At 36.1% G+C, this 122,582-nt stretch overlaps 1 protein-coding gene across 2 annotated transcripts; it reads right to left on the minus strand.

Moving 5' to 3' along the window:
* Positions 1-17,137: 17,137 nt before the first annotated feature.
* On the minus strand, positions 17,138-104,372 carry LOC108969825 (hemicentin-2). Of its 2 annotated transcripts, none has more exons than XM_018934782.1 (7): positions 102,425-104,372; positions 65,332-65,531; positions 54,212-54,273; positions 39,594-39,754; positions 32,592-32,800; positions 28,657-28,762; positions 17,138-18,698 (listed from the first exon to the last, which is right to left on the minus strand). In XM_018934782.1, the coding sequence occupies exons 1-7, from the start codon at positions 102,504-102,506 to the stop codon at positions 18,586-18,588; spliced, it is 933 nt and encodes a 310-aa protein (XP_018790327.1). In that variant the 5' UTR covers positions 102,507-104,372; the 3' UTR covers positions 17,138-18,585. The 2 variants fall into 2 exon arrangements, with proteins under 2 accessions (XP_018790327.1, XP_018790317.1); XM_018934772.1 differs by having other exon boundaries at positions 54,212-54,282.
* Between the last annotated feature and the right edge of the window lie 18,210 nt (positions 104,373-122,582).

The raw sequence follows: 122,582 nt of genomic DNA on the forward strand, positions 1-122,582 counted from the left end.
TATACTTATACTTATACTTATACTTATACTTATACTTATACTTATACTTATCCTTTTACTTATACTTTTACTCATCTTATATCTTTTGGCTTTCTCCTCTGTAGGAGTAATCGATACTCTAACCAAGTAACCGATACTTCTATAATGGAGAATCACAAACATCTACTTCTGGGGTATAAATTTTCTCACGGAGTTTTTTGCTTTCAACAAGCATACTAAATTCCAATAACAATTGCTAATACGAGTTTATCTGCTTAAATGTGAAATGTCGTCGTATCACTAACGGCCAATGTGGCAGACATCAAGTAAAGGCCGTGCCATATATTATATTTTATGCATGCAAATTTATGAAGAATTATGTGCATGGATTTATGAAAAGTCAATATAATTCATTACCAATACAACCATACGAACCACTAAATAATAACAACAGATGTGTCTTTAAGCTGTGCGGCAGACGAGTGGAGTGGGAGTTGGCTGATGGCTGTCGATTGGCGATGGATATGAAAATGATAGATGACATTGGCAGTAGTGGCATAATATCAACAATCACAACAATAAGCAAAAACAACAGATTGAATTGCAGAAATGAAGTCGACATGACTGGATGTCATCATCAATTGTGCATTCAGCTGGGGAACAATGCACAATCACTGGCTTGCCACAGCTCGCCGCCAACAGCAACAACAACAGCAGAGGGTGGAGAGGCTGAGCGTGAGTATTAGCCGACGGAAAAGCAGCAGCATGGCTAACAGTCAGCCACAATGCAGCGTCGACAACCGCAACAGCGCAACATCCGACTGCCAATGCGACGACGCACAGACTTAACGGCTTGGCGGTGCTTATACTAGTGTGTGTAAGTGTACGCGTTTGTTTGTTCCTAGGCACGTGTGGGTGTGAGTGTCGCTTCGGCTGATGCGCTAGCTGTTGAGGTCTGCTAAAGTTGATGAAGCGCAAGTTATGTGGCAGCGAACTCAAATGTGATTGTTTATATATATATATGCACACACACACACACGTACATATTTTATATGTATAAGTATCGATGTATACTTAATTGCTACTGTGTAAACAGTTGCTTAAATAGGTTTGTTTGCATTCCGTTGCCACAACTGAATTATTATGCAACAAACTGGTGCATGGGGCGTGGCAGTTGACAACAACTCACAGCGTATATTAACAATAACGGCAAATGTATGTGCATGCTGTAAACATAGTATATCATAAACTTATTAATTGTATTGTGAATAACTGCATGATACAACAACAACAAAAAGATCAACGCCAACAGCAACCACACTGTCGAAGGACCTTAAGGCCTTAAATATTATCGACTTTAATTACCGACACTGCGAGCACACACACAGACACAAACGGGTGCTTACCACACCCTTTCATACACACACACACACACATACAAGCTGGTAGACAATATATTTATTTGTTGGGTTGAAGCTGTGGTCTGTGCTGGCGTTGGCTAAACGTAAGTTGTATGTTGCATGGGATCATTTGTCTTTTGTCACGTACCATTACGTTCGCATTGGCTACCGGCATGAGCGACAATAACAACAACAATACTACAAATGTACGCACACACACACACACACACAGTAACAATACACTGAGGCACTACTTTGCGAGCAGGACCGGTGCGTCATAGCCTACTTGGTCTTCGTGGGTTTGTGTGGGAAAGTGCTGCTGGAGTTCAGCGTGAATGCAATTAAGTTTACAGACAGTAATCCGGGCAGATTAGTCAGCGATTACAGCGCACAATCTGCCAGCGATTTATGAGACAAAATGGTTGAGATTCTCAAAAATATTGAAGACTAGATGTAGACGTTAAGGTGCCCACATGCCGGCATGGCATGCTTCACTTCACGCACACGCATACACACACATATATTCAAACAAATATACATATACCCTCACACACACATTTTCAAGCAGGTATATTTGCATGTGAAGGGTTGGCGCTCCGTTGGCTGAGAGTGGACACTGCACGGGCAATTAATTCACAAGTGATCCGAAAATATTGCTATTTGCTCTTAATTTGGAGCGTCTGAAGTTGGCTAAGACTTTCGGCAAACAATGCGTAGAATTGCTGCAGCAAACAATGGATTTTTTTGCAGTGCATAGTTCAGTTGGCCCTCATTTACTATACGTATTTATAAAGAATTTGAAACTGCAAAGAATAATGGCACGAGAAAGGCTTTGGCATTGCTGAACTCTAAATGTTAGCTTAGGAAACTTTGCTGAGTTATTGATTGATAAATTGGAATTATACAGAATTTTTGAGCAAACCTTCCATAAACTGCAGTTAAGAGAGGAAATATATGTATAGTATAGATAGGAAAAAAGTGTGATTTCATGATTGCGGAGTCTTCTATACATATTTCCCGTTGTGGTCGGTAAGGCGGCAGTAACTTTTCTGAATTAATTTTGAAGATTGTTTGTACTGCTGTCAGCGTGACAGACCTTCGGTGCATACAAATTTGACTTCGTTTTGGTTATGAAAATGAGATAAGTTTGGGAACGCCAGCTTCATGTAGTCATTGTAGACGCTATAAGGTATATATATGTGTGAAGTAGTAGGTAAACATTGTGTGTCATATTTTGAGAGCAAAAGCTCAGCCGATTGGTGCCGTTCAGTTTGAAATTTGTATCGAATTTTGTACGGAGCTGAATTCGTGGAGGAAATTTCATTCACTGACCAACTCTCTGTGACAATTCTGGGCGCAATTTCCAAACATTTCCTCAAGTTGTTTGCATCATGTGGCCAGTAATATAAATATTTTTTATTTATTTATTTATTTTTTATTTTTTTATTTTTNTTTTGTTTTGTTTAAAGTAAAACTGGCTGATGTTCGGGGAGTCCTGTATAATAATCCCACTTGAACAGATGCTTGACCTTTGTTATGCTGAGAATTTGTAGGTATGGATCCAAAATACTTTCGCATAATGACTGGCTAAACCTGGACAGTGGAAGAGAAAATAAAAAATTTGCATATTAAAGCTGAGATGTTTTCTTTTAAGAAGTAACGGAATTAGTTTTTTGATGTAAGTATGTAAAGAGTTAAGATTTAATATAAAAGTAAATATGCGAAAGCTTAAGGGATTCAATGGGTTKCCTAGAGTAAAAAAAAACACAGTTTTCAACAATTAAATAATTTATTTTTTGTTACAAATATACACTATTCCACAGAAATTATGAAAATTTTAAAAGCGTAGGCAGGATAACTGCTTACAAGATCATCTAAAGTAAAAAATTACGTCGTTTACTTAAAACCTCAACTAAGCAAACAAAAAAAAAACTGAAAATAAGCTTTTTGGCAGACATTTTTACAAAAAAATTAAAACTTTAATGAAAACCCGCGACATTTTTTTTTTCAAATAGTTGTAATCGATAAAAAATCCTTTGTCCAAGTCTTTAAGAATTGTATCTCAAAGATCTGAGTAAAATTTCATAAAGTTCACTAGAGTAGTTTTCGAGAAATCTTGCCAAACGACTTCAAACAGACAGTTTCGAGAAAAACGCGTTTAAAGACGTCGCACTTAGCCTGGCTAATCTTGAGCGCACAAGTTCTAAAGCTGTATCTCCGAAACTATTACTTGGATCAACTTGAAAATTTAGGACAAAAATCTAAAAGCGTTTCAAGAATTTAATAAGATAATAAAAAAATAAATCGATTTCTGAAGCCCGTAAACACATGTAACCTCTTAAGATAATTTAATTTGTTTCTGAGATATCGCTCTAAAAGCTTGCATAAGTCGTTTCTTAACTAGAAGATGGTCATTTGTCGGAACCGCTGAGCCGTTCTGAATAATATTTCCGGAGATGGTACCATTGGTTTAGGCAGTAATCGACGTTAAATTTTTTGACGATACCTCATCAAATGAAAACATTTTTCAACCAAGCAGTTTATTTCGATCAAAATATACAAGCAGAACGATTGGAATAAAGTGCTCGTATAGGAGGCTTTTTCATTGCACGAGATATCTTCTAGGCTGTTGGCAGTTGGTTGGCTTAGAGAATGGTACATCCTCTTTTTTTATGTAAAAAATACGCAAGCAAACAATATTGGGTTGGGTCGATTTAAAGGCAGTCAAAAAACGGAAAATCGCCTGCCGGTAATATTTTAATTATAATTTTGAACAAACTTTCCAAAGTTCATAAAAATTTGTTCGTCTGCCTCTGATATATGCGAATGAAATTTAATATTTAGGCGCGCTTTATATTCCTTTGATCATTTGTCGAAATCGGCAAGATCGGACAACAATATCACATATTCACATACAATCGATTACTAAAATTTATTAAACTCTTAGCGTGGTCTCTTAGGCAAAATCGTTAGGTGTGATCCGTAAAACGTGCCCCGCATACACAACTTTATAGAACAAAATCGAGCCACTCTAATGTGCATATGTGAGTGGGAGCTTAGGGTGGGCTAAAGCATACACATTAATGGAAGAGCGCCTGCATGTACATGTGTATGTGTATATGTTAATGCGTTTTTGTTCGAATATAGTACGAAGGTGCAAGTGCGCTGCTGCCAACTTCAGGTCAAATGCGACTGAGAAATAGCACTAATTTCCAAGCCGCACTCGCATTAATCCCGAAAATTAGAAAACAGCGCCGCTGCAGTAACAAGCGTGCAACCAAAGCGCGCACAATTCACGGTGTACTTCTTTGTTACTACACAAACAACAAAAACAACAAACATGTTAACAACAACGTGGGCGTCGCCAACATGCTTTACGCGACAGCGCCAAATGGCGTTTGCTTGTATGGCGCACACTTCTAGGGTCACGATTAGTTGTGCGGGGGGGGGGGGGCAAGGGGGTGGGTTACACAAAAAATTCGGTTCGCGTTTGGATGTCTGCGTGGTTTGGAAAAAACTATTTGAGGCGCCGTGTGGAAGTGGTGAAACCAACTTTGGAACAGGCGAGGCCGGCGTTGGGAGCTTGCAGCAGCACTACAGTACAAGGATAACAGATCATTACAATGTCGTTGTTGTTGTTGTTAACTGCGTTGAACGGCTATTGTAGTGTTAGCCTCAATGTGCAACGACAGCGAAAAGTGAAAGGCGAAACCCCAGCCGCAGCCGCAGCCATAGCAGCAACAACTTTACCCACCTAATGACAGTCAAGAAACAGGAGCGCTGCGAAACGAAACGAAACCTTGCGTTGGCATTGGTTGCGCTGCGGTTGCTGTTGTTTTTGTCATCTTGTCTCGTTCACCTCTATGCAACGCATTGCCAACGCACAGGTGAGTCATCCGAGCCCAGTTACTGGGGTATAGAATGCACCTGCAACATGGCATGGCCGCTGCTGTGCCATACATTATGACAATTGAAATTAGAGAGAAAGTGTCGTGCCAACGCATTGCTGTGTTAATCGTATGTTGCACGGGGTAAAGTGTTGCACGTTGTGGTGGTCGGAGCCCGGAACCCGGTGTGCACTCGCACAAGCATTGCAAAAGTTGCTCATGTTGCACGCATGGCGTATACAAGAGTATATCTTCACTTTTAGCCGCTGCCAGTAACAGATGTGTGGGTTATCGCACCCCCTCGCTGTCGGCAGTAAGATGCTTTGTGGCTTTCACCAACCTCTTTGCCTGCTGCCTGCTGCGTGCTGTGCGTTTTGTGTGCTTCGTTACAAGTTCAAAACCAAGTTTTCTGTGGCGAAGAGACGCCGCATCTGAATACAACACTGACATGCAGACGTATTTACATATGTATAGTATGCGTTTGTGTGTGTGCCCTGGCTCATCCATAAGCATAAACATTCCGGCCTGCCATTATTGGGCGGCTTTCATAAGCAGTGTGCCCCACCTGCATGTAGTCAGCGGTGTCCTTGTGAGCTCCCCTATTTGCGCACGCAACTCTGCTTTGTGCATTTAACCTGCAAGATTGTTGTGCTTGCTGTGGTGTTCACCTTTCATTCAGGAAACTATGCAAAATGTTGTCAATTGCTTAGTGCTCGCATGTATTTGTGTGTGTATGTGCGTGTGTTTCGGAGGAAAAGTAGGAAAGATGCGCGTACAATGAATGCCCACATGTCGTGTAGTGCTTCCGCCCTCATAAGATTGCACCACTTACAGTTATAAACTTTCGAACTTTGTGTGCTCCTAATAGGCTTACCAAACTTTCGAACTGTCAAAGATTCTACGAAATGCTGGCTCTATTCATTATTTCAAAATTCAGATTATACAGAATTATTAGTTGGTATTTGTATAGTCATGGAAAAGTTCAAAGCAATTTCTATGGGATAATATGAGTATAATTCTGTCAACCACAACCGGTGCTGCCGGCGATGAGTGCGCCAAGTTTGATTCAGTTTGATAAACTGCAAATTTAGAAGCACACTAATTTGAATAACAAATTCAACAACAATTCTTTTAACCCTCATGTGTTCAGCTGTGAAAGGTAAGCTATTTACGAAAATGCCTTTAACTACAGCTCATTCTTCGGCTTTGCTCTTCACTACAAATTTTTAATATTGTATTGTTTTATTTTTTTTTTTCGGACGAAAATCAGTTTAAAATAAATGTGGAGCTGAAGTGCTTGCTTTAAAAATATTACTTATGTTCATCAAATAAATATTTAAAATAAGGATGTTTGTTGGCAAATCTATTTAATGCTGAAACAATTCAAACGGGGGTCTCCTTTTGCTACACCAAAGGTGATATAAGGCGTCGCCTATTTCCGATACATGTTGCTACTTAACGTCGTCTCGATGTTGAACTTGACGAACTTTTGGAAGTAAAGTATTCGAAAAAATTTATTTTGGTACAAGAATTGCTCAGACTTATTCAAAATTAGCTTTAGATAATGTTTTGAAAATATTTTTAAATAAAATTCGAACGACATATTTATATTTTAAAGATTCTTGGTTTGTAAATATAAAAAGGGTAGTTCGAGATAAGCTACGTTTTGAAAAAAAAAAAAACTAACAAAAAAAAAAAAAAGTCTCACATTGCTCATCCTTTGAGTTCAATTTTTGATAACTCTTTCGAGCATTTCGTCTGGTAACTGGCTAATGACACGCGTATTCTTTTGCTCCAAGACCTAAATCGAAACTCAATTGTTTAAATAGACCTTAGACTTTACATATACGCACCAGAAAAAGTCTAACGGTGTGATATCATACGATTTTGGTGGCCAAACGACCGGACTAAAACGTGAAATTATTTGCTCAACGAAGTGTTCTCACAATACATTCATTGATTGTTGCGATGTGTTGAAAGCGGCGCCGTCTTGATGAAACCAAATGTCGCCGAGAACACAAGCTGCAATTTGGAGCATTAAATAGTGATGCCACCGGACAGCAAACTTTTGAACCTTTTCAGGTTGCTCTTCGTCACAAATGCGGGAAATTTGCTTGTTGTATGTAACAAATTGACACAAAAATGGGATTCATGGCTGAACAAAATTTGACGCAAAAACGTCGGATGTTTTTGGAACATTTCAAGCGCCCCTAGATCGAAGCGATGTCAATTGAGAACCTCGAGCGGCTTCAGCTCTCGCACAAGCTGCATTTTTTACGCCTTCAAGTTAAGATCTAGACTTAACTATTATTATGGTGGTCAACACTCCGAAGTTGCAAGGTAGAAGTGCCAAGAGAAAAATTGAATAAACACACCAAGCAAAAATTTTTGGTGCGCACATAGAATGACTGTAAAAACGGACAACCTTCATTAAGCTATAAACCATAATGCTTATAAATGGGTTTGGGTAGTTGAAGTGACTTGCATGCAACATGTAATGGCTCACAAGGAAAAGTAATAAAAGCAAAAAATTACTGCAAGGACTTATAAAGGCAAATGAGAGTACTATAATGGTGAAAATACACATACATATGTATTGAAGGGGAATGTCAGGCCGCTATTCAATGGACACATTTTTCACAAGGTGTAACATTGTATAACGGTAAATAAGTTGATAAGAGCAGGAGAGAAGAGAAGATGGCAGATTTTGCAGGAGCAAACTACAGGCCACAATACAACAAGGAAATACAGGCGCAACGCCAGAAGGAAGAAACAGATGCACCGACTATGAATATAAATGGAAAAAAATAAAAGGGGTGACAAAGTCAACAAAAACATAAAAAAGTGGTCAGAAAATAATCGACCAAAGCCTGCAGATGGTAAGCCTGAACCAGAACCGTTCACCAAAATGTAAAAAAGTAAATAAATGTGACGATGGAAAATAACCGCAACAGCAACTTCCGAGTGCAATGTAATCACCTGCGGCAAGATTTTCTTGCACGACAGCACAGCAGCGGCCGCAGTCACTGCAAACAGCAACAGCACAAAAAATAAATACAAAAGCAAGCAAATAGCCTGCAACAACCGCGCACCGCTACTCGCTGCGACTGCAGCTACCGCACACAGCGACGCACACGTGCACATTTGCAACTTCCGCAATATTTCGAGCACAATCAGCGAATGCTGCGGCAGAAACAAAAACAACCAACAGCATGCTACATTCCACAAACGCTGCACTAGTAGCATTACACACGTACTGCATATATGGTGGCATGCGCTCGTCAGCATCATTATCGGCAATCCTCCGCCCGAGCGCATCCGCAGCACGCATTGCCGTAATCAGCCTCGACATCAGCATCAGCATTAGTGACGCTGATGATCTTCTTGCATTGCCGCTACCCATCAGCCCTGCTGCACATGTAGTGACAAGCGATTGGGCTAAGTGCAAGTGTGTGTCTGCGTTGTGGTGCTGCTTTTAACTTTCGGGTGTCGTCGGTTAGACGCCTTTGGTTGCCACTTGAATGCTGCGGCTGCGGTACGTTTGTGTGTGTGTGTGTGTGTGGTGGTCGGTGGCTTTTGGCCGTGTTCGACTGCGATTTGTAGCGATTACGTGCAGTTTCCATGAGTGATGATTATGACGGGAGTGCACACGTGTTAAAGCTTCGACTGATGAAGTAGCTTTTGATAATTCCTCTATTGCCATTTCTAGTACTTTTGCTGTTACTTCCGTTGCCGATGCCAGTTAAAGCACTTAATGTTGCTAGTTTTGGAAAGTGCTGTATATGTCCCACTGCTCCTACTAAGTTACGTCGCCAACATGGTGGCCATTAGGCGGCACAAATATTTTAAAATTTAATGTGGTATAAACTAGAGGAACTTCTATCTAATAATCTAGGCCTCAAAATCTTATGTATGGCAGACACCTTGTCGTGGTGCAAGGGCTTAAGCACGGCATACGCAGAATCTTCCAATCGGCGTGAGCGGTGCTGTATGGCATCACTTCTGCGGGTTGTCAGAAGCTGTATGTGTGCGGCAACGAAGAGGTGCCACTTCCTAATCAACGAAGCCTTCTGAAAACCGCTTAAGAAAACTTTCTCATTCCTCTAAACCAGCTAAGACTTGACTCGACTCACCGCATTGAGCCAAGTGTAGTACGAAAAAGATTACCGAACCTAATAATAATAACAAAAACTAACAACAAATACCAACAACGATTACCACAATAAGACAACAGACGCGGGTAATGGTTTAGAGCAACGATAAAGACAACAACGTCAGCACCGCTGCAAGTAAGAGGTGCGCAGGGATTAAAAGGAAGTTGAACTTCTTGGATGCCCTTTCGTCAGTAGAGCTAGCGCTGTTAGAGGAACATGCCAATGATGACGACGACGACGTGCAAAATAGGGTTAGAGGCAGTAGTATCTTCCCTGCATCGAAGGAGTGCAACGGTGCCAAATTCGCGCTCATTGGGACACGAGGTAGCGGAGCTCGAAGCCGGTACCGGATCACCCAACCGCAAAACAGAAAAAGCGGGCAATTATCGCCTGCATGCAATAGTCTTAGACAGCATTTATTGTCAAATGAAATAGTTTTCCACACAAGGACAGCTATAGCCTTTGGAGTTAAGAACTTGTGCAAAATAGTGTATCAATATCTTAGTTTGCTCATAAGCAGACATCTTTCTGGATATTTTGCGCCTGCTTGTTTTGTGGAAAATGTGAGTCATTATATAATATAAAATAATAAAAATACAATTTGTGCAATTTATGGACCCGATATAGTTTCCATTTCCACCGCACAACGATAGTTTCAACGTTTTCGAACTGGTGTAGAGGTGGTCGAAGATTCGTCATGCTCCGGAAGGCCTGTCGTCGCCTGGAGTCACTAAGAAGCTCGATGTATGGTTGACGCAAAAAAAAAACACCTTTGACCATATCGACGCATGCGAATCGCTTCTGAATCGCAACAAAATCGACCCCTTTTTGAAGCGCATGGTGACTGGCGATGAAAAGTGGGTCACTTACGATAACGTAAGGCGCAAACGGTCGAGGTCGAAAAGCGCTGCAGCGGCCCAGACCGTGGCCAATCCTGTACTGCCAACAACTGAACCGCTTGTAGGCAGCAGTCATGCAGAAGAGGCCATCTTTGATCAACAGAGGCCGAATTGTCTTCCATCAGGACAACGCCAGGCCACACACATCTTTAGTGATACGCTAGAAGCTCCGGGAGCTCGGATGGGAGGTTCTTTTGCATCCATCGTATAGTTCGGATCTCGCACCAAGTGATTACCACCTGTTTCTGTCCATTGCGAACGCGCTTGGTAGTCTGAAGTTGGCCACAAGAGAGTCCTGTGAAAATTGGCTCCCCGAGTTTTTTGCCAATAGGGAAGCGAGCTTCTATGAGAGGGGCATTATGAAGTTGGCATCTCGTCGGAAACGCGTCATCGAACAAAACGGCGCATATTTGACTTGAATCGCATTATTGTAACCAATTTTATGATCAATTGAAAATTCAATAAAAATACCGCAAGACTTTTTTGACAAACTATTATCACAAATAACTCACACATGATTAAACTGCAAATGTGCATATGCGTCCCTTTGTGTATAAGTTGAAGTCAAAGTGAATGCTTCTTTGTGCTATAAGCATTATTTCAATTCTCTTTTTACCTTGCTTGCGTAATGGACAGATAATGAAAAAACAGTTCAATAAAGTTATGATATGTAATGACCATTTTACTCTCGAGCTATTTGTGCAACTTTCATTACAGAATATGTTTCATTTTCGCGCTGTAAAAACACTGCGTAACGATATTGCCAATTATTCACCTAGATTTTTTCACAAATCGGCTTTTGATTAAAAATGTCACTGTAAATTGGTTTGTATGTCAATGTTCAAAAGCTGCAGCCCTTGCGACTGATGGTTGTGCGATTTATAAGTGTGTGGATATGTGGATATGGCAAATGTCATAAACCTTTGGCTAGCTTGATACATTTTTTAAAGGTGCTATATTTACTGTTTTTATATCAAAGGTAGCATATTTGGAAATAATATGCTACATTGGCACAAAGCAAATAAATCTATAACTTCGAAAAATTGTACAAAATTGTCTGCGCTGCAAAAACCTTCCATTTCTTTTTTCCATATAACCATTCGCCTACAAGTTATATGTAGTTAAATTTATGCTTCAAGTGTACTGAGCATCCATCCAGCTGCTTTATAAATTTTCTGTTGCTCATACGCCATGTTGTACGAGAGCTGTATGCGTGACTCAGTAAATTTTTTTGAATTATCAATGCGCTCGATGGATAGTTAGACAGATGTGAGAGCACTGCTAGCATTGGTCTATTGTGTCCTTTAATCCTTGTCATATGGCTTCATCTAATCGCTTGTAACATTTTAATTAAAATGCACTTCCAAGCACGCTGAAATGCCTTTTCGAATTTGCGTGTAATTTTCAAAGGATTTGAAATTTTCTACGTGTATTTTTAAATATATGTACACTAAAGAAATAAAATAAAACAAAAAAATATTTTTTGAAAATTCTAACTGTATAAATCTCATTAATTGCGTAGAAAAAAAACAAAAATCATTACGATAATTCTTTAGAGAGCAGAAACTTTTGCATTTGAATATAATTCTTTAAGGTTATATGTTTACTTTTTGACTGAAAACAATTGCTACTTTCATATATATACATATGAAAAGATTAGTGATTCAGGAACTTTTGAAAATTGAGAATATAGAGCTTGCTTACGTGGGATCTATTCTTTAGTGCCGAAAACTAAAACTTAAGGGGTGAATGTAAATAAAAGTAAATGAATATAGGAAATAATGAACACTTTAGTAACTAGTGTATATGACTGAAGTCTGCACTGTTGAATAGGTCAACACAATCCCAAACATTTCTTTCTAGTTATCGACATATTCAAGAAGTCTTTTACCTACTATGCCAGCATATTAAGTATGGGGAGCTGTACATAACCACTGCTGCATCGCCAGTCGCACATTTTATTGCAGATTGCGCACAATGACCTAGATAAATCTAAAAAAATATGCAGAGCAATTGCTTACTATAAATACTAGCCAAATAGCCGAAAATATTTCCCATATTTTTCGCAATGAAAAAGTACACACAATAGTCTTTTTTATATTGATTCAATTTAATTGCATCATTTATTGAATGTTTTATTGGAATTGTACATACATACCATACACTTATGTATTCTTTATTTATTATTCATTATTTTATTTGATTATATTTTAGTCGACCATGAAATTTAGCCACACAGTCCTTATGCAATAGTTTTTGTTCTTGTTGACGCTTTTGTTTTCATTTAGTTTAATATTTACAATATTTTAAAGTATCTCCATTATTAGTTATATATATTATATGTAAATAGTATATGGAGTGGTACATACGTATGCTTTTATTGTAAAATTCCATGAATATTTCGTGAATATGTTAAAGACTTGTGCTTGGCTATTTACCGTAACTGTACTAATATACGCAGATAACACAGCAGTATAAAATAAATGGAGAAATACAAACATGCATATATACTTAGTTAACATTTTCGCCTGCTACTCATTTCACTTAGGCTTAGGTGGCGCTTAACTTTCATTTCACTGAAGCATTGCCTCTGCCTCTGATTTGTAGCAGCGTTATTGGTTTTGACCAAGTCGAATTTTAGCAAGCAGCTCAGTCTTCAACACTATCAGTAGATTTTTTTAAACTGCTTTTATTGTATATATGTATAGCTTCCTGTTTATTTGTAATATTTTGATTTTATATTCCTGCGTAACTTAGGGCTAAAAGTTCACGATTTTTACAGTTAATGCTCAATTTGGGTTTTTGGCTTGGACTATGAGGTAATATATGATGTTGTCAAGTATTTGGAAAATTATCGCAACTTTTTCGAAAATAGAGCGAAATGTTCAGAAATTATGATTATTATAGGAAAATACATGTAGAAGAAATAGTACGAGTCAAGAAAGAAGTGATAGAAATTATATTGCCTTGAACAAGCGCTGCAAGGAAAGTAAGTGTACCGATTTTATTTACAACAATTGTGCTGCATTAGACACTAAGGAGAGAGAAAGCTCCGATATTCAGCATTTTTCTGTTGAAAATTTTAATCTGAATGAAAGTTTATTTTGTTTTTAAATGTAGAAGATTTGCTGGATGCAATGTTGAGCTCTTTCAAGCACAAAGGGAAGCATTTTAGTTAGACAAAGTTGAGCCGGCTGTAACCAGTATGTCTACGCTAAAAAGCAGAAGAAAATTAGGTGTATACTTTATCAATTATTTTTAAAAATATTAGTAGCTCATGTGTTAACTGCGATAGAAATGTAAAAACCCGCTTTATATGCCATAAGTGACATTTTCATCAAGTGTATCTAGTGTTGTGTAGATGTTGGCTCAGTCATTCACAATAAGTAGGCGAAACGGCTGATCTTATTGTTAAATATAATATTTAAGAACTTCAAATAATTTTTAATGCATTCAATGCTGATTATTTGAACATTGAGCAGATTCAAGATCACTGCCAAGTTACCCTGCAATTTCGATCAAATTATTTTAGTTTATTTTAAATTATTTTAAGAGGAAAAAGAAGTGGTCCTCAGCGCTCTTATTAGTGCTTCGCACTCGAAGTGAGAATATTTATCAAAATTTTACACTTTCTTCCACAAAATGAGTTTTTTACGCCTTAAGAGTAAACTATTTTGCAAAAGTTGAAAGCAAATATTTAAAGGAATAATAGTGGAACTCAAAATTAAAACTATATAAATATGTAAACATTGTTGCTCCAATTACAATTCGTTAAATCTGTTGTAGTTTTCTTCAAACCTTGTTCCAAAACACCGCGAAAAATTCATATCGTACCTCATTCTCCAAGAAAAGGCTTAACAGCTAAATACTTAAGTATATTGAATGCATTAGAAGTTCTAAAATTATTTTACAAAATTTATTTTCAAATATTCTAGTTACAATTATTATTATTTAATTTACCTCTACTTATTTACGGTAAATATGTATGTATATGGAATAAATTTTTCTTCATTTCTATGGCTATTTCTCAGTATCTTTCTATTGAGAGACAATGCGGACTTTAGTTCTGGGGTTTTTTTTGTTTTTGGTGGCATTATTTGACTTTGGAGAATTTACTGTTACGTGAAAATTTCTATGTACACAAATAAGTGTTTTGGGTAGTTTTGATTTGTTTTTCAATTCGTGTGGTTGTTTGTGTGTCTTCTAAGCAAAATTGTTGCTGTTGAAAATTTATTTGCGAATTGCAAAAATATATGATGAATGAGGGTAAGATTCAATAACTGAAACTTCGTGTAGCTTCCTTGTGCGCGATAGTTTAAATGCAAATTTTACGAAATCACAAAATTTGTGTCATTTGTCAAATGTCAGGTATTTGCTTGGTATGGCTGCGTGAATTTTTTTAAGTATGTATATATGTATATGTCGCTTTCATGCGAAATGCCGGCTGGTTAAGAGTATATATGTAAGTATATATTCAATCTCACTTTAACTAACTTTGCATATATTCTATGTGGTATATATACATACATAAAAACAAACAAGCACAATTCTGCTGAATTGGTTAAGTAATTGCGGTTAATTTGTCTTGTTTATGTTGTGTAACCGCACATTGTGTGTATACATCTATGACAACAAGAATCATTAAATTAAAATTCTACTAGATTTTAAATTTATTTCACTTATTTCAGAGCTGAGACTGGCATTAGAATAAAAAATAAGTTTAAGTGAAGTTCTAGGCAAATTGTATTAAAACAAGGGACTGCTAATATAAAATACAGTGAGATAGGTTGCAGAAGATTTATAAAAAATGTTATATTCCTCACTTAACCTAATTTGTAGTGCGCCAGCTGTAGACAAAAGCAGAGAAATGTTGTGGCTCTGCTCCAAATTATCACCACTTACACAGAGAGAGGTGTGCGGCAGCTAAGAGAAAACATTAAAATTTCTTAGTATAAACTTTCACTTTATTAAGGTATAGAGCTTGAAACAGCGGATTTGTTCTTGCAAAACAAAATATTACATTGAAAAAGTCTGTTGCTTAGTAGTAATATTATTACTGAAAAAAGCGCTACATTTCTCGCTATTGCTATTTGGTTAAAGAAATATGATATATTGAAAAAATTGTAAAATTTACTGAAGTGTATTAGTATCATATATCCTCCACGAAAGTAAGAAGTGTCTGTCGATGCGAACTGAACTTTTATTTGTGAGCGAATGTGAGTAGGACTTGAGAGTAAACTGCTTGCGGTGTATATCAAAAATTCAAAATCATATGATATGAGATGTAAGCTATTCTAAAAACACTATAAATAATTGAATATACATTAGCGATAAAATTAAAAAAATTATATCATGCGATGATTTGTAAAGGAAAAACTTTTCCATTTTTCTTAATAATTTTTCTGTTAAATTTCTTTCGAAATATGAAAGAATTATATCATGCGATGATTTGTAAAGGAAAAAATTTTCCATTTTTTTGTAAAATTTTTTTTTTGAAAAATGAGAAAAAATATCATGAGATAAATATTGCATTAGTATTGCATAGAAAATAGTGCTGTGTCTTTCAAAATTAATTATAGCTGAAAAGAAAATATTGTTAACAAAAGTTAAAAAGTGAGATAATTCATGAGATAATTATTGTAACAGTGGTTAAAAATTTTGTGAGATAATTCATGAGATAATTATTGTAACAGTGGTTCAGTGGTTGCTAAACAAAATACTAAATTTTTTCTTTAAATAACTTTTAAAGGAGCAAGAAAATATTGTTAAAAAATTGAAAAAAATAACAGACACCGTAATCGCAATGTATTTTTCTAAAAATATTGTTAACAAAACTTGAAAATTTTTAGTCATGAAATAATTTTTAAATTGTCGTCCCTACAAAAAATAACCTACTGTTTTTCTAAATTAATTATAGCTGAAATTGTATGTCATGCGATATTTATATATACTTCTTATATGTATTAGTAGTGTCTACAAAAAATAAACAATTTTCTAAATTAACTTTAAAATGTGAAGAAAATATTTTTGGCAGTATTTTATGTCATGCAATATTTATTATTTCGGGGGTTCCTACAAAAAGTAATTCTGCATTTTTCTAAATTAACTTGTAAATGAAAAGATAATATTGTCGTTAATAGTTGTATATTGTGTGTCATGAGTTATTTATTATACCAAGAGATAATTATTATATCAGTGGTGTTAGCAAAAAATAATTCCTTTCGTTTTTTTTTTTTTTATTCAAAATGAATTGTTGCTGAAAAGAAATTTTTTTAGCAAAAAGTAAAAATTATATAACATGACATATAAATTATGTTGCACAAACTTGCAAAGAAAAATTTTGCATATTTTCATAAATTATATAGTGTTTATTTTCTCATAGTTTACTGTACTGCCTGCAAACATTAGACTTCGCGTGTGGCTTTGTGTATGTTGGTGAGGGAGTTAGGGAGAGCAGACAATGCCGCGTTGAACAATTCATTAAGGTAGAGTGTAAATTGCAGATACAACTATTTACTTGCAGCTTATGTTGTTGCCATCTAATTCAATTTTTTTTTCGTTTTTAATTTCACTTATTTATTTTTATTAAAATTACGCTTATTTACACAACTGCGAGATTTTTCATATTTTAAATAAAATTATTCTATGCACTCATAAGCTAATGCTACATTCAAGTAGTTTTTGTTTATTTTTTCGCTTACTAACATTATTTACTAACATATTTTCCATTTTTTTCATATGTGTATGCATATTTAATTTCATATTTGACTGAAGTGTTAGTTTTGTTCTCTTTTTTTATCTTAGTAGCGGTTCTCATTTAAATAACTTTTCCATGGTTTATAATAAATTGCATGGTATTTTTTGTTGTTTTTATTTTGTAAACTTACCTAAGTCTGAAATAGAAGTTGCTTAAATACACATTATTGTTTTGTTTGGTTTATTATTATTTGACTTGTTTTTGCTGATACCATATTTCAAATTTAGCACAGTGATTTTTGCATAGAAAATCTATAAAACTAAATTTACATATGTATTTGTAATTAAAGTTAAATGCAATAAATACAATCATATACAAAAAATCGGCAGCCGCTATAATGAAGATCTCCTGGTGAAGTCCAGCAAAATTTGTCGCAACTGCCGAAACAAACCCAGTTGGTTCTTACAATGCTGAACACATACATACATATGAACTTGTCAGTTTGTTTTTGCTGTTATGAATACATTTGCACGTACTTAACGGTATACTTACATTTACCTAGCTTAGTTAACTTTTGCTAATGTTATGCCTTTTTGCCTTTTGTGTTGCCTGTGTGATTGTGTGTATGTGTGAGGTGTATGCGAGATTTCCAATGTTTGTTTGTGTTTGTCACTGCGGCTTCTTGTTGTGGGCTGTAAGCGCTTAACGGCAAATGCCAGGCGCACGCTTGTAAGATAACACGCCGCACGCACGTGTCAGCAGGTGTTTGCTGCCGGGGACGTACGCGTCGTATGAGTAACACTAATTCTCGGGCCGTGCAGCACGCACACAAATGTACCAGTGCGGGTGTGTATTTGTGCACCTCTAACGTTTCAATTGCCACTACATTTGTTTATGACACTGTATGCGTGTGTATGTTTTTTTTTTGGCTGAACGCGCGCGTGTGTGTGTGTGTATGTCGGTATATTTGTGTGTATGTGTATTGTTGTTGCTTAAGCGTACGTATGTTTGTGCCTACATCCTGTTGTTGGCATGCTTTTCTGCTGTTTCTTGTGTGCCTTATTTGCTGCTTTGCGGGTTTTTTCACTCCGCTACAACAACAACAACAGCTACAACAATTGCAGCTTAGTCCTTAGCCTACTCGATTCTTTATTTCTTTTACTGCTTGTTGTGTGTTTTTGTTTGTTTTTTGTTGTTGTTTGCTTAGCCGCCGCTTGTTGTACGCACATAAGTCTATGTGTTGTTCTTTTTGTTCTTGCATCTAATATCTATGGATACGGTTGCCTATATAAACTTACAAGTTAAAGAAGAAATCATTTTAGTTTTTTGTTTGCCGCCTTAATGTACTGCACCGCACAGTTGTTGTTGTTTTTGTTGTTGTTGCAGCAATGTTTCTTTTATTTTAGTCGAGTGTTGTTGTGCGCACAAATTGCTCTTTGTGCAACTTTTCATTGTCATCCTGTTTTGCGTGCGTACAATCTGTATTGATTTATTTTGCTTTATGCGCTTTTGTTTCTCATCTTCATTGTCGCGTTGTTGCTGTTTTTGTTGCTTTTGCAAATTAACATGTCATGTGTTGTGTCCGCCAATTATAACGATACTGCAGAGCATGGCCAGTATGCAGGCTGTGTACGCTTTTCGTACTGGAGCGGATGAAGTGACAGCTGATGCGGATGATTCACCTGTGAAAAGGAGAATAAAAGAGAGGTAAAAGAAAGCGTGGAATATATAATATAAAATGTGTGCAAGTAGAAAGCGCGTTGAGCTGTTGTAAATGTCCATATATTAAATTATGTATTCACGAGTTTTTTATCAGCAACATTCCATAATCACATAGATAAACAGCTGTGTGAGGACGACAAGTGATTCTAGACAGAAATCTCTGCGACTACCCAATATATATAAGAAATGAAATTTTTGAAATTCATAATATGGAAATAACTTAGGCTTACAAGGAAGTATATGCCCTACGCTTTTCTTTCTTTGCTCTGTAGAAACTATAAAATTGTATGTTCTGCAAACCTAAGCTATTCGACGTTCAATATTTTTTTAAAGACACTAGGATTTAAAATTCAACTTTGAATGAAAAAAGACCAAATATATCTAAATAAATATTTTTATATATAAATCATAGAATTCATGCTAATATAAAATGTTATTTTTAGTAGCCAAACGGTAACTAATGTATACCCATTTGTTATCTACAAAGCATTTCACAAGCTATTAACTCCGCTGTCACTGTTTTTATTATGACTTCATTGAAATTTATGAAATATATTCTATTTAATTTTTAATTTTAAAACCGCCGCATACTCAAAGCCCCACTAATAATTGACAATTTCAGCGATAAAACGTGCAATTTAGGATTAATTGAAAATATAATGAAATGTGGCAATGCGCTATGAGATTTCAATGAACAAATATTGACGGCGACCACATTTAACAGTGGAATTGACAGCTAACGACATGGTTAGCCTCAGGCAGCGCAAAAAAAATTAAAAAACAAGAAAAGCTCGTGAATTTTCAAATAAATTACGATAAATTCATGCAGAACCAAATGAATGGCAATGTATAAGTGCATAAATACACAAACATATACATAATGGTGTATATAGCGCTGCGCACGGTGGCAAATCACGTGCTGCAAGTGTTTGAATGTGCAACTAAACATATGCAAATGGCAGAAGAAATTAAATAAATAATTTATGCATTGGTTAACCCATTGCAACAATTCTAAAATATGCATAAAAGTGTAAAAATGCTGATTTGCTAATTGAATGCGGTGAATTCAATTGTAGAGACTCGAGCGCAAAACTGGGTTGACATTAAAATTAATTATATTTCGATTAGGTAGTAGAGATAATGAGTACTTTGCCGCCGCGCAAAGGTAAAACTGTTATAATGGCGACTGAACGCATTTTTCGAACAGAACTTTTTCACCAAAACAAAAGATTACAGAAAACCAAGAACAATTTCGGCAAAATTGCAGAAAATTAAACGTGCTTCGTTAACTAGTGTGGTCTTTAAAGTAGCAGTGTGCAGCTAGAGCCGGAAGCTGGAAGCGAAAAAATTCGAAAACAAGAATTGAGCAACCGAACGAAACAAAGCGACAGATAACTGTAATAACGAAGCTGAAAAAACGGAACACAAATGTTTGCTACGTTCATTATCAGCTCAATTCGTCGCTAATTAACAGTAATTGTTGGCAATTTCATTTTCTCTCAGTTTCACAAAACATTGCAAACACAGACTCAGCCATATGGAAATGCTTGTATGCATTTTCGGGAAATCGAGAGGAAAATTGGCTAACCATAAAAAGCGGTGAAAGGCCAACTTCAATGGATTTTTTTTTATTACAATTACGGCCACTACTGCCGCATATCGTGGTTGTTGACCTACTTTTTGCGCAGACTCTATGTAATTTGGACTGCAGCGCCACGAAAGTAATTTGAGCATTGGCGAACGTGTGTCGCTCCAGGGACGATTGGTGTAACTTAGATTTCAGATTTGGGTGTGTAAACTGGAACAGTACACAAAGTGGCATGCAATAAGTATGAAAACCGAACTATGCTTGGTAATTTAGACTGCACCGTAAAAGAGTGCTGCTTATTAGGGTTCAGCTATAAGTGCGTGTCGCGGGACTTTGCGTGTATTTTATTGGTAGCCAAAATATCATTTCTAACGCAGTTCTCCTAATTATTATCTGGTAATTCGTTGGTATGAAGTTTGTCACGTTAAAGCAATTTTCACGATTTTCATCGATCTCTGAACATGAGCTTTCTACAAAAATTTTAAATATACTCAAGAAGAGAATATAGCTTCTATTCATTTGTTTATTTTCACCTTCTATTAGCGTTGGCAACGCTTACGCGGTTATAGCCGAGTTTACAACAGCTCGCCAGTCGTTCTATCTTTTCGCTGTTTGGCGCCAATTTGGCATTGCAAGTTTAGCCAGGTCCGTCTCGCCCTGGTCTTTCTAACGAAGTGGAGATCTTCCTCTTTTTTTTCTTCCACCGGTGCGTACTGAATCGAATACTATCAATACTAGTATGCGTAGCCACTGCCTCTTGAGTCGCTAAACTATGTCAATGTGATCGTTTATTTCAACTCATCATTCCATCGAATGTGGCATTCGCCGTGGCCAATGCGCAAAGAATCATAAATCTTCTGCAGAACCCTCATCTCGAAAATTCGTTACATGGACTCATCAAACATTGTCATCGTTCATGCTTCTGCACCATCTGTGACTTGTGGAATTTGATCTTTGTTCGACGAGAGAAGAAGAATCGCGATGCCTGCAATCTTGTTCGGTTACGAACGGCCCGAAAAGATCCTTACCGATTCTGATGGAGCTTTTGGTATTGATCAACGTCAGTTTACACAGCCGTATTAGTGGGATACCAAATTCAGACATAGCGGCTTGAAAATTAATTGATTATACGATAGTTTCTTTTGCAATTTAAGCGATAATGAAGATCTGTCTTTTTGTCACATTTCCGTGTTCACCTTTCTTAAACTAAGCCGAGAACTGTCAAATGACAGTATTTTCAAAAATATTTATGACAATTCTTTTAAAAATAATCTTTCTGATACTGTCAGAAATGTGACCCGATCAAAAGAGATATAAAAATTCGGATAAGAAGTCAAAAGTTTAAGCAAACTCTCACAGTCGTCGTTTTGTGTCGAATTTCCATGAAAATTAATAAAATGAATGGATTTGTTTATTATATACATACAAAGTTCTCTGCAATTTCTTTCGGTGTTAAATTTATGTTCCTGCAGAAAGTCATACAAGCTACCATATATGCTGTTGTAATATTTCTGCTTATGAGTACTCATATACACACATTTTAGAGATGTCAATTAACTCATATGCTAATCAGGCAGAAAACTCGCCTGCCAGAATTGTATAACAACAACAATCATGTGCTTATAGAACCATTAAATCGATGTATTGAATTTTAAATGGCGCTTCCTCAACTAATTGCCTAAGCTTATTTGAATTTAGTTGCTAAAAAGTGCTATGTTCTTTCGCGTGGCAAGATTCATAGCTTTTTCTCGACGAAGCTGCTGAAACTAACTACATTTGACCCACTTTAAAGTGCATGGCACATATTTACATATTACATATTTAGTAGATTCCTGAAGCGGAACATGTTGTGCCAAATTCTTGCACTTTAGTTAGAGAAACTTTGCTTTGCATTGAAATATTTAGAGAAACTATTCTATTGTGATTGCCTAAATGAATTGCATTCCAAGTAAGAATTAGCTGAAGCCTGAAAAAAAAACATAATTACGTCCACAAATACACAAACATATAATAGCATTTTCAAATAAATTCACCACTTGTACCAGCTTTAAAACAAGCATACTGACGACGGTGTACAGTGGAGTCGCAACCAGACTTAGTAGTTAACGTCTACAACGGGCAGCTCAATTGGCAGCTCGTACAGCATTTGGCAGGCAGTGATTTGCAAACGATTACGCCGCAGGTGTGTAAACCGGCAATTGCAGCTTGTGAGGCTTTAGCGCTGACATTTGCCTAGTGGCGCACCGTGTCGTATGAGCAACTTCGCTGTCGACATTTCAATTGGCAGGCACAACGTATACGCGTATATGGGACTGTCCGCGGGCGACTGCAGGCGGCGGTGGTAATATACTGTAGTAGCACACGCAACAGTACATTCAACGTTGCCGTGAGCGATGTTTGCGACGTTTACGAATAGGCAAACAAATTAAAATATATATTATGCACAATTTATTAATTGAGGTAAAGTAGTCGCAATTTTTCTTCTCAATTGCATTTGAAAGAAACCCACGCTGAATGGCGCATGTCGAGAGTCAGCTTACGTGTGTACTTACCTACATTACATGTATGTGCACATGCACTGCTAATAAGTGCTGGCATTTAGCTGTGCTTGTGCAAACATTTAGCACAAATTGAGCGACAGTCGTCGTTAGCTCGGCTTGATTGCATAAATATGCTAGTACTTGTCGGTTAATTAGTTGTGATTTTTACACATCTCTTTTCGACATTTATTTTCGCCGTTCATTCATTCATTTATTAAATGGTGCCTTTTTTCTAGCTGAGCAGCTAGTCTATGGCTGTGGCAATTTCCCGTACTAAATTCCACTCAGTACCATTAAGTGTTTTCATTCATTCGCTCATTCACTTATCCGCTTCTTACTACAATTATCTCAGCATTTGCAGTTGTATACAGAGTTTTCACAGGTGAATAGCATTACAAGCGTTTCAGCAAATAAATGTACTTATATACATAAATATGTATTTATTTTTATATCAGTATCTGCACACAGCAACGACAGCCATTCAACTCGGAAGCAGCGAAGTTTTTTGTGCGCCAGCTACTAGCCGGTTCTATGAACTCTTGCAGTTCCGGGCATTTGCCCAATCGGCCCAGCTGTCTTCATATGAGTTGGATTGCACTGATTGTCCTGGCAAATAGTGCGATTTGAAAACTCGAGTGGCATCAACTCTACGCAATTGAATACGTCGTGAAATATTTGGTGTGTTTGGTAACCAATTTTATTTTTAATGTTGAAAATTTGAAAGAGTTCCGCTTTTTTTAGAAAAAATCAAAATACAAAAATACAATTTTACACAAATATGGAGTTCTATTCTTTCCACCTTCTTCACTATGCTGTCGTCGCTGCTTAAATATGCAAACGTCTGTCACCACTTCGTTCTCTTAACTGTCTTCAATTAAGCTATAATACCACAAAGGATCTTTGAAATATGAAATACGTTCTTGAGGTAATCGGCTGGGTTTATTGGTTTTGCATCAATATCTTTAGCTTAAAGAAAAAGAATTCAAAATAATATTGAACTAGACCTTTTGCGAATCGGTCAGACACACAGCGGACACATAATTATCTGTCATGACTTCAAAATGAAGTAAATTCGCTTTTTGGGGACATTTGCACCATCGATTATTTATAGTCCGTACTGAATACTACCAAGAACGAAATATTTAAGATTACCTTTTTAAAACAAATAAAAGAAATCAGCGTACTCATATATTGTAACTTCCGTAAAGGAGTTTGTGATAAGAATTTATGCTCAGAATCAAAATCAAAAAAGCGTAAGAGAATAAAAGGTATGGTTCTGAGGCGGATATTAACATTTTCATAATTATAATCTAGCGAAGTTAAGTTAAGTTAAGTATATCTTAATTACAATAGATTAAGTTAAGCACTTTAGTTTATTTATTAATTTGTTTATTATGTAAGCTTTAATAAAATAAAATAAAATAAAATAAAATAAAAAAAGTTAAGTCAAGTCAAGCTAAGTCAAGTTGTTATCTATACACAACTGCTCATGAAAATACCTTGCATACTCCAATTAGGTTTAATGTAAAATGTCATTGAAATTAATTTGAATATCTATACAATTCACAGACGAAAAATCAAATGCTGAAAATGCAATTTAATAACATATTTTTGCGAAATGTTTTGCACCCCAAAGAATTGAAAAAAAAAAATGAATGCAACATATATATTTTCACATAAATTAATTAAAATCTTGAACTCACTCAACGCTGTGACCTGAAATGTAATGAAATTTCTGTGGAGTTCCAAATTTCATTTCGAACTGACCAATTTCTATTGACATTTCTAAATAAAACCTATGAAATGTGAATTGAAATTGTACACCAAAAATGTCAACATTACAATAAGGAATGAGAGAATTAGAAAACTGTTAAACCGGAGCGATTTGCAAATGAATGTGGTAAACAAATTTGCGAAATTGCAGCGATAAGCATGACTTCCAGAAAACAATCGAATTAAAACAAAAAGTTGGAGAAATTAAAAGTGCTTGTCGACACGATGAATGTTGCATACAACATTCTAAGCAAGCAACTAATTTATATGCCCATCGTTAGCAATAAAAATAGTTGTATGTAATTCTTGATTGCAAAAGCATGTATTTACTTATATATGTATATGTGTGTTCTTGTATTTACTTATATAGGTATGTGGCTTTGGGTAAGCAAGTCAGCACGGCTGCAGACAGCAAAGGGAAATAGGACAATTTCGAGAATAGATCAATTGAAAACGGTACAATGAACATTTTTTCAATACAGCTTTTTGTGGAAAGGAAATCAAATTAAATTTTATACTATTGTAGATTTATTTGCATCACCCACACGTGTATGCGCATACACTTCAAAACCCATTTGTATATTATAGAGCTTGCAAAAATATTTGAAAGCACCAAAATTGCCACATTTCAACCAACAACTGGTATGTTTGTGAGTGCTGACAGTTGGCTTTCGACATTCTGCGCTTTCGGTTGTCAAACAACGAATTTGCAGCTTTTCCAAGCATATTGCTTGTCATTTATAATATATGTATGGTTGTGCACAACATATACGTACATATATATGTGTGTGTAGGTAAGGAAATAAATGCGTACATATGTAAATGCCGACATGTGGCGCCGATGGCAGACAATTTGATTGTGGCGCTTTGATTGACGATTTCTACATTTTTCGATGTCCCAGCAACATAGAAAGCATACCAATTTCTACAAATAGATTTTAAAATAAAAATTATACCTATATTAAAAGACAACTACTGCAACTTGCTGTTCCGTACTTTTGCGGACACTTCTGACTATCGCCAAATGTTCTAATGCATAATAACCGATTATGGAAACTGATTTATCAATCCGGTGTTCACATATAAATGATCTTTCCGGAACCTCAGCAGTTTGACGTATTTTTGGAAATACCCAAGAGAAAAAGTCTGAGACCCGTCAAAGATTGTATATAATTTTTACCTCAGAGTCATAATCGAGTCGCGATTGCTTTCTGATACATGTGCCGGTACAAAAATTCAGATGCAAGTTTTTGAGGCGGAAGAATTCGTTCCACCAACCGCAGACTTTTATCAACCAAGCATGTATAGCCTGTTCAGTTTTTCAGCTATTTTGCTTACAAACGAAGCTAATAACTTGATAACGCCAAGTGAAATCACTCGGTTTCGTCTGATGAAGCTATTTTAGATACTATGTTGGCATTCCTTTACGCTAAAACTTAAAGAAAGTTTCAAAGAGAGCTTTGATAAACTCGAATATGTTTTATAAAAATCAAAATCAATTTGACTTAAGTCTACGGCAGCTAATTGAACTGATTGTTACGGAAAAATTTTTAGAGTCAAGCCTCTTTTGTGGATCTAGCGCTATCATATTGCGGCTTTATGGTCATCTAATAATATCCTTCATTTAAGATATGTGTATATTTCTGCCACCGTTTATATATATATAGACTGGGATATATTTAATACTCCCAGTTGGTTTAACGTGCCGGTGCTTTCATTCCACTTAATATGCTTAATCTGTCTTTTATGCTAGTACGTTTTCATATCCGGCACGTAAACATTTCCCCAGATTGTAACAGCTCGTAGCCCGGGGCGCACACATCACCCGCTGCCCAGAACAGACATCTACGAGCAAATTGTGACTATTCCTTCAGTACACTATTTTTATGGATTGTGTGGGTCTATAATAAACTGTAGGTTGTGAATTTGTGACTATGAATGCCGGTTTGCTAGAAGCTACTGCCACTCCTAGCACCTCAGCTATACACTGCCGGCATGCTGTAATGAATGCAAAGAATTAATCATTAATGTGCGCCAAGCAAACAAATTCCTAATTTAAGCGCAAATGTTTGTGCATTCTCGACAGCTACAGCGCCAGCTACCACGCAGATAGCGACACTACGCAGCAACAATCCTACATACATTTTATGAGGGATTGGGTTTATCAGCTAAATCTTTACTGATTTGCTGGCATCACTATTCCGGCGTATACTCGGTAGGTAGGCTTTGTTGGTAAACATAACCTCACGACTTGTTGTCATATCCTTTGACGCGTTCGTGGTACACGCGTCAAATTACCATTTCTGTGATGTTGATTTTTTGCCACTTCAGGCTGTAAGACTTGATGACTAGAGTGCCCGAGAGCGCAGCAGATGAGCGCCACACGCAAGTGTGGAAATAAATTGCGCGAATATTATCACAGAATTAACAATATGACAACCTACGACTTCGTGAGCGGCGCAGAGAAGGAACAGACACGCAGATAATAAAAATAAACACACAAAGCATTAAGGAATAACACAGCAAATGCAAATGTTGGCAAGCGGATGCGTTATTTATCTGGATTGATGAGGCATTCTATTAAAGTAATTGCCTGATTACCAAGTGAAATTGTAAACAGGAAGTCATAGCAAATCAAAATCGCAAAGAGATGCACTAAAGGGCGGCAGAGAGTATAAAAAAGTATAATTCGAAACACAAAAGGTGCATTACTGTCTAATCTATAGAATGCCGTTAGTAACTTAGTATCAAAATTGTTGGAGTTCGGTCTTGCTACAGCTTGCAAATCTGCTGTTCTCTATTTACAATATATCAAAATGTAGCCGGCTTAAGACATATGAAGCCTAACACATTAAATAGCACACGATTCGTGACGATATGCTTGCTGTGGTTGAGCGTTTAGAACATTGGTTTGGATCAGCTCTAAATCTTATACTTCGATCGATGCTGCTTCCTGGTATAAAATCACTGAAATTGTCTTGTTTGTAGTCCTTCTTTATTATAGTATAGCCTCTCATGAGTGCATAAGTCTAAGAAAAGTCAATTACCTTTCATATTTGTTCCGAAAATCAAATTCACAACTAAGCCAAACATAAGGGACTTTTCGTATAAAGCTTCGTATAAGCTTTTTGACAGGTAGCCCAATAGGGGTAATTTTCCTTTTATCAATTATCATATATATTTGAAAACTGGGGCATAATTTAAGCAAATATAGTTCTCTATGAGCGCCAGATTATTTCAAGCTGCTGCAGATGGGCCAAGCTCATGTGGTCCTCGGGAAAAGACTGTTACAATCAACCTTTGGATATGTCTGCTAATTATTGGAAAACACATTGGGCTGGGGGTGTTTGAACAAAGTAAATATTATCTGCGCAGCTGGAGGATAATCAAAGCTCTAATAATCTGTATACTAGGAATAGAAATTGAGAAGAAATTCCCTAAAAGTCTAGAGTTATTCTAAAATGAAGGAAAAAAGCCACTCTTATGCATATTAAAGGGAGAGAAAGGGAGAGATTTCAGACGTTTCGTACGCGGTTCATTATAAACCAAAAATCGGATGAAAGATCTGGACATGCCTCTATCGTATATCTAAGCGCGACTTTGAAAAAGAAAACGCACAATAATATTCTTCATATTCTTAATCTTTTTCTATATATAATACTGCGGTTAAAAGCATTCTTACTCTTGCCTGGAAATCATGCATGTTTTGAATCACTCATCAAACTTTATTACGTAAACAATATATGCTTTTCACAATCATTCACAAGTGATTGACTAATGCTTAGACACAAAACTGTTATCAGCGAAACAGAGTCCAGATTAAGAACTAAAAAAATCAGCGACAAACTGCTTGCAAGGACAAAAGTTGATCACCAACGTTGAAGGATGAGCAAGCAAGTACGCGAATAATATAAAAAATATATATTTGTAAGTAAAAGAGAGAAAGTATTCATTTACACTTCGTTTGTTTAAGTTTTGCTGATTCGCTTTTACATTTAACCAACCCCACGTACTCACCATTTATAACGTTGAGCATCACAGTCACACTGGGGCTATTTGACGGGCTACATGTGTAATTGCCATTATCACGTTTTTTCGCTGATTCAATGATTAATGAGCCGGTCTGTATTTGCCAGTTGAATATCAACGATGCAAAGTGTCAGCGTCGGTATCGCAGAAGGCGGCGTCATTGAGAAACAAAGGCAACGTGACAAATCCACCAGCATCGATGCAGAAAGCCAGTGAAGCGCGCGCGAATGTCAATGACAGCACACGTATTATCCGACAAACGTTTTTTGTTATTGTCAAACCATTTATTGTTGTGCATGTGAAAGAGAAAAGAAATCATTATGAAATAAGATTTGTTTAGAAATTTGTTATTCTGTTAAATAGTTGTCTATGGGTTGGATTTTTTCAACCTTCTTCTTTAGAAATAATCACTACTCGCATTTCCAAGAACTTTGAATCATATACACGGAAATAACGGTAAAATCGAATATGCAAAGGTTGATGTCTCGAAGTACTTATATTCGTGTTCGCATGTATGCATTCTGTGTACACTAGTGCGTGGTCTCGGTGCTAAAGAACAATGAAAGCTTTTCTAGGAAAATAGTACAGAGTTTTGCTTTCCTCCCCGTTTTTTTTTTTTTGCTCTCAGTGTTTTTCGTGTTTAGTGTTACAGATTTTCCTATGAATTTTCACAATCAGTGTGATATATTGCATGGAAATACTATCAAGCGATGATCTGAGCTATGAAGCCGGGATGAGTCCGTTGTGAATATGTAATCGCAACAGTAGTATTAAGGAACTGCAACTAAGTTTTATAAAATTTTGTATCTTACAGGTTTGAGCTCCGCACGAGAAAGAGAGCTAAGAGAATGAGAAGAGAGTTTCCAAAAGAGAGTGCTATGTCACTATTACGAGCAATTATATTGTAGTGATTCACCAGGCGAGCAAGTTAGCGAGTAGAAGCTCGGCGTGGCTGCCCCAAATTAGTGGTAGATGCAAAGAAGAAACAATATTTCAAATGGAGATAAAAAAACTAACGCCAAGTTTCGCTCCAGTAAGACTTCACGCATTACGATTATTGCTTTAGTGCTGAGTTCAAGTGCTAAGTTGCAGTAATGGTATGAAATCAAAGCCTTGCACGCAGTCAAATTGTTTTATCCCCCACAGCGGTATTCTAAAGTCTCAAAATGCAAAATTTAATAAAGAACGTAAAAAAAATGGTGTTTTATTTGTGTTTACATTTGGATTTAGCTTAACTTGATTGCTTATTCTTGCATAGCAGTCATTCGATATACCCTAATTGGCTGTCATTGCTGATGCTGACAGTCGTGCTGCTGTTGGTTAATAATAAATATAGATTAAATGCGGCTGATATGCGACAAAGGAACAGGTGACTTGGCATTTCCACTAAGCCGATGATCAAACAAAAATGTTTGGCCATAAATGAGAGCAATCTACAGCAACACGAATGTACGATTGTAGCTGTGTATTTGTGTAAGCACATAAATTAATGTTAAATATGTATGTATATACTATATATGTTGCATAATGCACAGATTTATTGCTGAACGTTTATGATAATATGGGTAATGCTTTAAAGAGATTGTGAGCTTATTTGATTATCTTGTAGACATTTTCTTAAGGATTCATGTAGAGGCTTTAAAGTATATACATATGTACTCACATATACTTATTTGAGTGTGCCATGCAGCTGACAGCGAGAATATTTTATTTTGCATATATTTAAATAAATTTCGGAAAACTTTAACTTCATGCGCCGAAATTTATAAATATTATCATAATTTGTAAAGATAACAGTGTGAGTTAACGAGTATGCTTACATATGTATATACAAGGAGCGTTTCAAAGTAAACAGGACTTAAAAAAAAAAGATGGTTTTTTCGGCAAAATGAATTTATTTTATTCAAAATAGACTCCTTCTGCTTCGATACAGCTTTTTGCACGGTCAAAAAGCATGTCGAACGAGTGCTTGCTCGTTGGCCGCCAGTATGCCGGTGCACGAATTTTGAATGCATTTTTCCGAGCGGAAGAAGTCGGACTGTGCCATATCAGGTGAATATGGAGAGTGCTTAATGGTTAAAATGTGATTTTTGATCAAATATTCGGTAACAAGCGTCGTTCAATGAGACGTATTCTGTGCAATTTTTGATCGTCAGTTAATTTGTGCGGAGCAAACCATGCACCTCCCTTTCGTAAGCAAAAATGTTCGGTTAAAATGCGATAAATCGATGTTTTGGAGATGCTCAATTTCATTTCCATGAATTTAAATGATGATTTCGTCTGATTTTTGGTGAATTCAAGCACAGTTCGATGGAATTTCCGGTGATCAGGGATTTTGATTGGCCAACATGTTGATCATTGTCATTTTGTCTTTACGACCACGTTGTTGAAAACGTTGAAACCACTCGTGCACTCTGCTACGGTGTAGGCAATCATCGCCATAAACTTGTTTCATCAATTGAAAAGTTTCGGTAAAATTTCTACCAATTTTATAACAAAATTTCAATGTTGGCTCTTTGTTCGAAGCACATTTTCGCACCGATAACACAAGCATACTGACACTTAAAAGGCAATAGCATCACTTCCAATCAATGAAATGTCATGAAATTTTCACTGCACAATTGATAAAGATAGCAGATTCCAACGCATCAGTCAACATAGCTGGCGCTACCAGTGGGCGGTAGATTCAAAATGATCCCTGTATACTTTGGAACGCACTTTATATATGTAAGTTTCAGTGCTCTGTGTAACTAAGATTTTAGGTCAAAACACAAAATATTTGTTAGCAATCATATACATTTTTTGAGTAATGATAATATTGACGATTAAGGGACTACATGGGTTTAAGGGCTACAAAAAGTAGTCATTTTTTATTCTTATTAAATTCTACATCCCCTCCAGAATATTGTTCTAAATTTTCAAGTATATCCAAGTAATAGTTTCGGAGAACTTTTGCGCTCGAGGCTGGCTACGCTAGCGTGCCGTCTTTAAACGCGTTTTTCTTGAAACTGAGTTTTTGAAGTCGGTTGTCAAGATTGCAACGCGGGAGCATCGAGTTTAAATTTTTTTTTTTCAAAAAACTTAAGAATTTCTTTGTAATAGTGTATGTTTTGTTATATTAAAATATTTAGTTTTTTATATGACAAAAAAGTTTGTGAAAAGAGGCTGTTTTTTACCTTTTTATCTGAGGAAACCCGCGAATGACAAAAAAAATTTATTAAATGCTCTGAAGTTAGTGCTGTTGTCTTCAAAACTTTATAACTATTATATATTCTGACTTTTTTCCGCCAACGTCATCGATACTGCCATATGCTACATATATATGAAAGTATTGCTATTTTCCAGTTATGAGGCTAATATCGAGCTACCTGAGATGGTTGAAAAAGATTACCATTAAATTGCCTACTCAAAAAATTACTCCTAGAGAGGTAGCGAGAAAATATCGGTATATAAGGGTGACATATTGTGTGTTTTAATGTTGGCTCTCAGCTGAAAAGAAATATCTACAAAGATAGCTCAATATTTTATGGGTGTCTGCGGTAATGCTTATACTGATTTATGAAATATTTTGCATTGTCCCAGAGCTAGCCCATAAAGTTGGAAGTATATGTATATCGTCACCTAATATGCAAAATAACGTAACATCACTTTTTATAAGTTTACAGGCGAATGAAAAACGATATAATAGAAAGAACTAATATTGAAACAAATTTCAGTTTCGGTTATAAAATGGTTATATCTGACAACGGAAGCTAAACATTTTATGCTACATATATGTAATACGATTATAATATGAAGTAGTGAATCGTAATCAAAACGATTTAGAGCATCGCCTTTCAGAGATTTATAGAATACCTTCTATGACGCTGTAGTCTTAAACATCTTAACAAATTTGTATAAGGTAGCGCTGCTACTACACTTACCGTACTATGGGCATCGCCTTCGATTTCGGGTATATTTCGGTCAACTTGTGTGCGATAACGTGTTGAATCGCTGGTGATTTGCTCCGTACTATGGTACCACATGATGAAGGTGGGCGGCTCCAGGGCACCGCGAACGATACAGCGCAACACGACAGTGCTGCCAGCCTTCACTAAGCGTTCTGGTCCGCCGACAATTTCGGTGCGTGGCACTAGAAATAGAGAGACACGCAAGTATTGTAAATATAAGTGCGAAATATTTGTATTTGCAATCATAGAAATGCTGAGGAGAATAATTTCGAGAAAAATACAGGTGAGCAATGGCAGCAACGGCAACGGCAACGACAGCGACAGCGACAGCAGCTTGTCACACTTATAACAATTGAATGTGAAGCAATAAACTAAATTAAGAACTGCCTGGCAGGTAGGACACGTACCACGACCACACAAATACACAAAAGTAAGTATGCTTCTGGTTGTGCACACACACACACACACACACACACACGCGGAAGGCCGCATGTTCGATGAGGTGTTACATGTGTATTTCTAAAACTTTTCTGCCAACACACACTTGTCGAATAAATAAATATATTACATATACATATATGTGTATGTGCGTGTGTGGGGGTGTGTAGTAACTCAATTGCGAGAAATAAAAATGGATGAAGATTTCGAGGATTTCACATTTGCAATGTGGCTGTAGCAATCAGTTGGCATAACGTTACGGCAGCGAAACGCAGCTGTTACGAATGCGCAAGTGAAATCCTTTTCGTAGAATAGCAGCTGTGGCATTAACACGTACTAGCAAAACGGAGAAGACAACGTGAATGCCAAATTTGCCTTGCTCACGTGCGCAACAACAAATCGTTTCATATATGTACATATATGTGTGTTTGCGTGTGCGTTTCGCTATCTAGAATACCTCGCCTTGCATTGGTTGTAGTTTATATCAATCTGCTTGAGCACACTGGTGCCACAAGCATGATGTCAGTAAGTATATGTATATAGGGTGTTTCAGGTGTTGGTATTGGTTTCGATCTCCTATTTTAACAATAACAGCGCTCTACGGCTGGAAATCTCGACAGTTGGTGTCTATCAAAACTCAATGGTGCTGCATTAGAATGTATGTATTGTAAAATTTTGTACGAAGCTCCAAGGAAGCTCTGTTTGAAACTGTTGGTGTGATTATCGCGAAGTTTGAAACTTAACAGTTTGCTTGACATTTAGGACCAACGCCATCATCAGTCTGTATAAAACACAGCTAAAAATAAGACTTCGTATGATGGTTGACACAGCTTTTTTGGTACATGACTTTAGCTGCCCTTCGATCTTACTGAGATGCCTCTACTCTCTATCTGTAAGTGATATTTTTCCAGCCAATGGCCCAATTTTATTATTTGCCAGGCTGACGATGTTAGTTAACCACCATTGAACTGAAATTTAATACCTTTTTGGAAAATGACCGCGAGAACATCATGTTTTAAGTTCAAACTTGTTCATGCCAAAGTTGAAGTTTATGATAAAAATCAATTTTCAACTGAAGCTATAACACTCTTCATAGCTACAAAGTATTCCTCACAAGAATTTGCTGTCGATCGCTCACTTTGTATGGCAGCTATATGCTATAGTGACTCGAATTGAACAATTTCTTTTCAGATTATACCATTGTCTTGGACAATTATCTATGCCGAATTTCTTGAAGATATCTCATCTCATAAGAAAGTTTTTTATACAAGCACTTGCTTTCGCTCGCTCAGTTTGTATAGCAGCTATATGCTATAGTAGTCCGATATGCGCGGTTTCAACAATTGAGCAGTTACTTGGTGGCAAAAGAGCGTGTGCAGAATTTCATGACTTATATCTCAAAAACTGTGGAATTAATTCGCGTGTTTACAGACTAACGGTCAGCTTTACATAACGATGTAAAGCGGCTTTTGCGGCTAATTAAAATTATTTATGTGTTAATAATCGTTTAACGCACAAATATTTCATATATGTGCAATTCCCTTTTCCCTCTTTAGAAAGTGGAAAAACAACAAATGTTTTCGATAATTTTTTCTTTTTATTTAACACCTATAATCACGTGGCCCGTGCTGCGTCGCGCAGCTTAATCCGCATAATCACTTCACACTTCCGACATACAAATTGAATTTCCGCTTTGTCCTTTTTTCGCCATTCACGGCAGCAGCATTGCTATTCAGCGCCGCATAGCCCGTTGTCATTATCATATTTGCATTTTTTGCGACATTTTCTCCGGAGCACCGCACATGTTGTGCGCGGAAAAAATACACTTTAATATACATTGTGCCGCTCGCTGCCATTTACAACGACAAAGAGCTTGTCGCAACGACCACACGCTGTTTGCTTTTCAACTATTCATACCTATATATCCGTACAAACCTCTATAATAATTTAAGTAGTGTGTGTGTATAGGTATGCTTGTGGTGATAAGCATTGCTTTGTTCTCGCATTATCTACAGCCCAGAATGACTGCGGAATTCAACAGAACAAGCAGTTGACAGAAAATATTCAAAGTACCCAACACCCAACAGGAAAACGTTTTTCTACATTTTCAGGCGTTTTTCCAGTATTATGCTATATATCTAACCTATTTCAAGTTAATACAATCAAGGCAAATAATACAAAACAATTAGAGTTCGGAAGGAACTAGCTTAGATATTTACGGTCTCATCTCTTGGCTAGATTTATTCATAATGTTCTTGTGTTCAAAACAAGTGATGTACTCCCGGCAATTTACATAAAGATTAGAAGAAATAAAATAAGAAATAAGCCATAAAAAATTATTTTTTTTCTTTTTTTGGATTTTTAATAGCTAACCTTAAAACTTCATTGCCGCAATTATTATAAGAAAAGAACAAAGGACTAAAATGATTGGAACAAATTTTTCGCAAAACTGAGGTTATATTATCTTAGTTATAAATTTTCTACTAAAAATAATTTTAATGTAATTTTGCGGAGATATTTATTTATTATAAAGCTAATAATGTTTCATCTTTAGCGCCCAACCGCTCACAATAACGCCGTAGCCTTTCAACATAATTTACTACACAATTGCGTAGCTTGATACTTCCAACCAATTTCACAAATACTTGTAATATTTTTGGATAACATGGGCATGTGACACAAGTCTCAATGATTTATGTTAAGGCATCGATCTTAACAAGTATCTCGCTTATTAGGTTAAATAAGACGCCGATTCTAACAGAGGTCTCACTTAGGATAGGCTAAAAAGTCGATTGGACAGCTTAGAATGCCGGTCTGTTGTGTTACTTGAAACTCCGCATCGCGCATCGCGCAAAAAAAGCAACCGAAAATTGTAATTAAATTACCCGGGTAAATGATATTTCAAAAAACTGTATTTTGTTAAGTTGGTAGGACTGTTCTTAATTATTATAGCAAACTCTCATCTGTCAACCAGTTTATTTACAGCAGCTGCTTAAGTCGGTACATATCAAAAGTTCGCTGCGATTTTTACAATGGATAAAAATATCGAACAAAAAATTTGTCTCAAATTTTATATTTGTCACAAAATTTCGTGTGCAAAATCGTTGCGAATGTTGAAAAAGCCTTACGGTATTACAGCTTGATCAAAAACAAGCCTACGAGTAATGCAACGACTTCAAAGACGGCCGAGAGATCCGTGTGATTTTTTCTTGTTCTCCAAACTGAAATTTCAATTCCGTGGAACACGTTCATAGTCGATAGAAGAGATAAAACAAAATTGCTTCCTTTTGGGATGCTTATGAAAAGTGTTTCGAGAACTGGAGAAATTGTCAGCATAAGTGCATTACATATTATTTACATTTTCCTGGTACCTTTTTGTCACAATATAATTTATCATGAGACCCTTACATTTCGACAAAGCTTTTCAGAAAGTTGTTGCGATAGCCAATGTCAGTATTGGCTATGCAGAAGACACCGAAGGTAAGGCTTCCATGAAGCTCCATTCTAAGTTTTGCAAAGCTTGGACAATGCAGGGATAAATGCCTGTATTTTTCCGCCTCGTTCTCCTCCAAACAAGTTTTACAATTTGCGTCCGTCAGGTTTGTTAGATGTATCGCATGAATGGCATATATCCAGTAAAACCCCTACTCATGCGGAACGCAGAATTTTACTTAGGGTTTCGCTCTATACTCAAAGCTCTATTCGAGAATTTTGTATATTTTATGCACTCTCAACTAACTAGTGTGCAAATGTGCTCTTGCAATGATTTTGCGCTTCTTCTCTTTTCAACTTCTGGAGAAATCACTCAATCACACTTTAAAGGGTTTCGAAGGTTACAGCTACGTTTATATTGTTTTCGAGTATTCATTTTTAATAATTAAACGGTGTTTTGGTACACCAGAAATGTTGAAGTTTTCCCTCTCTTCCTGAAAACTTGACATGAAGCATAAAAAACAAAAAAATAAAAATAAAATAAAAAATAAAAAAATAAAAACGAACCAATACAAATATGAACCCCTCCTACATTTACGCATACTCCCATCAACTTTCCCCCAATCGTCGAATAGGTGCATTTTCATTTGTAGCCATCGTTTTGTCATTGGGACCCTCCTTTTGTATGTTTCACCAGCTTCACGCGTACACGTTTCTGTATTCAATCGTTTGTTATTGTTGTTAAGGAGCCAATGTTAAATCTAGTATTTCCGCTCGATTTCTTTTGCATATGTTTGCTTTTATTTTCAGTGTGTGTGCGCTTTCGGCAGAGCTGATCTTCGGCCGGCTTACGTGCTTTCCCTGCCTCATTTGCGAGCAAATTACCTAAGTATTTGCGTTTCTGTCATTTACAGCACATTTTCCTCGGCTCATTTGTTTCGGTCACACATAGAGCTGTCTAAAGCATGTATGGGCATAATTGTATGTATTGGGAAGAATATTACGTGACCGGAAATATGATAATATTAAAGCGCAATGAATAAACGGAAATAAAATAAAAATCAAATAGTGAAATTTGAAAATTACTCAATAAAAAAAAAATTAATAAAGTTGAAAAATATATTGGAGCTAGCAAGTAAAGATTTAGTTAGGAATAAATGTATTAAACTTATTAGGGGCGGAATATTGTGAGAGCAAAGTGAAATTAGTGGGTTTGGATTTCCATATCTTTTTGAGGAATTATTTTTATTATATTACAGAGTAAAGTATAACCGTGAAGCCACATATCCACAAGAATATATATAATGATGAGTTAAGTGCCGGCTTCCGGCACATTGAGCACACACGCTTGCATTTTACTATTCAACATGGAATAACTTTCAAAACTTTTTGGTGAACACACGCAAATATTTAACAAAATAACTGTAATTTTGAAATTCTACGAAAAACCACTAAAAGTCAATTATCGGAACAACTACTGACAGCGACACACCCACTTCAAGCATTGCCCGAAAATATATATTGAGGAAACTTTGGAAGCGTTCAACACTTGTACTTTTCACACATGACCAACTATTAGTTGGAAGTTGAACTTTCATTCATTTTTCCCTTCTTTATTTATTTGTATGTGTTGTCGTTTACTTTTGTTATATTGTTATTAGGTAACTGCGAAGCTGAGTCCACAGCATCAAGCGAAGATGCTTAAGACATATGTGTGCTTGTATGTTTTTACTGCGAGCCACACGCACCCACACACACACGCCAACATATACATGCATATGTATGACCCACCCAAGCCACGACTTCTGCCGAAGCCGAACTAAATAAGACATTCTTGTATTTGCCATTAAATTCCTAACCGTCAGGGGCAGCGAAAAGTTTTCTTGTTAAAAGCTTTTGGCTATGCAAAAGTTTCTTTGTCATGACCGTTAGGCAGTTGGACTCTGACTTTTCAATACATTCTAGCCACAATTAAAATTAAATTCTCAAAGTAAATTTAAATGCATGGCACCGCAATGCCGGCGCATTTGGGCTTGTGAATGAATAGATGTGACGACTTGTGTGTGCGAGTTTGGCGCTGCGGGTTCACACATATGTACATATGTATGTGACGAAGTAGTTGGGTAACAACAGAGGACTGCAATTTTAGTGAAATATGAAAAAAGGCAAAGCCAGAATACCCTTTAATTACAAAAGGTTCCTTTCAAGAACTTTGAACGGTAAGTTTGTATGACAGCATTATGTTAGTGTTAATTGATCTGAACAATTTCTGTGGATCGTTATTGTAGACTTGGGTAAGAACATATGCCAAATTCTTAAAAATATTTCGTCAAATCAGAAAGTTTTGCATGCACTTGATTCCGATTGTTCGTCGTGCACGGTAGTTATTTGCTGTAATAGTAGATAGGTGCGATATTTCAGATCGATCTCTCAAAGCTGAGGAACTGGATTACGGCTAATCACCGAAAGCGTTATGGTACAAACTTAAGTCCAAATTTAGGCGCTGGAACTCACGACGTCAATTCAGAAGGGTCACAATCAATAATTTCTGTGAATGCTACGAGGCTACGAGGCAAAGGTCTTATCTTGTCAAGACGTTACTCTTGATCTGGCGTCTTAGGCACAGAGAGCTAACTGAGTCACTAGTTGAATACATCTATTACTCGAGAAAACTAAAACCAAATAAAACTAGCTGCACACAACCGAAATCCATTCTGCCCTCGCTGGGGACTCAGTTCTCCGCTGGTTGCAAACTTAGCGATTAACTCTGGAAATATAATATGTGTACTCAAGGGCTGATAAATATTCAAGTGCATTTTTGTGTAAGAAAGTATCACAGCAACATAGAAACAAATCGCTTGTGACAAAACAAAAGTGATAACAACAACACATACATCACAGGTGAACATGTGTTTGTGTACTGAAACCACACTTAACCTTTTCTAGAACGCCTCGTTTGCTTAGAATTGACTTAGACTCAATGGTTAAGGCCGCAAGCTTTTTGCTTTCCTTCACTTAATTGCATAAGTTTTGGCTGCCGCTGCCACCGTTGCCAGCGCCGCCCTCGTCGCTGCTGCAATAAAATGAAAGTTGTTTGCAACTTACCAACCACTTGCAAGTGCACTCGGGCGCTAACTTTTGGCTCCGTTGACACTTGACACTCGTAGGCGCCCGCATCTCTTGCTTGTACGTATTTTATTTGCAGCGTCCAGAATTTGTCCGGTTGCTTTAGCGCCAGAAATCTTTGGTCTGCTATGAAGACGGCTCTGCAAATAGAATGAGTTGTAGTTTATTTAGCATTTATTTATTCAAAGACATATGAGTTTACAAGATGATATGTCAAATATTTTATTAAGACATTATTCAGCATAATGTATGAGGAAGAGAAAGTTGTTATTTAGGTTGTGCTGAAGGTCCATCGGGAGATGAAAGAGAATAATAGATATTTTTTATTTTTCTTTACCAAAACAATTTTTTTTTTTTTAACTAAAGGTTTATTGAAAGCTTTATGATTATTGCAATTTTTTGTGCTCTAACACGAAATAAATGACATTTCAGTAAAACTTTGCTAAATTTAATTACTTTACGCTATAATTTGGGTAGCTATACTATTTATAGAAATATTTGATGCTACTGAACTATGTAAAATAGGATTAGATATCTTTCACAACCCCAACTTTTAACGAATCTGCTTACCATAAATGCTTTTGTTTCTGAATCCTGAAAACAACTCGCTGAGAAAAAACATTCCACTGTTGGTCAATAGTTTTCCACATTTGTCGATTGACTCGTTCCGCGATTTTTCTAAGCTTAATAAATTTTAGTTGTAAACTACTTTTTGACATCCAACGCAGAATCACTCTTCCAACTGGTGGTACTTTGGACTAAGTAGACAATTGAAAAGTAAATTCCTCTATCGCCGAACACCAGTACCCGTCCAGTACCCGTCGGTGGAAGCAGAGGAAGTGGAAGATTTCTACTCTGTTGAAGATATCAGGTGGAGAAGGACCTGGTTGCACTTGATATCTCGAATTGGCGTCAAATAGCGAAAAGAAAATCATAATTTATAGATTAGACTTTTATAGACTGTCTGATATACAAGCCTAAGAGGTCCTTGTATAGTTTGTAATTGAGGATTTGTTATGATTGTTTTAGCTATGTATAATAAAATGTCCCATACTTCCATGCTGAGTGCCCTCAGTAGGATCCAAATTCCAGCTAAATACATCAATAATGACTTCATAAATATTAAGTCCACGATGAAACCTCTGGAATTCTTCACTTTTGGTAATTGTAAATATTTGCCAATTTATCCTATCAAATAATCTACAGGTATTTGTTTGCAGCACTCTAGACAATTTGAAGACAAAATGATTTCGTATATATTTTATATTGAAGTTTTAATTATTTTGATATTACTTGATGCAAAGGGAACTTTAATCCAATAAGTCTCGTGACTAGTAACTGTCGAAGTCGTTTAGAAAACATCATTAGTCTTCTTACTTATGACTTTCTTATACTACAAAACTATTTACAAGTAATATATATTTAAACAGATATTTAGTCCATACCCATGGTACTAAAGACGTAGTAGCTATTGTATCTAGTTCCTTAACGCGTTGAAATTATTTTTAAAAATTTTCTAAGTGCGTGTCATTGCTAACTATTTGTGGTGTGCGTCCTTGCTATTTACAAAAATAGCAAATGGGTTTTATATGGATGCTTTTCCTCAGAAATATTTTTTATACCGAAGCACGCATGTGAAATTTATTGACCTAAGCTTTTAAGTGTCTTAATAAAATATATAATTTCCTTTTTTGCTGGTACTACAACATAATTTACTAGTAGTTATAAAAGTTTTCCGGTGATTAAAGCACCTGCTCTAATTTCCAACTAAACTGCTTGTAATATCCAATAAATGTACAAGTATATATGGATGTGTGCTTGATATTCACATGTGTAATAAAACTTTTCCAACTACTTTTGCTAATGCTTGAAGGCGTGAGCATTGAAATGCAAGCGACTAAGTGGAGAGAGATTATAAATTGCCTGCACATTCAAGTTTCGGGCGAAGTCAAACTTTTTTATGCTTATTAAAAAGCAAGAAGCAGACAAGTAAGAAATTTGCGCAATTTTTTGCCACCAATTTTCAAAGTTTATCGGTTATAACACAATAGCTGCGGCACTGGAGCAGGTGTGTGGCGGCGTAAGAATGTATGTAAAATGCATAAAAAAATACGGAAGAATAAAGAAACAGCTCGACAAAACTTATGTGAAGAATCTGGCAATATTCTTGTGCTTACACAATTCTCTCATTTTGACGATGAAGAAGTTTAGAAATTACTGTAAAAATTGTTGAGGGAATTCGAAAAAAGCAGCGAGCAAAAGCAGAACACACCAAAGTGTATGGTATGTAAAAAGTTGTACAACAAAACTGAAATCAAAGAAAACAAAATGAGATTGCACAAGCACAACGAGTACAACGAGTATGAATGCTTGAATGCTCTCATGCTTGAATGCCATGGGCAAAGCAGCCGCCGCAGTGGTTTGGGGACGAACATGTGAAATATGTTTTTTGATGCAACTTTCGGTCGGATTTTGTTTCGCTTTGTTGTGGCAGCATGAATCTAGATAAGAAATTGCAGCAAACAAAAAAAAAAAAAGAAAAAAAAATATTGCGAAAGAGAGAAAAAACATTTCAAGAAGCACCGAAATGAAATTGCAAGTCAACTAGAGCAGCAAAAGCCAGCAGGCGAATATTTTGCCAACATTGTTGTTGTTGCTGCTGTTTGGTTGACGCGACATTTCTGCTGCTGCCATTTGCTATATTTGCTATTGCATGCACTTGCATGTATATGTGTGTGTATGTGTCTATGCGGTCGTTTTGTATTGTTGTGTCGTGGCGAACAACTTGTAAGCAGGAAATGGCAAAAGTCATAAAATCACAAGTTTCATGAGCGCAAAAGGTCTAATCTCAGCAGGCGTTAAACTTGTTGGAACCCCATCAACCGCTTCCGCTAGAATTTAAGGGTTCGTAGCAAACAAGCGCATTGCTTACCTAATTGTGTAGAAGGGACAAAAACTGTATATATGGGAATTATTTGCATAAATATTGGCAAAGTGTTCAAATTTACGATTGAATGGGGTGAGTGTGTGTTTGAAAGAAGTGAGCAGTTAGGGATGTACAGATTTAGCCAATTAAAATCAAAAAGGTTTTTCAAGCGTCATAAAATGGACAGTGACTGCTAAGCTGTTTTTCAGCTACTCGAAACTCGGCAGGGCTTAAATTAATATGTGTAAAAGAAAATTTTCAGTCTGCAAAATATTTTTTCCTTATAAATCATTTGTAAACAATTTAAAAAAACCCGGATGTACAGTTTGCCATTAGACTTACTTGGAAACATGTGTTTTAGTGGTTGAGCCAATATCAATTTCCATTGCTTCTAACAAAAATATATCCGGGCAGCGGCTAACAGAGTCATTATTGGTAGCAGTTTGTCAAGCACCTTGAAAATATGCGAAGAATGTTCTGAAATTCTAATAAATCCTTTTCTGTCAAAAAAATTTTTTTTTCCATGGTATCCCCTCAGGCCTAAAAAATTTCTTCTAAGTCTAATCAAAACACATTAAAGAGCTTATTTCTGATGTCCTGATAAGTGCAATTGGGGTTAAGTTAAGCTTGTCTTGAAGGCCCTGAAGGAAACAACGATGACCCTATAAAGGGTATGTAAATGATCAGTGACATCAGCGCATAGAGTCGATTTAATCATATCCGTTTGTAAAATATCGTATACCGAAACTTGCCCCTCAGTTTTTGAGATATCCGAAAGTTGTCATATAAAGATCCTCGAGCAAAAGGTTTAACTACAACTTCATTTGTTACATAAACGATTTTTAAATAGTGCTTAATGGAAATACTTCTGCCAAGATATTTACCTTACGCAACTCCAGTATTACCACTCGGTAACATTTATTTCCGCCAAGTGAAATCTCTAAGCATATTATTCACCATTAAATTCAAAAGTCGCTCAACTACAGCAACAATTAACACACTAAAATAAAATCAGGCAAAACGCTTCAAAGACCAATAAACATAAACGTATTTACAACAATTGCAAAGTCTTAATCAAGAATTGGAAATCACTTCAGGTCATAAAAGGCACTTCCTTGTAAATCTTTGCATACATGCAAAGCGGAGGTCACGAAGTGCGCGAGACTACACCAGCCACGGCTCTGCAATACAATTCGTGCTCGGCATAAATATGTTTGGTTTCCATATAAAACTTAAAAGTGCTACAAGCAAATGCATAAAAACTCCTACAGCGTCTGCCAATATGTAATTGTATGTGTGACAGTTGCAGTGTATGTGTTTGTGTGTGTGGGTGCGCAATTTAGCGGAAATGTTGCAACGCAAACAAGCGGCTTAAGCGAAATTACATTCAGGCATATGCAAGCGACTTTCCACACTTAAGCGCAAACAGTAAAAATCGCATAAATTCACAACAACAGTTGCCGGTATAAAAGTTCGAAATAAATAGCTTTGAAATCGCGTGTACAAGCAATAAAAGAAATACCGATAGGACTCTCAGCGCTTATCCGCCACCATTGTTTGTTGGTGTTTTGTAAACATGACCGGATTACTCTTTTGCATACAAAATCGATATGTGCATGTATGCCGCGTGTATATGTATGTGTTTGTGTGTGTATTTGGCTGAACGTCACATGCGCGCTTCAATCGGAAAGGCCAATAGGTGAACAAGAGCTAAATGCGTTGATTGGTTAGCAGCGGTGATCTTTGTTGCATTCTAGCTCAAGCTGCAAGTTTGCCCAGAAAGTTTTACATACAGGCACTTATGTGATGGCAAAGTCCCCGTAAATACACGTTGGCCGATAACTTTGGTTGTGGTAAAATAAATGTATCTCACAAACATACTGGCTCCAAGATGACTACCGTGGCTGATTGATCCAAACTGACAGTAATAACTTTCTGGGCTGCAGGTGGCGGCCAAAGCTCCATACTAAGTCGAAAAATATTTTCTTATTTCTGGATCCATATATCCATGATTAATTATGTACCCTTATTTTAAGGTGCGCCCACTCGAAATATATGAAATTTTGTCTCAGCTTAACTAGCAAAATCAAAACATCGCAGAGGCTCGGTGAATGTTTGAGAAACTTTTGAAAGAATATAGTGGTAAATATTTTCGTCGATGATTCCCCAAGAGTTTCATTGAGAGATAGATCAGTTAGATGATTAGAAAATGCTATATCGAAAAATAATATCTCAATAATAAATGATAATAATATAATAATATATAATAAATGAAATACAAACCTGTTGAGTATAATTCATAGAATTTGTCAACTTTTCATCTTGGACCAAAAATAATTCTTTTCTGCTCAACTAAAAGCCACAAAGCAATTAATAACAGATTCATTTGATACAAATTCAGATAGCTTTGTAAAGTAAAACCTCCTTGCCCATGAGTAAAAAGGAGAAATGTGAACATTTCACACAAAACCAAAATGGTATTGTAAAATATACTGAGAAAATTTGAAATTAACAAAAGCTATTGTTGTGCAAATATATAGCATATACAGTTATAACAATATATAGCATAGTATATGTGGATAACAGTGCTGAGCAATATTGTTAAACTATGAATCAAACAACGAGTTGCAAACAAAATATCTCCACTCTCAAGTACGTTGGGGAGCAACATATTATATATGTACATAGAAGCACACTACATACGAGAGAGAGAGAGCTTTAAAGCCAGCTTAGAAGAATTTGTTTAAAGAACTAGAAAACAGCAAGAAAAAGCGATAAATAATAGAAATAAATGAGTGCAAGAAATTCGAAACCCTTACTAACAAAATTAAGGAGTTATCTGAAATGAGGAGTCTTTCTTTGGCAGAAATTAGAAGGAATACACTAATGGATTTTTCAACAACACGCTACAAAAGTAGACCGATAGGGACAGCAAACGACGCCATATTTTTCCCCGCTCTTTTGATATTTCTCTTCAGTAAAGTTTGTCATTCCATCATGGAAAGATATACGATCCAACAATGAGTCGAAATTATTGCAGTTTATTGCCGAAATTCGGAGCTCAATAGCGCTGCGTCCAAGATCCGTCATAATCATACTGTCAGGTCAAAAATTAAGCGTCTAGTGCAAAAATTTGAATACACAGGCACAACACGAAATATTTCCATGCCAGTGCGATGAATAAGTGCCCGTGGAGTCGAGAATATTGCTGCACCAGCGCATAAGTTGAGGAAGATACAAATCAGTCTCTTGCAGGTAGTTCTCAAGCGTTAGGCATCTTTTTGTCATCGTTGTAGTGAATTTTGCTCCAAGAAAAGCGTCGCCTACATTCCTACAAGATCAAACTGATGCAAGAATTGAAGTCACTTGGCCACCAGAATCGTCGTTTGGTTTGTGAATTGAGTTTAGCAACAATTTGGAAATAATCTGGATTTTCATCAAAAAATCAATTTCAGCGTTGATGCTCATTTCTGGCTGAAATCGCTTAATAAAAAGTGCTATTTTTTTGAACGCGCATGTTAAACGAATCAATATGAATTCTCGCCAACTCGGAACATATTGCGCATATGGCTTGGCTGTACATGTATTATATAGTAGTAAATACTAGGTCGGATTAGAAGCGGTGTACGCGCAGAAATATTTTCATATGCAATGCAAAGTATGAATCTGATAAAGCTGGTGTATTTGGTGCATGTAGCATATAGCCTTTGGGCAAAAGTTGATGCAACTTGCTGTTTGGTGTTGTAGCACATGTACTCCTATGCCGCGTGGTTATTATACGTGTTGTGTTGTCCCCTTCGTTCCAAACGACGAACATAATGAAATAGCACAGAGTAAAGAAGGCAAGGACAGGGCAACTTCGTTTGCTGCATTTCCATTATCACGTTGCTGTTTCATATGCAGATTGTGGCCCGAAGCTTTACAAGCTCCGCTTCTCGACTTGTGCACCTTGCACTGTGGCAACTGTGTGTGGCAGCCAACCAAATCGGTGATTGCCTGGCTAGCAGAGATTTCTCTGCGGCATTACATTTTGGACAACTTGGAAAGTATATAAGATTTGTTCTGTTTTCAGTGAGAATTCGAAATTGTGTTATTTTCCTTTGCAACGCCACAAACAACCGTTAGCGAATGCTGCAACACAGATAAGCAATCATGTTTGTTGGCAAGCATAAATACGTATGTTCTCGTGTATTTATGTGGCAACGTGTCTCTAAGCTTGCTTACATACACGCCGCTGTGACCTTTAAACTTGTGTGGTTTCGTGGCTGCTTTTGGAAGCCAGCTGAAAATTTTAATAAAATGTTGGCCAAAGTAAAAATCCACGCACCAAAAGATTTTCATTACCATAGCGGGTATATGCAGTTGCATGTGTGTGTGTGTGCGTGTGTTGTAGTGTGTGAAAGTGTTTGCTTTTACTTCTGTTCAGCATGCAACATGGAGTCCTTGTGTAGGGAATGTCATGGTCGAGCGGTCTGCTACCACTTTGCCTTGTTTAGGCATATAGTTTATGTTTAGGCAAAAGGTTTTGTTCTAGCGACGTTTGGCCTTGAAAAATTCTTTTAATCAACTGTTACCTTTTGTGCTATCAAGTTTTGTTTTACAGATTTTAGACAAATTTTGCTGTTTTGATTGGGTCAACTGACATTTTTCTTTCAACGACATTTTACATTTTCTCTGCACGAACTCTGAAAAGGAGAGTGCAATGCACCATGTCAGTAGTCGCTGATAATGGTAGCAAAAATCCATGAATTGGGCTTCGAATTGCTTCCGCATCCATCGCATTCTCCTGTCCAGACCCTCAGCGATTAATTTTTGCTCTGAGATTTCAACAGAATATCTGTATTTTCGTCGAAGATTGCCGAAACTGGTTCCTATTTTGAAGCCAATGACAAATCGTACTACGAAAATGGCATCGCTATAATTATCATATCACAATTGAATTATTCCTTGAATAACAAAAAAAAAAATTGCCAAAAAATTAGCATTACAATGGTAGGCTGGGGACTTTAACTTTCCTTTTATGTTATTATAGGCATATACCTGCAGTTGTCAACTAATTATTTCTATCTTAGAATGTATGAAAACCTTCTATCTGTCTCTTTCTCTTTCTCGATTCATTTCGCACGAACAAGCCAGCAAAATCAATTTCAACACTTTTATAAACTATTTGACGTAAAATACTTCGTTCGGCTTTTATTTCATTTGTTTGCAGCGGCTCACTTCCAACTGACAGACGATGTGTCATTGATAGCTGATATCACCGGATAGTTGAGAAAACTTCATGCAGACGCACACCAACTCTTAAAAGTATGTTAACATAGTCTGACACTCGCAGCGGTGGCCAAGAAGTGATAATGAATGAGTGTGTATCCAAAAGCACATACATATGTACATGTAAGCCTTACAGTTTAAGGAAGACTTAACTATAATATGAAGCATTAGAAAAAACAGTAGAGGTTTGCTTAAGAAATTCTATAAATGGACTGAACTTCAGTAATTTTTTTTTTTTTTTTTTTTTTTTTTTTTTTTTTTTTTTTTTTTTTTTTTTTTTTTWTTTTTTTTTGAGAGGCATTTCGATTTTTAAACTTATTGGAATCTTTGTAATAACTAAACATTTCAAAAACAGTTAAGCTAGTAAATTTAGTGAAACTTGTTTTAAAGAAAAACATTACTTTTACTTTTGTATTTTTGCTTGCTGACATTGCCTGTTATAGAAGAGAAAGTCAAATAAAATGGGAAATGTCTTAGAAAACAAAAAATCGAATAAGAAGCAGACAAAGCTTCGGCACATTGAGCTGAGACTGCGATCAAATGAAATGACTTTTAACTGTAATATTATGGTAAAATCAAAAAAGGAGTGTTGCAGTTGTGGGAAATCACCAGCTGTTACTATAAATTCACTGACTTCAAACGGTGAAGTTCCGGTGTTTGTTATTCTCTGCGCCCCGTTGGCTTTTTATTTTATAGTTATCGTAGTATATAATATTTATGTATATACTTTAGTTGAGATTCCTTAGCATCTAATGGCGCATTCACATTCAACTTGAGATTTCATATTTTAACAATGAAGGGGAGAAACCGAAGGGTATACCAGAATGCACACTTTGCTTTCAGTGTAGCACTTTAGGCAAGGGATTACATTTTTTAGAAAATATATTTAATTCCACCAGAGCTCCAGAATATTGTCTTAGATTTTCAAGTTGATCTGAGCAATAGTTTTGGAGATACAGCGTTAAGAACTTGTGCGCTCGAGGCCAGCTAGGCTAAGTGCCCGTCTTTAAACGGGTTTTTCTCGAAACTGTGTTTTTGAAGTCGTTCGGCAGGATTTCTCAAAAACCACTCAATCGGTCTGCATGAAATTTTACACAAATCTTTGAGATTTAATTCTTAAAGATTTGGACGAAGGATTTTTTTTCCATTGTAACTTTTTGAAAAAATTTCGCGAAATATTCACTGAAATTTTATTTTTTTTTTGTAAAAAATTGCTAAAAATACAATTTTCAGATTTTATTTCTTCTTTCAAGTTCTCGGTTATGGTTTTAACTGAAACAAGTATTTTTTCACTATAGATAATCCTGTAAGCAGTTAACCTGCCTCCGCGGGCGCATCTTTTTTCCGAGTTGTCACAAAAAGTTTAAAATATTTTTTTTTTGTTTCAAAAATTTCAGGACTTCTTTGTCAATATGAGGAAATGCAAAATAAAGACTGTTATTTGAAAAAGCATGCAAATATATGCGTACGTAAAACATACATCGAACTGCTCTGTCAAAACAAACGTCTAAAGCAAAGCGAAGCAAAAGTTCTATGTGAATCAGCCCTAAGAACTGAAGCTCTTTCAGATGAATGTTTTCTTTATGATGCTGCTTTTAAGTAATCTCATTTTCTATTCTCTATTTCAGCAGCGTATTTGAAAAAGATTTGGAACATTTTTATTTCACAATTGCTCCACAATTCTCAATTTTTTTTTTTTTCAATTTTCCTTTAATCGCTACCTACATGAGAGCTTATGCAATCCCATGTGTTTCAACACACAGACAAGCACTCTCCCACATTAGCACAATTGCCGGTATCTTTTTCAGGTCATCTTGCCAATTTTTTCAGTTTTCACTTTCCACTTTCCACTATTTCATTTTGCAACTACTTACATTACGCCGTAATGCGCTTACAATTGTCGGAGTGGGAGGGAGATGATGTCGCATGAGCGTTGCCGCCAGGGTGTATCGAAGTGCAAGAGGAACCAATGAACCTGCCACATTATGAACAGTTAACCGAGCAAATGTGAGTAGAGTGCACAGCATGCAAGCGCATCTAAATATGTGTGTAACAGTATGTGCGATTGTTTGCTCGTTGGTTGCTGACATCTGCCCAATACAAATGAAATGCAACACATACATACATATATACACACATGTGTGCACACCATCAGTGACATGGCAAACAATCAGCAACAATGGGAGAAAAATGTGAGAACTGCAAACAGTAGAAAAAGATAAGGGCAACAGCTGAATTGTTGACCGACAACATTCCTCACTACATACATACTTAGCTATGTACATGTATATATGCATATGGATATACTTGCAGCAGTGTTTGTAAACCCTTCTGGTATATTATATTTATATAACACAGTCTGGCCTTCTAGAGCACATTATCTTTGCTTGCTCCCACACACACACACGCGCACAGCCACACTCACAGAGGCACATACACGAGCATGTGCAGTCACACACTGACACTCATTGCCTCGGCGCCTCGCCGCCTGTGTAGCAGCATGTTGCAACTTCAAGGCTGCAATTTACTTCCGCTGTCAGTTGATTGTCTCAAGTTTAGCTCGCATTGTCTGCTAGCCGCACATCTGTCCTTTCCTTCGCCGCTATATTGTGCTTTTCTTGCTCTGTTTGTCAACATACAATGTCTGTTTGTTCCTTCCAGCTGTCAGTTTGTGCATTCAGCACGGCAACTCTGCGCAAATAAATATGGACTCGGGTGTATGTTGCAAGTCCTTGTCCGTCTTATTGTTCAGATTTTGTTGCTGTGCTGGATTTCTTATCACATAGTCGTATAAGTCTTACTAAATTGTTTTCTTGGCTGCTAACATAAGAGTGCACACCCACCCATAGACGTAGCTCCAAAGATTGATGTATATGTACATTAGGGTGGTCTGTGTTTCCTTCAGTATGTTCTGAAATCGCTTGCCATTTCGGTTTCCTTTTCAAATGGTTCATCGTGATGTGCATGCTGCGACACTTCCTCCATTTAATAGATATATTTATGTATTTGTGTTTGTGAATACATTTATACGCCGTTCTTAGTAAAATTTCCTGGTCTGTGTTACTATATCCATGCATAAAGTGCTTACTTCGACATTAGTAATGTGATCATATAATGGTTTGTTTAATAGAGATTACTTGCGTTCACAATATACCAAACAGTTAACACAGAAAGTTGCACAAAACCACTCAGAAAAACATACATACATACATACGTATAAATACGTAATGGCAGATTCAACAAGTAAATACTCTTTAGTATGAGTTGCTTAGCAATTTGCTTAGCGAAAGTGTTTTAAGGACGTCTACTGTGGGCAAAAATAGTAAGACTTTTCAATTTAAATTTCGCACGAAACCGTATTCATCAAAATATTATTTTTCTGGAGTGATTTGGCTGCCATTGACATATTATATGTATGTGCCAAATGTCATATAAAAAAAATAATAATTATATTTAGTGATTCGTCTACGCTTGTATTTCTGAAGTCCATAAAGTGCATTTGGCGATCTTTACGATGAGTGAGATTATTCAGCAAAGAATTAAAATTTCATTTGCGGAATCAAACTTCTGGTGCTGAAATGTTCAGAATACTAGAAAAAGCCTTTGGTGTTAATTTTTTGTAAGCAAGTGGTTTTGATTGGTACAAATTACGACAAACCACGGACATCAACATCAACCAATGCTGAACACTTCAATAAAATGGAAGAATTGAAGCTTGAGAATCGACGACTTACTGGCATCGGCTGATACATCGGAAGGATCAGAGAAAACTATTTTCAAAGATCACTTGGGTCTATGAAAAGACTGTTCGACTGTTTCCAAAGTCACTAAATTTTTTCGAAATGCAGCCGCGTCTGAACCTCCTTAAAACCATGCTTTTCGACTACCAGGATGTTATGAAGCGTATTAGTATTGAAACTATGCTTACGACCTGGAAACAGATGATCAATCGGCCGAATATTTGTCCAATTAGATTCAAAAGTCTCATCAATGTCGAGCTGAGTCAATGTAGCTGTGCCCGGTTTTCTGTCTATATACTTGTATATGCGAACTAGCCACTCACAGAGAGGTTGCTTATTTGTGAGAACTGGAAAAGTCGGAATACTTTTGTATATAGCTTCCATAGAAACGTCAACGGTTCTTGTATTATAACTTATTTATTGCACAAGATACCATTACGAAATTTCGTACAGATTTTTATCGAAGACAAAGCTATAAGTTACGAACATATTGTACAGTTCGGAATACTACATATAAGATGAGCATATATTCTCCTTCTTACCACATTAATATAGCAAACATAACATGTATTACAAAACAGTACTCGAAAACCTCAGAGATCATAACACTGGCATATATCTGGAAGGTTAAAGGAAAGAGCTTTGTGTTGCTAAAACTACAGGGGCTGAAATGAACACTGAAGCATCAAGAAAGCCACTCGAACTTATACTTAGAAGACTAATTTTGATTCCTGCTAGTATGATAGCACGGATATGAAAACAAAAGTGTGGCTTCCTTAGAAGCAGTAATGAGATGTTCTCAACTCCAAAAAACAACGTCAACAGTTGAAATCTAGCAAGAGTGCATGCATGACAGCGTGGGTTATTATTAAAGTACGAGCACTTAAAACTCTACAAACTAAAAAATGAACCCGCCCTTTAAATTGACAATACCAAAAACAATTTAAAAAGAGAAGCGCTCAGTTAGTTAACCAGCAGTTAAATATTTATATGTGTATTTTAAGTAAGTATACAATCTTTCTTCATAAAATCAATTTGAAATTGAAAATAATTGCGACCACAAAAATTAATTTGCATTAATTTAATTTAGTTTTCAATCAGATATCTGTAATAATTAAGTGAACGTACCACAGTCGGTGTGCCAGTAATTGCTTTTTGGAACAATTATTCTCCACCAACATACTATATGCACATACATACATACATATATGTATGCATACTCAAACACCAATACCAGTTAGTCAAATTTATTCGTTGAGAAGATTTAATATCCTAACTGATATAATTCATACTTACATCAATAAAGGCATGTCATATACTTTATTAAATCATTGGCTACGTACTTCAAACGCTCCAACATGTGAGACATCCAGTACTCATTTGGTTGCATCAACAACACAAGTGTCATTGTGAAAATTATATGCTAACCGACGCTGGATTTTACTGCACGTGCAGAATTTCTAAACTTATTCAACACTAATGTAATAAAGGCTTATAAACACATATGCATGTATGTGTGTTTATTTATATGGCAAGCGCGTGCTTCAGTTGTGCAACTAAGCCGAGAAATTGCACAAAATTTAAATTAAACATGGCAAAATTGACGAGCGTTTATGGAACCGCAGAGCGAAAATTTTACTCAACTACAAATGTATGTATATGCAGCTGGCAACTAACAATAGGTGTGCCAAAATGGCTGATAATTTGAATTTGGAAATGCATGCCAATATTAATATGATTATATTCACTATAGTCTATAAGTGGCATACGATTATGTATATATGTACATCATATGGCCTTTAAGTAGTGTGGTAAGTAAATTCCTAGAAGCAATCATCAATTAATGCGCATATTGTGTACTTATCAGTGCATACTACAGTATAATGTTTTATAACTGTAAGTATGTATACATTGTATATTTAGTATATATGCATAATATAAAAGCACATTTCCGCACTATTAAAATTCATATATTATATTTAGATATAATGCTTAGCTAAAATTTGCGATACAATAATTTAAATCTCATTAAAATTGTGTAAACGATTTGTATCAGCTTGAAACGGAAAATTTTTTTATAATTAAGAATGTATTAAATTTAAGTACATAAATATATGCCTAAATAGAACGATATATCGAAAATATATTACGAAAAATGTTAAATCTTAACTTGACTGCTAATCCACAAAATTAGTCCCACTACTGCCATTTAAGATATGAGCCTAGCCTGCCTGCATGTCAAAATGTTGTATGAAGTCATGTAAATTTACACTCCAACACCAAGCAAATTACTTCACTTAAGCCGCATGCATTGTGGTAATTAAGTGTTTGCTTAACTAATAGTTTACAATTAATCCACTAAATGCTCGAAAATCAAACCAGATGCAAATGCACGAATCTCTGTATGTATGTATTTTGACTTAGATTTAATGCGTTGGGTATTTCAAATAGTTTAATATGAGATCAACACATTTTGTAGCTTTCAGTACGAGCTACAAGTAAGGCTGTTTAATAGCTTTCGTTTTCATTATATCCATGTAATTATAAAAATGCTTGCCACATATAACAATATTTATATAAATTGGTATACATACATAATAACCGGTATGGCTATACTTAGATTTATCACTAGTCGAGCGCATTGTTGCGATTTTAATTACCTGTCAACGGTGAGTATATGACCATCACGCACGCGCACCCAGGACACTGATTTGTTGCCGAGCTGCTTCACCTTAACACAATGCAATGAAAAAGAAAGAAAATTGAAAAAACATGTTATTTCATTTGACTGCCAGCTGGAACTGAATATGAAAATAATAAATACCATGTAGAAGAGTTTTAGTTGGAATGATGAATTTTTGATTTGTAAAAAGTTGAATTCTAAAAAATTTTGTTAAGAATTGCTTTCATTGCAAACAAGAACTTGTAGGAAAACCTTGAGATGAACCATTTAAGTTATTTTTTTCTAACAAATAAATCCATATATATTTATAACAGATATTAAATAAATTTAAAGGATGGAGCCAAAGTTACGTAAATAAATAAAATTCTCCGAGCGCCAATCACTGGGTGTGGCCAGAAACGATACTTTTACATGTGGCTCAAGCTGCTGACGACTTCTGGTCTTTGACCGAAGAAAGTAGCCAAGCAAGTCATCCTTTCCCAGGATTGTGCGCTGGGTTTGGTGGAATTTGACAGGTAAAAAAACACCCCCGATGAAGAGCAATAATCTATTTGAGCTTTTCTACGGATAGGTCAAAGCTTGAGGGGACGATTAGTTGAGGAGTACATTATCAAGAACTCACTATTGATTTCACATCCAGGCTACCTGACTGTTGCAGTGTTTGCCGGCATTAAGGTAGCAATAGATTTACTGCTTCGAAGTGCAACATCTTTTAGAGTATTGACCATCTACTCTGATAGCAGGACCGCGATACTAGCTTTAAGCTCACTAACCGTGTGTTCAGAGATGTTTAAGGCAATTCAATTTTCAATAGCATCGACTCACTCTGTTATAAGCCTAAGATTGGGTACCAGACCACAACGAAATTTCAACTGTAAAACCGAAAACTGAGAAGGAAGGATACTCTTGCTCCGATGTTAGTGGAATAGGAACTGGCTAGGAACAGTAACTCAAAATTACAGAAGTTCCCTTTCCTCAGTAAGGCTACGTTCAACTTAGTTCTAATTGGCCATTCAGGGCCCATACCGAAAGTTTGAGCGTATTAATAGCCGCCAGCATTCAGAAGCTGCATGGAGGATGGCGAGGTGGAGACATCTCATCTCATCACGTGCTTCTTTATTTATCACGTTAGCGAGATTGAGAGTCAAGCGCTCAGGCGCTCACTTTCAACTATTCCACCGAACTGATCGGAATAGAAATTAAACGCTTGAGCAAATGAAATATGATATGATATAATTATATGAAATTTTACTAATGCTAACTTAAGCGCTTTCCAATTCCAACCGAAATATCTTACTAAATTATGCACGTCACTACTGCATTACATACTTTCTAGAGTCCTTTTATAAAGAATATGACTACCTACCTATATATAAGCATTATATTAAAGAGCATGCTTTGTTTTATGCTCAACACTTTTATACCAACAAAGCAGTAATTCCGAAATAATTTTCGAGCGCTCACCAATCACGCCCACTCTACATAGACATACATACATTTGCGAACATATGTACTTAATGTATATACAGCGTTGCTTTTAATGGACTGTTGGTTCCACGAGAGTTTACTGGACACTCAATTAAGCGGCTGTTGACTAAAACCATTTACCATGTATGTGTGTGTGTCACGCAGTGAGCAAGCCACACCTGCGCACTCACATTGAAGCATAATTATATACATGTGTATGTATGTGTGGGTGTCTACGGTTGTGTAGTTCTATGTTATTGCGTGTTATTTGTAAATTATTGCAGGTGCTGTTGCATATGCTATAATTCACACACACACAACAGCAACAAAAACAATAGCAATTATAATGGCAGCAATATGCCATGCATTTACCCTGCCTAGTTGGCCAGCTCCTTATATCGATTCATTATTTGCTGCTAGCGAACCCATAATTTACAACAGCTCTCCGCCACTCGTGTTGTTGTACAGGTTGAGCCAACGGCATATAATACATATACACATATATACAATATATTAAACAATACACACTATATATATACGGGCATTTGTAGTTAATCTCCTTTGGCTTAACTCAACTTTGATCCCTATTTTGTACATTTGACGTCGGAGTAAATTACTGCGTTCGGATTTTGCATAATTTGTCAACGAGCGTAACACTGATTTACTGCTATCCGTATACGGCAAGAGCCCAAGGCCGCAATGAAATGACCAACAATGATAGGTCCCATCTCTTATTTTTAGCCTTTCGTGAGAGCGCTTCGTCGGTATATTCAATGATATATACATATATATTATATATACTATATATATATATACAGTAAATTATGTAAGCGTTTTACGCTACAATCACACCAATCAAAGGTGCGTTAATGAGCTGAAATTGCCGTAAATACAAAAGTCAGATTATTTATTGGATTTAGTGTTCACAGCGATATGGCAACGCTCGTTACATGTATTAAACTCTTACTTCCACTTAAAGGCATCAAAGATCATTAAAATTTTGTATATTTACTTACACAAATGTCAGTGTCGAATGGACAACAAATACAAGTGGTGTGCTATTTAACGGCATTGTGGCCTTAGAACTTTACGCAAAACACAGTTTTAATTTCGCCATTCGCTGTTAAGCATTTGCGCCCGTTTAAATCTAAATGCCGGCAACGCGCTTTGAATTGAATAGAACAAACCCAAGAGTACGGGAAGGTAAACTAACATGAGAATGCAATTAAAAGCTTAAATTGCGTTAAACGCGCTTCCGAGTGCGGCTGCAACGCGCAAACAACGCTTTCTAAAAGACCCTGTAGGAAGAAGTGAAGTGAATGTCAAAAAAATATTATAAATTTCTTTCAGTTTGTAATTAATTTTTTTTTTTTGTTTGACTAACAGCCAGTTTTTGGATTGCTTTATAAACTGCACTGGCAGTGTGGAAAAAAAATTAAGATGTGTTCTTCGGAACATAAGTATTTTAGGATAACCCGGCAGCTATTAATGCCGATTTGAAATGAATTTGATTTTGGGTTTAAGCCTCTCAAATGGTTTGTCTATACTGCAATATCGATAAAGAATGGAACGAAAATAATGTATCGTTATCTACCTCTGAAGAACCAGAACCTACGTTTTGACTTTGTTTACGGGTTAGTGCAGATCAATGGAAACTGTCTATTATAAGCAAGGTCCACATTTAGTCATTTGCTAGAAAAATAAATAGTCATCATTACGAGACCGTACAAACAGCCATGGATGTCGTTTACATGGGTCAGATAAAGTTTTTGAGACGAAATGTGCCTCGAAATTAGAGTTCGAGTGTTTTGGATCAAGAACTAGACATACATAAACGAAGGATTATTTATGACGAAACAGGAGGTTTGGAATCTATCAATGCGAGAAAATATGGCAATAATCTCACATCGCAGCAGGAGGCAGTATATGTAGTGTCTGCCGGAAAATGGCTGCATGTATACCGGGTTTCAGATCATTAATGAATTCCGGGAAATAGCTGAAGAGGTTGCCAAAAATGCCATCCGTTATCCTACCAAACAAGTACAGGAAATACTGAGTTCACTAAAAAAGATATAGAATGGAATAACCAAAAGGATGGACAGTTGGATCAAGGCGAGATGTAAAGCCTTAAGTACCTGTAGCAAAGAAAACTGGTATGTTGTTTACTCACGCGGTTTCGAAAGGACTGCCGGACGGATGTTGCACTCCTGACAGGGCACAACCTCTGGATATCACATGCGAGCCGGATGGGCATAAGTAATCACGATACATGCAAGAAGTGCAGGAAAGTTGGCATGAGAGAGACGCTGAAAAACCTCTTATGCATATATCTAGCACCCGTTCTAAATAACTAGGTGCTTCGACGCTCTAAGGCTCTAAGAAAAAACAAATTTTAATCCTCGAAAATCACTTCACTGTTTTTCAAAATAATCTCCCTATAGATACATACACTTCTGCATGCGAGGAATCTCCAAAACATGCCTTTTGAATGAGTCAACCGCCTCTTCAGGTTTCGAAAAAGTTGACCACTTAACTTACTTTTCGGTGCCAAGTCAGGTCTTTATAGAGGATGACTAATCAAATCGATGTTTCGAGTGCTCCTGATTTCTTGAAATTTTACAAACAGCAACAATCTGCTACGAAGTGCGAACAACTTTTGTTGGATTCAACTCATCTGGCAACACACGTAGAGTCGACCTTTGTTTACTCTAGAGTTCATACGTGCAAATGTACGATTCATAGGGATCCAATGTGGCCAAATTTTTTTACTGTCAAATTGTCATGCAATATTGAATGTATGCCTGTAACAGTAATGCGCCTAGTTGTCTCAATTTCACGATATGTCATATGATGACCTTGCAATGTCAGTGTTGCCAAAATATAAAAAGCAACGTACGTTACATTTACTCGTACACGTCTACATTTTCTACACGATTTTTTATAAAATCGATTAGTACTTTGGAGTGCGTCCAAAAGCAACGAAATTGTACGTTTGTGAGACAGTTCTTCTATTCCAATTTATCTTCAAGGGACATTTGAATGATCCATAAAAGATACTCTTCTGACTGTATTTCTCTTTGCTGATTGCATTGAAATTCCAGCGGGTCACATATAACAGTCATGCACAAAAGGGCACAACTCGGAAACAAGCGTTTGCAATAGCCCACATATTTTAAGTTCCGAGCAAGAGATGTATGCATTTACCCAACTCACCATGCAATTAAACCACCCAAACCCTTCAGCCACGCCATAAAGCGTTCCTAGTTTGCTGCATGCTCCTACTCATGGTAAGCCTTAAATTAAATATGCCTAATTGTTGTTGCAACTGCACAACGCAATCACACATACATGTGTGCACACAAAAGCGCATATGTGCTTACTCGTAAGAGAGCAATTGCTATCCGCCTGGTCCTCATCCAGCGAATCACTCGCCATTGTAATCACTTCGTCTAATTAGCGGCTGCAAAAGTGGCTAAAATTGTTAATTTGGATAATACTAATCGAAATTAGCCTAACCTAGCGTGAACGAATGAATATTCAATGCCAGCTTGATAGGGCCGCTCAGTAACGTTGGGGTGGCAAGGCTTGTACCAACAACCGTTGCTAACACAGTTACGGCAAACAGAACCGCATTTGAAAATTGGCTTAATTGATGTGGATTTGTATGCGTAGAAGTGGTCTCATTTGGTTTCATTCGATTCGAATTCTAGCGCAAATGATGGCCTTTAAATTGGAAATGTGGAGCACCAAATTATTTAGGCATATTCTTTGTTACAGTTAGTCACAGACAATTGCGGAGCAAGAGCAATTTAACAGTTTTATTGGCAGATTTAAATGATATTTCGATTGGCTTTTGTTCTAAAGTTACTTGGAGATTTCGATAACTGTGTTATAGAGGTACAAAATTAAAGTCACTTGGTTGCTAAGTTGCTCGTGGCTTTTGCTAATATTACAAATTGACATTGTCAATAGTATTGTGGACAGGCGTACGAAAATCCACCTACCGATAGGCAATGTAAAGGGTTCAGAGACTCGTTGCGCTGTGCATAAAGGGAGCTTTAAGAACTACTCCAACGGCTGCTCTTAAATTTGTGCTAAACAGACTGCAGAAGAATGGATATATGGAACTTTCGGGCATAGCTCAGTAGGTAATGACGATTTGGCAAGTACCGATCTCATGCCTCCACTTCTCAATTGAGAAATAAGTTTAAAAAAAAAAATAGAGAAATATGGTATATGTTAGGTACGCAAAGCTCACTAAAAATCTGTATCGATAGTTTCACAATGGGGGAGGAAGTTGGTGCGGCGATATACTGTCAAGACGAAGGCATAAAGCTGCTGCGAGCAGATATCTTAGCTATTGCAAAAGCCGCGGAACTAGTCTGGAATGCATCAGCACACAACTCCACAGTTAATATCTAGGTAAATAGGCAAGCAGCAATGAAGGCTTTAACTCCGTATCGCATATAGCCTAGAAGTGTCTTGGGAAGCAGAGCAACAATGGAGAATGTCGCCAGCAACAACCCACTTCTCTTGTACTGGGTGCTAGTCACAAAGGCATAGACGACAATGCCAGAGTGCTGTACGGCTGACATCCGATAATGTGACCGACATCAGTAAATCCAACCATTGTCTTTACGACGAACTGATCAAGGGCATGGCAAGAAAAGTGAAAATTCGATGCTATGATCTATCAGTATGCAAAACTAAAAATGTCACGTACAAGGCGGCAGATCAAAAATAGCCATGGTTCCTACCCACTCTTGAAAGAAGAGACTGTAGAAACATGATTGCAATACTCTGGTGGCGGCACATGTCTGCATTATGGCGCTAAAAGATCAGAATGCAATGCTTAAAACATTTAAGAGCCCATATCGTGCGGTTCTGGACAGACATAAGGACACAGGAAGTGGTATTGATGGTGACGCCGTAAAACCTATTGAAAGCGCGTCAAGCACAGACATGCTTAAAGATGATTACTTTTTTTGATTTACAAAACAGTACTGGGTCTGTCATTGCTAAGAGCCATACTGGTCTCTGCGTGACCCTGCGATGACCTGCGATGCTGACTATGACTGACAAAAGTACAACGGAGAAATTATCTTCGTCGACTGTTCGTCGCACTTTGAGCCGGGAATTTTTCATAAGAAGGTAAGTTCCTGAAAGCAAACAATTTTTGTAGAAGATAAAAGTAGAAAACACAAAAACTGTTTTATGTGTATTCTTCACATACAAATTTAGGTTATGTGAAAAATATCTGTATTCAAGAGTTATGGATCTTCATTTACCTACAAGATTGATGTATAACTTTTTCTACAGAGCTAGCAGTTGGGAAAGGAAACGAGTAAAAGCAACTTTAACCCTTAAAAATTTAGCTACGACGCTTTCTTTTCCCGAACTCAGCTCGCACTCAAATTGTTTTTCCTTAATAATTGTTACTTTTTCTTTTGTTTCCGATAGCTTTCATGCACTATTATGAATTTTTTTTCCGTTTTTATCAATTTTAAATTCACTAGTTTACTTTGTATGTATAAATCCTCAAATATTTCTACTACAACTTGATGATAGGGAATATTTCGTGCCATTACATACATAAAATTATTTTCTTGCATTACTTCACTCATTCAAATATGCGTGAATAGAATTCAATTAACGAAATCATTTGCTTTTCACCATTATAATATATTAAATCACTCCTGCACAAACACCCAGTCACACTTCTTCACGCTTAGATTTGGCTATTCAAAAGCGAATGGTATTTGCACTTCCTGCTTGACCGCACTGCAAACACGCCGCTGTGATAATAACTGCTGCCGCTTGTCAGATAAAATTAAATAAATTGAAATTTCGACAAATTGGAACGCATGTTTTTAATTAAGAACTTTTCGAAAATCGAATCGATTTCATTAATACCCCACGAAAAGAAAGGGATGCCGTCATTAAAACAAATCCCCAGGTTGTTTGCGCGCACAGATACCTATACACGTACAAATGTATGGGTGTCGGAAAGTACACAATAGTTGTTATTGTTGTTATTGTTGTTATCGTTGTAGTTGCGACGATGCGACACTCCAATTACGCGAACAAAAGGATATGCAAATCACCTGCTACGCCGAACTTTGTACGAATGACAGTAGTGAATGGGAAATGCTGTTAGCAACTGGAGGCAGCAGCCGTTAGCAGCTACAAATTTCATTAATTAAGTCGACGTTTCCATGCGACAGATAACACGCACACACACACACACACACACACACACACACACACACAAATACGTACAGTTACTCACACAATAACCATTCACCGAAAATTAACAACGCTGTGGGTTCAAGCTGCAGCTGGCGCAAGGCACAACCAAATTTGGCGTTAAATGTAAATGAGTTTATGAACACAAAGGACTCGCTTTCTATGAACGAAGTGAAATGCATAGCAAGCTGATGGTTAGCTAGAATGAATACCGATTTTAAATTTAAGATTTGGTGGCAGTAATACGAAAACGCATAGTTCTCAAAGACTCCCTGCTTAAAAAGCGCTCCTTATAGTGCTGTATAGATTTGAAAGCTGTGCCCTATGCTTTGATGTCACAGCGCTTTCCCGCTAATAATCAACTATCGGGAAATTAATTCATTAAAATGCCAACGCGATCTTGCGGCAAAAAATTGTCAACAGAAATTTTATATAAATAAATGAAAATAATTTTCGTAGTTCAATTATCTGCTGGAGTTCGCTTTTTCCCATTATGAAAGCTTAGTTATTCATCACTTCTCTTGAAGGCACATAGAGCCTGGAACATATTTCCTTGTAAATATTTGCTTTGTGTGCCGCAATGAGATTAGCATTTCATACAAATTGTATTTCGTTCATTGCACTATGCTATGTGTATAACGCTAGTATATTATTATATAATATCCACGTATATAAACTGCTAAGTATTTTCGAGCAGCGCTGTTGACTTTGTGCCGCTAACACCCGGCAATAATCTTTTGTAATTATGAAACTCATCATCAGGTAATCCGAGCGCTTAAACGTGGTCTTATTAATTTTGACGCTCCACTACTACAACAAGCGCTCTCAGTTTCATTCTCAATGGCATACGCTTTGGCGTCCTCATAGCCACCGTGCAGGCTACTTCTGCCTAATTAAATTTGTTTGACTTGTCTACGATGCCACGGCAACATTACATCACCTGCTGATAAACCAATTTTTTTTTCTTTCAGTTTTAGTTTTACCGTTACTTTCATCTGCTTGTGCCTTGTAGCAATCTCGTTAGCCGCAAAAATATGGTTTTTTGTGTTATCTCCTCTACAGTTTCGCTAACCTTAGTTGGGTATTTCATTATCTTTTAACAGCAACCTAATGACACTTAAGCTTTTATTTTCGTGATTTTGACATTCATGTTCTTAACTGTAAATAATTTTTATACCCACGGCATGTATTTATAATGAATTTGACTGGCGTTTTGGGCGGGTAAAATAAATTGAAGCCCAACATTATGATAGAGAGCAGCATGAGTCGTTGCTTTCGTGACGTTATTCTAGCGCAGAATGCTTAAATATGACTGCTGGACAATTTTCTTTCAACAGCAATATGAGTTTTCGAAGAGTTCCACTTCTGTTTTTAGTTATAGCAATAAATAGTATTTCTTCTATTGCTTCTTTGAAGTTTTTTTTTTTTAATTTTAGAAATATTATTATAGCCACCTTGACATTGCTTTTAATTTAGAGCTAAGCTTGAGCACTATTTTGATTTAGCTCTTGTAATTGGAAGCTGAGCTGGTACTGTAAAACAGGTTAATAAACGTTAAAAAGACAAGTATCCGCCCAAAAATGTTCGCTGCTTGGATTTGACGTTATAATATTGCTACCGTCGTAAATATTTATTGCTCTCCAGTTTCGAGTTTCAAGTACATTTTTGTCACTGCTCTTGTTTTACAAGCAACATTAGTTCCTTTAAAATATTGGATTTGACTAGGAAAAAGATTTTGTCTGATGCGTCGGCTTTAGGAGCATTCGAGAGATAGATTTTACGTCAGTGAAGAAGAAGGAAACGTGAGGAAGTTGAGAGAGAATATTTTTGCTATACTTACTATTTTAGTATATGTCTTTTCCTGCTGGATCTTTGTTTCTAAAATAGTCTTAGACAAACATGCATTAATCTGCCATAACTATAACGGCAAGTTCTTCCTTGTTACTATAAGTGAAGTCAGTGCAAATATATAATTGGGATTGTGGAAAAAGTGACACATACCATAATAGTGAGCATACCAGTACCTAAAAGGACTCAATAATTAGTTTAATTTTTTCCATACAATTTTCCATACATTTTTAATTTTATACTTTGAATAGGGTATATTACGTTTGCCATGCTTGTAACACTCAAAAGAAATTGTCCGAGACTCTATAAATTGTGTATATAAATGATCGGCGTGAGGAGCTGAGTCGGTATAGCCGTGTTCGTCCTTCAAGTCCTTCAGTTTTCGTTCTTTTTTCATGAAGCAGTTGTTCATTTGTTAGAACCACCCATATCGAACCGTTATAGTATATTGCTGTCATACACACTGAGCGATCGGAATATAGTTCTTGTGTGGAAAACTCTCTCATTTGACTAGATATCTGCACGAATTTGGCTTAATTTTTTGAGTAAAGCAGAGATGCGATCTCAGCAGAAATTTTAGAGGTCGGATCACTATAGCATGCAGGCCCTATACAAACCGAATAATCGAAAGCGAATCCTTGCAAAGACAATTTTTGCATTTGAAGAGGTTTCTTCACGAAATTTGGCATGTAGTATTTTTCAAGTTAGTATATGTAGTACAACAATCGTTGAATTGTTCGTATTAATATAGCATGTAGTTGTCATACAAACTGACCCATCGAAATCAAGTTTTTGCAAGTACCCTTTGATATTTGTAATATGTACTCAGTACACTAAGCTAAAGTTTTTGTTTTGTTTTTCAAAAAAATTTCCAAAAATATCTGTTTTTGTTTAATAAATGCCGATTATAAATACAAATATTTTACTTTGCTGTCAATTAAGAAGCTTTGTTTGAATTCTGTGTCAGAAATATGATTTTTGTCGAACACCTACAGACGTATAAGCGCATAAAAATAGATTTGCCAAGCAGTCATTTGGGCTTGTCACACGGTTCAGCTCTTTTGTAACATAAAATATATACGAAATTATAAATAACTAGACAAAGGTACGCCTTCGCATTTCAACTTGTAAATGCGAGAGTTAAATTGATTCTTCTATGCGTTGGAAACAAAAATATTTCGTTAACTAGCGCGCAATAAATGTGACTACAAATGGGAGACAATAAGAAAGCAAAGCCGAGTAAAGAAAATGATTCAACGAAAAATGCTGCAATAGAAAGACGTGTGAATAAAAACGTTAAATATTTTGAGCAGGTGGGAAGCAACGCAGCAAAAACTGAATGCTTCGGAAATAAAAACAAGACATAAAATATAAAACTGGAATAAAGGGGAATGTACATATATGATATAAATTCAATGATGCGTAATAAAGAATTGTCTAACGAGTGCTGGTTCGCACGGGCGTATGAGCAACCTGCCAATAAACGCTTCTTTGTTTCTAATAGCTTTGGCTTTTTCATTTCTTCAATACACTTACCCGACATGGCAAATACGCGTGCGTGCCGATTTGTGCGGTTACGTTTGTTGAGGCATAGCCCTCCAAGTAGGGTTCGACGAAGGTCGACACTGTCGCCGCGGATGTGACAGCCACTGTAACGCTGCTGCTGCTGCTGGTTAAGACGGCGGGTGTGGCGCTATATTGTGGCGTCAAATCAACAACTTCGGCATGGAGGGGTACTGAAATGTAAAAATAAGAGCGCATGATATAATATAACATTTATATATATATGTGTGTGTGTGTGTATGTGCGCGCTACTGTAATGACGCCTCCAACAACTTTGTGACTTTTTAATTGTGTTACACAAAACCGAAAATTGCAACCATCCATCAAACTGGCAGCCGCAAGTTGCTGTCAATTTCACGACTACGCGCAAATAAGACTTTGTCGTGGCATTTTGGAGCAAGCGTTCAAATATGTACCTACACTCGCGCGAGGTGCATGACTAACGGCAATCGCACACACACTTTCACAAACGTTTAAGTTTATTAATTTATGACATCAAAAGTAACGGTAGAATGACACTTTGAAAATTCTTCCGAGCATACACTCGGAAGCAGTTTCCAGTTTTATGAGCTCATGGCTCCTTGTGTCGGTTTTGTAATGGCTTGGCAATTAGCTTTTAGCTTTCTAAGCTAAACATTGAGTTTCTTGACTGAGGAACATCAAGGGCCTATTACGGTACGTGTGTGTTACAGTTTTTAACTGCAAATATGAATGCAAACACTTACAAAAACGTACTTGAAATATCTTTCCCCCATTCCCAAAACGTGTTAGGAGATCTGCCGTGGACTTTCCAACACGACAATGCCGCGATCCACACTGCCCGGGAGGTTAAGTCATGCATTGAGGACCAAAATGTCCGCCTAATGCAGTGGCCGCCTTATTCACCCGACATCAATATAATAGAAAACTTATGGGGATGGCTGGCTCATAAAGTTTTCGAGTCTGGGAAACAATATTCCAACAAAGAGGAGGTAATTGAAGGCATCAAGAACGATTGGTCCACCATTTCACTTAATTATATTGGAAAATTATATGAATCGCTTCGCAATCGAACCTATGAGGTAATTCTCAACAAGGGAGGATCGACACGTTATTAATTTTTGTATAAAAATGTTTAAATTACTATATGTCACCATTTATAAAAAATTTCATGGTTAAACAACTTTTCAAAAATGAAAAAAAAAATGATGTGTGCAAACCTGAACACCAAATACGAATTGTTAATTTTTATGTTATTTTTCGAAGAAAAAAAAAATATATATATATATATTATAAAAAACAGTATTTTTTGTTTATTTAACTCGGAATTCAATGGGAAATAAACAAAAATAATTTTTATTAATTTTCAAAACATTAGCGCTTTTTGTTTCGAACCTAAAGCACTTACACGAGGGTATGTGCTAACCTGATGATGCGCAGTGTATCCTAATATTATATCGGTGATGGTAAGCGGGATATCTTAATGCGATACAAGTCGGGTCAACACGTGAAAACTCTCAAATCACTTATCGTAAATCCCTTCAGTTTATTGTCCTCTTCATATATTTTGAAATTATAAAATCATGTTTAAAATCTTTAAACTCGGCTTAAACATTGTTTTTTAAAAACATATTAAAAGCTTTACTAAGCTCATGCCTACATTCGGCAGCCTGCTTTTAACCGAAATTCACCGCATTTGAGCTCTGCGTTCGAAAGCAATATATGCAGAATTGCAGACAAACAGCGCTGTACAAATTCTCATGTTAACAAAAACAAATTAGAAATAGTAACAAAAGCTTGATCAAAATTCGTAATTTTTCTGCGAATACACCGCCTCGTTGATAACGATTCAACCGTACTATACTAAAATTACGCATTAAAATCTATTGTTAAATAATTGCCTCGGCAAAAGTAAAGTAAAGTGGTTAACTGACGGAACAAGTTTTAAAAGAGTTTGAATATCACTTTAAATATTTACTGCACAATATGACATACACTGTTGGGTATTTATATGCTAATTATATTTATGAACAACCTTAATTAGACAAATATTTAGTAGTTGAGAATATAATTAGGAAGTCACCAATACACATGTAATTGCAAATATGCATATACGATTCACATAATTCTCTAATTACAATATATTGCGCAGTAATAATAAGGCTTGATGACATAATTGCTACGACTATCTGTGAACACATAAACATTTCATACACAATAAAACGTGGACTTCAACTAACAATGTGTTGTAATTAAATCAAGCACCTAATCAAAGGATATTGTGCTGCAAGGAACATCTTGTATATTAGGCGCAAAATATGGGAATTTAAAGGCGGGTTAACAAATTCATGTTTGGTATGTAGGGGCTTTCCTATTAAACACTGGCACCTAAATATGTAGAGTTAATTGAAGCCACGAAATTTTAGTTAATCTTTATATATAAAAAGTAGGAGTCACGTTCTTTGTCCGAAATGGACTCCTGAACCACTAAACCGAATTTAGTTGAATTTAGCACACTGTGTCCAGTTCGAACCAACTTAATAGATATCAAAACTAATTCATAAAGAAAAAAGTACAGTGAAAGCTCTTTTCAATGGATGCTCTATTAAGCTGACAACTCTATTTACTGGAAAGAAAGGCTGGTAACCCGACATTGAGAAAACAACCTTAAAGTTAATGCGATGTTTATATGTATAGTGTTGGTTTTGATAGATAGTTTTATTCGTTTAGAATGCTATTTATGACGATATTAATTTCGTTCATACCATCAGGTAAATTGAGAAGACCTTATGGCTTTATTTTATTATTCCCAGTATTTGGAGTTTGTTCTTACTCATTGGCGAAATGATGCAGTCTCCGAAGAAATTGTTCAGATCGGACCACACAGCACATAGCTAACGCACAAACGAACGATCAAAATCAAGTGCTTATTTCGAAACTTCTTTATTTGTAATTATTTTTGATTTTTTGGTAATTTAAAATTCCACTCACCATTATAAAAAACAAAAAAAGCAAACACTTTGAGGAAATAGCAATTTTGTGCGAGCCTTGATAAGCCAAATAAATTATACATGTCATGTACGCCTTTAAAGCAGAAAAAGCAAAGCATGCATGTGTATGTATAAGTACGTAGTCGAGCGCAAAGAGCAATGCGGCTCAGAGCTGCTCACAAAAAGTCCAATTAAAACGTTGAGAGTCGCGTAAAGTCATTTGAATTTTTAACGTTACAAACGTCATTTTAATTGGTCGACCTATAGGTGACACTTTTTACCAGATATTTTCTGAAATATGTGAGTGAATTTGTATGTATGTATGTGTATACGGCGACAGATATTGAAAGTACACATACATATGTATAATGTTTAAAGTAAGCATACGAAAAGCGAGTTATTTCGTATTTTTTTTTATTAAACATCACCACAACCGGGTTGCCATTGATATTCAAAGTAATGAAAATTTTAAAAAGTCGATTAGTGAGAGTTTGACTGGTGGTTTTATATTAAAACAAGAGAGTCGAAACTTCATATATGGTTGTTTTGCTGAACCGTTTTAATAACTTTACGATTTTCACTCAGAGCAATGCTTTTAGTCGCACCCTTTTAGTGTCCACAACAGTTGGAACGCCTAAAACGCGGCAACATAAATTGGTTCATAACAATCATCAGACACGCACACATACAAAACAAACTACATAGGCGCACAAAAATCCAAGGCTCTCTTGGACTGTGATGTGTCAGCAGAAAAAAAAAGAAAAAACACTGAAAGTTCGGAAAAAGCACAGTAAGTTTTTGTGAAAGGGAAGCTAGCAGCACTCAACGGGAGGCAGGGCCATTGTCTGGCGGCAGAAACGCGTTTAATGGCTATTCGAAAAGATGGCGGCTGCTGACAGTTAATGCGCACCGACATACAAAATTAACACATACTGACACATTTATATCCACACACACATGCACAATGTCCACTCATACAAATATGAGGAAAAAAATAAATTTATTTCGCCATAAAAAGCTTGATTGCACAGAAGCATCAGCATACAATGAATATGCTGATGCAGTGCCATTGATTTCGTAAATGTTTTAAAACCAACCATTTGTTGTCGAAATTAATCAATTTCAATGTCGGAATTATAATTACCGCGGCTTTGTCGGCGCACCGCTGGCCCGGTGTATTTCCACAGTTTTATTCTTTGCTATTAAATGTCATACAATAATTTATGTTGAGCCAGCGTGGGGAGGACAAAAATGCATGGATGATTTTTGGTATTAACCTAATGACAAGCTAGCTGGGTCATATTGACCCAGGCCTTAGAGACATTTTTTTCATAATTTTTGAATATGGAAATTTGCGCATATCTGCTGCTACTACACAATTTAAGGATAAATAAGTAATACAAATAGTGCTTTCATAAGCTGAAATAATAAACAGTAAGACATATAACTTAAGCTTTCATTTCTGCAGCTTTTAGACTGCTTTAAAGCTTTAACTAAAATGCATCATTTCAAAAACAATAATTCAATATTTAATTTCGTAACATTTCCTCATTAAGCTTCCAACTCCACTGAGCTTCTCTCGTTATTATCTACATTCACAGAGACACAAACAGATGCTCATACACACGTGTATGATTTATTTATGAGCATAAATGCAGATTAATATGGAAAATTTGAATTTATATTGAATATGTCAAGGTAAGCCACATTGCGTTGCGAATTAATTAAATTTAAGCATCAACATCAGCTCGTAAAGTCATAACATTTATTACCGAGTAAGAGCTGTTGGCAGCTGATTGCATAATGGTGGATTCCATAAATAAATATAAATGCATGTGAGCAGGAAGCAAGACTTCGCATACAGATTATGGAACGGAATAGTAATTAAAGTAGAAATTCGAAAGCAGGCAGAGCTGCCAAATGTGTATAATTTTGCTCATTTCTCCCCTTAGATAACAATATATCTTGGTATTTGCAGAGCTATAATGAGTGATGGCAACTCTGTTTGTTACTGCTCGATCAATATATTATTTATTTACTGAATTAAAGTTCTTCTACTTATGAAAAAGGCCAAAGCCACTAAGGTATTTTCCAATTTAAGAACGGCAGCAGCCTTTCTCTAAAATTCCAGGTTTTTGTTTTTGCACAATTAGAATTTATTGCTTCTGAAATATGATAGATTTTCGCATTTTAGCCATCTATTGCAGTGTACGCCTAATAAGGACGATTGCCTGACCAGCTAATATATTACTGTGATTCTCGCTAAGGGTAGAGCTTTCGCTTGGAAAAAGCATAGCTTTCTGCTTTGTTGGAACTTTAAAAACAGCAGACATTTTTACTATGAAAAGATGAAAGCTTTGTGCTTAAACGTTAATTTGAGAGCTTAAATAAACTCTAAAAAAGCTTTTAGCTATAGAAAACTTTTAGAAACCCAATATATATAATGCGCCATAAATTTGGCAGTATTTATGAGTTTTTAGCCAATATTAATGACAGAAACTATATGTGATTGCAGAGATCAGCTTGTATATCTTATGCCGCTAATGGAAATTATATTGGCTTGGCTTTGAATGAACATCAAGACTCGGTCACGTGTTTAACAAATGTCTAAGCGCCAATTATATTAACTAATTTCCGGTTTTTTCTATTGGGTATATTTTCAGCAAGCCATACATAGGACATACATAAATCAGGCCAGGTGTTTTATTGCCATAAGGTTATATGTGTGGCGGCAGGCATGTTCACTCTTAACGCTCCATCAGTTGGTGCACTTAGCCCTCCTGTTGAGCCTATTTGTCAATTTTTAATGAACTTAGCTCAACAAAACACGCATTTAATCCATCTACACGTTTGTTTACAACAAAGAGGGTTGGCAGTGCAAAAAATAAATGTGCGCTTATATGTCAAAGCCAAATTTGTAAAGCACTTGAGCTTTTTAAATTCATAACATGTTTGGTTTTTGTTTTATTTTTCGTTTCTCTGCTTCCGTGAATTCAACAAAAAGGTATATGAAAGCATCTTATGAAGGTGCAGATTATGTAATCGCTGTCGCAGCTGGAGTTAAGGTTAAAGACATAAATAAAAAAGTTCAACAAAGTTGGCATAAGAATGTGCTGAACACAGGCAGTAGACAAGTTCCTACTGACAGCGTGTTAAAAAGTAAAGTTATGTAACGATATTAAGGTGCTGACAAGATACGTACGTAGGCGCGCAGCTACACACATGTGATCTATGTTAAAGTGTGTAAAAACTTATTTTATTTTTTGTTATTTTGTTTCGAGAAAGCCAAAGAGCACATAATTATGTGAGTCAATATAAGAAAGGATTTTCGAGCAGAAAATTTTGCTGGGAGAATAATATTCTTTATTTACTCGAAGCATATATTTTTCTAAAGCAGTTGCGCCTGCCTGAAGTATTTTTTGATAACAATGTGCTTGCGAATCGAAATTTTAACATGCCTCTTGTTTAATCCGTAACTCGTTCTTCTTGTACGTCAGCCGAAAATTCTTTGTTCTTAAACAAAATGTGACTGGCATTAAGGTAATGTTGGCAGCAAACATAATTTCGATTTTAAAAAATGCAAAAACGTTTGCATATAATTGCATTTTTAACCATTTTGCTTAATTATAGGATTTTAAGTGCACCAACAGTCTATCTTGTCCTCTTCCATAGAAGGGAGATTTTAACATACACACCAGCCACTTAATATTTATGTTGAGGAAACGAGCAAGGAAGGTAAAATACGAACAAAGACGGTAAAAGTAATAACTATATGTTCACTAAATGAAGAAAAATCTTAATTTCAGGATTTTGAGCCGAGTTTTTCTAAAGCTTAATATTCTAGCTCGTCTTTTGTCAGAAAAATATATAAATCTTAGGGAGGAAATAGCCCTGGAGAGGGTATATTCAGTTCGACACCTTATTTGTAACAGCCAAAAGATATAAAAACTCCATATGATTGTTCTTTATTTATATGTATCTTTACCAAATTTGGCATGGCTTTATGCCCAAGGCAACGGTACAGTGTCTGATTGACTAGTGGTTGGTTCTGTGGCATATAGCGTCACAAAGGCCGTCCACATCAGTATCTTCAGATTCAGGCATGAGTCATTAGCCTTGGTTAAGTTAAGTGTAAGATTATGACCGATCTCGGCCCATAGCACTCACAAAACAGTACGTATAACTTTTTAGCTTGTAATGCCGTCTCAACAATTGCTTTTCGATTATCATCACTCCAAAGATGGCAATTGTATTTATTCAACCAAAAGTGAGCTTCATCGCTTATGAAAAATTCTAATTTTTTTGTAAAAAATCTTGTTCGGCGATTTCAATCACCAACTGCTTGTTGGTCATTCGGTTTCTATTCTTGAACGAGTTGGATTTTGTTAGCTCGCAAAAAAAGATTTTTCCGCAAAATCTTCCATAAAGTGGATGGGTCTAGCTCCAATTGTTACGTGCGTTGACGCATGACCTCATTTGGGTCGTCTCCAATACTCTGCTCCATAACAGCAATAGTGTCTTTGCACACTATACGACATACGACATATCTAATGGTTGCACATTGGCCACTAGCGCGCTATAGCGTAAACATCGTGTGAAACCGCTGCGTGGTTGTTCGCACTACCGACTCTGCTGCGCGTTTATGCCAACGGAATCTTTGATCCAGTGCACAATGCTTCACGAGTTGCGAACCATTATTTCGATAATAACTGTGTACAATTTGCAAATATTGTGCCAGAGTTAGTCTGTGCATTAAGAAATATAAAATCAAAATGAGTAAATATCAAGTCACAGCTGGCAAAAATACCAACTCTCAAAGAAGTATTGACAAAAAGTAACGACATGTCTAAAAAAACCTCACTATCACTCATTGGTTTCTATGTTTCTAACAAATTTTCTTGATGTACTTACAGATAAAATTCTAAAAGTGAGAGAATTTCAAGCTGAGCAAATCGACCCGATAATTATACCAAAAAAGCCTTAAATAAAATTACATTGAAATGAAGTGTACAACTATGATCAAATTCAAAGATGAATTGCTGAATAGCCAGAAGTTAGACGAAAGTAAATCAGGCGAATGCGGTGGTTGAGGCACGACATTAGTTGAAAATGTAGCGAAATGATTTCGAATAACCAATGAAGTACGAGATAGTGCATTATCGCACTTCTTTGTTCAATAAATTCAGACATAGCAAAAATCGAAGAATTCACTTTTAGAGTAATTTGAAATTTAGTACAGATGTCACTAAAAATTGACCGATTCGAAAAATCGAAGTATAGTATATATAAAAAATTCACCTTTCAATTTGACACACAGTAGTATACTACAGCGGCTCGATTTTTTTTTCTGTAAAATCAAGCATGCTCGAAATATTCTACAGTTCATTTTGAACAACTTTGCCTAAAAGACTACGGATCGAAAACCGGCTTCGATCGTGCGATTTTTAACATGAAGTCTAAAATTCAGAATAATCTGTTATATGGAAGATATGTAACATAGTTATTAGAACTGACCGATACCGTCGAATAATCATATTAATATCAAACTGTACCTGCGTATTAAATTTCGTTCACATATCTCAAAAACTGACGAACAAACTTTTATGAATCCAAAAAACTGCAATTGATGGCTCAAAACCGGTTTTAGGCCCATAATATCTTAATCAGAATTCATCAGAATGATCCGTAGAACGTTTCTCTCATACGTATCTATCTACCTGCTCTAGTGTATACCCACGTATTTGCAGTCTAACTCTGAGAAATTTTGCACTTATCCACATATAAACGTCTTATATTAAGGTTTTATAAAAATTGGTACTGGAATTAAAAATTATTATTACAAAAACAAATTTGAATCCTTCGAAAATGTTGATGTTATCAATGAATTTGATCAGCAAATGATTTACCTTCAGACAGCCTTTTCCTTTTCAGTTGTATAGTATATCGACCGACACTCATACGAATACGTAGAGTATTTTAGGAGGAAATTTCCGCAGATAAAAAGCTACGTCACTCCACTTGAATTTAAAAATATGCCAAGTAATTAAAGTAATATCAAATTTCCGCGGAGGCAATCAACGTGAAAGAAAACTGAATTTCACTAATAATGAAAATGCCGCAGGTCGAAATGGCGCGATTTCAAAGCGATCGCTAATTGCTTTTGATTCGCATGAATGGCACAACTCACACAATATACTATATTATTATTGTATATTATATATCCAAATTATATTATATGCAACTCAATACATCTATAGTGTGTATGTATGCATGTGGGCGCAATCGTTCTGAATTCTGAATTCATTAGGCAACCCACAGTTTGATTCTTTCAGCCTGCTATCGGCAACAAAGCGCAAACGATAACGGTATTATGTTGAAAGCGAATACAGGAAAGTGAAAGGCGAAAAGGTGAAATAAGGTTAAGTGAAAATTTGTAAATTTGCCAAAGGGCCAAACGGCCATGCGAAAGCTCGAGGCCGTGCAGCTTGCTAAATGAAGCGCTAGCAAAGACAAAGCAACGGCGCAAAAAGCAAATAATAGCAACAACACAGCAGGGTGAAAAAAATCACAGCACCATCACCGATAAATCAGCGTTAACAGCATTTCAGCTGCAATCGGCTGCCACCTGCTGACATCCGCTCGCTAGCAAGTTGGTGCCGCCCATACAACATTGTTTATCCAACAGTTTCGCACAGGAAATTTGCATATCATCAGGCGTGTTGTCGAACACCATTAGCCTTGTTGCCACAATGAGCCGTTCAATGCACACACACACGCAGACACATCTATTGACAATGTGTGTGCCGTAGCTATACCCAGCTGTGCGTGGGTGGGCCGACAAACGGCGTATTTGGGCAATCAATATCGCGTCAATAGAAAGACAAAGCGCTATAAATATATACAGCACTACAGCAGCTGTGTGTGAATGCGTTAGTGTGGCAGTGTTTTGTTATATTTACGTCACATCACAGCCAAACCCATTCTAATGTCATCAAAAGTAAAGATAAATGGCGTAGAAGATAGCAGCGTCAGTTAGCGTCGACGGTGGCAGGCAAGGCAATATTTTCGTTGGTATCAGGCTGAAATGGTTATCTATATACATACACGCGTATATATGTATGTTTATGATTGAACACTGGCGTGTCTGGAAAATTATTTCGGGGGCTAAACATAAAAGCTTGCTTTAATGCATTTTGTTTTGGGAAATATGTGCGCTGAAAACAACAAAATTTATAAGTTTTTTTATAAATATTTTTTTTCTGCATATACAACATTTCAGAATTATTTTATTTTATTAGATAAAAAATATTTTCAAACAATTTAATTTTTTTGTATTAAGATCACGCGAATTTTGTAAACAACGCTTATCAAACCCTACCTAGGCATATTGCCCTCAGAATTTTAATATAACTCTAGTCATTTACACATACATATACACCCTCGTCTGTAAATAAACGCCATTTTGCCAACTCACCTCTGCGTTGCCACCATATCGTTTCGCTGTAGGCCCACAGGGTCACATCACAAATCACATCGACTGAATTTTGATACAAATTTATTGCAGAACAACCTGCAGCATACACTCACGCATACTTTCAAACATGCCAACACCAACAAAAGAGTGCAGAGAAAATGCGAAACGGAAATCAATAAAAGTATAATACTGTAAAGAGCTGGTACAAGTGTATTTGTTAGTCTAACAGCAAGCAGTGGCTCGAATGAGAGGCAGCGAAGTGTATTGTTCGTGAATTGATTGCGTCAAAAAATCATGTCTTCTCCTACCCCTAGCATGTTGCCCAAAACATCCGATTATGCTTTGTGTCTTGAAATTTGCTTTTAAACTTACAATGTACACTGATTTGCCGTTATTATATTTTGCTGTTTCGTACTTTTTGTTTGCCAGCAAGTTTTACAAGAAAGTAAAATGTCTGACAAATTACTTTGACTCGTTTTATGTGCATTGTGTATGTGGATGTGTGTGTTGGTGTAGTCTCAGACGGGTAGAAGTTTCATACAAGCGCTTGTTAGAAGCAAGATAAACAATGCTGTTTAAGGCTATAGAAAATTAAAAAGACAGGATTTGTATGAAATATGATATCCGCAATTACAATCAAATGTAAAAACACAATATTGAGTTACATAATTTTTTTCAAAAACTTGTATTGTGCCACAAGTATTATGTACACAAGAAAGTAGAATTTGAAGTTCATGGCAAAATTTATTTGAAAGGTCAAAGTACAGTTGAGAAGTAGAGTTGGGTACGGCTTTGAGTAGTGCCAGCGTTGAAATTGTTATCTAAACTAATATATGCATGCATCTTTTTACCCGCCTGATGCTTCCCTAAATATGTATTTACTGCAAATCTGAGGAGAATATAAATAGCCTCAACTTTGAGCGATAACCTTATGTCACTCGCCAGCGAGATCAAAAACTTCTGGACTCTTACACATAAAGAATTAGTTTAAGATATTCACTCTCGAAAAGAGAAATTTCGCAGATCTTATGTATATGAAGTTGACTTAAATTGAGGATGTGTGGAGAGAGAGGAGGGTCCCTTGAAGTTGTTCTAACAATACTTGCCATAAAAGGACAGATATGGGGATAAAAACGCTTGTATTCTGGCAATAAAGTCAATTTTTTCGAAGTTCTCATACTTAATAAAGGAAATCTATGTACTTACTCCTTCCAAACCGTTTGAGCCTAGATTGAAAATTCAGTCATTTATATGATAGATAATCATATATCTTTCTGACACTAAATAATAATCAGTCAGAGCAATTCCTTCGAAAAAATTCAAAATTGCTACTGAGCTCAATGAATCTGAACTTAAAACCGCACCTTCGAGAGTTAAGTATAGTGGAATTGTTGGCAATGCATTTTCTCTGCGAGAGTTGTACACTTATCTGGTTGCTCTCATAAATTTTATCTGGGCTTTACGCCAGAAAAATCAACCATTTAGTAGGGATTTACTAAATTTCAAAGAAAACATAAAAGAACTGTAGCTTGAAACTGATTCCTCTTCCTTAAACAGAAGTGAGCCCAGAGACAATTACTTACAACTAGTAACTATGATGTGGTACTTTCCAAGTCTGAGTATACAAAAAAAAAAAAAAAAAACAAAAAATAAACATACAAAAAAAAAATAAACATACAAAAAAAAAAAAATAAGTATAAAAATTGTAGTACAAAAATTGTATTGAAAACCCAGAAAGAGGGAGTCCGTGCATTTCTTTAGTTATTGGTATATTATGTACTTATGTAGAGCAATAAATATTTTCAAATTTCATGAAGTACTCTAACACGTCTTGTTACCTTAGCCTCAGCTGAACTCGTAGCAATACATCTGGCAACCTCATTATATAATAATGTATTATACCGCCTTTCAAAAAGTATAATAACAGATAAAAAAAAAAAAAATTAAATAAAATAAAAGCTATTGAAATTTGGTTTAATCTATGATTTTTTTAACTGTACCGAAAAGTACAAATAACATAGAAATACCGAAAAACACGAAGGCATTCACCACAAAGTAATTGCTGAATTAAAGCAATAAAGTGCCGAAAATTTAATTAACTCATTTCCAAATGAAGACTGAAATAACTATTATGAAAAATGCTAATAAAAAAGTTGACACTTTTTAGTAACTTCTAAAAGCTAATTAACAGTAGATAAATAGTTAATGTAATGAGAGCCTCTAAATCCAACACCATAGCTATATATGCCGTCGAAAACGTCGAAAGTGTGGCTGACATTGGCGCTGGCTTTAAATAGTTTCTAAAAATTTACACCAAAGCCGCAGCATATCACCCAAATACAACATCAGCGGCGCTGCGGTGCGATTGCGGTGAATTATTTTACAATCGAATGGACGGAAAAAAACTGTGTAAACACTTGCGCACTCATTTAATTTAATGTAAATAGCAAATTTCGAAAAAATGCAATTTCAACCGCAAATAGAGCTAAATGGCGCAACCGCAATAGCGCAGCACCGCAACACGTACAGTGTGCGCCCCGGCAACATGTGTACATATGCATTAAGCCAATGTGTGGTACAAAAACGTGCAAATGCTGCCACGCCGCACATTAGCAGCTCATTTGCTGCGTGCACCGCGACAGCCTCAAACAAAAATGTAAAAATAAAATAAAACAATAAAAAATATGTAAACGGCAAACTATTGCAATGCCAATCAGGTGAATCAAGCGCAGTGGGCGTTCACTGATGTGTGTTAATTTTTTGCATTCCAAAACTATGCGTGCAAATAAATTGCGGTTGCAAGTCATTGACTTGTAGCTTGTGGCTTTGAAAGTGCGTTTTTCGAAAGCGACTAATAAAGTTTGGTGATTTTGCGTTTGAATAATAAAATCAACTCACATATTAATCTGAAGAAATTCCATAGTTTTTTTTATTAATTCAATACGCTTTGAAGTGTCATAAAATTGGAAAAAATCGGTTTTGATATGATACTACTATATATATGATATTTAATTAAAGGTAGAGCATGATTTTTTAGTCTTCGCTTTGGCATACATTCCGGCGCCGGTGTCATGGTGTAAATAACTTTTATACAAATTAGCAGAAATTAATTTTCAATTTTGGTTTTAAAAATATCACAGAAGTGTGTAGATTAGGGGCTAAAAATGCTATTCTTAAATGTTTTCTTTACATTTTGGTACAAATCGCCGAAATATTTTCACTTTAATCTGATTCCTTTCATTTAAATTTTTGCAGTTCTTTATGAAATCTTGCATTTCGCGCTTAAAAACAATTTTTGACGATAAAAGATTGTTAAGGCTTCTGTTAAGAAATTCGTTTTATACCCTAAGCAGGGTATATCAAGTTTGTCACGAAGTTTGCACATACGCGAATTAGTCTCTCAGTTTTTGAGACATCGGTCTGAAATTTCGATTTGCACCACTAAAGCGTGTGACTGCCATACAAACTGAACATTATTGAAATAAAGTGATTGCATTAGAAACTGTTTTAATTGGCAAGATGGAAAGTAATAGTAAGTAATCTCCAAAGAAATTTCCGAGATCAGAGCATATGACGCGTCATACAAATTGAAGATCAAAATAAAGCGCTTGTATGAAAAGGTTTTTCATTTGGTTAGCTATCTTCGCGAAATTTGGCATGGCATATTTTCTCAGACAACAGTGCAATCTCCGTAAAAATTGCTCAGATCGGATCACCAGAGCTTGGAGCTGTCATACAAAATCGCTGATGAAAATCAAGTCAATAGGGTTGTGCAGGGTATTATGGCTTCGGGGTAGCCATAAGTTGACGTTTTTTTATGTTTCTTGAATTTCCTGCAGCGTGTAAGTCACACGATTGTAATGTTACGTATACGCTGCGTACGACGTGTATGCTTACATATACTATATTTCGAAAGTTTTAGGCGCACCTTTGTTGTTTTGTTGGTTATACTCTTCTATATGGATTAGATTCGAATACATTTATTAAAACGCATAAATAAACTTCTTATATTTTTATTACGAAATTGTAGAACTGACAATTTAAGCAATGATCTGTAAGTGCCTAGTTTTCAGTCGACAGGGACTATTAAAAACTTTCTTAAGAATTATAGCAGAAAAAAAATGCTTGGATGAATCACAGCTAGGCCTCAAAATACCTCATAAAGTATTCAGCAGTTGCAAAGTGACTAATAAATTTGTTTTATGAATTTTTCTTAGTGGTACGGTTGGCAATAGAGCGAGCAAAATGTGAACTTATCTTTGTTTAATTATTAATATTGATAGTAAAAGCATTTTCCGTGATTAGCGGGTATTATAAACCTCTTAAATATCCATCTGACAAGTTTCTCTCCAATAACACTAGCTTACGATCCATTTCCACAACAGTCGCGTCTTCGTAAGCGGAACGGACCTGGGTTTTCTGCCGGCCACGGACTGTCAACTTGGCATAATACTGCCGCGACAATAACAACAACACTGCTTTATGCCATTTTTCGAACGAATATTAAAAAAGTAACTACTAGTTACCAAAACAACTTTTAAAAGAGTGTTCCAAAAAACATACGGGGAACTCCACCCAGCTTCCAATTTAAAGGAGACATCTATCTACTCTCGCTTGCACACAGCTTGGCCTATTATCCTCATTTGATGACTTGGTAGTAAACTTTTCATTCCTCCCTATGCAAATGTAAACACGAAGCCCGCATTATTGTCTAATTTTCGAGTTGCCCAAACTGAAATGTCATGCAGGAGTTGGCATATTCACGCGCACACGTACATCCGTCATGTACGCTGTTGCCTTCAATGGGCGCTTGTAAATTCCTACAAAGAAATAAAAATTCCATAGCGTACGCTTCCTAGCGTTCACACCCACCAATTACCAAACACACACACACACACTTGCATAAGCAGCCACCCTTCAATGTGCGCCTTTGCAGTGGCTGCTAAATTGTGCCACTCACGTGGTTTGTTGCCACCAGGTTGTCAGCGACAAATGCTGACTTATTTGTTGTCATACAGCGTGCCACCCACATTTATTGTTGTTGTTGTTGGTTTAGTTTTTATTTTCCATTTTTTGTTGATGCTACACAAGCATGTTGTCACTGCCTTTGCTGTTGTTGCGCGTGTCACAATCGCGACGTTTGGGGTATGTTGCTGCGGTGTGTGCTGCAAGTGGCACAATTTGTTAGTAGCATGTAAAATTGTGTTTTGTGGATTTTATGGTTGTTAGAAAGGATTTAATGATGCACATGAAAAAATTACGTGTTATAATGTTTCAAACTTTTTTCCCATTGTTATTTGCATACAACCCCAGGCAGCGCTGGCATAACAGCGCACTATGTAGACGCTGTGTGCACAAAGTATATGCCTCTTGTCAGCAGGTGTCATATATTTATACATATATTTATGTGGGCTTATTTATGTACTTATTTACACATTATGTATCAAGAGTGAGTTCAGCAGATTTTCGATACTTAAGTACATACTTACATGCTTACAAAATAAGTGAAGTATTTGTTTTTGTGTTACTAAAAATTGTAATTCTTTGAAGTTGAGCTTGAGCGTGTATATTAGTAAAGATTTGGCTTTGAATTACAGTTAATAAGTTCGTACTTCATATTACGTCGGATCCGCCAGCGGGGTTGACTCCTAGCATCTACGGAGTCTACAATTTCCCAAACCAGACTTCTTTTTACTTCGTAACTGGTAGCATTGGTAAAATGAGGGACGCCTTTGAAGGCAATAAACTGAAGGATATACCGCTAAGAATCTTCCTAAGATAAATCATACTCGCATTTAATGACCCCTTAGGGGAGTCAAGCGAAAAAGTCATGTGCCTTACAAGGCTGCTAAACAAGTATGTTCTATGAATATACGGCTGACAGCTCATTAAGGAGCAAAAGTCACATAAAGCAATCAGACCATTCCTAGTGGCATCTACGAAGAGTCAAAACAGACTTTATTGAAAACTAAGAACAAATCAGCTTTCATATTCCGAAATTTGAATAGATAGGAGTGGAAGGAAGTCCGGCATCTTACACTAACAAGGAAGCAGATAGCGTGGTCGTAGACAACTGTAAGATCTCTGAGGTGCAATAAATGTCAAATCCCTTCAGGAGACTATTCACCATTCGCGAGAAATCTGATACTACTCTCCAAAATCGAAATCCCAGAAGAGCAGTATGGTAATTTAAGAGGATAGCAAAGAGAGGCTTAGTAATAAGTGGTAATTGTAATATTATCATTAAAGATCAAGGACTAGATGCAGAAATAAAAATTGAAAAATCTTAAACATTCTTTTAATTCACACCCTTAACTGTTCTAAAGAAACGGAAGTCCGTTTCATCTTGAAACAACGATCTTAAGAACTCACCAAGGTAAGCCTTCAATGAAAGTTATAAGATCAAATTTGGTAATCTCACAAAGATATCATGGAGGTATAAATAAATCCGTCAAGAAACCAAAGACAGACTCATCGCTGTATTTCTTCTCATCAAAACTGAGTAAGAAACTATCTAGAGAACATAGAAATATTAAATGTGGCAAGGTAAAGTATGTTGATCTTGTCTACTGGAGAGTGACTTGAGGTTACAATAACGCGCACTTCCATGCTAGTTAAAAATGGTATCAAAATGGCGCTGCTAGTGCTAATTGAGACTAAAGAAACAACACTCTTAGATAATAGCATAATTTTAAAATATATTTGTGTAGCTAAATAAGTGGCAACTATAAAATAATTGTACTGCAAAAAAAAAAAAATGGTTTTGAAATATAGCTTACCTACACATTAATACCAACATTTCATTCGAGAGCTTCAATGAGTACTTATTTCTAAAGTGCTTTCAACATGTGGTTGGTAAAGTGGGGGGAAAAAATCAGAACTAAATAAAACTACGAGAAACGGAGTACCAATAAATTATTAAAACACTAACTAGAAAGCACACAATATTTTTGCAACACTTTTGCGCCGCAGCACAGCACATCAGTCTTCCATGTGCAGGCAGACCATAAATTTACAACGTCATTTCGCAGACAACTAAAAATGAGTTGGAGCAAGCTCTGACTTGACTTTGAGTTGGACGGAACAGATGCAATGTGGCGCCGCAAAGCAACTGACCGCAAACGAATGAAGTGGCTGGCAAAAGTGACGTGCAGTTGAAAGCGCAAAAGAAGTAGCAAAAATGAAAGTAAAAACTGAGTGGCTTGCTTGAAACGAAGTGAAAAACACATCGGAATTCATACGCTTATATAACTCGGTTGTAAATATATTTAACTAGATATTTCAGTGCAGCATTTATTTGTAACGCAAGCTTTGTTTTTTTTTTTTTTTTTTTGAAAAAGTGTTTTTATTTTAACGACTTTTATACTTTTTTACATCATTCTATTATCATTCGTTACATATACTTGTAGTGAATAAAAAAATGCATAAAACGGATACCAATTAGAAGACTAATACACAAATCTTTCGCAGTTCGGCTGTATACGAGTTAACTTTGGCAATATACAGCTAGCTTTTTAAAGTTAAAGTCAAATATTATTTCGAACGATAGGTAAAGCTTTCAAATTAAAAAGCTTGACTAGCCTTACCGAGATTGTGGATTATTTTGAACGATGGATGCAGCTTTCATAATCTAAAGCTCTATCTAAAGTTTTGTCTTGAATGTAAATTATTTCAAACGACTGTTAGAACTTTCATAATCCAAATCTCTATAAAAAGGTTTGACAAGAGTGTAAATTATATCGAACGATCAATTGAGCTTTCATAATCTAAAGCTTTATCGAGAGCTTTACGAGAGTATAATCTCGTTTAAGGCATTGGAGTTACTTTTAAATCACTCGATAATTAACTCCAATTAAACAAGCTTAAGCAATAATTTGCTGCATTTCGCTGCCATTCGTTTGAAAATTTCAATTAAACACCAACTTTCACATATAAGAAAAAGCTTCTCATATAAACTGTATGTACAGACATTCAGAAATGTCTTAAAAAGCTTGAAAACGTTTCGTATACCTTAAAAACAACTTGAATAGCCGAAAGATTCACCATTTGATTTACTCCCATCCCAAAAGAAATCGGTTTTTCACTGCTAAATCACCAGCTGTGTTGCTCTTAGCTTAAAAGCATAGTTGCCCTTACTTTTTTGTTATGACTTCTTGATTTCACTGCATTCTTTTTAACTTCAGCAGTTAACAGCAGGCAAGCCTACCGTCAGCAGAAGTTCTCATACACAAAAAGAAAATCAAAATATTTTGAATAGCATTACTTCTATGATCTGAACTTTTGCAGGCAGTCTCTCAATCTGCCATTGAGTGTGGCTGTTGGTGCCGATGACAGTGTCATAAATAAATTATGTTAAAGAAATTTTGAACTTTTTGCGCTTATTTACACCAAACTGCAACGGCAAGCTAACCCAACCCATCTACTGTCAGCCAAAAGCACTGCCAAAGAGTGGTTGGAGTTATGGGTTGGAAGCCTCGTTATTTTCTGCTTATTATGAAATCACACTGCCGCTTTGTCGCATTTTTCACCAAAATGACAATGTGGCAACGCTCTTTTTCTCTAGATCTTCTCCCTTCCTTTTCTGCTTACCCTTTTCTGCTTCACTTTACTTAGGTATTGTTTTATTTTTGTAGCTAACTGCCTGGCGGCGTGCTTTGTTTTGCTTCCGTTGTATTATAATATAAGTGCTGCATGGCTCTTAGAGAATACATGGTGTATATATATATTAGAGCGGGTCGATTTACTGGGAGACAAAAAACCAAATGGTGGAAAGTGTTCTAAGGGGTCCATTTTGAACAACTTTGCTGAAGGTACTATGCGTCTAAAACCAATTTCGAGCTACCAATTTTATTATTCAAATTTTTTAATTTTCATTTTTAATGAATTTCTTGTCTTATAAATTCCCGACTCGAAATTTTTTCAAGCCCATAGTCTTTTATGCAAAGTTGTTAAGAATAATCCGTAGCATATTTCTCGCATACGTGATTATATAGAAAAAATCGACCCGCTCTAATATACCACATATTCATACCTAAATATATTGTACTTTTCGGTTGCCAAAACTGACCTAAATTACAATTTACAACGCTGCTGCGTTTGTTTACATAAAAGTTTGCCACAACTTTTCTGCACAATTTTGCTTTAGCTTCAGCTTTAGTTGCACCTTCCGCCACTGGCACTGCCACAATCGCTGCGACTTCTATGTAGCGCTGCCGCTTCTTTTACTACTCTTTTGGTTTAGCTAGTTCTTCGTTGCGTTCCATATTTGCTTTATTTTCGTTGTGAAAGTTTCAATTTGTTGCTGCCAAAACTCGCCTTCTGTGTTCTTATAAGTGACCTGCCTCCTGACCTCAACGGTACAGCGCCGTTGCCTCGCAATGCTCGCATAGTGGCATGCGAATGGTTGGCAAGTTACGCGCACTCACATTGCTCTAAGCGCTTGCCGTCAAGTCTTTAAGCATTTGCAACGGTAAATAGAACTAATTGAAGTAAAGTGATTTAAATGGTAACGTCATAATCTCTCTTTGCGCTCGCATTTAATTGAAATGGAAAACAACATTTAATTGCGTATGAGAAAATGCTGCTAGCTGAATTTTTCACCTCATCGCATTCTTGGTATTATTGTAAAAATCAAGCTGTCTGTCTGTGTATGGTAGAGTGAGCGTGCTCGAGTTGCAAGTACCAGTGCTTGATGGCTTTGTGGCTTACCGCAAGCATATTAAGGTGAAGAGAAAGCATATACAAAACGGTAAAATGTTAAGCTGTTTGAGTGAATAATTTGTAAAGTAAAAAATCGCCAAACATTGTTGCATACATACATACACATATGCATACTACAGAGTAGGGAGCAGTGCCACTCAATCTTTCAAATTGAGCACCTTTGACAGGTCTGATATTGAAATTACCAACATCTGTCTGGCAGAGAGTCGTAATGAAACATATACAAGAATGTTTAAAAGTTGTACAATATATGGACCCGTTTTTAAAACTTCTAACTAACCGATATATGAGATGTCTTCAAAAAATAACTGGAAGTTTGGTTTTAAAGAAAACATTTATTCATTTGTCTACATTAATGTCGTCGCCTGGCCTTTAGCACTTTCAGCGATCCGCTTTGAGTGTGTATATTTTTATCGTACTTCACGCGGCAACTGTATCAGAATATCCTTATTGGATTTTCCAAACCCGGGAAATTTTATTTTAGAAAATTCCGTTATTTTTTGAACACCACCATGTGAATCGATTTCCGGTTGCATGACTCTCTTAAAATTAATCGTAAAAATAAAAGAGTATTTATAAGTAATTCGCTGAAAAAATTTCACCATTGGCCTGCCATCCACTTTTTAAGACAACTACCTATATAAACTCAGTAGCTACTCCAACAAAATTAGTTAAATTTTAAACACAACTTTCGCCTGATATCTGTACACTTTGGTTTGAAAATGAGAAAAATCGGACTGCAAACACGCCTACTTTCCATATGATTAACATCCACACAAACTTATCACTGATTTAAAAGTTTTTTACCTTCAATGAATAGATAAATATTTCGAAAAGAAATTCGAAATATATGACCCTGATATGTATCAAGACTTATACTAAAATAATCATATACGTTTCTCAGTCACTCACAGGTTTTCGGTTTGAAGTTGGCCATAAGCACTGAAATGATTAAATTCAAAATACGAGGCAAGGTATGCGCCGAATGTGTTGTAGCGTCAAAAATTGAAGACATCGTCTCAGACTGTGATCTAACGCCTACATACTTAATCTATTATTTCCATTCTTTTTTTGTTCTATTGGGAAATGTATCGATCTAGTTATAAAATATTTTATTAGCATTAAGGGAATATGTGATTTAAAGCTTCAAATGATCAGTTGCTAATAATTTAATAAATGTAATGTTTATGTTTGCTTTACTCCACACAGCCAAAATCATGATTAATAAACATACTGAAAAATACACATTTTAGGTTTAGGGAACACCCTAATACATGAAAGCCTACATAAAAGCATAAACTGTTCCACCATTATTCCCGTTAAAGCTTTCATCTCCTTTCACTTCTCATGCCATATAAAACTACGTAGCTTCTTAATGACCATCTGACGCTGCCATTAAGTCATTGTTGTTATCCGTAATACATTGCGTATTGTATTTAAAATCATTGATGGCGCTGATGTCTTCATGACTATTGTTATAGTGCTATTATTATTGTTGTTAAGCGCACGCTGACGCACGTCGTTAGGCACCGGCTTCATTGTGCGCTATTATGTGGAGTCATGAGTCCCTGAGTAAGTGTTATATATGTATGTGTAAAATGTCACTCAATGAAGCGCTTTAACGATTTTCTCAATCACCACTTCGCAGACGGATGTGAAGTGGTATTTATTTGCTTGCGTATTTATGCTCTTGGTAAAGAAATATATACAATAAATATTCTTACCACCAATTTGCATATAATTTTATAAAATGAAGGAACAGTTGGTAAAACTTTTCATAAAATTTTTTTTGCTTGCATAAATTCAGTATTTCTTCCGAATTACTTGCAGTGTGTTTATTTAAGTAATATTGAAACTTCTCCAACTTTTTTTTTTTTTTTTTTTTTTTTTTTTTTTTTTTTTGAAGCTCTTGTCTGAAGTGAAGATAAACCTTAATTCCCCTTCCCCTTAATTTAATTTTTCAGTTCTCTTACAGTTTCGATGGACATCATCCCACCATGGTTTTTGCTTTTCAAAATTATCTGCCCTGTTTTATTTGGCAAGCTTCATTTTCAAAATATTCAATTAAAAACTTTTAAAATTTATTTTATTTCCAATAGTTCTTTATTTATTTGGATTAAAACTATCAGCATTCGTTAATGCATTACTACCACAAATGCTTGCATAAGTCCGCATTACGTAACAATCACAATTCATAATATTCACAAATTGATGACGTCAGGGGTGCGTTCAACAGCTCAACCACTGTCAGCTGCTAATTGGATTTGCACCAACAGTCCATGGATAATCTGCGGTCGAAACCTGGCAAAAATGCAACTCTGTCAGCATCCATAATTCTGCCACCGCAGTGTTCGACAATGCCGTGCCGAATATGCACAGCAATGAAAACCGACTAGAACCAAGTATTATAAGGACCCTTTCACACGAATTATACTGCAAGTACATACAAACATAAGTGGACACTTTTCACATGCGATCATTTGTGGCATTATGTAGTTCCGCGTTTCTCCCCATTGGCGCAGACCAGCATGTCAGGGGCTATTACCTAACAAAGCAACACACATACGGAGTAAGCGAAAGCACCCGTTATACATGCGTTGACAACTCACCCAGAGCTGATAAGTAAGCGAGCGTTGGTTTCGGGCGCAATCGAACATCATACATATGTATAGTATATGTATTTCGTCACTTAAAATGTGGATACAAATTGAAAAAGTTTTCCATGAAAACAACACAACAGCCTCGGATGACAGACCGCCCTTTTGAAAATACCTCTCTCGAAGAACAGAGCACCAATTCTACAAGCCACTCATCATTCCCGTCCTACCATATGGCGCAGAGTAGTGGACGATGACAACATCTGATGAGCCGGGGTTACGAGTTTTCGTGAGAAAAGTTCTGCGGAATATTAGTGGTTCTTTGCGCATTGGCAGTGGCGAATGCCGTAGTCGATGGAATAATGAATAAAATATATTAGCCAGGATGACTTAATATTTACAAGCTTCATATTTTATAAGAAACGTTTCACTTATATTCCAAGTTGATTGCATATACGCTCTATGTTAAGTGCTTCAAAGACAGCGCGATATTTTTCTGACTTCTTTCAAAAGGTGTCTGGATGCCAAAGGTGCCAAATGATCTCCACAGTTTTCGACACTTATCATTTATACTCGTATGTACGTATTATATGAAAGTTTTCTTCCAAAAATTAACAGCCAAAATCTTGATAATATTTTCCTTGATTTTTTGAATTCAGGGAATAAATTGACTTCAACGGATTTGTTACTCCATGATTTTCAAAGCCTTGATCTCTTTTGTATCAAAAAGGTTTAACACTCTAAGCTTTTATAAATTTGTACTGAAAAAGTTCGCTCTCAAAATACCCTACACAATCGCATGCTGGTATCAAAAAGCAACGAAAGCGTAAACTAACAATCGAAAACCAGCAGTCGGCATTAACAAACCGCTGGGAAATGCGGACGATATGTGGATTTGTGATGGACGCGTCGGTCCATTGTTTGACACTCACATTTAGCAGCAACAATAAAAAGGAAATCTGTCAACTGTTGGAAGGGATTGTGGGCGCTTTGCTGTGTCAAATAGCGACCAATCATTGAAGCTGTGGAATTACATTAGCATTTTGTGCAAAAAATATGTGTCAAACTGCTGAAAAAGATGGGAATTAGAATTTTGTTTAGTGTGGATGTGAGGAGGAAAATATCAGTTTTGGAAACATTACACACTTTACATACACATGAACACGCATACATATGCATGTATGGCTGTGCGGATGTCCAGTTGTCAGCTTGGTTGTTTGCAATTGTTCCAGCTGGCGTTGCCACAATTTCGTTGAAAAGTTGTTATAATTTGATATGAAAAATGAATCTTCAATATGAAATGCTAACAAAGGGTGCAAATAAAATTAACGAAAGCGCGCAGAAGTTTCATTGGAAACTAAAAGCTACAGAAAAATAGGTAGATAGGTTTTAATTTGAATTATAAAGCGCTAAAGTCAGTATTGATTAGTTCGTCAAAATTTAAAATAGAAGAGGCATAAAGGTAAGCCAGCTTAAAGTTTTTCTATTTTATGAAAAAACGTTCAACGTAATGAATAGTACCGAACTTAGTAGCACCGTTATAACCCTAGAACTGTGTTTCACATGTCCACATTTGATTCTTTTAACCTAGATTTGGGTTTCACATGTTCATATTTGATTCTTTTACACTAGAACTGTGTTCGACATGACCATAACTGAATTTGTAAGCCTAGAACTGTGTCAGACATATCCACATTTATGTTCTTAACCGAAGAGCTGACGACACACATGGCCATATTTGATTGCTCTAACCTAGGACTGTGCTCCACATATTCATAATTGATATCTTAGCCCTAAAGCAGTGTTCCACATATCCATATTAAATTCTTTTACGCTATATTTGATTTTAACTCTAAATCTGTCTTCCATTTGAGTACTAATATTTATGGCATAGTGCATAGTAACATACATAGAATATAATTTTATTTAAGTTCTTCGTCGATTTGCAGAGATTTTCCAACATTCAGCATACTGTATTAATTTATTTAAGGATAATAAAGTGCAAATAACGGATGCTACACTTGGTTTTTTACCTTTGGGTTCTTATTGCTAACAGTAAATATTAATATGTTAGTTAATGTAGGCTTTGACAAACAGTTGATGACATTACAACTGGCTCCGAAAAATGCGGTGCAATCATCGACTAGTTTGATATCAACTGGTGGAAAAAGCAACAAATTTCCATAACCATAACCATACTAATAATCGCTCATTTATCGTATGAAATACAGTTGTGAATGACATGGTATATGAAAAGTCAAATACAAATACCATATTGTGAGACAATAACTCAAAATCATACGCTTATCTGGCATATTTCTTCGACACACTACGAAGTATCGTTATAGATGAACTTGCTTCGAGTGCAGAGATGCTGCTCTTGAAAGGCACAAATATACACGCAAAGCATCTATCAATGTAATAAATCACTGTTTAAATGTATGTACACATATTGCCTCATAGATAACGGTTGCCTATGTTGCACGTGCACGCAACCACTGAGTTGAGCTGTTTTAGTTGAGGCAATCGATTTGAATTGATAGAAAAACGTAGCTATTGACAACAAATACATTGACAAGACAACAGAAAACAAAACATACCAAAGAACCATTTATCACACTGCGTAGTCTAAGCACGTTTTTTTTTTGGAATTATCACTACTTTATAAATAGAGAATTAGATATAAAAGGGAAATATTAAGCTCTAAGCGGTATACAATATATACAGACATATAATATATGCGTGTGCATTTGTAATATAAAATATGACTTTGTGCGGGCAGGTGCCATAAAGCTGTGTACCATCACTTAGAGTACACGCAAAGCTGTATGGCGTGGATATGGCAACGCTCATCTGACGCAAACGCTGGCGAAGATGAAAGGCGGACAGCGTTGAAGCCCTTAAACCATGGCGACCTGTGTGCGGTTCACTCAGTGTAAATGTCAAAAAGTTCTAGTTATAATAAATGACAGTTTGTGAATGCAGCGTGAACAATCAGCGCAAAAAAAGCGTTTAACAATAGACGAGTAACTGATAGCCAGCAAGAAAAGAATAATTGTCATGTTCAGAAAGAGTTTTAAGATGGATAAACTGCTCAAAATCACTTTTCTTTTTATAAAAGTGAATTGATACGGTACGTAAGCGGTGCACTCGAAGCGTTCATTATTCTGAGGAATTACGTCAAAAGCATCTTTGTGGAGTAAGGGTCAATAAGGCGACATTGAGAGGACAGGTCAAGAGTGATGCAGGGTTTATAGGACTTTCCAATAAGAGTGGTATGACATCTTTTAAAGGAGACAAATTAGTTGTTAAGGAAATTCAAATGGTTTTTGTTTAATCGATACAAAGTTCTGAATATAACGTGATAAAAATGCCTTCAACGCTTTCGTTTGTAGGAATAAATTCGATGAACGGTGAATTTTTGAGTGCCCAGTCTTAAACCGGTTCAAGATACATACATACCGAGGCTGTTAAAGTTCCCATGTGTAACTAATTGGGTAGGTAGTAGGGACAGCAATTATTTCAACTATATTCCACGTAGTTAAGGCTCCTTTGGGAGTTTAATAAGATTGTGGCAACTGAAACTTTCGCTTTCCAGGTTAATAATATTTTTTACTGAAAAAAAACATTATTAGTTTATTTTCTACGGATATACCATAAATACCTAAAATGTTGAAGTATAACCTCAAAAGTATAACCGCTAGTCCTTCATTGATATTTCGACGCTCATACGGCTTATATGTAACTGTATATGTGTGTGCTTTTTCATAGAAAACACGACTTTGTGCAGGCAAACACCATCGCCGCTCAAGTGCATTGAACAAGTGTTTGGTTAAAAAATATTTGTTTGCTTCAAGTGTTTATTGTGCGCTGCAATTGTGTGCTTGGCGAGAAAGTGAAAATTGAAATTTCTTTCACGAGCAGTAAATGGCTTTCCAGCCAAGTTGAAGTGCTATGTGCGAAATGGTGAAATGAGAGCAAAAGGGAATTTAAATGGATTTTTCGGACATTTCAATTGCAGCGATTGTGAGTGTGGCATGTATAACGGTGCATTGCTGCAAATGACATTTCAATTCAATAAACGATGTGGCACTCAGCGCGACGTGCCATCAACCAATAGTGAGATAAGTCAAAAGTACAACTATTCAGCAAATGATCGATCGCATTGCCCAAAGTGGGTTGCGGGTTGCGAAATCGCTTGAACGGCTATTTGTAAATATGTACACCTGCACCACAGCGCACTCATATACACAAGGTGATGGATGATGGCGTGTCCGTGCTGTACCCCCGCATAGGATAAGAGCTGTCAACCTCATATCATTTGTAAATGCATGCTTATCGCGCTTGTGCGGCTGTGCTGTGGCGAAGAGACAAATATTCACTTTTTTATTTTATTCTTCGTCACTTTTGCGCCACACTATTTTGTTGCATATTCATACAAATCGGCGATCTTGCTGTTATGGCTGCTTATTTGCCTTTGAAGCGCGCTGAAATCCCGAATCCAATGCGCACAACTTCCGCTTGAAAAATTTTACATTTTCTGCGTTTTTTTTTTTTTTTGTCTTGGTTAGCGCACCGCGTTTGTAATATTTCTTTCGCCAAATTTGCATTATTCGTGTTTTATTATTTCTATGCTGCTTTACTTCCGCGCATAAAAATGTCAGACGCTATTATTCACAGGCAGCGCGCGAACTGCGGCTTCACGTGTGGGGCATTAGCGTGCAAAACACGCTCTTTGTCACGACGAAATGGCGTACAGTTTTTCATTTTCTGCAGTATTTGTGCAATTTTTTCTTGCGTCACTTTTTCACTCAATCTGACGCGCTAACCTGAGCGTACAAATTTCCCAACTACAAATTTTTCATTATTTTACAAATGTTGAAATGCTCGCTGATACTGAAAATTCATGTTGGGGTCAGTAGATATACTGTATGCTCTTCGTAACTGTAAAAGTGTTGAGCTGCTCAAAATATAATAAAATACGTTTATAAATGATAAGCTGAGTTGTGTCTATTCAGCTATGTGCGTCTATCTGCTCGTCTTCTCGAGGAGCGGCTAGTTTCTCGGAACCGCCAATATCAGAATCAAGAGTTATCTTCACGAAATTTGGCATGAGTTGTTGTCTAAGACAATAATACATTTTCGCAGAAATTGTTCGAGTCGGATCACTATAAGATATAGTTACAATACAAATGTACATATTTTTTTTCGCTTAATACTCTCAAATATTCGTAGTCGAAAAAGTCTTTTTGTATTTTGTCAATAGATGTCATTGCAGTCGCGTCTCTCCCATACGCGACGACGCTGTACCAGTTCGTATAGCACAACAATGGTTCGCTCGCTTCGACCTATCGCTGAAAAAGTTGGAATTATGGGAAAGACGCCTCGAAAAGTTACACGAAGTGTTCGTAAGTAGCCTGGTTGCACGATTGATTCTACATTTTACTGTCAACAACTGATAAGATTGAAGGAAGCAATCGAAAAAACGGCCAAAACTGATCAAGAGAAAGGACTTCGTCTTTCATCAGGACAACGTCATGACTGTTCAAAAACTGAGAGAGCATCCACCATATAGCCCTGACCTTGCGCCAATGAACTATCATTTGCTTGGGGCAATGCTGAACTCCTTTAATGGAGTAAAGTTGGCTTCAAGTGAAGCCTGTGAAAATTACTTGTTTCAGTTTTTCACCAAGAAACCAGAAAATAAACTGATAGAATAATGTCTCTAGTGTCTGTGGACCAAAACGGTACATAGGTGGTTCATTAAAGTTCATTATAAATATAACAAAAGTAAGTTGAAGTTTGATTAGAAATACGAAAAGACTTTTTTAACTAACTTATATATGGAAAGTTGTTTTTTTTTCTTATACATTTTATAGCTAAATGAAAAAGAAAAATATATTTAAATTGTGAAACTCTTATTTTTGTAAGAAATTTCACGCTCTACAAAATTGTGTTCGATTAAGTTAATCTTTTGCAGGTATTTACGAGAATATTTTTCAGAGTACTAGGCAAAAAAAATATTCGTTTTTTACCCATCCTAATACTTATATATGTATAAGTCTTTAGACTACAGTTTTATTTGAGCTTAAAGTTGAGTTATGCACATATCATCATTATATGATTATATATCTGCATTTTATGTAATACTTTATAGAAAGTCACAATTTTTTTATAAAGTTTGCCAAAATGTCACTCATACGCCCCGACACCTACTGAGAACATCTTCCTCTACATCTGGCAAATATTACAGCTATTGCTTAGCAATACGACGACAAAAATGCATAAAATGTACTTAATACAGTTTTAAAAACTAAAGTTAGAATTTGCCATTATCACGCGCGTAAAAATCGTTTGAATTTCCAACCAACACAATTATTACCTAATAAAAGTAAATAAAAGATCGACTTTAAATCGCTCAAATAATTTTTCACTCAGCAAATTTTAGTGGCATCCTTAGGAACCGCGCGCGCATACACAAGCTGGCCGTAAAAGCAAAATCTCCACAGTTGCTTGCACATAAGTGCTCTTAAAGTGCACATTACGGGTTGCGCCGCCCGAGCCACCGTTCTAGCGCGCCTCAAAACCGTAATGTGCGCACCATTGTGTGCACAGTGATGCCACAATTGTAATGGCAGCGGCTATTTGGTTGCCATACTGGCTGCTTGTTGTTGTTATCGTTGCTACTTTTTTATATTGTATTTTATTTTTGTGTACATACTACTTTGGCCGCGCGTATAAATTATGGTAATAAAAATAGAATCACCATTTTATACAGACTTTCTCCATTCAATTTTTACAACTCTGTGTTTCTGCAAGACTTTACACACATACATATGAAAACAAACGCGCTGCTTTAGTATCAACAAATTCTCGATATTTTTCGTACATTTTCAACATTTGTATTGTTTTCCTGTCAGTTGGCTATTGGACATTATGCTTTTTGTGTTATATATATCAAATTGTTGTTGTTTGCTTTCCATTGACTGGATAAATATACATTCAGCTGTCATTGTTATTTTGCGCTTGTTTGCTTTCTTCCATCGTTTCGCGTTTATTGTACACTCTTTTTCCAAAAATACACACAGATAAATAAATATCCAATGTACATCCATAAGTAAGTAGCGCTAACTGGCGCTCGCTGCTGCCCCAACTGCTGCTTGTTTACGTTTTGTGGCACTTTATGAATGCGCATTCATTATGTGTATAAAAATGGTAATCTTTTGTATGAAAATAAATTCGCTGATTTTGTCTCCATTTCATTGTTTTTTGCTTTGTTTTTCTAACGGCGAGTTCGGCCATATACATTACTAGGGAGTTTCAGCATCTCCTGCTGGAACTCTGCGTTTATCGTACGAATTCCCTTTATAATGTATTAACGTAATAACTTAGCAAATAGAAGTGCTTTATGTATTATGCTTTCAAGCATAAACATGTGATAACATACAAAAGCAACTTAATGCTGTACAACTTTTTTAAGGCATGAACTTTTGCGTTAAACTTTATATACTCGATATAGTTTAGTAGGAGTTAGTCAACTAGTTGGGAGATTTGCACAATAATATTACTATTTTGTTTTTTAAATATTCATAAATCTCAAAGAGTACACGTATTTATCTAAATACTGCTCAGAAGCCAATAATATCATAGCATAGTATAATTCAGTTTATTATACAAAACACAAACGAAATATTTTTCAAGCTATTTATATATGATTTTACTGTATGTATTAAAGAATATTTTTATTATAAATTTGCTATTTAAATAAACTAACTCACCGAGCTTTTTTTTCGCCGTTCAATTCTGTTTTTCCTCAGAAACGATATGGGGGTACGATGCGTATGAGTAATATTTTTTATATGCATTTCTGCCGCACTCTTGAACACATTTTGCACGGAAAACAATTGTTTTGTTGTTGTGGGCTAGTTCAATGTACAAAAATCATATAAAAGATCATAAAAAGACATGCAATGACTTATGCCACTTTAAAGAGCATATTTTTCTTATTCTTCTTCCTAGCGTAGACACCGCGTTAATACATATACAATACCAAATTTAACCTACGTTTTCCTCATCCACAGCAGTCATCAAAACCTGACCTCAAAACGTCTAAAACGCAACTGTAAGTTAAGTCGTAAATAGGGAAGAGAAATCATATTTAAGCAATTCACAATATTAGTCAACATTTATTTAATGCCATGCTCTTTTCCAATATGCAAAAAAGTTTGCTACTGACCCAAAATAATTTGAGATGACATAAAAAGTAAAAAAATGCTGAAAAATCCATTTAGAACTTGCCGAGTGTAATATTTAAAATACAATATGTGATCTAAATATTTTTTTAAAAGAATTAATTTATTACAACTTTTGTGTATATAAAAAAGATATATTTTAATAATATTTAGTGAAGTTTTCACAAAAAAATTTGGATATTTAGACATTGGCAAATGGTTTCCGGAGGCTCAGACCAAAAATCAGCCGCAGCCATGGCCAGCATAACACACGAAATATTTATCTAAAATCAAAAATTCAATGGCATCAGTTTTTAGGTGAATACTAGGCGTGACGAATCGGGTGATTTTAAATAAAAATTAAATTATAATAAATTTTTAGGTCCAATTTTTACAAAAATTTGCCATGAAAAATTTAATTCTAATAGAAAAAGAAATAATCTCATGACTTACAAGGTAATCTTATTTAGAATAACTGTAAAAATTTCAATAATCGATCGATCGACTTATTAGTTTCTGGAATATTGTTTCCACCGACTTTGAAAACGATATTTCGAGAAAAACACGATCAAAGATTGCAGTAGCCGACCGGTCTTGAGGGCTCTCCCAAAGGCTCTATCTCCTACAATTTTATAGCGATTGCTTTCAAACTTAGCGAAAATATACCACACATATTATGAATTAAAATATATAGAAAAAAAATTTTTTTTTTTTGGAATTTCGAAACCCACGTAATCTGTTTCAGGAGGATTTATTACCATTACGGTAAATCTCTGCCAGAAAAAAACGTGAAAATATTGACAAAAATGCAACAATTTGACATTTAGGTCCCTTAAATATAGCAAAGTAATCATTCTAAAAGAGAGCAATAATTCAAAATTAAATGAGCTGGAAAGATCAAACTCCTAAGCCAACTTATAAAACGAAGAAATATTGCACATTTTTTCACCTCAATCCCAATGTTGGGAGCTTTAGCTACATAAATCAGCGATTCAGCTTAAACTTGCACAATTAGCTGCAATTTATTTCAATTAAGCAAATCGGTGAACTGTATTTGAAGCTGGTACTTCGGCAAGCGCTTACCGTTTAAAATATTACTTGGTGCACATAAAATGGCGCAAAAGCTTGCATAAAACTCGCAAAAGCTATCGCAGTTCGGTAAAAAGGAGAACGAAAGAAATTGCGGAAGAAAGCAAGTCGAATATGAAATTGAAGTAGAAAAAGCAAACGAGTTTACACAAATAAATCAATTTTGCATGCAATTTCGAAAGCCAGCCCCAAAAGCCAGATAATGGTGAGTCAATACTCAGTACACCGAAAGCATACGCAGAGTATGGAAATACTTATGTGTAAAGCATATTTCACAACCACAACAAAGGCAGTAGGTTGCAGAAATTGTATACATGAACACACAGCGATATATTTTGCTAGAATTGCGTTCAGAAGTCATACCGAAGCTGCATCGTGGCATACGATTTTTCTCAGAAAATTGTGTTTTTGAAAGAGAAACTCATGGGGACATATTATATTTATAAAGGGTGTTTATAAAAACATTTTTGATAAATTTTCGTTTAATGTAATGTTAAGTATTTTCAAGATATAATTTTGCTATATCATATATTTCTTGGAAAATATTCAGCTAAAAAATGGAAGTATTGAGCCTAAGCCTGATTTTACTTTTCCAAGCGTTCACTCTTGACAAAAATTAGCTTACAGATTCAAATTTATTGTGAGTGAATTATATTTCAGTTGAAGGCAAAATTTAGCGGAATTTCTTACTGTATATCCTGAGCGTTTTTTTTTTTTTTTTTTTTTTTTTTTTTTTTTTTTTTTTTTTTTTTTTTTTTTTTTTTTTTTTTTTTTTTTTTTTTTTTTTTTTTTTTGTTGATGCATATTTATGCTCCTTCTGCTTCAACATTTGCAGTGTTGTAAGTTCTTTAATGTGTTTCCATAACAAAGTTGTGTGGTTAATTTCAGATAGTAAATATAAAGTTGCTAGTGATCTTTATTGTAGTCACTTGCGGTGTGCAGCTGCTATGTATGTAACTTTAATTAATCAAATTTGAAGACTTCGTTCTTATCTGAGGCATTTTTTAGGTGAAAACTTGTGCGAAAGCCGTTAGTTCCGGCAATTTTTACTTTATAGCTTATAACATAAGTATAAAATGAGGTTATGAGTACAAAAAATTGATTCTCAATTATTTTTATTTAAAACGTAAACGGTTTTTCGTTTGAAAACCATGCCGAAAATCACATTCCTGCAAATTTAAGCAAACCTTGCTGGTTTCATAAACAATTTAATTAGCAATAAATATGAATTTTAATAGCATTAATTACAAAAGAAGGAAGCACAATTTATGTGATCTAACTGCTTCAATAAACTTCACCTCTGGCTTAGGCCGAAAACACCGCCAAAGGCACAGCGCTTTAATAAAATGAAATATTGGCCCAACGGGGCGTATGAGTGACTTTTAAATGAATGTGAAAAGTAAAACTGACTTCTAATATAGCGTTCACAGCGTCACAACTGTCGCCTTAGCAAGAACATGCATAAAATTTTTATGTCACATTCAGTTTTTCGCCACCCCCCCCCCCCTACCACTTACGCTCCACTCGCTCAATTCACGTTTGCGACACTTCACAGCCCATAAAACAGTTTCAACAGAAAGCGCTATGTATTGTGAAAAACGTTGGCATGCCAAAGGTTATGTGCGCACAGCATTTTCCGGTCTTTGTTGTTGACGCTAGCAGCACTTGCATGCACCGCACTGGGTACGCGCCTGCCGTCCGCTTAGCTCAGCTCGGCTTTCGCTTGTCCGGCGCAATAAATCTCGACAATGTGCACAATTTAGCATTTCACAATGCGTCACTTGTTGTAAAACAAGCATTTTGGCATTACACTTTGGTTGCTTGCATGCATTTGTATGTGAGTGTGTGCAAACGTTTAGGCCATCGAAGCAACGCAATTAGTGCCACACTGTCCATTACCGTGCGCTATTAGGTGTTTTTTGTTCCAGCGCCTAGCAGAGACAGCAATAATTTCTGCATATGTGTGTGCATACGTCTATTTGAGTCTACATTCATGGCGAAATGTAACAGTATTGTTGCACATGTGTACACACTTCGGCGACGGTATGCATAAATTGGAGTCAATTGAACTGTAGCCATTGTTTCCCACACATACCAGCACACACTCACAGGCAGCTGAAGTGACTTTCATTGCGCTGAAAGCGGTGTTCGCTGCTATTTGCGGCAATTATCATAAATAGACATTTGGGTGCATATTTGATATTTGCCCAATTTGTAGCTACAAATGCGCGCCTGGCTTACGCTGCCCTAATTTATGCACTTTAATATGCTTTGCTGCGTTAATAAAATAAATTTTACTTCAGACATCCCTTCATTTTCCTACGCATTAAATCAATATTTATAGCAGTTATAAATAGTCGTTTAAAGTTTATATTAGTCAGCGAAAATTTATTTTATTGCTACAAGTGGCTTAAATTGCCATAAAGGGCATACAAACTGCAGTCATTTTTCTTAACAATGAAATATTTTTGTTTTTCTTTCAAACCGGCAAGCGATGACCGCATAATAAATTCAATAAGAAATTCCTCAAAAATTTTGGTTTCTTTTATTTATTTGTTTTAAGCGCAGGCATTTTAAACTTGACGAAAAGTAAAGGAAATATTTAATGAATAATTTTTCAAATAGAAAATAGTTCTCTTCTTCTTCTATCTATATCTATTCAGCAAATTCACTGTTTAGACTCAATTGAGGATATAAAAGCGGAATCGAAGAAGGCTCTGATGGTCGTCACGGCGGCGGATTTTTCCAAGTGTTATGATGACTGCTAAACTTGTTGGCATCAGTATAAGTTTCTTTAAAGAAGTCGAAATGGACAAAATTCGCCTTTCAATTTAGTTAAGTAGTATATATGTTAAATATAGCGAGGGCTAATTTAAGGTCGTTTCTTAGCGACAGAAAGTTTGTCTGACCGAAATATTTTAGCTGTGAGTACTTTGTTTAATCAAGATCGGGAAAAGAGTTATACAAAAAAACAAAAAAAAAAAAAAAAAAAAAAACAAAAAAAAAAAAGACGGTAGTTCCAGTTTCCAGTTTGCATATTTTAAGGTGCATACTTAATCTAAAATTGCCAATAAAATTTATGTTTTCCACATTTCGACAGGATATACTATTAATAATAACATACAAAAATTTCAAATCGGCATTTCAAATAGTTTTTGATATACAGCCTACTAAATGTTACACACTCAGTTCTATCAGTTCTACGAAAAACAGATTTTGACATGCAAAAAATTGCGAAAATTTGTCTAAAATTTCAGGCTTTTTTTAAATGCCGTCAATTTGTCCATTCTTAATTTTTTCTTTGGCTGTATGTAATTCTATAATCAATCTCTTTTACTGTTTCATTTGCAGAGAAGGCCAGAATCAATCAGCAGTGCAAAACCTCTTTACCAATTAACAAGTATAATTTAAAAAAAAAATTAACTTTTTTCTTCAAATGTGCTGCGTATAAATATAGCCTAAAAATTAAAAAAAAATTATTTTATAATTTAAAAATAAATAATATAATTTAATAATTATAAAATATTTTTTTTGTTTTCAAAAATTGTCTGTTTAGACACCAAGTAGGTCAGTGCCGCTTCATTTGTCCAATTCATTCAACTACCCAAATACTAGAAGTTCCTGAGTTGCCTTTAGCGAAAATGTGTTAGAAAACTATCAGTGTTAGCTTTCAGATTTCAACAGAAAACTTATAGATTAGGGTGGGTGAAAAAACATGTATACTTTTTGTTCGTCTGGTACTCGCAAAAATACAATAGGTTGTTCGAGACCTCTGAGAAAGTTTCTTTAAGTATCAGCTCATCTTATCTTATAACGCAAAGGTCCACCACCTTAAAGTCTTCTATTTTTGCATGATGAAACAATTCAATTTTCGCTGCTTGAAAAAATATTTCGTTTCAGAAGTTTTGTAGGAAATTCTATGTTCTAAAGATAAAGTTTATTACGTTAATGATTAGTAGCAAATAATTTGATATTGTCAGTTCAGAATAGTACTTAATTCTAAGTTTGGTGTGTTTAGGCATACTTGAGCATTCACTTCACCTTTTACTCTTTTTCAAATGTTTTTGCGGACCAGCTGTATGGCCACCGATGGCGACGAACTCAGTGTACGTTTAAAGGAAGCTATTACTGGCAAAAGCAGAAAAAAATTCAACAATGGTTTTTGATCACTGCAGAATGTGGTTGAAAGATAAGGCTAATATTTTAAGGATATCAAAAGAATTCACTAATATTTGTGACTTCTAAAGCTCTTCGCAAAGTTAGTTAATGATTAGTAATTAGATCCCTTTAATTGTATTTTGAAATTTCTCGTCTATACCTCTAAGTGACTATTGATGAAATGTGACTGCATCATTTTACTCTGGAGCACATTCGATAGTCATCCAAACGACCGCTTGCGGTGAATTACGCTTCGGATCTCGTGCTCAATATCAAAAGTAATTTCTAAAACCTTTCAAATATATATGTGGCTAATTTGACCTGAAGGTTTTGTTCACCCATATTATAGAAACATTTTTCAGAGAGCTTTTTAGATATCTTTTGCAGTCACATTTTAATTAATTCTCCAGCCAATGACAGGCGTTGCGCATAATTCACAATGCAATGTGAACATAGCGTGAGTTTGTTGCAATAACAAGAGCAGTTGTCTTAAAAATCAGGTGCTCTTTCAGCTAGCTAAACTGACAGCTTCATTGCACACACATATAAATATATATGAGCGCTTCGAAAGTATGCGCTAATTTATGGACTTTTTTCACTTCTACAACAGAAGATAAATAGCACGCGCAGTTCGCCGTCGTCATTTCAGCAACAACGGTGGCAAATTGCCACACTTGTGTGTGTGTGTGAGGGTGTGGTTGGATGTTTGAGGCTGTAAGCAATTTAAATGTCATTCAAGTTGCGCTGGCGCTAAAAGTTTATTTCTTTGCGCCTTAGTTCTGCAAATTATGTATTTATTAATGTATTCAACATGCACTTTTCACTTACCTATGCTAAGCAGCGAGAAAATGACAGCTGGTAGCAGCTGTTGCCACATTGGCGCGCGCACGTCTGGCTGGCGTGAATGCATGCTGGCTGTCGGGCTGGCTCTGCCGGTCTATGTGTGTGTGTGCGTTAGTAAATGCGGTGGTTGCTGCCGCTGCTCAATAGCACGCTGCTGGGGCGCCTAAGGATACACGCGATTCACGGGATGCACAACTTCGAAATTTTTTTTTTGTTTTTATAATGGACGCTGTCGCGCAGCTAACGCTCTGCTATAACGTTGCTGGGCACCTTTGAATTACTTGTAAATATGTATTGGTATTTGTATGTGTCTTTTTCGGCTTACTTCGTCTTTCTACTTTACGCCGCTGTTGCACTCACTCACTTGTGTTTGTGTAATGCACATAGTTGTCGTTGTTGTTGTTGTTGGTGGTGAGACTGGCTGTATTCGCATTGCGGATTTATGCACTAAACTCTTGTCTATTCACACGAAAACGGCGTCAACTCCCCGCACCTTAGTTCATTGCACTGCGTTGCTGCTCACCAACTGTGTGCCACCAACTGCCAGACCAGGCTGCTGTTGCAACAATAGCTGCCACAAATTCCAAGCACTGACGGCAGTGAGGTTAGCAGCGCTTTGTTGTTGTGATTCTTATTAAAATTACAGTTTTTGTTGTTAGTTTTGCTACTACCACCACTATTTTTGTTGCTGTTATTATTGTTATTATTACTTTTGTTTTTGTTGCTAGTGTGAAAGTAATTATTATGATGGCTGTCAGCCTTTCTTATGACTAGCATGCCGCCACTGTCAGTTTCAATAGTTTTCACGTCGGCACAATGCCGTTTTGTTACATTTTACTTATTTGTGTGCATGTGTGTGCATATATTTTATTTAAGTACATTTTATTTCTGCACAGTCTATTTATGTCACTTCCTCTTCGAAAATGCCGAATCTACAGAACATAAATAATATGCCATAAAAACTGAAACAATAACAAGATATTTGTATAAAATTATATTGCACAGTTTTATTGAACCGACGAATGAATGGGTCGTAAGACCTGCGCGCCGCTTGTAGACGGCCTGCTTTACGACTGTTTTATGTTTTATGAATTTTCAGTGGCACTTCAGTGCGCTTGACTCACTTTGCTTTTGAGCAATGTTCGCGTGTGTGTGTGTGTGTGTGTACGACAGTTCGCAAGCGTCAGTTTAGCTTCCACACGCACCGCTGCTTTTTTGTCGATTGCGCCAATAGGCGCACAAATAAACTGACTTCAAGTTTTATTGCGCGCTGCTCATAGCTTGACTGCCACTTTGCCACTTCGGCACTTTTATGGCCTACGTGTTCGTTGGTGCGTTCAAGTGTTGTTGCTATGTATTTATATACTTTGCTGCTTGCTGTTTTGCACTACTTTTGTTCGATGGTCCGCTTTACTTTTGTTTTAGTGTGTGTTAGTTCAAATTTTGTTTTCTTTATTGTTGTTGTAGTTGTTACTTATTGTTTTTTGGTATTTCATTGCACACTTTGGACTTTTCCGTTCATTTGCGTAGCTAATGTAGGAGTTCTTGCCGCGATTATCGATAAATTTCTCTTGGTCCTGGCGGATTAGCCTGTCGTTGCATGCTTACACATGCATATATAGTTGTGTATATGCTTGTGTCTCCGTCTGCACTCACTTCACAATTTATTTATATTTTTGTGCACTTCACACGGCCACACCACTTTTCTACTTTTGAATTGTTCGGTCATCCAGCATTGCTTGCGCCTTTTTTGCCGCTTGGCTGCGTTACCGTTACGTTTGCGTCTCTTATTTGTATTTGCTCAGCTGTCTAAGCTGTCCACTCTCCCCGTTCACTTTCGCACCACTACAATGGCACTATGCCTGCCGTTTTATCGTGTTAGCATTCTCTCAAAGGACTTGCGATTTATTGTTATGGTTCATTTGCTTATTTGTTCGCCGAATTTATCTGCAAAGAAAGTGTGTGAGTGAAGAGAAAGGAAAAAACAAAATGTTAGCTTCAGTTCAACGGTGAGGTAAGAATAAACAATAAGTGTTTGTTTAATAATAAATGGTTGTGCTTTTGTTGAGCTAAGCAAACAGGATTTCCTTGCCTATTTACTTGGCTGTCCTTAAGGATTCCTATGATTGATTAAGCCCTGGCCTTGACTATCTATGTAAATCATGAATATTGTTTGTTTATGCTTTTTTGTCTCTATATTTTGTGATTTATTGTTAGAGCTAGTCAGGTGGTAAGTACTTGGATCATATTAAACGTAAAAAATGCAGCTGGTTGAGAGATTTTTCGTTGTGTATATATTATATTTGCTCTATTGGGACATATTTAAAAATAAAAAAAAGTGCTTGGCAATAAATCTGCATGAATTATTTACTCTTCGCATTCACTCGCTAAGGGTATCATTAAAATGTTAGATGGTTTCTGAGCGGAGATTCTTATTTCAATAATGTCAAATGCAAAGTGAAGAAAAATAAGAAATGCAAGGCAGGAGGACACTTGCAATAAACGTGTGAGATGCTTTTCGCAAAAATTCGGTTCTTCCTTTGATTGAAAACAAATACGTATTTTATTTGGCGATGATGTAGATTTTTGAAACTTTGAACATTTCTAATAACAACATAAATATAATATTGCTAATAATTAAATTAATATAATTTTGGTAATAATTAAATTTTGATAAGATATAATGACTTTTCACACTGTGCACCAAAGGCTAAAGTAGCACCTGTCCAACATGGACATAGCCTCCTATGTAAACTATCAATAGTGCGACGTGGTATCGAGAATCATAGAGCATCTGATGCAATCCAGCATCACTGGTATAAGGCCCTTGAATCCATATAAATATATAAGTATACCAAAATCTTCCCTGAACTGGCGCCACATTTCGACTGAACTTTCGACTATAGTGCGCTGAATGCTGTTTTCGAGATCCTCCAGCACTGCTGGTCTATTAGAGAAAATAACCTATACTTTTCGGTATCTTGTTGCATTTAAAAATCCTCTCAAATAGCCACAATTGTTGAAGAAATCATTATGCCAGAAATGGACTTATTTGAGGAGATGCTTTTTCGGTGAACTTAAATTGAAAATTTTTCAGTGAACGTGAATTTACGTAATAATTTTTTACAATCTCCAAAGGTTTTATCAAACTAGAACGTGAGTTGTTAAAATGGCAATCCTACTTGAACACACTGACAAAACCGTAAACCAACATAGTCAAGTCCTAGTCAAAATCCCGTCATTTGTATTCGTAGACGCTGCATCTGAACAGCGACCACATCACCTCAATAGCGTTAACTAAATTTATGGAATTTAAGAGGGAATGCATATGATTGAGGGCTGAACGCCTTTAGGTCGCGAGGCAAACCTTAACGAACGTCTATCTTTTCATTCTAAGCAAAAAGGCTAAATAACTTCAGCCGAAACTTTTGCTTTCAAAGAGAACAACTAGAGAGAAATTTAAGAACAACTTTTTTTGTGATACGGTAGGTTATATATTGAAAAATAGCATAATATAATTTTAAATTGATATCTGAAATATCGCCTAAAACTAATCGAGCTAGATATAGGGTTATAAAATGATCAGAATGTTGAAATCTGGGTGGCTGTCGGATGCGTGAGTAATATAGAGATAACTTGATGAAACTTAGTACCCGCCCTCTAACAAGTTTAATATACATATCTTCCAAACCACTAAAGCTACAAAAACCAAATTAGCGCAGCGAACATAAAGCATATAGCTGCCAATATATGACTTATCTTAATAAATTTGCGAGAGCCAGTTTTTTCTTATAACGGCGCATATTTGCGCTTAGAATGTAGAAAAGCGAGTGAGAACTCGTCCTAAACCCAATTAGCTAACAGTTCTTATGTGCCTGCTGGTACTTTCCTGGCTTTAATTCCTGCAATTTGCATCAGTATGAAATGCTCAATTATACACGAACTTAGCACTTCCCCACTTATTTTAATTTGCACATGATATACCCTCCTAACCAATTTTTTAGTCCATTTTTCCACCAAAAAAAAAAATAATAAAAATAATAAATAAAAAAAATATTACAAAAACAACAAGAATGCAAACAAACATGAACAACGTAATAACAATTGGCTTTACCTTGTACTAAAACAAATTTTCGCAACCGGAAGCCACGTTAGCCGACAGACGATGCACGCGGCACACACGCAAACAAAGCAACTCAGCACACACAGATATGTCAGTTGGAAATTGCGCTTATTCATACGGACACGTAATCTGTTGTGTAATGTCTTTAGTTGTGTCAACTTTCGTTTAAGTAAAGACGAAATAATTCTACAAGTGAAAGTTTTGAAATAACATTAAGATAAATTTCCCCGGGGAAGTCGACGAACAAAGCAAGCCTGCGGTGCGAGCGGCTGAATATATGTATATAAGTACACACAAACACATATAAACGCGTACACGTATTGCTCTGGGGAAAATGTGGAATTTCAAAAGCGTTCGCCTCTAACTCCATAGGCTGCAATGTGTATATTTACCGAGCGTAGGCTTCGCAAACATAAACTACAGCAACAACAGTAGCAGTGTAAGACGACAAAAGGATGTCAACAGTTTACGCTCTGGGTATACGCAGCAATGTGCCACTGGCGGGTATCAGGGAGCAGCGTGCGTGTAAGTAAGTAACACTCAGACCGAAAGCAAGTGATAATCGAAAACAAGCACAGGCAATTTTATCGCCTTTAAGCTCATACATTCACACACTCGTACAACATGAAAATATTTATATTTTATGCATAGTGAAGTGTGTAGTGAAATGACAGTTTTCGCCGTATGTGCGTGTGTGTGTGTGTGACGGCAGTTCATATTTAGAATTGCTGTGCAGATACTTTGCCAAAAGTCTCGCATAAACGCTTGCACACGTGCGGATCTCACTTGAATTTATGTGTGTTTCCGAATGTTTTAATTAAATACTGTAAAAATTTAAATTCCTTGGAAGAGTGACGCGGGCATGTAGAGAAAATTGATGGTTAGAATTTTGAAGGTTGAGTTCTAAGCGCATTTTTGAGGTAAACTAGTAAATTTATACACACCCAGTGAAAAAATAACGCGATTCAGACAAGCTAAACTACTTCAGAGAAATGCGATTTTGTCAAAAAACATTATAATATTTCCAAGACAAACCTACATATGATAAACTTGGACTTGGGCTCTTGGCCTAGAGTAGAACGTAGGAGGTCTTCTGAACTGCTTGCTTTTAAAAAAGTTAATCTTGGCGCAATTGCAGTGGTTCTGGTCCAATTGACAGCATCAATATTTATCAGTTCAAGGCAAAAACTCTTGTCGGAACTTTCTTGAGACATCTCCGGTCTTTAGCCATCTCAACTATTATATAATAGCTTGAGCGCTTTGTCGCTTTGTAAAGATCTTATGATACATTATATAAGTGTTTTAGGTAACATACCCGGCTGGCACAGCGGTTTGCGTGAGATCTCTTTAAGGATTCACCACATTAGTTACCCTTAATCGGCTAGGGAATCTATCTACCAGTTTTGCTTTCCAAATTGTGTTGTCTAGGTATGCATGCGCTTCGGAAGTGTCAAAAAGTTGAAACTCAAATAGCTGTGTTAAAATTCTTCTTGAACATAACACAACCACAGAAGTTGGCAGTAGAGTAAATGGAAGTTTGACAGCCGAGAAACATTTTCATGGTACAGTTTGCAATGGTCTGCGGTTGTGGGTTCTTGACGCATTTTTATGTACTATTTCACTTTGAGAGTATATATTTCATGTGCATATTAGTTTATTTTTGAATTTGTAAACTGCTTTGTTTGTTCATGCTCTTCGAAGCCTAAAACGGCTTTACAAATAAAAATGAATGGATTTTATTGAAATGTGAAACTTTATTTAATGTACTACTATGACCTGAAAATAGTAAGACTGTGCACGTAATTTTAAAATTTATTTTATTTATTTATTCTTCAAAATCTATGTATATGCAGAAAGCGTTAGCAGCTCATATTGGTGGTAATTTTTTGCTGTACAAATAATAATTCTAGCTGAATTTTTGATTTTTTAGTGAAATGACGTTCCCAAACATAATGCTATAGCCAAGATTTGAAGTTAATATACTCTTTATTATAATTATAACATGTTACTCATACGCATTGTATGACATTTTGACTGAACAAATTTCTGTATATGTTTGTGTTAAATGGAGAGGTTGAAATATACTCTAGTATCATATAAAAAATTATTTTTATGCGTTTTAAAAAGCATTATTTGTTTTGCTAAAACGACAAAAAAATTTCACTTCTCTTTATTTGTGCCCAAATAACACTAACTCATTCAGAATACTGGAAATTATTGTTCACCTTAAAATCTGCATAGATGTAAGCAATAATGTAGCGATATAACATGCCAAATTTATTTTACGTTCACTTTTGTTATACCAGACTGTGTAAGCTACCCTACAGTGTGCCGAGGCGTATGAGTAACATTTGCCTCCAATTAATTACTCATACAAAAAGAAGGGATAATATGAAATCGAAAAGCCTAAAGGCGATTATAATATGCGTGTAAGTAGATTTTATGGATTTGAAGCATATTCTTTTAAAATTACAGCGATAATTGGTATCATTTAGGGAGAAGAACTTTTTATGCTGAATTACTTAAATTAAGAACAATGTGAGAGTATAAGCATTCTCGCACATATAAAGATTTCGGCTGAGGCAACAAAAATTATAACAAATTTTCAATTATTAATAAAAAATTAAGTTAAATTTAACGCTACAGCTAACTGCGATCGTCGGAATGTTTCTTCTTAACCACAAGTTAACAAATATTTTTAAACGTAAAAACAAAGAAGGAACACTGTAGAAACTAGCAGGTGAGTCCATATTTATCTCCTTTTTATGAAAAAAAAAACATTTTTTAAACACCAAATTAGTGCTTAAATTACGATTTTCGTGCAAGCGCTGAAATGTCAAAAGAATTAATTTGCATTTAAATATGCATAAACAGGTTCAAAACCTAATTTTAGTGCAAACCACCCGCCAGTATAAAATAAACAAATATACGCGACATTTAGTTAACATTAGCATATATAAGCTGAAAGTTTGAATATACACTTAAAAAGATTTCGCCTCGCAACAAAACAAACGTACACATACATTTACACAACCACAGATTTTGACTTATATAGTATATACATACATATGTGCATAAGGGCGCACAATGACTTTATTATTTATTCAGAAGAGAATTACTCATTCAAAATTTGTGGGTCAGAATAACAATATACGCTTGATTACATTTGAGCAGAGGCGAAGCGCCAATTTAAAGCTCCACCTTATGCACCACGTGCTGGTGGTGCCATCTCCGCCATAACAAGCGTGATAATAACAGCAATAACAACAACAACTACAACAAAGAAGGTTCTATATTCTTTAATTTCAGAGCAACGGTCGCTTGGTTGTTGCAACAGTCACAGCAGTCGACATCCGGCGCCAAAAGGCAGCCGGGCAGACAGACAGTTAGTTAGTTGAGCTGTGATTGAGCGAACGAATGAAAAGTGAAGCGCCAACAATGCATTCGCCACATCGGCAGCGCAGCAAACTCATACTAGCAGATCTGCGAACATATTCATATTTAATGTGATTTGGACGCGTTGCTCTTCCTCTAAGCGCGTACATCCATGCACATATATGTATACACAGTACATATTGAATAATTCCTCAGTTTACTTGTGTGTTTGCGTTCATATTTACGTTTGCGCTCAGCGCTGAAATCAGGGCAATGGCAGCTATATCTTCTATGCTGCGCTGTGATGTTGGCAGAAATGTCACGGCACGTCAAATAGGTTGCCCGGACACACACACTCACCCCAATATTTCTATGAAAGCTGGTTCACTCACCCACACTCATACATAGAGATATACATATAATATATATTCATCGCTGCATTACTTGGCGGCAGCATATTGATATGGCGTACGGGGCATAGCGTATGCAAAGCAGTTGCCTCGCTTTCACTAGCTCGCCTAAATGGCTTCTACGCTCCACCACGTTGGCGGTGCGGCTAGAAACTAGGCCACTGGTTTCAGTGGCGGTGACATTAATGCGCCTGAATTTATGCAGTTGACATTCACCGCTGTCAAGATAATGCAAGCATATGCAAAATTTATGAAATGCGCAACAGTAGAAGTGATGACAAAGGCGACAACGGACGACAGTGGCCGGTGTTGGGTAAAATATGCATTGCAATTTTCTTCAAATTGCATGTGCTAAGGAAAATTTGTAAATTTAACATTTTCATGTGATACGAAAATGTGAAAGTTATGTAGCATACAGTGTGGCGGTGCGTATGAGTAACATTTGCCTCAAATTTATATTATTCATAGGAAAAGAAGGGGTAATGTGAAATTTAAAATTCTGAGAGCGTTTATAATATGTGTATGTATGAGAATTAGAAATTAGAACATTTTCTTTAATAATTCAGATGCAATTAGTATCAAGGCCACGAGTATAGAATATATGCCATGATATATATATATATATATTTTTTTTTTGTTTTCAAACTACAGTTTTGAACCAACTCGGATCACTGAACTTGGAAAAGAAACCATTCCTTTTTTCGAGGAGAAAGCTGGGAAGGCGGAAAAACTGGGCTCCCTGAAAATATTAATCAATCAGGCACTTTATTGCAATTAAACCACAGTTTTAGCTATGACCACTAGCAATAATAACCAAATGACTTTGAGATGACATCAGATCAACATTCTCATAAAAATGATTTTCAACATAGTTTTTAGAATGCTTTATATAATTACAAAAATAATCAGTATTCTAGCAAATCGTTATATGGTAGCTTTTATGCTACAGGAAAGAGTCCAATGGATATGTGGGATCAAGTAGCAAAAATTATGAAAATAGTAATTTACTGTCGATATGCGGTCGAGAAAAGGAATGTGAGGCACTTGGCTGATTTTTCAAGGGTTGAAAACGGTTTGTCTAGATTTCAGGAAAAACTACGAGTCTTACAGAAAAAAGTTATATGACATTATTGTAGATACGGACAATATAGACGTAGATGTAGAGTTTTTGTTTGTAAAACTTTTTCATATTTTTCACATAAATTAAATTTTTTTTTCAAAAATTCAAAAAAATAAGTTTTTGAGTTTTCTATTCTGGTTTTATACAAAAATTTTTTCTTTTACAAAATTTGGTGTAAATTTGCCTTCTTATGTCCTAATTTCACATTGTATTTTTTATTTTTTATATGAAGCTGGAAACCTTATTTCGACTTAAAATCGAAAAACAAAATCCTATTTTTCAAACAAACTTTTTATTTTTAATTATTGAGCTTTCTCTTCGTTGAAATTTCTACGTTTCAACCTTTCAAAAAACACAAAAATAAAAAATAAAAAAAAAATACTCAAATACGATTTTCAAATGGTTCTCTAGCGCATTCACAATTATTTAAGCAATACTTTACGCTGTTTATGCCACTGTACACCGAAGATGTGAGTGAAAAATATGCGAAATGAAAAGCGTAGCGGTGGAAAATTAGCGAGCATAAAGTAAAAAAAATAGCGCCAAATGTACAACGTCAAAGCAACGACACGCACACATGCACATATATACACACGCGCTCGTGCATATTGGTGTATGTAAATGCCAGAGCTTATGCGCAACTGAAGTGAACGCATAGATGAAAACGAAGTGCGTATTATAAAAATTACTTTCACTGGCACTGCTTGTTTTAAATAAGTTAAAAATATTTAAATTCACTTTATATTGAGTTCAACATTGGGAAGTGACAGCGCCTTCTTGCAAAATCCCTCTCCTTGCACTTGCCAGTTCTTCATTTCAATTAAGCAGATTTTGCTTTGCTTCAGTTTTTAAGTTTAAAGTCACGTGTGAGTGAGTATGTGTGAGTCAGTTAAGCTTTAGTGCTTACTGGGGAAAGTAGAAAATAATTGAGTTACGTTGCTAATTTCTTACTTGCTCACACATGTGTGCGTTTACTGTCTTCCACTTTGTTTCTTCTATTTTTTTTTTTCTATTATAATTGTGGATTTTTTTCTTCTGGCTTACACTTTGGACCACTCGAATCCAATTACTCACTCTATTTAGGCATGAAGCAATTTATTGTCTATGAGAAACTGGGTTGCTTAATTGTGGGGCTATTACACGCGTATTCTACTGAGTAAAATTGCATAGACACTCGATAGTTTTATTAGTGAAACATGAAGATACCAATTAAAAAGCCTTTTATTTCGACATCTTTAAGCATTGCTTCATTCTCTTTGAGAAATACCAATTGGGCATATGCTTGCCGTGACATCTGAATGGCAAACTCATTCAGCTTGATTCTGCTCTATATCTAAGATCATAAGAAAACCATCGCCGAGTGTATTTTTTAAAAATTTTCGATCTGTGATAGACAGATTATAGGATCTTCAAAAAGCCTGAGTATTGTATATGTTAAAAAGAACCGGTATTAAAGCTTTCCACATACTAATGAAATGGAGTAGTAGTAGCCTCTTCGTACAGGAGTTCATTGCAACTAGAAATTTAACTCTGCCGGTTGGTGTCCATACTATAAATTTGGTTGTGTGCATTGCTAAAATGGCATAACTGCGTTTCTAATTTTTAAGTACTAAATTAATTTGACTGTACGAAAATGATATAACCAATATTTTTTTAGCACTCTTAATGCCAGAAGTAAGCCAAATCTTCCCACTTGAATTTAAAATGATTTTATGTATGAAATTTACACAGACTCAACTTTCACCTTCTGACAAAGAAAAGCGGCATACACACGTTGACAATTCGATTCAAGTCGATCTCGGAGTTGTGACATTCCAGGATAAAGTGTTGCCACTCGTGCGATGAATATTTTTGAATTCTTCAACCATTGTATGGGATGTATGCGATCATCACAAATTTCACATTTTTATTTTTTACTTTCGATAGTTAAAACAAAAAAAAAAAAAAAAAAATCTCTGAATATCAATTATGTAGTAGGTCTGACTAAAAGAATACTCTATTTTCCAATTTACCAAAATTCAGAGCTTAAAAACTTCATAATTCTCGTGGGATCCTTCAATTTTACACAAAAAATTTTGTGACATTCCTTGGCATTACTGTACCGCTGTTAGTGTTAATTTTACTTCATTCCCATACCAACATACAAGCAAATCTTCTTAAATGACCAACGTTCGATTCTAATCTTTAATAGCATTTATATGGAGAAAGCGTAAAGCAGACGAGTTGAGTAAGAGTAAAGTACTCATAAATTGAAATAGCACAATGAAATTCCCTGAAGCAATTAAACGCATAAGCAGCATGCCAGCCCTCACAACTGGCTGTAGTGCGAAAGAAGGATTGGGCACTTCTAAAAACTGAAAACCTCTTCGGTGAGTAAGCCAAATTCCAATAAGCAGCAGCAACGACCGGTGCAAGTTTTACATTTCCGCATAGATTATTGCCTGAGTGCGGAAGAGAGTTTCGAAAAGAGCATCCAATTAGCTTCTTCATATATGCAAACTGCATGAATGCTTGCATATTCCACAAGAGCCACGCACTCAGCACGCCAAGCTCATTTCAAGTGAAAATGAATGTGTGTGTGTGTCTATGTAAAACGGGTATGCAAGAGGCAATAGCAAATTCTCGGATATTTTCAGGCGTGACAGTCATTGTTCATTCCCAGCAGTACACACGCCTGTTATGGAGCAGAAGTGAGTATCCAATAGCAATTATCGCTACAACACTGTCGGGCTCCTTGGCCGAAATACAAAACACACAAACGAACTAACCAAAAAAATGCACAAAAGCAAACAACATGCACAAACCCGCAACAACAAGGTGTACTACAACCACTAACGGCACTGTCATCACCAAGCCGTTTAGTGGTGTTGTAGTTGTAATTCGATTCCTGTTTTTTTTTTGCTGCCAGTGTGTTATATTTCCATTGTGCATACCAGCGCATAGCTAGAGCTATACCCGCTCATACTAGCCATACAACACATACTAGCCCCGCAATACCTCGTCCTCCTTTGCTGCATTCTGTACTTTAGTGCTGTCTAATTGGCTGGTATACTTTAAAGAGCCCTTCCCTTGCTTCACTGCCTCTTACGGTACGCTTGTGCCAGTTACCATAAGTCCTGCGTCTACCATAAGCCTTGAGSAGGTGCAGGTGTCGCTTTGTTTACCAACTTCATACGCACTAYACTACTATGAGCAAAAAAGAGCAAGACTTTGTTCATAATTTTAAAATTATAAACTCATTATTAAAAACCTTGTCATCTACTCAAAATAATCCTTYCAAAATAATACATTTGTGCCAACGTTTTTCCAAATCCTCGAAACAGTAGTTAAAGTCAATTTTCGCAGTAGCCTTCGTAGCGAYTCACGTTTAATGTCTTTAATTGATTTGAAATGGTTTCCTAGGAGCGGTYGTTCATGTTTGCTGAAAAGCCAGGAATCACATGGAGCTAAACCTGGCTAATACGGTGGTTTCAGCATAATATTGCTTGAAAACCATGCCATAGAACTCAAGAAAAAWTAATGCAAAAGACGCATAATACTCAAATGGAATTCCTTGTTGACAGTTTGGCCGGCCGAAAAGATGTTGCAGTACACCACACTTCAATAATCGAAGAAAACGGTCAACATAACTTTTATTTTTGACTGTTTAGACGTGATTTTATGGCTTTGGCTCATCTTTGCCACGATATTCGACCGATGGATCGCCTGTTTCTGGAGAGCCAAGACTCAACGCCAGTAGTAATGCGTTTCATGACATCGAAAGGATACGATCTGATATTCCAACGATGCCAGTAAGATCTCTGATTGACAAACAATTATCACCGAAACGTTTTTCAAAATTCTGAACGTTTCGGCAACAGATATTTGATTTCACAAACAAAATTTAATGGAACTTCTTTGTTGAAGAATTTCACTCATAGTGAAAAYCCCGAATGCATTTTATGTACTKCATAAAGAYAAGCGTATACTAAACACTAWYTATTATTTTGATGTGACATTTGGCACAGATTTCACTGACAGTAATGCCAAACAAAATTTAAATTAGGAAGTCTTACTTTTTTTGTTCAAAGTAGTATGTACTTCAGTTCGAGCTGTTTCTTTTTGAAGAGACCGTACCCCACATCGTCTCCTTTCTCGGACTCCTTTTTAGCTCCTTCCTTCTTTTCGGCAGCAGCGCCAGCACCAGCAGCAGTAACAAACTTTCTGGCGTCCTTAATTAATCTTCCATTATATGCGTCCGTGGTTATAACAAGCAATACAAAAGCCTTTCATATAACTCCCATGGTTGTTGTACAAGTTCAGACTTACACATACATGTAAGTAGATAATAAGCGCAATAATAACACGGTCTYCCTTACCAAACAATTATCGATGCCCAATCTCACAGTTGATCAGCTACAATAGCACCAAATAATTTCGATATATATAATCAAAATATATTTATCAGTATCTGAGTTTCTCAGTTGCCTTGTTCCTTGTCCATGTCACACTATAGAGGGTGGTTTTTAGACATATGGTTTCAAAGTGAAAATAAAGATGCTTTGGTCAAGAATTTACGTTAATGGTTTGCCTTAACGATTTCGCGCAAGTGATCGCCGCCTTGAGTCGATTAAATTCCAGTCGAAAGCATAATTTTTTGGCCATTTTTGACAGCAATTAGTGCGGAGGTTGCAGTATGTCAGCATTAATGGGCTGAAGATCCGGTTACAAGGCGCTTATCTGCGAAGACAAAGGACTTCACTTAACTCCAACCAAAAGTAGTGTAGCGGTGTTAAAACGCATGATATTGGTGACCCACGAAGCGAGTTAATGCGCTCATCGAAAGTTGTCTCTAATAAATASATTATTACGTTGGCTGTGTGGCAAGTAGTGTCATATACTTGGAAACATTCTACAATTTGGGCACGAACAAGTCATTCATCATTGCTATATATATAATGCTTTATTGGTGGTAATTTTTGAAGAAATATGAACTTATGACTCTCCCTGTTCATATTTTAATAACAAAAAAACATTGCATTTAACGGTTTGAGTTCACTTAAGTGAACGATTTGGTACGCTCTGTAGGTGAAATAAATTGTGCAAAGAACGTTTCGTGATACTCGGAGTATCTGTAGAATTTGTCTATTTATTTAAAAAAATGTGTATTAATGGTGAGTTTTAATGTTCAAAACAGCTTCATATGGATCAATCAGTGACTTTGCTTGACTTGTGAGTGCAGTGCATTTTCTGATCGCAAAATATGACCAAGGTGCCTATTAATTTCTTCAGTGTAGAACAACTATTCCCTTTCGCTGCWGTTCTGCGAATTTCTGTAGAGGCGCGTACCTAATATCTGCCAGCGGCCTAACTGTTTTCAAAATTTTAATATTTAAAAACAACATAGAATTAAAAAAAAAATAGTTATTATATAATCTCAACACATGTATTATGTCGATTCAGCTATTAAATTACACATAATAAACAGCTTGCTTCAGCTGCATTGCAAACGAATTGCTTCAGCGGAGTTTAACCCCTTATTTGTGCTGACAATAAAAACTTAATTTCTTTCATCTACCTTACACACTCTCAAAACAGTTACTACAGCATTTTAGATTCATGAAGTTTCACTTCTCTTACTTAACGCCGAGCAGCTCAATTGCTCGCTTCTTTACAGCCGGAATTTGCACCTCTCGCTTTGAACGTCTTCGTTAGTGCGCTCGAGCCTACCTAATTGTGTTTTCAGTCTTTCAARCAACAATGCACAGTGTTTTCAATGCGACAACAACAACAAAAAACTAAACAACTTGCACGCAAACAAAACGCTATGAAATGGCAAGTCGCAGAAATGTATACAGCATTCGAGTCAAGATTAGCTCGGCTCTTGGCAATTGCGATTTTGCGCGAGAATGCTGGAAATTGCACAAGTTTTGTGCTTTGAGCGTACGAAAACATAAACAACGAAGTGAAAACTTTGAAATAACCCGCCGCAGAAGTGAGCATTTTCGAATTCATTTCGAGAGCGCATTTAGCCAACAACTGCTCGTCAAAGTGCAACTTTCCGTTGTAGCATCCTTCCGGCCGCGGCGCTGACAAAGTGCGCACAAATACCCGAATTGCCTATTTCAGCTGACGACGAYGACGATGGCGAAAGTTTCACGGCATTTCACTTTAGAATTTTCCTTTTCCACACGTACTTTCCGCTGCACACATTTATATACATGAGCTACCGCGTGACACAAGCCTACACACACACACATATGCGCAGGTTGGCACGACCACACACGCACAACGCCTGTAAACATATGCGCTCAGCATGAGTGATATGTGATTCGGTTTTTTTTTTTTTGTTTTTGTTTTTTTTCGATGTCAACTGTTTCCGTGTGCGTTACGCCCGTAAGCGGAAAGTTTTCAACACTTTGCATGAGTGAAAACAAATATGAACCCAGCGACACACAAACACAGGCACCAGTGCATATAGTACATTTTTGTTTTGCGCGTTTTTCGTCATGTCGAACGCAAGCAGCGTTCAAAACGGTAACATGGTTTTCTATAAGCCAGTGTGGCCAAATTCTCAAAAGTGCCCATATATACACACACACACACTTACATACAACACCATTAATAAACTTGAAACGTGTGAAGTGTGAAAATGAATAATGCATGTGAGGAATCAAGCTGGCGTGTGGGGGACATATTCCTATTTTTACTTTTATGCATGAACTTTCAAATATATTTTTAGTTCTGAAATTTGGTTTGCTTTCGCAAACAAGTTTGCATTTTTCGTTTGAAGACCACAAAGGATTTCGAGTTTTCRCTCAGAGAGCATAAATATTTTATGGTAGTTGAATGCAGCATTTATTTGTAGAACCTTTCTCTCGAAAACTYGTAAGGTCGACTCATCAGATGTTGCCATCGTTCATGYCTCTGCACCATACACATAGCAGGACCAGGATAATGAGTGACTTATAGAGTTGAATTTTTTTCGTTGGTATCCATTTTAGGAAAAGTTGCAATGTTATGAATAAAGTATGCGCTCTCATTTTCATGGAAAGAACTCACGTATTGACYGATATATGCGGTATAAAGTCACACGGAAGTKCGCAAATCTTTAYGTTAAGTATACCGGGGTTTAGCAAGGCTAATTAAATACATTCAGTCTATTTTTTATACACAGATWTAATACTCGTATTAATAGGWAAAGATTATACCATACAGTGACCATTATTTTCTGTAAAAAATCAATTACTAGTAAGAGGGTCACAATTTTCGGTACCTAAGGGCTTCAACAGTTTTTGTTGCATTTGATCGCTTTATTTTAGTATATTCATAAGGGCATACTCTATGTKCATTGTTCGTGCAATGTTGCCAGTGATGTAAGGATAATATTACGTAACAAATCCAGTTGAAGTCGGTTGGGTGGGTCGGGAGATATATGATTTCTCCTTAAAATAGACGATGACACGTCGATCGTACAATTTTTAGCCCGGCCTACATAAAACCTTTTTATTCYATCTTTTGTGTAAGATTTAATGTAATGCTTAGTATTTTTATACTCTCGCAACAGAGAAGAGAGTATTATAGTTTTGTTCACATAATGGTTGTTTGTAAGTCCTAAAACTAAAAGAGTCAGATATAGGGTTATATATACCAAAGTGATCAGGGTGACTCTCTTATACACATCTAGATGTGTATAAGAGACAGGGGTGGGTATATGATTTCTCCTTAAAATAGACGATGACACGTCGATCGTACAATTTTTACCCCGGCCTACATAAAACCTTTTTATTCCATCTTTTGTGTAAGATTTAATGTAATGCTTTTATACACATCTAGATGTGTATAAGAGACAGTCCATATATAGTTCAAAAATGGAAGAAATCGGATAATAACCACGCCCACCTCCCATACAAAGGTTATGTTGAAAATCACTAAAAGTGCATTAACCGACTAACAAAAAACGTCAGAAGCACTAAATTTTACGGAAGAAATGTCAGAAGGAAGCTGCATCCAGGCTTTTTTTAAAAATTGAAAATGGGCGTGGCGTCGCCCACTTATGGACCAAAAACCATATCTCAGGAAGTACTCAACCAATTTCAATGAAATTCGGTATATAATATTTTCTTAACACCCTGATGACATTTACCAAATATGGGTGAAATCGGTTCTCAACCACGCATAAAATCTCGATTATCACTTTATAATGCGAGAGTATAAAATGTTCGGTGACACCCGAACTTAGCCCTTCCTTACTTGTTAACAGTACTGTTATTGAGGGGTAAACGTAATGAAATCGAACCATTTCTAAAGCGAATGGTAACAGGAAAAGAAAAGTGAATCAAATACAATAATAATGTGCGAAAAAGATCATGGTCCAAGCATGGTGAAGCTCAACAAAAGCCGTGAGCACATCTTTGATGAGTCGGCAAAAAATCGCAGAGCTTTTCTAGAAAGTTCTAATGCAGCTATACCTGACTTTGTACCATCGAACTACAACTTGTTTCGGTCAATGCAAAATTCTCTTAGCGGAGTAAAGTCTCTGGTGGAAAAATAGCAAAAAGTGATCGACCAAAAAGAAAAATATATGAATACGAAAGCACCACCCTATATATAATATTAACAAAAAGTTTATGAAATTGCAAGGCGAGTGTGACTCAAAATTTGACTAAGTGTGAGTAAAAATATTGTAAAGTAGTTATTAGCCAAAAATGGTGTTATATAACTTCAAAATATCATGAAATACTCCATYATTAGTGCGTTTTCTTTCAATTAGGAATGTCCGTCCCTTCTTAAAATATAAACTTGTGCTTGAAGCAAACAAATGCTACGCAACACAACGGTAATTAAAAAATGTGAAAGTATTTAAGAACGACTTACCGAAAAAATATAAGTATAAAATAAAGCTATATGCTCAAAAGTGAAGCTTCAAAGAAAGAGTAAATAGCTGAACTAAACTCTTCATGAAAGAAATACCTAGAATACAAAACAGAATTGAAAAAACTCCGAGTACGCCCAGAAGCRTTTTTATTTTTGTGCATGAAAGGCCATTAAGCCATACATACGTACACTCGCAAACAAGCTTTGTTTGTGCTCTTATGTTAGTAAGTGCATAGTTTTTTTGTTGCCCGTACATTCTCTGACAGGAAACTCGCTCGTGTGCTTATGCGTGAAGTTAGATGCATTTTAATTTGCTTAGTTTCTGTTGTGCGTGCGTGTGTTTGCGTTAAACTTTTATTCACTCAAGAATGTGGCAGGTTGTTTTTTACTCGTCCTACCGAYTAACTGGCTGACATGGCATTTTTTAAACTAAAGCTTGCGAGCGAATATCTGCGCACTGTCTATCTGTGCCTTTTTGCAGTGTTGCTTTCCTTTTTGRTTGCGCCACACTTCATGCGTTTTTCTTAGCGCTCACCGCATCGATTATGAACCCAAAGCCAAGCTGGCAGATTTCGAGCAAGTATGTGAGCGCACATGTGGGATTTCAACTAAACTCTTCAGTTTATGCAAGCAAAGCTTTTGATGCGGCCAATAGAGCGTTCTGAGATAAACGTAAAAACACAGAGTGATGTAAATTTTTTATCGGCCTTAAAATTATGCACACAGCGCCGCAGTGGTGGCAATGTCCAGTCTTGCAGTGAGGCTTTCAATTTAGGGTTTACCATATTTCGCTTCTTTACTTCAGTGCATGGCCGCTCACAGTGTGGCAGCCTTCATACTTATGCCGCAACCTTGGAGATTATGCAAATTTCGTGGATGTGGGGAGCGTAGGAAAGTGTACATTCTTGCTTTACTGCAGATTAAAGCGTAGGCTAAGTGTAAACTGTTGGTGTATTTGAGGCAGCAGTGAAGAAGAAGACAATATATTCATTGCTTTGAAAAAATAATATTAGAAATATAATATATAACAAATTTATATGTCACACCTAATATTATTCTCGTGTAAAGTATACATATAATATGAAAATAATAAAAAATATGTATCAATTATTATATTCATTACCTAAAATTGCACACATTTTTAATCTACCATTTCTGCGAATTTTACTTAAGAGGAATGAACATATTTTTGCTCCGCTGCTATTTTAGTTCAAAAAATCTGCCTTTAAGTAAACGTTTAACGCGTTYAAAATGCCCGTTTTTTCCCTCSATTCMGATGATTGTTGAATTGCTTGTATGTGAAACTCATAAAATCAYGTCTCATCGGCAGTTATAATGCTCTCTATACATATAGAGACRGAATTCGCATGTCCAAAGGCACTCTTTTTGAAGAAAATTCAGCTTTACCGGAACGTGTCCAGTAAGCACGCGTTTTATACCCAAAATATCCACCAAAAGCATTTGAAGCTCACTCACCTCACGACCTCACTTGCCTCACGCCTTCCAAGCAATATATTCTTCACTTTTTTAATATTTTCATCAGTTGAAGAGTTCGAAGGTCGCCCAGAATGAGGCATGTTTTCAACGATCTCTCCATCGTCTTTGAAGGCTCTGTACCACACGTAGGCGTATGTTTTTGATAAAACTGAGTCACTGTAAACCATTTCCAACACTTGAAAGGATTCCACAGATAAAATTTGTTTAGAAATACAAAATATTTTTTCGATATTTTTATTCATAGTAAAAATCGCAACACAATACTGAGTTTATGAGTTATGGACCTGTAATTTTGCAGACCTTTTTTGTGTCTGAACAACAGATTTCTCATTTATTGGAAGCGCCGATTTCGGACTACTATGTGTAGCAGTCTGGATATCCTTATTAAACAACTTCTTTCAGTTACTTGATCCTTAATCCAGTTGGGAGCCTTATAAATCACTACACTAATTAAGTAGTCTTTTTTTCTTGTCCAGAAAAAAGGAAAATGGTTTTTTATACCTTCAAAGCTTAACTATTCAAAACTGTGTCTAGAACAAATTTTTCAAAATCGAATTATAAATTTTTTTTTTTCGCTGACCCGACATCCAAACTGGTTAGACCGGAACTAAAACTTTAAACGACACTGTCTTTTTCAATGATACCATAATTTCTCAGTTTCTGCTACTACATTTTTTGGAGAGATTTCATGTCATATGCTTTAATCTTATTTTTACCATTTTTTTTTTTTTAATTCGAAACCGTTAAAAAATGGCAGTGGCC

The sequence above is a fragment of the Bactrocera latifrons genome, unplaced genomic scaffold, assembly GCF_001853355.1.
Source record: "Bactrocera latifrons isolate USDA-ARS-PBARC rearing strain unplaced genomic scaffold, ASM185335v1 scaffold_106, whole genome shotgun sequence".
Classification (NCBI taxonomy): domain Eukaryota; kingdom Metazoa; phylum Arthropoda; class Insecta; order Diptera; family Tephritidae; genus Bactrocera; species Bactrocera latifrons.

Coding starts and splice junctions, on each gene's coding strand:
- LOC108969825 (XM_018934772.1), bottom strand. CDS start 102,506: ATGCATTCACGCCAGCCAGACGTGCGCGCGCCAATGTGGCAACAGCTG. Junction 65,532..102,424: donor TTTCTCGCTGCTTAGCATAG/GTAAGTGAAAAG, acceptor TTTACATTTCAG/TACCCCTCCATGCCGAAGTT. Junction 39,755..54,211: donor CATATACTCACCGTTGACAG/GTAATTAAAATC, acceptor TTCTATTTGCAG/AGCCGTCTTCATAGCAGACC.